Source organism: Podarcis muralis, chromosome 1 (genome assembly GCF_964188315.1).
Source record: "Podarcis muralis chromosome 1, rPodMur119.hap1.1, whole genome shotgun sequence".
NCBI classification, from domain to species: domain Eukaryota; kingdom Metazoa; phylum Chordata; class Lepidosauria; order Squamata; family Lacertidae; genus Podarcis; species Podarcis muralis.
The window spans coordinates 8,264,414-8,386,309 of record NC_135655.1 but is presented as its reverse complement, the minus strand read 5'-3'; the positions used below and the strand labels follow the sequence as shown (position 1 = coordinate 8,386,309).

At 44.6% G+C, this 121,896-nt stretch overlaps 2 protein-coding genes and 2 long non-coding RNA genes across 9 annotated transcripts in view; 3 read left to right on the top strand and 1 right to left on the bottom strand.

The window, feature by feature from the left end:
• The first annotated feature begins 20,581 nt into the window (after positions 1 to 20,581).
• Positions 20,582 to 35,108, top strand: LOC114585488 (potassium channel, subfamily K, member 16-like). Its single transcript, XM_077926253.1, has 5 exons — positions 20,582 to 20,776; positions 22,300 to 22,420; positions 28,654 to 28,817; positions 29,597 to 29,759; positions 34,580 to 35,108. Exons 1-5 carry the CDS (start codon positions 20,582 to 20,584, stop codon positions 34,738 to 34,740), a joined length of 804 nt encoding a protein of 267 aa, XP_077782379.1. The 3' UTR covers positions 34,741 to 35,108.
• A 3,260-nt stretch (positions 35,109 to 38,368) lies between these two features.
• On the bottom strand, positions 38,369 to 69,629 carry LOC144325802 (uncharacterized). 3 transcript variants are annotated; one of them, XR_013390991.1, is made up of 3 exons: positions 69,155 to 69,629; positions 39,586 to 39,725; positions 38,369 to 38,465 (listed from the first exon to the last, which is right to left on the bottom strand). It is a non-coding gene; the product is annotated as an uncharacterized LOC144325802 (long non-coding RNA). The 3 variants fall into 3 exon arrangements; XR_013390990.1 differs by lacking the exon at positions 69,155 to 69,629 and adding an exon at positions 44,312 to 44,418; XR_013390988.1 differs by lacking the exon at positions 69,155 to 69,629 and adding an exon at positions 44,081 to 44,227.
• On the top strand, positions 44,115 to 49,953 carry LOC114585485 (uncharacterized). 2 transcript variants are annotated; one of them, XR_013390984.1, is made up of 4 exons: positions 44,115 to 44,219; positions 44,559 to 44,722; positions 46,891 to 47,053; positions 49,562 to 49,953. It is a non-coding gene; the product is annotated as an uncharacterized LOC114585485 (long non-coding RNA). The 2 variants fall into 2 exon arrangements; XR_013390982.1 differs by lacking the exon at positions 44,115 to 44,219 and having other exon boundaries at positions 44,286 to 44,722.
• A 45,843-nt stretch (positions 69,630 to 115,472) lies between the features above and the next one.
• LOC114599439 (potassium channel, subfamily K, member 16-like) overlaps positions 115,473 to 121,896 on the top strand; it is a 20,855-nt gene continuing 14,431 nt past the window's right edge. For 2 of the 3 annotated variants that reach the window (XM_028734734.2, XM_077920188.1), the window contains exon 1: positions 115,473 to 115,576. In XM_028734734.2, coding sequence (XP_028590567.2) covers positions 115,559 to 115,576 — 18 coding nt within the window. In that variant the 5' untranslated portion in view covers positions 115,473 to 115,558. Of the gene's footprint in view, positions 115,577 to 119,947; positions 120,776 to 121,896 lie in introns of those variants that run through there. The other variant, XM_028734917.2, reaches the window with a different exon arrangement.

The following is a 121,896-nucleotide window of genomic DNA, read 5'->3' as shown; positions in this document are numbered from 1 at the left end:
ACTGACCTGCGAGTGCTCCAGTTGGAGAACAGCCTTTACCACAGGTGTCATGGGCATTGAAGATGCTCGAACTCAGGACAAAAGGGAGAAACGCACTAAGAGGAAGGCATGCTTGGGACACCCTCACGATGGTCAACTCCTGCCGGAAACCTACCTATGTCCCCACTGTAGAAGGACGTGTGGATTCAGAATTGGCCTCCACAGTCACTTACGGACTCATTTATGAAAGACAATCTTACTCAGCTATGAGTGATCGCCAAAGAAGAAGAAGACATTGAACATGCCCCCCACTCACATTTCAGACAACCACATTGTGAAATCATAGCCTTAAGATGTGGATTCTGTTGTTGTTGTTGTTGTTATAAAAGTTGGGTGCCTCCCCCTCTCTCTGCTTAGCAGTGGCAAGAGCCGAGGAGGTTCCAGGCACACGCTCAGGGTCTGTGGTTCTTTGGAGAACTGAGACACTGAGGAGACTGTCCTAGCTTTAAGAAATCCCCCACACACACCAAACTGGGAGGGGTGGCTAACACCCCAGAGGACAGGATCACACTTCAAAACGACCTTGACAGATTAGAGAACTGGGCCAAAACAAACAAGATGAACTTTAACAGGGAGAAATGCAAAGTATTGCACTTGGGCAAAAAAAATGAGAGGCACAAATACAAGATGGGTGACACCTGGCTTGAGAGCAGTACATGTGAAAAGGATCTAGGAGTCTTGGTTGACCACAAACTTGACATGAGCCAACAGTGTGACGCGGCAGCTAAAAAAGCCAATGCAATTCTGGGCTGCATCAATAGGAGTATAGCATCTAGATCAAGGGAAGTAATAGTGCCACTGTATTCTGCTCTGGTCAGACCTCACCTGGAGTACTGTGTCCAGTTCTGGGCACCACAGTTCAAGAAGGACACTGACAAACTGGAACGTGTCCAGAGGAGGGCAACCAAAATGGTCAAAGGCCTGGAAACGATGCCTTATGAGAAACGGCTAAGGGAGCTGGGCATGTTTAGCCTGGAAGAAGAGGAGGTTAAGGGGTGATATGATAGCCATGTTCAAATATATAAAAGGATGCCACATAGAGGAGGGAGAAAGGTTGTTTTCTGCTGCTCCAGAGAAGGGGACACGGAGCAATGGATCCAAACTACAAGAAAGAAGATTCCACCTAAACATTAGGAAGAACTTCTTGACAGTAAGAGCTGTTCGACAGTGGAATTTGCTGCCAAGGAGTGTGGTGGAGTCTCCTTCTTTGGAGGTCTTTAAGCAGAGGCTTGACAACCATATGTCAGGAGTGCTCTGATGGTGTTTCCTGCTTGGCAGGGGGTTGGACTCGATGGCCCTTGTGGTTTCTTCCAACTCTATGATTCTATGATTCTATGATTTACACCTTCAATCTGCATGGAGGGAGTCCAGCTCTTACAGCATGGTCATTTCAAGAGGGGCTTGTACCCCATAGCAGTACAGTCCAAGGCATCTCTCCCAGCCAGCCTGCAGCCAGCCTGCCCAAGCTGGACCCCATTCTTTGTTCTTGTGATGGCCTGGGACTCGGGCTCGGACTTGGAACCAGAGGAGACTCAGTCTGCACCGGATCCTTTGCCTCAGGTGGCATCTGAACCAAGTCTGGGGCCTGATCCTGAAGAGTCCCAGCCTGCACAGGTTCCCCTCCAACAAACACCAGCTAGGCCAAGTCAGGGGCCTGAGCCTGCCCTGGCTCCAGATGCGGGGATGACCTCGTTGCCTTCAGCTGGGCCATCACTTGCAACTGTTCCACTACCGGTTGGGTCAGGGGAGGCTGAGGTGGCCCCTGGGTCTAGTAACCCACCGACATCTCCTGAGCTGCAGAGACTAAGGTCTGAGAGAAGGAGAGACCTGAGTACTCGCAGGAGGAGTGCTCACCTTCGGGCGAAACAGGGAGGTGAGTTGCTGGGGGATCAGGACCGGCCCGACAAAGATAAAAGGCTGTTGGACCCTGTCCCAGGTTGTGGGAGCAACATTGCCGTATACTAGATCCTGCCTGAGATCCTGTACCGGTCCTTGCCTTGCCTGGTTTCCTGCCTCGTGTCCTGCCTTGGCCCTGTCGGACTGATTCCCAGCAGAACCTTTGGATTCTGGACCGGTCCTGGACCGCGTTTCACGGGTTACCCCCGGGCCCAGTACAGTTCTCCCTTCTACCCAGAACACCTTGCTAGAAACTCTTTCCCCCCCTGTCAACTCACACCCAGTTACCCTGGCAACCTTTAACCCCCTGTCTGATCACACCTCAGGGCGAGGGGGGAGAGCAGGTCTCTTGCATTGCCAATGGCCTTCAGTGGCCCTGTATTGTTGCTTAATGGCCCTAGCTTGGCCAGGTCATTTTGCATAGGCTAGCCCAGGAATTCATCTGCAACTTCTCTTCTTCCTTCACATCCCAAATAATCAAAATCCTACCATCTTTTAATTTCTAGGGTTTAGGGGGTTCCCTAACAACATCATCATCATTACCAAATGCCTGGGGAAAGAGGGAGGTTTTTCCTTGGCACCCAAAGGATGTTAATGATGGGGCCAGGCAGAACACACTAGGGAGAGAGAGCATTCTCTGCCCAGCTACAGATCTTATTTATCAACATGCCTGTGGCTAGGAAGGATGCAGATTCCGTCTCTGTCTGCTGAGATTGGATACTGTTAGTTCTTTGTGTGGGCAGCAGCCTAAGGAGGTTGAAGAAATCCTTGCAGTCCGACTGCAGCATAGGGCAGCTCAGACTACAACTCCCATCAGCTCCAAGCAGTACTCCTGGTGCAAGCCCGCCCTTGTCCACTCACCATTAGCTTGTTAAAGATTAACCTCGAGAAAGATCAGAGTCCAGGGAAGACAGATTCAAGACCGAGGGCTGTATGCCAGGGTCACAAAATGCACGATCCCCTTTCATGCTAAATTACCATCCTCTTGCCTTTAAGGAGCGCAACGGAGGCAGGTTTGCATTAAGGCAAATAGGCTCCGTCCAGCAACCTTAGCCAGCCGGCAGCTGCTTGCCTTCTTATTTAGAAACAGACCAGTGGCTGGCACTGCCTGTTGGCTCCCTCCTCTGTTGCCTTGCTCCCCGTCTGCAATAACACAACTACCTAGGAGGTCCATTGTTGTTGTTTAGTCGTTTAGTCGTGTCTGACTCTTCGTGACCCCATGGACCAGAGCACGCCAGGCACTCCTGTCTTCCACTGCTTCCCACAGTTTGGTCAAACTCATGCTGGTAGCTTTGAGAACACTGTCCAACCATCTCATCCTCTGTCGTCCCCTTCTCCTTGTGCCCTCCATCTTTCCCAACATCAGGGTCTTTTCCAGGGAGTCTTCTCTTCTCATGAGGTGGCCAAAGTCTTGGAGCCTCAGCTTCAGGATCTGTCCTTCCAGTGAGCACTCAGGGCTGATTTCCTTCAGAATGGATAAGGTTGGATCTTCTTGCAGTCCATGGGACTCTCAGGGGTCTCCTCCAGCACCATAACCAGTTTAAAACTGAAATGTGAAACCTCTCCCCAGGGAGTTTCTCTCAGTGCCTACAGTAGACACCTTTGGGTGCCAGGGGAAAACGGTCCTCTCCAAATGGGTTTTGGGCTGCCTAACATCTTTTATCCTTTTTAATGTGGTTGTGGGAGGCGGCTTATGCGTTTGTTTTGTTCTTATTATGTATTTTGTGTCCTTATATTGTATTGCTATGCTGTGAACCACCCTGAGATCTCTGGATGAATGGTAGCATACACATTTAACATAGTTTTCCGTGTATAAGACAATTTATTTTTTGTTACTAATATAAAAATAAAAATTGGGGGTCATCTTATGCGTGGGTAGTGCAGAGCGGGGGACGGGCGATTGTTGGCTGTCTGTGTTGAGTGGACAGATGATTGGTGGCTTTGGCAAGGCATGCGATTGGCAGCTGTGGTCACCCCCCCCCCCCGAAAAAAGCTCAAGAACTCTGGGCAATCTCCCCCATTAATTTGAAGTCTCAAAAAAATAGGGTTCATCTTATACATGGGGGCGTGTTATACATTACAAATTTTGTAATGCAATTCTCTGGCTGGGTAATATGTACCAAAATGCCCATTTTAGGATTAAGTGTGCATGACCTAGATGGAGCAGTGATCTCACTCAGTATAAAGCAGCTTTTATCCCTAGATTTCAAAGAGCAAAATAAAACTTCACGTGTTCCTAGCCCTGTTTATACCAATTTTTCATAACTTCACAATTGAACCGATGTTGGGGGGAGGGAGAGAAAGTAACCCAACAAAGACTTAATTGCCCTTCTTTTTTAGCGATTGAGGGGCGTATGTTGAAGTAACCCTTTTCAGATAAAGCTGTGCAGCCCAGTTTCAGCCCCTTTTAGTTCAAACAGCTTGCCTGTTTCCTTTCGAACCAAAATGAAGCGGTTTTGACCTAAAAATATTTGCCGAATTTAGATAAGCAGCTTAAAATAGTCCGAAACCCTCTGTGCATGTGGTTTGTGTGTGAGTGTCATTGTGCACAAAACCGCCCCTAATTTGTTCTGGCCCTGTCAAGGAAAAACACATGGAAGAATAAAATCTGAGCTGGGGGTTTGAAAATGTGCTTATATTTAATCATTGGAGCAACAGCTGGAGCTTGTTAATCTCTAAGCTGGCTCAACCATTCTTATTATTTTATTTATTTGTTTACAAAACAAGGAAGAACAATGATCGCTTAGACCTAAAGACATTTTGCGACAAAAAGGAGCCTGGGGCTGCTGCAAGGTGTCATCCAACTGTCTTAGGGACTCCACTCCGAATTTGTGTAGGGTTTACTCCTGAGCCTTTTCTTCTCCCAAAGATATTCCGCAAGCCAGCAGAGGTTTAGGATCAGAGCTTTCCTTCTCCTAGATGGGCTCCCTTCCCAGGTGGACGAGCCCCACCTGCCCCTCACTTCCCTCTACAGCACATGCAGAAACCACCTTCTTGACCATCGGACCCACTCTTGGTCTTGTCCACTGGAGCCTGTCTTCACATGAAGGGGAAGCCCCTAGCTCACTGAGGGTTTGAGACCCACCAGCTCCCCTCACCTGGTTTAGCCAGCCAGTCGAAACCGTTCCCGGGGTGTGGCCACTGTCACATGTTGACAGCTTCTAGGAGCCACAGGTGAGAGCCAAGTGCAGGGTGGAGACCAAAGACTACTCCAGAAGGAGTACAATGCATCACCCACCAGAGATACTATCCCTCTCTAACACCCCATACACCCAATGTAGAATACACAATATGGAAATCATTTAATAAATAAAACAGGCTGCCTGTATAGAGGACATCACGGCCCTTGAAATCTTTTGAGCAGGACTCAGGTCCAGAGATTACCAGGTTTGCCTCGGTTGGCCCCTGATGTCAGTGCTCAGACGAGGAGCTTCCTCTCTCTCACACAGTCCACCCATGGTCGCGGGTTCAAGTCCCACATTGGGCAAAAGATTCCCGCATTGCAGGGGGTTGGACCAGATGGCCCTCGTTGTCCCTTCCAACTCTACAATTCTGTGATTTTCGTGTTCCCTGAAAGACTAGTGGATGTTGAGGGGCATAAGCTTTTGTGTAAAAGCGTAGCCCGATGCCCTAATAGATCCGTTAGTCTTTCAGGGACCAAAAGAAAACATTGCCGATTTCAATAAAGGGAGGATGATGATGTCTGATGAGGAGGCCAAGGAGGAGGATAGATTATAATATAGATGAGAGGCAGTTTCCCCTCCATTCAGTCTCGCACGTACAATTCATTATGTGCAGAGAGAAAAGAGTCTCCATTGCTCCTTATCAGCTCCTTTGTGTGTGCATGACATTTTAAATGCAGCGTGGGACAGGCATATGTCGAGTGATTGATCTGTTTGTGCTACCTACTACAGATGGCTTCTTCCATTGAACGACTGGCCTATTTTGGGATGCCTGCTTTCCGCTCTCTATCTCTCTCCCTCTGTCTGTGTGTCTCCCTTGTTTCTAGCAAAGAGCTCTTTCCCAGCTAAACAAGACAGGAATAGTTTCCATCCGATCACCCAGGATCGGAAGAGCAGCGTGGAGGAGGCTGGAGAGAAGAAAGTAAGAGGACCACCACCCCTCCTGCAGTTTGCATTTCCTCATGCAGACAGACCCCTTGAGATTTGCAACTTTACATCTTGTCAACAGCTAATTGGTTGAAATTATTCTTGGCGGGGGTGGCGGTGTAGATTTTAACTGGATGTGCCTAGAAGGCCAGAGAGAACAAATTATTCCCTATGAATAATTCCTGCGAAACATTACCCCCCGCCCCCTAGAACATAGCAAAGATCTGCCCACCCACAAGGCTTGTCTTATTAAAGGAAATCAGAATATGGATGAGTGTGTGAAATATAAGGACCTAGGAAGCTGCCTTGTACAGAGTCAAACCATTGGTCCATCTAGTTCAATATTGTCTAAACTGACTCCTTGGAGGCTTTTCGCCAGAGGTGGGATGGCCATCTGTCACGGATGCTTTAGTTGAGATTCCTGCATTGCAGGGGGTTGGACTGGATTACCCTTGGGGTCCTTTCTAACTCTACAATTCTGTGATTCCTTGATTCTAAGCAGCTGCCTTATGAGGGAAATGCTGGGTTGGAGGAGCACAGGCACACACCTGGCAGGGGGAGGCAGGAGGGCTATAGCTCCTGGTAGAGAATCTGTTTTGCATGCAGAAGGTCTCAGGTTTAAACACCGCCCCCCAGCATCTCCACCTAGATGCCTACTTGAAACCTGGCAGAGCTGCTGCTAGTCCGTGTGGACAATATTGAGCTATATGGCATGAACTGCAGGCAACTCCATTTGTGTGGCGGTTGCATTTTGAGTCATTGCATGAATTGTGTGCAATCAGATCACCCATTGAAAAAGCCTGCAAACACCACGTTCTGCCCCCACTCTGCCCCTTTTTATGACATTTAGGGGTCACTTCCTGGTTCGGTGTGATGCATCTGTGTGGTCGCCAGAGATTCCTTCTCACCCGCAGGATTGTGGGTGCCCACTGCCGCAATGCAGACGAGTGACATCACATGCACTACATTCTTCAACATCAACTTTGTTGGACTGGTCATGTCGTTCGGATGCCTGATGATCGTCTTCCAAAGCAACTACTCTATTCTGAACTTAAAAATGGAAAGCGTAAGGCTGGTGGTCAACAAAAGAGGTTTAAAGACTCTCTCTAGGCAAATCTAAAAAAATGTAGTACTGTATAAACACCGACAACTGGGAAACACGGGCCTGCGATCTCTCAAGTTGGAGAACAGCCTTTAGCAAAGGTGTCATGGGTTTTGAAGATGCTTGAACTCAGGACGAAAGGTAGAAACATGCTAAGAGGAAGGCGTGCTTGGCAAATCCACACTGTGATTAACTCCCTCCCGGAAACCTATGTCCCCACCGTGGAAGGACGTGTGGATCCAGAATTGGTTTCCACTGTCACTTACGGACTCCTCTTCCTCCTCCACTACGCAGCCAGCTAGGCACCATTTTCCATGGGGAGGAACTTGTGTTTGGAGGCAGACTCTGCCTGGTTTCCTCTAACTTCACTTCTTGCAGTGAAGTAACTGCCAGAAGACCCTCAGAGCTGGAGCTCAGTGTCTGGGCTGAATGATGGAGGTGGAGATGCTCCCTCAGATATACAGGGCCAAGACGGTTTAGGGCTTTAAAGGTCAACACCAACACTTTGAATTGTGCTCGGAAACATACAGGGAGCAACGTAGATCCTTTAGGGCCAGTGTTATATGATCACCAGTCTAACTGCCGTTCATTCATTCATCTTTTGTCATTTATATCTCACCTTTTCTCAGCTCAAGGTGGTGGTTCTCTTCTTCCCCATTTCATCCTCACAACAACACTATGAGGCAGGCTACACTGAGAGCCTGCAACTGACCTCAAGGTCACTCAGTGAGCTTCAGAGTTGAGCAGGGATTTGAACTCTGGCCACTCAGGTCCTAGTCCAACACTCTGGCCACAACACCACAGTAGCTTGGCTGGACTTAAGCATTGGATCCCGAGGTGCTGAGTGTGTTGGAAGCATGAGAAGTCTCTTGGAATGTTTTGAGAGGAAAGAATGTCCTGAGGTACTGCCAAGTGAAATGTGTGTGAATCTCTGGGGAGAAGGGATCTGTGCTTTTGCTTGGGTCACTTTTCCCATTCCACAGTATTGACTGTCCAGCCGCCACCAGAAGGAAAAACCCCTTCCACGTATGCCTACCTTTTCCATCCCACACTTTTTCATCCCTGAATTCGCAGCATTTTTAGGGTCCTAGTATAATCAGAGTGAAGTTGAAAATGCGGAGGACAGCCAAGGTCTCTTGGCACTCACTTTGGACAAAGAGCGGGGATTTCTGAATGCTTAAGACCTCGGGCCTCCACTAGAAGACAAAGAAAAAAGGAAATGAAACACACCATAAAGAAGATAATCTAAATATAGCTTTGCTATGGAGATATGCACATATTTGTGCACAGGTGGCAGCAACACACACATTGTGCAGAAACAGAAGATGCCCCGAATAAAGGCAATTTAGTAATATGCACACGTTCTCACAACCCCCTTGTGATGTGCCTAGCATGGCCAGGAGAGAAAGGCTTGGCGAAGTTGGAATTTGATTTGAAAGTGGCGCTAAATGTAATTTCTATAATATCCAGGGAAACACACAACAAAAGCATTCTATTAAGGTTACAACACTTTGCAGATGCAAGCCCTTGTGGACGCTGCGTTAAAATGGTTTATTCTACTTTCCCTTAAAAAAAAATGGGGGGGGGGGGAAACAGTTTACTTATCCAGGTAAGGAGAGATTTAACCTCAACCAATGCAGAATTTGAACCATGATCTGTTTCAACCATATTCAAAGAACATTGGTCCACAATATTGAGGGAACTTGGGCAAGTTACATCCCACATTATTCCCAGCTTCTTGGTAGCCTCCTGGTTCTTAGTGAGATGGAGTCATTCCCATACTCCCCAGCTTTTCTCCAGTGAAAATAGGGACATCCTAAGGATCATATCAAAAACAGGGATGGAAACTTGGAGAGTCTGCATTCCTTAACAAATGCACTCCATTTAGAATGCTTAGGAACACTGGGAGCTGCCTAACACAGTCAGACCATTGGGCCATTTGGCACAATACTGTCTAGACTGACCGCAAGCGGCAATTCAGAATTTCAAACAGGAATTTGGAAATGCTGGAGTTTGAACTCAGGACTCGCTGCCTGCTAAGCAGATGTTCTACCATTCAGTTTGGGAAAGGAGATTCTTCCATCTCAATGCTGATGCTTCGATGTTCAGCTCCCATACAGCTGGAGGCACTGCCACAACGACAACAAGGGGCTGTAGCCAACAATTTTTTTCTAAACAAAAAAAATTCCTTCCAGTAGCACCTTAAAGACCAACTAAGTTAGTTATTGGTATGAGCTTTCGTGTGCATGCATACTTCTTCAGATACACTGAAACAGAAGTTGCCAGATCCTTCTATATAGTGAGAAGGTGGGGAGGGGTATTAATAGATCTAAGTCCGTCATGTTCCTTAATTTCTTTGTAGGAATAATAGTGAGGTAGGAGAGCTGAGAATAATGCCAATATATTTCACATCTGGCAACCAATGCGCCCCTTGGGTTTCAGATAAATTATGGGCAGACAAGTCTAAGAAGCCTGAGACACAAATTTTCACTGCCCTCTAGCGGCTATGGTGCCTTATTTACCAGAAGTAATGCATTGAGTGTTAACTCTGGGGGTGTATTCTCAATGCTGACTAAACTAAGCCTCCGAAAGGGAGAGTGGCACGTCCCCATGTCCAACTGAGGTTTGTTTGCATCCTGTTGTGCCAACAAAGCTCTGTCCTAGCAGGTCCACAGGGGATTCCAAATTCAACAGGCTGGTTTGTGGGTTAGCTTGGAGGCAATGCCCGATTCATCAGGGTCAAGATCTTAAATTTCCTGAAGATTTTTCACTGGTCAGTGTTGCAGCCCTAGACACGTGTGATTGTGGAAAGCCTTTGCCCTGCAAGGAGTTACTGTAATAAAGCATGAAAGCGGCTCATTGCCAAACAGAACAGAACAAGGTGCTAAGTCTAGTGTCCGTCATTTTTATGCACAGAACGCTTTTCTGTAACTGGGAGTCTTCATGGTTAAATGCTACAACCTGCTGTTGAGTTCAGGCATTGCACATTCTCTGCTCCTTCTCCCTATGTATGTTTTAAAGGAGCTTTTAGTTCACCAAAATAGCTAAATTTCCCCACAGTGTTTGTCATACAATCCTGAACACAATTTCAGGTGGACTACAACTTCTGTCATCGTTGACTTTTGGTCATGCTGGTTATTTGAATATTAATGTAAATCTATTTTGTATAGTTAAGTTTTTACCTCTTTCTTCAGTATATTTTATTTTATTGCTATGGCTAGTGGCTGATGCAAATAAAGATTCTTCTAATCTGGGGCAGATGAGAGTCTGCAGGGCCACACACCTTTGTTCTAGGTATTTTGTGGGAATAGTGTTGTAAATAAAAATATGCCCTTTTCCCTTATGGGGTATCCAAGAGCCCATATAGAGTCCTTACATAGGTTCCCTATTGGTAGGAGAAAATAACAGAGGCCAACCAGAGAATATTGAGAAGCAAAGCAGCTAGTAAGCTTGATCTTTATTGATCTGTTGCAACAGGGTGCTCCCTTCACCCACAGGAGAGGAGGAGGAACCCAGAAAGACGGTGTGAAAGACCTTATAAAGACTTTTGAAATTCCCATTCTCTAGATCAAGACCACCCCCAGAAACATTACACATACATCACAGAAGGGGTGTATCCTAAAACCACCCCTCAGATGCATCCCACCTACATCACAGAAATGTAAATGTTGTTTTTCTCCTGTCACAGTTTATCTCCTGTCTGGCAAGTTACTTGATTGGATTTCCCGGGGAGCCTGGCCATTCTTTTGTAGTGGTAAAATACTTATTTCCTGGGCCAGGTCACAGGCTCACACCTTATTCAAACAGACATATCCTTGAGACAGGATTTGTGAGGAAAGAGACAATGGGGAGGCTTTTCCAGTTTAACCTTGCAGAGAAAGGATTTGGTCAGTTTAGGAATCAAAATGGTTCCAGGTTGGTCTTCCTGTGTTGATCTATGTATGTGCAGTTATGAACATTACTATATATCTAAGACCATAAAATTCCTATCACAATAGCTTCTGAGTAAACTTTGCAGCTGTTAGGCTGCCAAGCAATCCAGTGCACATTTACCGTATTTTTTGCTCTATGAGATGCACTTTTCCCCTCCTAAAAAGTAAGGGGAAATGTGTGTGTGTGTGTGTGTGTGTGTGTTATGGAGTGAATGCAGGCTGCACAGCTATTGCTGCGCACTGATCCCTCTTGTTCTTCTGGCTTCAGGGATAGCCACACAAAGCCTCCAGAGCTCTCCTTCGCTCAAGAGGTTTTGCGTTGCTTTCTTGTTTCTTGTTTTCCTCCTAGGTGCCTCTTATGGTCGGGTGTATCTTATAGAGCAAAAAATATGGTACTTTGGCTGTAAACAAAGAAGGCTTCCTTCTGAGTACAGTAAATATTAATAGTTGTGCTATAAAATTCTGTTTTTCAGATCTCCTTGCTGGCCTTCTGGAGGGTGTACACCAAAACTATAGCTCGGCAAGAGGCAAACTTCAGTTCCCAGGAGCCTTTGAGGGAAGCAGTGTGCTTTAAATGTATGGCATGGACTATCTGATGATAAGCGCCGGCTCCCTCGGCCTGAAAGCAGAGATGTGCACTACACCCCATAGTCAAATTCAACTGGATGTAACCATCCTCGGGTTCTTTACGTTTTACTTTTATTACTTCCTGTGATCTGGACACTATGTTTCTGTTGATGTAGCGTAGAGTCACTTTGGAGAATAGAAGACATGGTGGAAACAGTACTTTAAGAAAAAGGGTTTATTCAGCTATCTACACCTTCGATCTGCATGAAGTCCAGATCTTACGGCATGGTCAGTTCAAGAGGCAGCAGTACAGGCATACAGCCTCTCTCTCCAAGATGGAGCTCTCCTCCCCGCTTCTTCCTCCCCAAACCCCTGGCTGTCCCCCAGAGCAGGTATCCTGGCAACCTCCCAAATCCCCAGTGTTCATTCACATCTAGGAGCAAGGGAGAAGTTCCCTTGCATTGTTAATGGCCCCTATTGTACTCTTAATAGCCACAGATCAGCCAAGTTAATTTGCATAAGCCAGCCCAGGAATTCCCTGTCTGGAACAGCTCTGCAGTTTATGTTTTAATCCATATCCCAATTAATCAAAATACTAGCATTTATTCATTCCTAGGGTTTAGGGGGGACTCCCCCCCCAATCTATTACCTGATTATCCTGAAATGACCAAAGTCCCATCCAGCTATGAAAAGTGACAGTTCTGTGGTTTCATGTTAGTTACCTTATAGTTACTGTGTAATTAGTGCCACTTAAATGTATGTTACCAAAAATAAATCTATATACCCCAGCCTAGATGTAGTATTTTTTGTATAATTGGATTTCCTAATACTGTTGCTTGTAACTTCTGTGTAAGGTGTTCTGGGTTTTTTAATAGTGTATTGCAAAATAAAGTCAAATGGAGATTGATGCCCTTTCCCCATTTGTAATTGTCCAACCCATTTGTATGACTTAAACATGCCCAGAAAGCTCATCTTAATACCTCCTTTGGAGCAAGGGAAAAGCAGCTGTTTTACAGTCAAGGTAACTGAATGTTTCAGAAGCTTTAAGTTAACCCCTGCTGAATCCAGCTCCAAGCTGAAAATGCAATTTCTTGTTAATCTGCTGGCCAAATTCCCATCCTGTGAACATCTTGCTGTTCTGCAGCAAACTAAACTCTCTTCTGTATTTCCTGTTTCCAACAACTAATAAAATAAATACTAGCATTTATTCATTCCTAGGGTTTAGGGGGGACCCCCCCCCCCAATCTATTACACTAGCACTACCTTTGCTGCTGTATCACACTATTGACTCATGTTAAGATCGTGGTCCACCAAAACCCCTAGATCCTTTTCACACGTGCTGCTAGTAAGCCAGGTGTCCCCCATCCTATATTTGTGCATCTTGTTCTTCCTTCCTATGTGCAGCACCTGACATTTGTCCTTACTGAAATTCATTTTGTTAGCTGGGGCTCAATGTAGGGTTGCAAAAAAGAGGACACATTTGCCAACTTCTGCTTTTAACTAGGGATCGCTATGATGACACTACCCATGAAAAAGAGGGCATGTCCTGGACAAATGGCAACCCTAATTCTGATTCTTTCTTCTGTGGCATTAGCTACCCTCCCAGTTTGGTGCCATCTGCAAATCTGATGAGCATTCCCATTGCTCATCAGAACTTGCTCCCTATACATTTCTAAAATACTGTGGGCTGATCTTCCTACCAGCCTGTCAGACCTAGAGGCTGTCAGCAGCCCAGCAGCTACAGAGGGGGTGACCTCACAGAGGACCAGCTAAGCAAAAGAAGGTAATGTACCCATGACCTCATAGAGCCCATGGGGGAGGGGGTTAAGCTGCTCCTCCCAAATAGCTACCCAGTGAAAGGGAACCACTGAGACTCTCCCATCAGATACTGGGAGTTGATGAAGTGGATAATTTAAGAATTAAGACTCTAAGGACTCTGACAGGGTGAGTGAGGAGCCAAGCAAAGACCTCTCCCCTCCTTTCAATTCCCTCCTATAAATGACCCCTGGGCTGGTTATGGATGTGGGAAAACACACTAGCTCCACCATGACAAAGCCTCCTGGTTTTCTCCTTCCATGTTTCCCAATGAACTGTATTTCTTAAGAAACCAAACCAAACCAAACCAAACCAAACCCGGAAAGAGAAAGTGTGTTTTGACATGCAGTGTCCTAACACCTTGAACTACTTTCCTAAACAGTTGTATTTTCCACAGTCAATATATGGGAGTCCTTTTAGAAACCTATTTGACATGAATAGGTTTTTCCTAGTTCTTCTAGCAACATATTCACATATGGTTTTGTCCTCAGAGCTTCCTTGCAATGTCAAATTCAAGAGACTTTTTTTTTGGGGGGGGGGAACAGCAGCCGTGTAGAAGGAAAAGTAAAGGGGGGATGGGATGAAAAAAACCCCAAACTCTATACTTTACAGAGTTGTTATTGTATTTTTTTTGAAATGATATTTATTAGAGGTTTAATAATTACAGAAAAAAGAAAACAATAAAAAGTTAAACAGAACAAAACAGTACCTTACAATACATCAAAAATAAAAAAGCAAAAACAATACAGCAGAACAACAAGAAAAACAAAAACATTTAAAAGCACATCCAATATTTCCGTATCTTTACCTTTCATTTACTTGTTTCATCGACCTCCTCACACCTCCCTTTTTTGTATTCTAATTCAATTAGCTATTTCAGCAAATCCTTTCCATCTTTCTCAATTTTTGTTCTGTAATTTATCTTAACACAATCTAACCTTAAATTTTCCACTTTGACCCATTAACACTCTATTTTTACTTAATTCTTTATAACATTTCTGCTAAAACCATATAACTTCATTCCAGCATCCTTCTAACATTCATAAATTTTACAATATTTCTGTAAATATACTTTAAATTTTTTTCCAATCTTCTTCCACCGACTCTTCTCCCTGGTCTCGGATTCTGCCAGTCATTTCCACAGAGTTGTTATTGTAATTCACCAGATCTTAACCTATTAAAATATTTCCCAATTTTTAAAGACGTTTTCCCCCACAAAGCCATTTTGTTATGGGAGAAAAGGTCAAATTTGTATTTTTTTGAACATGTGATGCCATATCGTTTGAACTAATGTTATTTTTTCAATAGTATCTTGAATATTAATGTATTTAGACCCGAGTGCCACCCATCTTTCTTGCAGGGCTACATAGGAATATTCCAAGGTAGCCCAATTTGGACAGTTATTTTCAGTTGTGGGTCTCCAGAATTGTGTAAAGGTAAAGGGTAAAGGAACCCCTGACCATTAGGTCCAGTCGTGGCCGACTCTGGGGTTGCGGCACTCATCTCACTTTATTGGCCGAGGGAGCCAGCGTACAGCTTCCGGGTCATGTGGCCAGCATGACAAAGCTGCTTCTGGCGAACCAGAGCAGCACACGGAAACGCCGTTTACCTTCCCGCTGGCGCGGTACCTATTTATCTACTTGCACTTTGATGTGCTCTCGAACTACTAGGTTGGCAGGAGCAGGGACCGAGCAATGGGAGCTCACCCCATCACGGGGATTCGAACCGCCGACCTTCTGATCGGCAAGTCCTAGGCTCTGTGGTTTAACCCACAGCACCACCCGCGTGCCCCAGAATTGTGTGTTGTTGTTGTTTAGTCGTTTAGTCGTGTCCGACTCTTCGTGACCCCATGGACCAGAGCACGCCAGGCACCTCTGTCCTCCACTACCTCCCGCAGTTTGGTCAAACTCATGCTGGTAACCTCGAAAACACTATCCAACCATCTCGTCCTCTGTCGCCCCCTTCTCCTTGTGCCCTCCATCTTTCCCAGCATCAGTGTCTTCTCCAGGGAGTCTTCTCTTCTCATGAGGTGGCCAAAGTACTGGAGCCTCAGCTTCACGATCTGTCCTTCCAGTGAGCACTCAGGGCTGATTTCCTTAAGAATGGATGTGTTTGATCTTCTTGCAGTCCATGGGACTCTCAAGAGTCTCCTCCAACACCATAATTCAAAAGCATCAATTCTTCGGCGATCAGCCTTCTTTATGGTCCAGCTCTCACTTCCATACATCACTACTGGGAAAACCATGGCTTTAACTATACAGACCTTTGTTGGCAAAGTGACGTCTCTACTTCTCAAGATGCTGTCTAGGCCTATCATTGCCCTTCTCCCAAGAAGCAGGCGTCTTTTAATTTCGTGGCTGCTGTCACCATCTGCAGTGATCATGGAGCCCAAGAAAGTAAAATCTCTCACTGCCTCCATTTCTTCCCCTTCTATTTGCCAGGAGGTGATGGGACCAGTGGCCATGATCTTCGTTTTTTTGATGTTGAGCTTCAGACCATATTTTGCGCTCTCCTCTTTCACCCTCATTAAAAGGTTCTTTAATTCCTCCTCACTTTCTGCCATCAAGGTTGTGTCATCTGCATATCTGAGGTTGTTGATATTTCTTCCGGCAATCTTAATTCCAGCTTGGGATTCATCCAGCCCAGCCTTTCGCATGATGTATTCTGCATATAAATTAAATAAGCAGGGAGACAAAATACAGCCTTGTCGTACTCCTTTCCCAATTTTGAACCAATCAGTTGTTCCATATCCAGTTCTAACTGTAGCTTCTTGTCCCACATAGAGATTTCTCAGGAGACAGATGAGGTGATCAGGAACTCCCATTTCTTTAAGAACTTGCCATAGTTTGCTGTGGTCAACACAGTCAAAGGCTTTTGCATAGTCAATGAAGCAGAAGTAGATGTCTTTCTTGAACTCTCTAGCTTTCTCCATAATCCAGCGCATGTTTGCAATTTGGTCTCTGGTTCCTCTGCCTCTTCTAAATCCAGCTTGCACTTCTGGGAGTTCTTGATCCACATACTGCTTGAGCCTTCATTGTAGAATTTTAAGCATAACCTTGCTAACGTGTGAAATGAGTGCAATTGTGCGGTAGTTGGAGCATTCTTTGGCACTGCCCTTCTTTGGGATTGGGATGTAGACTGATCTTCTCCAATGTTCTGGCCACTGCTGAGTTTTCCAAATTTGCTGGCATATTGAGTGTAGCACCTTAACAGCATCATCTTTTAAAATTTTAAATAGTTCAGCTGGAATACCATCACTTCCACTGGCTTTGTTATTTGCAGTGCTTTCTAAGGCCCATTTGACTTCACTTTCCAGGATGTTTGGCTCAAGGTCAGCAACCACACTACCTGGGGTGTACGAGCCATCCATATCTTTCTGGTATAATTCCTCTGTGTATTCTTGCCACCTCTTCTTGATGTCTTCTGCTTCTGTTAGGTCCTTACCACTTTTGCCCTTTATTATGGTAATCTTTGTACAAAATGTTCCTTTCATATCTCCAATTTTCTTGAACAGATCTCTGGTTCTTCCCATTCTGTTGTTTTCCTCTATTTGTTTGCATTGCTCGTTTAAGAAGGCCTTCTTGTCTCTCCTTGCTATTCTTTGGAAATCTGCATTCAATTTCTTGTACCTTTCACTATCTCCCTCACATTTTGCTTGCCTTCTCTCCCCCGCTATTTGTAAGGCTTCGTTGGACAGCCACTTTGCTTTCTTGCATTTCCTTTTCATTGGGATGATTTTCGTTACTGCCTCCTGTACAATGTTATGAGCCTCCATCCATAGTTCTTCAGGCACTCTGTCCACCAAATCTAAATCCTTAAACCTGTTCCTCACTTCCACTGTGTATTCATAAGGGCTTTGACTTAGATTGTATCTTACTGGCCCAGTGGTTTTTCCTACTTTCTTCAGTTTAAGCTTGAATTTTGCTATAAGAAGCTGATGATCTGAGCCACAGTCAGCTCCAGGTCTTGTTTTTGCTGACTGTATAGAGCTTCTCCATCTTTGGCTGCAGAGAATATAATCAATCTGATTTTGATGCTGCCCATCTGGTGATGTCCATGTGTAGAGTCGTCTCTTGTGTTGTTGGAAAAGCGTGTTTGTGATGACCAGCTTGTTCTCTTAACAGAACTCTATTAGCCTTTGCCCTGCTTCATTTTGATCTCCAAGGCCAAACTTACCAGTTGTTCCTTTTATCTCTTGCCTCCCTACTTTAGCATTCCAATCCCCTATAATGAGAAGAACATCCTTCTTTGGTGTCACTTCTATAATCCTACTTCCTTGATCAATTTTTGCATTGTTTGAATAGATATTCTTGGAACTGAAGAGCCCCATATGCATTTTTTTATTTTTTTTATTCAAAATTATAACAAGACATATTATCCAAAAACATAAACATATCATCCTTGTCCCCCCCCATTTTTCCTTCCTCCCCCCTCCCACACTGTCAGCTTTCCAGCTGCTTCGTGTTGCTGCTTTCAGCAGAGAAAGCATTCCAGGCAGCCAGCCATAAATTTCACTCTTTATTGCCTTCCGACTCAATTACAGGCAGAAATAAACAAAGTGATCCGACTTCCATGACGCCTTGCTCCGACTAGCGTCTTTTCTCCCTCGCTCCCCCCAGCCATCTGCCCGGCCCCTTCCGTCTTTCCCTGTGACGAGGAGCACTCTTTCTCGGAAGTAGCCCCTCCAGCTCAGACTCACTCTCCTCTTCTCTCTCCTCTGAGGACGAAACAAAAAAAAATCCTTCCTCCCCCCCCCCTTTTTTGACTATGGCAGACCAACACGGCTACCTATCTGTAACTCTGAGGACGAGAAACTGCTAATCAGAGGGGATCGTTCTCTATATCCTCCCTTTCTTTCCTCCCTCACTGCCTGCAGTTCCCTGACACACACAAGCCCCCCACCCCACCCCGACTTCCCTCAGTTCCAGTCTTTGGTTTCTCTAAGAATGCTGTTTTCTGCATGTTACAAAGTTGTATAGATCCTCAAACTATTTAGCTGATTATTATCAATAAAAGGAGTCCAGTTCGCTTTGTTGCGTCTTCAGATACTTTGTAAAGGGTTCCCATTCATCCTTAAAGTCACAGTTATCCTTGTCCCGTAGCTTATATGTCAATTTTACCAGTTCTGCATAGTCCGTCAATTTTTGTTGCCATGATTCTTTAGTTGGGGTTTCTTCAGTCTTCCATCCTTGTGCTACCAGAACTCTCGTGGCAGTTGTCGCATACATGAAGATGTTTTTTCAACTTTTTTGGCAGGTCTTTCTCTACAATCCCCAACAAAAATGCCTTGGGTTTTTTAACAAATGTTAAATGGAACATTTTCTTCAATTCGTTGTAAATCATTTCCCAAATTTTTTAAATTAACTTACAATCCTACCACATATGATAAAATGTCCCCTCCTTTTCCTTACACTTCCAACATATATTTGAACTAGTTTTGTACATTTTCCCTAACTGCACTGGTGTTGTGTACCATCTGTACATCATCTTCATGTAATTCTCCTTCAATAGGGAACAGTCTGTAAATTTTAAGTCAGTTTTCCATAATTTAACCCAATCTTCCATCATAATGTTATGCCCTACATCTTGTGCCCATTTAATCATAACTGATTTTACCTCTTCATCTTTCGCCTCCCATTCTAATAATATGCTGTATGCGGCCTTCAGTAATTTCACTTTCCCTTCAATCACTTCCGTTTGAAACCTAGATCTAGTATAACTAAATCCTTTCTTGCTGTCTTCTTTATGTGTTTCATATAGTTGTCGATAATGCAACCAACTCTGAAAGTGGTCTTTGATCTCATCATAATCTCTTAATTTTCATTTTCCATCATGTTCCTTTAATAAATCAGCATATGTGAGCCATTTCCCCTTCTTTCCAAGTGGTTTGAGCAGTAATGCTTCATGTGGTGAAAGCCATCACGGGGTCTTTTGTTCCAATAAGTCTTTGTATCTCCCCCATACTCTCATTAGTGATTTCCTGATTATATGGTTGTAAAAACGTCTATGAACCTTTCCTTTCCCGAACCATAAGTATGCGTGCCAGCCAAATCTGTTATCATGTCCTTCTAGTTCTAATGCCTCTTGCTTATCCAATCTCATCCAGTCCCTGATCCATACCAAACAAGCAGATTCATAATACAATTTAAGGTCTGGGAGGGCAAACCCGCCTCTATCTTTTACATCTGTAAGTATTTTATGTTTTATCCTTGGCTCCCCCCCCCCCCGATAAATCTTGAAATCTCTTTCTGCCATTTTTTAAAGCATAAATCTTTCAGGATGACTGGTATTGATTGAAAAAGAAATAGCATTTTTGGCAGCACATTCATTTTAATCGCCAATATTTTTCCTAACATTGAGAGATTCATTCTGCTCCATATTTCTAAATTTATTTTTACCTCAAGCCAAATTTTTCCATAATTATTTTTAAATAGGTTTATATTTCTTGATGTTAACCAAATCCCTAAATATTTAACCTTTTTATGGACTTCAATCTCAATGTTTTGTTCTAATTTGGTTCTTTCTTCTTCCTTCATGTTTTTAACTAATAATTTAGTTTTATTCCTATTTAGCTTAAATCCTGCCACTTCTGCAAATGCATTTCCTAAACAAAGATTTAATATTTTGAAAGTATTTGCTTGGTATGTGAATTGGAATTTCTTTTAAGATCTAAACTAGGTATTATGTTCAGTTTAAGAGCTTTGACTTTCCCCCACAGGGTCAGGTTCAATGACTGCTGTCTGTCGATATCCATTGATAAGTCATGATACATTTTGTTGATGTTTAACAATGCTAATTTAGATTAATCTTGTGGTAATAATATCACACGGTTGACTCATGTTCAGCTTGTGGTCCACCAAGACCCCTGGATCCTTTTCGCATGTCCTGCTACTTAGCCATGTGCCCCCCATCTTCTATTTGTGCATCTGGTTCTTCCTGCCTAAGTGCAGAACCTTCCCTGTTGAAATTCATTTCATTAGCTTGGGCCCAGCTATGGAGAGTGCCCAGCTATGGGGCTGTACTGTTGAGTCTGGGTCAAGACAAATAAGGACTTGCTTTACTAAACTATAGTCGCTCTTGTGTCTGCTTCTTCCTTGGCTCTCATTCCCACACAGAACAACATGCGTGTGAGCAGGACACAGGGCCTCCTACTGGTGGGTGGCATCTTGACTTACTTGCTGATGGGTGCCCTCATCTTTGAGCTTCTGGAGAAGGATCACTACCTAAAAATGGAAGATGCAATGTTTCACCTGAAGGAGGATTTTTTTTTGAACTACACCTCTCTCAGCCCAGAAGAGGTGGAATTAGTCATAAAGGTAAGGCATTACTTCAGCAAGACTGAAAGGGATGACCATGGCATGACACCAGAGGTTAAGAGGTCAGAAAGTATAAATGGGGGGAATACAGATTAGGAGGTGGGAATTGAGGTGGAGACAGAATCAGTAGGCAGCATAGAACCATAAGGACTCACCCTTCCTACTAGCCATTAGGGCTCTGTTCTGCCAACACTGTTGGTGGCAGCATGGGCTTCTCCACACTGAGCTTTCCTCCACTCTCTCCAGGCATGGTCTGTGTCTGAGCACCATTTCGTTGCTCTGGGGCTTTCCTCATGAAAACCAGCTTGTTAACAGCAATCCATTGAATACCCAAATTGACTTTTGCTCCGATTCAGCTATAAGGAGCAGGTTTTTGTTAGTATTAGCACTGTATTTGTTGGGAAATGTGTTTTGCAAAGAATAAATTAGGGAAAGGAGAACATACCCCATGTAGCAGCTGCAAAATAGGTGACGCCAATCAAGGTCACAGAAAAGCTGAATCATTGCCACGGAAAACCCAAATTTACATTTCCTTCAATTCAGCTGTAAAGAGCGGGTTTTTGTTAATATTTGTACATTTGAACCTTGGTTGTGAAACTTAATCTGTTCCAGTAGTCCGTCCGACTCACAAAATGGTTTGAAAACCAAGGCGTGGTTTCCGATTGGCTGCAGGCACATCCTGCACTCAATCAGAAGCCGTGGAAGCTGTGCCAGACATTCGGCTTACGAAAAACATTCGCAAACCGGAACACTCACTTCTGGGTTTGCGATATTTGGGAGCCAAAATGTCAGAGTACCAAGGCATTAAAAAACCAAGGTTCAACTGTACTATATTTGTTGGGACACATATTTTATAAAAATATATTGGGAAAAGGAGAACATACGTCATGTAGCAACTGCAAAACAGGTGACTCTGTTCAAGGTCACAGGAAAGCTGAATCATTGTCTGGTTAACTGCCTTGAAAAGTGCGTTTGTGCCTTAGAACAGAGGGTGGGAGATGGGGTAGTCTCACCATTGTTTGGTTGACTGAGAATATGGGAGAGCCAATACTCCAAGCAGAATTTATGAAGACAGCCAAGCCAAGGGGTAATGATTTATGCATTGCTACTAAAGTGTATGTTTTTGGAGCAAGAAGACCAAACCCTCTCTTGGACTCAAGGGAGAGAAACACTAAGTATTGAACTTGAGATATAAACAACACAGCTTGTTATAGTGTTGCCATCAGTGTTATTGGAGTGCGGCCTTTGCCTGGAAAGAGTGGAGGAAAAGTTGAGTGTGCAAAAGCCCTATGCCTACCAGTTACTGGGGGTGACAAGTGAGGGGAGGGCTGTTGTGCTCAGGTCCTGTTTGTGGGCTTCCCATGAGCATTGGGCTGGCCACTGGGGAAGAACGTGCTGGACTGATCCACAAGAACTTCCCTTCTGAGTGCATAGCGATTTGGTTAGCAGTATCTGGTGATAATCAGAGGAGGAGCTATTCTTATTGTTGGAATATTCAAACTGAGTCTTGCCTTCAATTGCAGAAACTGGTAAAATATGTTCAGATGGGAGTAGAACCTATAGGAAGACATGATGATGAAGGAAGGGCCAGCTGGGATTTCAGTACTTCTTTCTTCTTCGTGGCCACAATGTTAACCACAATAGGTACTGTCATTTGGTTCTGGCTTCTCCCCGAATATAGTATGCAGGGCATTCAACTGCTCTCAGATAAATTGTGTAAAGCTGCAGGCTTTGCTTTTGCTCCTTCATCATCCTTCACATCTCATTTTTGTCTTTCCATTTCTGGACAAATAAATAGTTCATTTATTATATGCCCAACAAGACCATTCCCTGATTAGTTATTTATTCCCCACCCTTCTGGGGCCAACCCATTATTAAAACCACCCTGTGGAAAGTAGTTGCGCTAGGAAACGAGTTCAAATCCCACCTGGTGCAACTGACCCAATGCAAATCCGTCCCTCTCAGCACAGCCCTATGCATTCAGTGGGACTTGCTCCCCAATAAATTTGCATAGGATTGCAACTTCTTTCCAGTAAGCTACAAAATACACTCAAGAAACTACACACCCTTTATGTCTAGATGAATGCTTTCAATGCAGAAAACCATGCACTGAATGAGTGGGAGAACCTACCTTATTAGCACTGTTTAATTCAGAGCTTTCAAAACTTTTCATTTTGGTGACACACTTTTTATACATGCATCAATTTGTGACACGGTAATTCAGTTTTACTAGCAAGCTGGTGGTTAAACTAAGCCCTTTCCAGTGTTGGCATGACCTACACACTGCAGCCAACACGCTAACATGTTGCGACACACAGTTTGGAAAGCTCTGGTTAAGCTTTTTGGTGTGAAGCACAAATTGGGATTCCAAACAACAGATTGAAGAACTAGGCCACAACCAACAAGATGCATTTCAATAGGGGCAAATGTAAGCTTCTGCACTCAGGCAGGAAGAACCAGCTGCACATATATAAGATGGGGGACATCTGGCTTACTAGTAGTACATGTGAAAAGGATCCGGGTTTTTGGTGGCTGCATCAACTGAAGTATTGTATCCAGATCAAGGGAAGCAATAGTACCACTCTATTCTGTCTTGGTCAGACCACCTCTGAAATACTGTGTTCTGTTTTGGGCACCACAATTTGAGAAGGATTTTGGCAAGTTGGAACATGTGCAGAGAAGGGCAGCCAAGAAGATCAAGGGTCTGGAAACCAAGCCTTATGAAGAATGGTTGAAGAGACTGACAGAAGATATGAGAACCATCTTCAAATATCTCAAGGGCTGTCACATGGAAGAGAGAGCATGCATGTTTTCTCTTGCTCTGGAGAATAGGACTCGAGGCAATGGCTTCAAAAGACAAGAGATTCCTACTAAACATCAGGAAAAACTTCTGACAGTAAGAGCTTTCTGATAATAAGGGTTGTTTGACAATGGAACACACTCCATCCTGAGGTTGTGGGTGTTAGTTTGTGTGTGTTGCCACTGTGCAGTTGCTTGGAGTCACAAGACTCTGTTTTGCATTCCAGAGATTCCATACTGTTGGAAGTCTCACGGGAGACGGGAGACAGATGTGACATTACTGGTTTCCTGTTCCTTTGTTTGTTCAGTTGCTCTCTGCTCTCACAGAGAGATGATGTATTTCTTTTCTGTCTCCATAGCTTAGTAATAAAACTCTTAGCATGTAGCTCATACTTCTCGTCCTTCCCTGTGCTGGATACTCTGCGTAATGGGAATGTGCTTGGAGCCTTATAAGAGGCTCAGGTCATTAATTACTGTCGGAGGCGATTCCGGAGGAGCTTGGAGGAGCTTGGTCGAACGGAGATTCCGACATTTTTGGTTTTGGGCCCAGAAGAACAGAATGCAGATTATCTTCTCTGTGTGTCAAGAAGATTGATGGGAGGTAGGTGCTCATTACCCCGGGAAGCCTGCCAGTCCCTAATTAATTGGCAATAAGGGTGGACTTTGAACTTCAAGCCAAAGCACTAACCGGCTGCGGCAGAAGGGTGCTATTTGAAATGCAGCTGCTGGGAAACAGACTTAGCTTGCTTTAAAGACACAACGGCCAATCCAAAAGTACAGGAGGCTCTTCAATTTGCGATGGGGATACCAAAGCTCTCAAAAGGGAATTATCAGGAATGGGTGCAGTATGCAGAAGCCCTGCTAAGAAAAGAGGGTCTGTCATAACAGACGCGCCCCCCCAGCTCCAGTTACCCAAGAGTGGGAGGCTAAGGATTCCAAAGCAAGGGGAACTCTAACACTTATTGTGTCCCCTGAAGAGTTTTGTCTGTTGCGTGACAAGGCCTCAGCCAAAGAGATGTGGGACAGTCTCCAACAGTCACATTTAAGAACAGAGGTGGGAGCTTCTTTGTTCTTTTATGCCAAGTTGCATGATATGGCACTTGCTGATGGAGCAGATGTACATGCTCACCTCATGGAAATGCAGAATCTAAGGCATGAGTTGCAACAGCGTGGAATCACCTTTCCAGAGGCTGTGTATTCCTTCATGATTCTACATTTTTTGGGTTCAAGTTGGGAAGCGATTGCAAGCCAGCTTGCTGTTTTGCCTACTGCTCAGCTCACGGTAGTGCATGTTACTGCTGTGGTGTTGAATGAAGCGGATCGGTGTAGTGCTAGCTGCATCACTAAGGGGGAGTCCTCACAGACGTCATCCCAGAATGCAGTGCAGCCACTAGATGGTACCAAAGCTTTGAAGGCAGTGAAATGCTACTATGTGGGCATCTAGGCCACGTGAAGGGGGAATGTAAACATCCCAATGCCAAGGCAAACAGAGCAACGCAGCGAAAGTTCAACGCGTGGAAAAGGCAAAGGTCAGAAGTCCAGGACAATGGAACACAAGACCATGGTCTCACACTACACTCCAAAGGTCCAAAAGACATCTAGATCTTTCTTTATCATAGACTAGGGAGCCACCTGGCACGTCTGCAAAGACAAACACCTGTTCGTGTCCATTACTCTGCAGGAAGGTGCGATTCACCAAGCAGATGACCACATGATCTCCAGGCAAGGCTATGGAATGGTTGTGCTTCACAGTTTGGATGCATCAATATGCAATGTTCTTTTTGTTCCAGATGCTGCACACAACCTATTGAGCGCCTCGCAGCTGACTGAACAGGACATAGATGTTTCCTTCAAGAAGAGGAAGTGCACCATCACCAAGAAAGATGACTTTGTATTGCATGCTGATTATGTTGATCATTTGTTTGTATTACATTATGATGATTCTGTTGATGTTGTGCAGGATGAAACTTGTATTGCAAATACTAAGAAGGTTTTGCATGCAGGATGTATTCATGATTATCACAGGAAACTTGGTCATTTAAACTTCAAGGCAGTTTCCAAAATGCCTGCCTTAGTTGAAGGTATGACTATTAAATGCTGCAGGTACCACATGAAGTGTAAGGCATGCGCAGCAAACAAGGTCAAAATGACTGCAAAAGGTAAGGTATCTAGTAGACAAGCTACAGAACCATACCAGGTAGTGCATGCTGATCTCGTTGGTCCACTAACACCCTCTTTGGGTGGAGCCAGGTACTTCATGGTTCTCATTGATTCATATTCCAGATATATTCATGTGTTCAATCTCAAGCAGAAATCAAAAGCATCTCCTAGGTTCAAGGAATTATGAGCTTGGTTGAAAAATGTGCATGATAAACAGGTGAAATGTTTATTTACAGATCGAGGGGGAAAATTCACTTCTCAAAAGTTTGAAGCTTTTCTGACTGAGAAAGGAATTCAACATGACCTTTCAAGTCCACGGTCTCCTTGGATGAATGGACTTTGTGAAAGGGTAAATCAAACATTACTTCAAGGCTTGATAACCTTGCTGCATGACGCCAATCTTACAGAGTTATTGGGCAGAAGTGCTCAGCTGTTTTGTTTATACTTATAATCGCAGATTGTCATCACCGATTGGTTGTACCCCCTATGAAAAGATGTTTGGCAACAAACCATACATCAAGCACATGAGAATTTTTGGTTCTGACATGTGGGTTCACACACCACAAGGCTCCAAGTTAGGCAAACGTGGTTTGCATGGTATCTTTCTAGGATATCAGAAAGGTTCTTACAGAGTAATGATGACTGACTCTAATACAGTTAGGCTCACTAGAAGTGTTGAGTACAATGGCAAGTAGGGGGAGAATGTGGGAATTTTCCAATGTTATCCTGATGACAGTGAAGAGTCTGAGGATAAACAGCAGAAAAGCCCCACACTCACTGATGAAGGTTCTGATTCTGATTCTGAAACTGACTCAAATGATTCAGAGGATTTCAAGAGTGCTAAGGCCTCTCTGCGACCCTCTGAAGGCTCTGATCGAGAATTGGAGGAACCACTGTTCACTATAGGCAGTGGGTTCTGCTTAACTGGAGGTTTTTAAGCAGAGGTTGGATGGCCATCTGATATGGATGCTCTAGTTGAGATTTCTGCATTGCAGAGGGTTGAATTAGATTACTCTTGGGGTTCCTTCCAACTCTGCAATTTTACGATTCTGTGACTATGAATTGCCAGAAGCTTGGTGGTTTTTTCCTCTGAGTTCATTTCCATCTGTGCACAAGATCCTTTCTCTCTCTATCTCTGCCATATGTTGATCAGTATTTCCCCCCAAAGCTCCTGTGAATTCTTTAGTCTGGTCTTTCTCTGATCCATTTTCATTCACCATTCTGTGCATCTCATCTCTGAGCTCTTGCAATTGCTCATCCAATAATTGTGGGATGATACTAACAATCAATGGTGCGTTCAGCCGTGTCTTTGCCATATTGAGTTCTGTTCATCACTCCCTTAGCAGCCTCTGCTTTGAAAACTTGTGTCTGTCCCTTTAGGTAAACAGTGCATTCCATTCCAATGGTTTGAGGTTGAATTCCAACAAGACCAAAGTATTGTTTTTGCAGAACAGGGGAAGCTAGCCAGAGTGGCTAGGGGCAACCCAGTCAGATGGGCGACACATAAATAATAAATTGCAATTATATTATTATTCCCATGCTAATGGGTTCAATCTCACTGAAGGGATGGAGAGTTAAAAGTAATATAAGATGAAGATTTTAAACTAACCAGATCATCCCAATCATCCGATAATTTAAGATAAGCTTTTTGCTTTGTTTTTCAGCCTCTTAAATAATGCCTCTTCTTACACTAGAAGCCAATTTGCATTCTGGATAAGAATTAATTAATAAGAATTAATTGGCAGATAGATCAGCCAAGTCTTAATTGAGGCCAATTGCAAAGGAAACTAAAATGGAGGTTTTTCTGAGCAGAAGACTTACCCTGAGGGCTATTATGGGGTATCTGGGCACAATGGTGGTTCCTCTGTCTAAGACGCTCCTTGCATGCCCTATTTCATCACCAAAGACATATCATCCCAAAGCAAATAAGTTTTTTGTAATTCATTGTTTAATCCAATAACTATAACCAATTTTGGAAAAAAATTGCCCCATTTCATCACCAAAGACATATCATCAAATACATTTCTAAATTTATCCCAAAATAAAATAAGTTTTTTGTAATTCATTTTTTAATCCAATAACTGTATCAGAAATTTTGAAGAACTGAAAAATCTGAACAGGCAAGGCCAAGTCACACTAGAATTGAGAGAAATCAAATTCCTTGAGCATTCTTAAAGTCTTTAGGGGCTTGGGAATTGCAACTTATTTTAGCCATGACGGTCACGAATGGAGGAACTCAGCTCTCTCCTCACTGCAGATCAACCTGTACTTGTTTTCATTGTCATGAAAATGCTGTGACCGCCACATTTTCATGACAAATATATTATCAATCTTTTGGGTTTTTTTAAAGGGTTGCCATGATGAGTCTCCATTTCACCCAATGTTTCACAAGGTCTCCAAAGTCATACCTGCACACTTGGCCCCTTCCATTGCATCTCAGGTCAGTTCTTCCACAGTGGGCCTGTCCGGTCCAAGGAACAGGAGGGAGAGACTTGAAGCTCCCACATAATTATGCCTGGAGGAAGTTTCTTTGTTTGAAACTGTTAATTGCCCCAAGTGCATTGGCACAAAGGAAGTCAATATGTGCCGGACATAAAATAAATACATTGGGCTGTATCCAAGGCTGCCATTTTGGTCATGCACAGACCTCTGCTTGCACAGTGAAGCTTATTCCTCTTCTCCTCACTGCACCCCTCTTAGCACCCTCAAAGTCTGCGCCAGAGGGTATGGGGATCCTCTGGAGCAGATTTGGGGGTTGTACAGGAGAGAGGAAAGGAAGGAACAGTCAGTCTCAATGTACATGCTGCTCTCCACTGGAAACAACCCTTCGTAGGGACCCTGCTCTGTAACTTCTCTAGGCAATTGGCAAATCGACAGTTGCTGACGTCCTTTGCAACCCTTTCTTAATCTTTCAACAGGCTATGGAAACCTCTGTCCCCAAACGAGAGAAGGTCAGCTCTTTTGTATTCTTTTTGCTCTCTTTGGAATCCCCTTCAACCTCATCTGCTTTAACTATATTGGCACTTCAATCTCAAGATTCTTCGAAAGCTGTACAGAGAAAGTGTATGGGAAAGGAAAGAAGGTAATTCAGCTACTTTATCTGGAGATAATTTCTAATCTTACCAATCACAAGACTGAGGCCGGCATAGACTGCTATAGACATAGACAGCACTCAGGTCCTGTTTGCAGGTTTCCTGCGGGCAACTGGTCAGCTTTCATGAGAACAGGATCCTCAACTAGATGGGCCCTTGCCTGATCCAGCAGGGCTCTTCTTCTATTATATTGTATATACATATGCATATCTGATTAGCTGCCTCTATAAGAGGTGGAAGACAAGGATAAATTAGAGAGCCAGTATGGTGTAGTGGTTAAGAGCGGTAGTCTCGTAATCTGGGGAACCGGGTTCGAGTCTCCGCTCCTCCACATGCAACTGCTGGGTGACCTTGGGTCAGTCACACTTCTTTGAAGTCTCTCAGCCCCACTCACCTCACAGAGTGTTTGTTGTGGGGGAGGAAGGGAAAGGAGAATGTCAGCCGCTTTGAGACTCCTTAAAGGGAGTGAAAGGCGGGATATCAAGTCCAAACTCTTCTTCTTCTTCTAAATTAGACATGTGCATTATGCCATCTGAGGAAGATAAACTTGAACTGTGCCTTCAATTAGGAATGAAATACCACCATAGAGCTTGACCACCATGAATTGTGACATCAGCAGGAAATTGTGCTCCAGATGAAGTTTAACGGGTGGAATTATTATTATTTATCTGTTAACGCAGCCTAAAATAACAGTGCATGGCTGAAGAGGACTGAGCTCTGTTGCATCAAACCTGCCTTTTTTCTTTTCTTTTCTTGCTTTATCTTTCAGAAATCGGCAAGATACATTTTCGTGTTCGTGGTTATGGGAATTCTAATGTTTCTTATTTTGCCATCATTCTTCTTTCAATGGATGGAGGGCTGGGCTTATTATGAAGCTATCTATTTTACATTTGTTACACTCAGCACCATTGGTTTTGGAGACTATATAATAGGTAAGGCTTCCAAAATACTTTGATATTGTGGGCTTAACTGATTGTACAGATAAAGCGAGGTCATTTGTGGCCTCAAGGTACTGGTGGCAGTAATAGGCAAACTGTCCCCAACCCCATCCCCACTAATTCCCCTGCCCCACCACCCATTATTCCACCACGAAACCTCCAGATTAAAACCTGGCAAACCAAAGGCTTATATTGCCTAATAGACTTCTAGAAAAATAACAAACCCTTGTCAACACAAGAAATACAAGACAAACTAAAAAAGGTAAAGGTACCCCTGCCCGTACGGGCCAGTCTTGACAGACTCTAGGGTTGTGCGCCCATCTCACTCAAGAGGCCGGGGGCCAGCGCTGTCCGGAGACACTTCCGGGTCACGTGGCCAGTGTGACATCGCTGCTCTGGCGAGCCAGAGCCGCACACGGAAATGCCGTTTACCTTCCCGCCGACCTTTTGATCAGCAAGCCCTAGGCGCTGAGGCTTTTACCCACAGCGCCACCCGCGTCCCGTCACAAGACAAACTAGAAGACACCCAAATGCCCTGGTTAACACATCAGCAATTGCAAACCCTCTTAAACAATCCAGCAGTAAAATCAACAGCAACTAGGCCTCTGACAACCTTCAAAACCTCCTTCTAACAACAAAGGGACAGGTAGAGGAATGGTATCCAGAATATACAAAATACTACTACAAAATCCCATGAACTCCCTAGACGCAATCAAAAAACAATGGGAGGATGACGTAGGCTATGAGATTAACCCCACTCAATGGAACAAAATGTGTTCTAAACCCCCCCCCCCTTTAAATCCATATCAACAAAAAGAAAAGATCTCACCCTGAAACTCACCTACAGGTGGCACTTAACACCAAGAAAACTAGCTAATATGCCCAGGAGCCTCACCAAAATGCTGGAGAGGGTCACATCCACAGGCACATACCTCTACATGTGGTGGGAGTGCCCCAAAACCCAACTATTCTGGACAAGAACCATATGAGAGAAAAGTAAAATAATCAAGCAAGTATTAGAAACCACCCCAGAATTGGCCTTACATCTTCCAAGACAATAATGCCCACTTACACCGCAAAGAACTCATAACCCACCCACTTTAAGCATCCAGAAGCATCATAGCCAGACGCTGGAGAGACCTGTCAGGAGTAAGCATGGACCAATGGTACCAAATAGTATGGGAAACAGCCTGACTAGAAAAATTATCCAATAAACTGAAACTGACAAGGGGACAAATAGAAGAAGACACCTTCAACCCGGTATGGCTCCCCTTTATCACGTACACAGCCCAACAAGACAATGACAAAAACCCATCAACAGCATACAAATCAATATGGCTAACCTGATCCAAAACACCCACCCACCCCACTCACACATGAAAACAAAGACCACCACAGCCAACCTCAAATGAATAACCACATCCTAGGCCAACCCCAACCTCTCTCACCACCAAAGGAACACAAGTGAACAGCAGAGAACCTGCACAAGCAATGCTGACACCAAACCCTACATATAGGAAGGAAAATAGAAACATCGCCAACCGACCCCAACCCCACTCATCTTCCTCCCCTTTTCTTCCTAATGTCTCAACAAATGAAACTGATTTGTAAAAATGTTACATGGAAAAAATACGAGAGAGAGACATTGCACACACTTTTGTAAATCAATAAAGTCTTTAATTAAAAAAGGGGGGGAGGTACTGGTGGCAACCAATCTGCGGTACTGAAGAATATGAAAGCTCAGTTCAGGTTTCATAAAAAATGATGACTTGCAATGATTATAATCTGGAACCCAAACCATATTTTAAGTTTCTCAAGTACAGACCCTCCAAGTATCCCTATTTTCCAGGAACAGTTCTGGATTTACAGAAGCCATCCCAAAGAGTACTCATCAATGGTTCCTCAACATCCTGGAAAAAAGTGACAAGTAGGGTGCCACCGGTTCTGTTCTGGGCTTGTTGTTGTTCAATGTCTTTATAAATGCTTGGCTGAATGAACCGAGAGGATGCTTCTCAAATGTACAGATGACACCGAACTCGGAGGGGTAGCTAATGTCACAGAAGACAGAATCACAATTCAAAATGACCTTAACAGATTGGAGAACTGGGCACAAGCTAACAAAATACATTTCAATAGGGACAAATGTAAGGTTCTGTGCTTAGTCAAGAAAAACCAGCTGCACAAATATAGGATGGGGGACACCTGGCTTACTAGCAGTACATGCGGAAAGGATCTAGGGGTCTTGGTGGACCACAAGCTTAACATTAGTCAACCGTGTGATGCAGCAGTGTGTGTGTGTGTGTGTGTGTGTGTGTGTGTGTGTGTGAGCTAACTCTATTCTCGGCTGCATCTGTAGAAGTATAGTGTCCAGATCAAGGGAAGTAATAGTACCACTCTATTCTGCCTTGGTCAGAACACACCTAGAATACTGTGTCCAGTTCTGGGCACCACAGTTTAAGAAGGCTGTTGACAAGTTGGAGCATGTGCAGAGAAGGGCAGCCAAGATGATCAAGGGTCTGGAAACCAACCCTTATGAGGAATGGTTGAAGGAGCTGGATATGTTTAGCCTGGAAAAGAGGAGGCTGAGAGGAGACAAGGTAGCCAACTTCAAATATATCAAGGGCTGTCACATGGAAGAGGGAACATGCTTGTTTTCTCTTGATCTTTAGAGTAGTATAATGATCTCAGGCAGTCAGATGGCTCCAGTATGCAGTAACGAGCCTCTGGAAAATTCATGTACGTTTATTTACAGGTCAATGAAACAAAGCGTGTCACACACCAATCATTCTCTGGTAATCAGGTGCTCAGTCTGAGTTTCCGTTCCTCAGACAACACAAGGTTTGACAACGTCTGGCCCTGCTCCTCTGACCCTTACATAGCCTTCTCACCCTCTCCTCCCTCCTGCTGTGAGGAGACCATAGGAACTCCCTCTTTTTGTTCTCCAGTGAAGATTCCCCTGAACTCTCTTGCCTTCATGGTTGCCTAGTAACCTCAAGATGTCTCTCCCTTGGGTCTCATTCTCTGTTACTCTGCCAACTTTGTAAGACTGAGAAAGAAGGGGGTCAAGTTAACCCACTCCTGTCCTGCCTGTGATTGTGTTCTCTCATTGTCCAAGTCAGACCCCTCCCATTCGTCTGACCCTGCTAGATCCCTGACAAGTAGGACTCAAGCCAATGGCCTCAAGTTGCAAGAAAGAAGATTCAGACTAAACATTTGGGGGAAATTGTGACAGTAAGAGTGGTTCGGCCGTGCAATAGACTCCCATGAGAGGTGGTGGACTCTCTTTCCCTGGGGTATTTGAAGCAGAGGTTGGATGGCCATCTGTCATGGATGCTTTAGCTGAGATTCCTGCATTGTAGAGGGTTGGGCTGGATGCATCAAACATAAAAGAAAAGAAAATGCCCAGTATGTTTTCCTGGACAGTGATTTTGCACCTTTCTCTTGGTTGGAACTGCAACTCCACCCCCACTGTTCAGCCCGGACACTGAGGTCCATCTCCGCGGACCTTCTGGTGGGTCCCTCACTGCAAGAAGTGAGGTTACAAGGAACCAGGAAGATGTCAAGGAGATAAAGAACGACACAACCTTTAGAAGACATCTGAAGGCAGCCCTGTATAGGGAAACAAAATACAGTGGTACCTCGGGTTAAGTACTTAATTCGTACCGGAGGTCCGTTCTTAACCTGAAACTGTTCTTAACCTGAAGCACCACTTTAGCTAATGGGGCCTCCTGCTGCTGCTGCACCACCGGAACCTGATTTCTGTTCTTATCCTGAAGCACTATTTCTGGGTTAGCGGAGTGTGTAACCTGAAGCGTATGTAACCTGAAGCGTATGTAACCCGAGGTACCACTGTAAAAAAATTCCCTCCAGTAGCACCTTAGAGACCAACTAAGTTTGTTATTGGTATGAGCTTTTGTGTGCATGCACACTTCTTCAGATGTATATCAATAACAAACTTAGTTGGTCTCTAAGGTGCTACTCGGATGCGGGTGACGCTGTGGGTAAAAGCCTCAGCGCCTAGGGCTTGCCGATCGAAAAGTCAGTGGTTCGAATCCCCGCGGCGGGGTGTGCTCCCGCTGCTCGGTCCCAGCGCCTGCCAACCTAGCAGTTCGAAAGCACCCCCGGGTGCAAGTAGATAAATAGGGACCGCTTACCAGCGGGAAGGTAAATGGCGTTCCGTGTGCTGCACTGGCTCGCCAGATGCAGCTTTGTCACGCTGGCCACATGACCCGGAAGTGTCTCCGGACAGCGCTGGCCCCCGGCCTCTTGAGTGAGATGGGTGCACAACCCCAGGGTCTGTCAAGACTGGCCCGTACGGGCAGGGGTACCTTTACCTTTTTTACCTTTAAGGTGCTACTGGAAGGATTTTTTTTTATTTTGTTTCGACTACGGCAGACCAACACGGCTACCTACCTGTAAATGTACAGTGAAGTTTGTAATGTATGTTTTATAATGTTTTGATATATGCTGGAAGCCTCCCAGAATGGCTGGGGAACCCCAGTCAGATGGGTGGGGTACAAATATTATTATTATTAAGCAGGAAGTTATAGGATGTGCACAGATTGGGAATGTGGTAGCGCAACCACCCCAAAGCTTTTGCAGGCCAAAACAGCATAATGTGCCCAAACCATACCAAATAGGCAATAATAAGGACATTGGCAGTTTCTTGTGTTCGTCTTCCCACAATTCAGTGGTAGAAATGTCTTTTAAATGTATGGTGTGAATGTGAGCTAACGAAGTTTAGATAAACTGAATTGGTGAGTCCTTTAAATCACCTCCTCACACATTATTGTTGCTTTTCTCTGTGTCTCCAGGGATTAAGCAGGACAGGACGTATTTTCCGGGCTACCGGATGCTCGGAGCCGCTTGGATCGTCGTTGGTCTGGCCTGGATAGCTGTGTTGTTTCAACGGGTATCTTCATTCCTGGCACCTGTGGATCCAAAAGCAAGCTCACCTAAAAAGAGTAAACGGTGAAGATAACACCACCCCAAAGGAGTCAGTCTGCTACATGTCCACTGGAGAAGAATTTATCATTGCATTCTGGTGGAGACAGACATAAAAATCAGCTAAACTCAAGAACTTCTGCTGAGCTTTTTATAATTGTATGGCAGTGTGACATTTAACTGATTCCTTAAAAACTCACTAGCTGCTCTTTAAGTTATGCAGTTCCTAATAAACTGTGAAATAGCCTGGTATTCTGCAACCAAGAGCGGGAGGGTCGGTCTTACTTGGACTGTGTGCAGAGGAGAGCAACCAAGATGATCAAGGGTCTGGAAACCAAGCCTTATGAGGAGTGGTTGAAGGAGCTGGGTATTTTTATTCTGGAAAAGAGGGGACTGGGGGAGATAATAATAATAATAATAATAATAATAATAATAATAATAATAATAATTTATTTATATCCCGCCCATCTGGCTGAGTTTCCCCAGCCACTCTGGGCGGCTCCCAATCAGTGTTAAAAACAGTACAGTGTTACATATTAAAAACTTCCCTGAACAGGGCTGCCTTAAGATGTCTTCTGAATGTCAGGTAATTATTTATCTCTTTGACATCTGATGGGAGGGCGTTCCACAGGGCGGGCGCCACTACCGAGAAGGCCCTCTGTCTGGTTCCCTGTAGCCTCACTTCTCGCAATGAGGGAACCGCCAGAAGGCCCTTGGCGCTGGATCTCAGTGAACGATGGGGGTGGAGACGCTCCTTCAAGTATACAGAGATATGAGAGCCATCTTCAAATATCTCAAGGGCTGTCACATGGAAGAGGGAGCATGCTTGCTTTCGCCTGCTCTGGAGGGGAGGACTCAAACCATAGCTGTCAACCTTCCTTTATTTGGAGGGAAACTCCCTTATTCCAGCGCTGCTTCCTGCTGCTACCCCGGATTGTTGATATCGCGTAAATTTCCCGGATTTCAAAGGAAGCAGCTCCTCTCCCTCCCTGCCGGCCAGGGAGGCTCCTCAGCTGCGTTGCTCGGCTGTGTTGCTCACCACTAAGCAGTCTGAGAACCACTGGGGGGTGGAGCTTGCATGCCTTGTGCCGATCAAATTGGCCGCATTGCCTAGGGACTCGCCTTTGCTCAGCGCTTCCCAGCGGAGAGGTGACGGTGTGGTTTTCCTTGCTGCATCCCCTTTGCCGGGTTGCTGTGCTGTGGGAACCACCGCTTGAGGCTTCGTTTGGCTGCTGGCTGGGATTTCTGCTTTTGGGCTTTTGGCTCTGAGGGGCTCTACTCTCTCTGTCTGTCTGTGTGTGTGCGTGTGAGAGAGAGTGAATGTGTCACTTAAGCTGATAGTAGGAATGCTGTAGCTTCACACACTTACCTTCACACAATGTGTAATTAACTTGGGGAATTTTTTTACCGCAGGATGTGGTGAGGTCAGTACTTTAGATTTACAAGGGGATCTGAGAGATGAATGGGAGATACGGTTTGTCAGTATTAATGGACAGCTAAATAGAAACTTAACCCCCAAAGTTAGGACCAAGATTCAAATCCTGATTGGGTAACTTTGCTCACTAGTAAGATTGAACCATGAGGACGAGGTGGTTGGACAGTGTTCTCGAAGCTACCAGCATGAGTTTGACCAAACTGTGGGAGGCAGTGGAAGACAGGAGTGCCTGGGACAGGTGAGGCTGCTGATCCCTTATTTTCAAATCTGAAAGTTGACAGCTATGACTCAAACCAATGGCTTCAAGTCTGTGATGTAGGTATGATGTTTCTGGGGGTGTCTTGGACTCCAGGGCGGGCAATTTAAAATGTCTATATAAGGGCTTGCACGCTCCTCTCTCCTGCATGTGGGGGAGCACCCCGTTGCAACAGTTAATAAATATCTGGCTTACGGGCTGCTTTGCTTCTCAATATTCTCTGGTTGGTCTCTGTTATTTTCTCCTACCCACAGAGAGCCTACAAAAGGACTCTGTTTGGGCTCTTGGGTACCCCATAAGGGAAAAGGAGCAGGTTTTACTTACCGTATATCACATAGATGCAGCCTCACTACCAGGGGTATCTGATGACAAATGCCGACTCCCTCGGACTGAAAGCAGAGATGTGCGCCACACCCCATAGTTAAATTTGACTGGACTTAACCATCCTCGGGTTCTTTACCTTTTATCTTTATTACTTCCTGTGATCGGGACACTATTTCTGTTGATGTAGCCTAGAGTCACTTTGGAGAATAGAAGAAATGGTGGAAACTGTTGTACTTTAAGCTATTCACACCTTCAGTCTGCATGGAAGGAGTCCAGCTCTTACGGCATGGTCAGTTCAAGAGGCAGCAGTGCAGGCATACAGCCTCTCTCTCCAAGATGAATCTCTCCTTCCCTCCCCCACCTTCTTTCTCCCAGAAACCCCTTGCCCTCCCCCAGAGCAGGTACCCTGGCAACCTCCCAAATCCCCAGTCTTTGTTCACACCTAGGGTCAAGAGAGAAGTTCCCTTGCATTGTTAATGGCTCCTATTGTACTCTTGATAGCCCTGGGCCAGCCAGCTTGATTTGCATAAGACAGCCCAGGAATTATCTGTCTGGAACAGCTCTGCATTTTATGTTCTAATCTAATCCATATCCCGGGACGCGGGTGGCGCTGTGGGTTAAAGCCTCAGCACCTAGGACTTGCCGATTGAAAGGTCGGCGGTTCAAATCCCCGTGGCGGGGTGCGCTCCCATCGTTTGGTCCCAGTGCTTGCCAACCTAGCAGTTCGAAAGCACCTTCGGGTGCAAGTAGATAAATAGGGACCGCTTACCAGCGGGAAGGTAAACGGCGTTCCGTGTGCTGCGCTGGCTCGCCAGATGCAGCTTGTCATGCTGGCCACGTGACCCGGAAGTGTCTGCGGACAGCACTGGCTCCCGGCCTATAGAGTGAGATGGGCGCACAACCCTAGAGTCTGGCAAGACTGGCCCGTACGGGCAGGGGTACCTTTACCTTTAATCCATATCCCAATTGATCAAAATCCTAGCATTTATTCATTCTGAGGGCTTAACAATAGCATTAGCTTTGCTGCTGCATCACACTATTGACTCATGTTCAATAACTTTATTATTTAAAGTTTATTGTGGTCTGATCTTGCTACCAGCCTCTCAGACCTGGAGGCTTTCAGCAGCCCATCAGGTACAGAGGGCATGACCTCACAGAGGACCAGGTAAGCCAGTCCACAAAAGAGAGTAATATACCCATGACCTCATAGAGCCCATGAAGGTGTGGTCAGGCTGCTTCTACCAAATAGCTACCCAGTGAAAGAGAAGCACTGATACTCTCCCATCAGATATTGGAAGTCAAAGAAGTGGATCATTTAAGAGGATTTGGAATCAAAGGACCCTGTCAGGGTGAGTGAGGAGCCAAGCAAAGACCTCTCCGCTCCTTTCAATTCCCTCCTCCAAATGACCCCTGGGCTGGTTATAGATGTGGGAAAACACACTAGCTCCAACATGACAAAACCTCCTGGTTTTCTTCCTCCATGTTTCCCAATGAACTGTATTTCTTAAAACAAACTAAAACAAACCTGGAAAGAGAAAGTGTGTTTTGACATGCAGTGTCCTAACATTCTGACCAACTTTCCCGGTAAGTCATTGAAGCAGTCTTGATTTTTCACAGTCAATATAATCTTTTATTTTGTTGTTGTTTAGTTGTTTAGTCCTTTAGTCCTCTCTGACTCTTCGTGACCCCATGGACCAGAGCACGCCAGGCACTCCTGTCTTCAATCTTTTATTTTAGACGCCTATAAAACATGAAGCACATTTTCCCCTAGTTTTTCTAGCAACATATTCACATATGGTTTTGTCCTCAGAGCTTCCTTGCAATGTCATATTCTAGAGACATTTTTGGGGGGAGAAACAGCAGCCGTGTAGAAGGCAAAGTAAAGGGGGAGATGGGGTGAAAAAAACACAAAACTCTCTACTTCACAGAGTTGTTATTGTAATTCACCAGATCTTAACCTATTACAGTATTTCCCGATTTTAAAAGACGTGTTTCCCCACAAAGCCATTTTGTCATGGGAGAAAAGGTCAAATTTATATTTTTTGAACATGTGATGCCATATCGTTTGAACTAATGTTATTTTTTCAATAGTATCTTGAATATTAATGTATTTAGACCCGAGTGCCACCCATCTTTCTTGCAGGGCTACATACGAATATTCCAAGGTAGCCCAATTTGGAGTTACTTTCAATTGTGGGTCTCCAGAATTGTGTACCTGACAGTAAATATGCTTAGTGATACAGTTCTAAAGAGCATTGTCTTTCCCCTACAAGGTCAGGTTCAATGACTGCTCTCTGTTGATATACATTGATAAGTCATGATACATTTTGTTGATGTTTAATAATGCTAATTTAGATCAATCTTGTGGTAATAATAACACACAGTTGACTCATGTTCAGCTTGTGGTCCACCAAGACCCCTGGGTTCTTTTTGCATGTACTGCTACTTAGAAGAAGAGTTTGGATTTGATATCCCGCTTTATCACTACCCGAAGGAGTCTCAAAGCGGCCAACAATCTCCTTTCCCTTCCTCCCCCACAACAAACACTCTGTGAGGTGAGTGGAGCTGAGAGACTTCAGAGAAGTGTGACTAGCCCAAGGTCTCTCAGCAGCTGCATGGGGAGGAGTGGGGAAGCGAACCCGGTTCACCAGATTACGAGTCCACCGCTCTTAACCACTACACCACAACTGGCTCTCCCATCTTCTATTTGTGCATCTGGTTCTTCCTGCCTAAGTGCAGAACCTTACATTTGTCCCTGTTGAAATTCATTTCGTTAGCTTGGGTCCAGCTATGGAGAGTGCCCAGCTATGGGGCTGTACTATTGAGTCTGGGTCAAGACAAATAAGGACTTGCTTACTAACCTATAGTCGCTCTTGCGTCTGCTTCTTCCTTGGCCCTCATTCCCACACAGAACAACATGCGTGTGAGCAGGACACAGGGCATCATACTGCTGGCTGGCTTCCTGACTTACGTGGTGATGGGGGCCCTCGTCTTTGAGATTCTGGAGAAGGATCACAACAAAAAAGTAATAGATACAGTGTTTCACCTGAAACATGATTTTCTTTTGAACTACTCCGCTCGCACCCCAGAAGAGGTGGAGTTATTCATACAGGTAAGGCATTACTTCAGGAAGACTGAAAGAGATGACTAAGGCATGACACCAGAGGTTAAGAGGTCAGAAAGTATATATGGGGGGGAAATACAGTTTAGGAGGTGGGAATTGAGGTGGAGACAGAATTGTTGTTGTTTAGTCATTTAGTCGTGTCTGACTCTTCGTGACCCCATGGACCAGAGCACGCCAGGCACTTCTGTCTTCCACTGCCTCCCGCAGTTTGGTCAAAACTCATGCTGGCAGCTGGGACAGAATTAGTGGCCAGCATAAAGCCGTAAGGACTCACCCTTCCTTCTGCATGTGAAATTTTATCCCCATGGAGGGTTAGGCAAATTGATGGAGGATAAGACAATGAATGGCTACTAACCATTATGGCTCTGTTCTGCCAACATTGTTGGAGGCAGCCTGGGCTTCTCCACACTGAGCTTTCCTCCACTCTTTCCAGGCCTGGCCATGATTTAAAGCTCCGTGTCTGAGCACCATTTCATTGCTCTGGGGCTTTCCTCGTGAAAACCAGCTTGTTAACGGGAATCCATTGAAAACCCAAATTGACTTTTGCTCCGATTCAGCTATAAGCAGCAGGTTTTTGTTAGTATTAGCACTGTATTTGTTGGGAAACGTATTTTGCAAAGAATAATTTAGGGAAAGGAGAACATACGTCATGTAGCAGCTGCAAAACAGGTGACTCCAATCAAGGTCACAGAAAAGCTGAATCATTGCCTTGGAAAACCCAAATTTACGTTTCCTCCAATTCAGCTATTAAGGGTGGGTTTTTGTTAATTTTTGTACATTCAAACCTTGGTTGTTGAACTTAATCTGTTCTAGTAGTCCGTTCGACTCCTGAAACGATTCGAAAACCAAGGCATGGTTTCCGATTGGCTGCAGGCACATCCTGCACTCAATCAGAAGCCATGGAAGCTGTGTCAGACGTTCAGCTTATGAAAAACATTCGCAAACCGGAACACTCACTTCTGGGTTTGCGATATTCGGGAGCAAAAATGTCCAAGTACCAAGGTGTCCAAGAACCAAGGTTCAACTGTACTGTATTTGTTGGGACACGTATTTTATAAAAATATATTGGGAAAAGGAGAACATACGTCATGTAGCAACTGCAAAACAGGTGACTCTGTTCAAGGTCACAGAAAAGCTGAATCATTGTCTGGTTAACTGCCTTGAAAAGTGTGCGCTTGTGCCTTAGAACAGAGAGTGGGAGATGGGGTAGTCTCACCATTGTTTGGTTGACTGAGGATATGGGAGAGCCAATACTCCAAGCAGACTCTGTCCAGAAGAATTTATGAAGACAGCCAAGCCAAGGGGTAATGATTTATGCATTGCTACTAAAGTGTATGTTTTTGGAGCCCAAACCCTCTCTTGGGCTCAAGGGAGACAAACACTTAGTATTGAACTTGAGATATAAACAACACAGCTTGTTATAGGGATACGGGTGGCGCTGTGGGTAAAACCTCAGCACCTAGGACTTGCTGATCGTATGGTCGGCGGTTCGAATCCCCGTGGCGGGGTGAGCTCCCATCGTTCGGTCCCTGCTCCTGCCCACCTAGCAGTTCGAAAGCAATCTTAAGTGCAAGTAGATAAATAGGTACCGCTCTGGTGGGAAGGTAAACGGCGTTTCCGTGTGCTGCGCTGGCTCGCCAGAGCGGCTTCGTCACGCTGGCCACATGACCCGGAAGTGTCTCCGGACAGCGCTGGCTCCCGGCCTCTTAAGCGAGATCGGCGCGCAACCCCAGAGTCGGTCACGACTGGCCCGTACGGGCAGGGGTACCTTTACCTTTACCTTTACTAAAGTGTATGTTTTTGGAGCAATAAGGCCAAACCCTCTCTTGGACTCAAGGGAGAGAAACACTAAGTATTGAACTTGAGATATAAACAACACAGCTTGTTATAGTGTTGCCATCAGTGCTATTGGAGTGCGGCCTTTGCCTGGAAAGAGTGGAGGAAAAGTTGAGTGTGCATAAGCCCTATGCCTACCAGTTACTGGGGGTGACAAGTGAGGGGAGGGCTGTTGTGCTCAGGAGCTTCTGGAGAACGATCACCACAAAAAAGTAGAAGAGGCGGCAACATTTCACATGAAGGAGGAATTTTTTTGGAGCGACACCAATCTCAGCCCAGAAGAGGTGGAGTTATTCATACAAGTAAGGCATTACTTCAGCAAGACTGAAAAGAGATGACTGTGGCATGACACCAGAGGTCGAGAGGTCAGAAAGTATATATGGGGGGGGATTACAGTTTAGGAGGTGGGAATTGAGGTGGGGACAGAATCAGTGGCCAGCATAGAGCCTTCCTTCTGCATGTGGAATGTTATCCCCATGGAGGATTAGGCCAATTGATGGAGTGTATGTTTTTGGAGGAAGGAGACCAAATCCTCTCTTGGGGTCAAAAGAGAGAAACACTTAGTATTGAACTTGAGATATAAACAATACAGCTTGTTATTCAGTTGTCAGCAGGCTATTTTTCTAGGAAAAGAGGTATCAGAAGTTCCCGGAACTCACCATGAACACCTCCCTCCTTCTCCTATAATGGCAAAGGCGCCTACTTGAGAGGTGCCAGAACTGAGTTCCAGAGAGTTCCTGCTGAAAAACAGCCCTAGTTGCCATCCTGACCAGTCAAGACTTGTCTTCAAGTCTTGTGTAAGGAGTCTACTTTATCACTAAGCTTTGAGGGTGAAACCGCTGCATCACTCTCAACAACCCATACATAGACCACAGTTTTCACTGGGAAAGCTTGGTGCGAACCACAACAAGCACCCCTTGGAGTGCGGACCTTTGCCTGGAAAGAGTGGAGGAAAAGTTAAGTATGCAAAAGCCCTATGCCTACCAGTTACTGGGGGTGACAAGTGAGGGGAGGGCTGTTGTGCTCAGGTCCTGTTTGTGGGCTTCCCATGAGCATTGGGCTGGCCACTGGGGGAAGAACATGCTGGACTGATCCACAAGAACTTCCCTTCTGAGTGCATAGCGATTTGGTTAGCGGTATCTGGTGATAATCAGAGGAGGGGCTATTCTTATTGCTGGAATATTCAAACTGAGTCTTGCCTTCAATTGCAGAAATTAATAAGATCTGTTCGGAAGGGCATAATTCCAGCAGCAACCCACCCTTCAGAAAAATACAGCAACTGGGATTTCGCTAATTCTTTCTTCTTCGTGGGCACTATGTTAGCCACAATAGGTACTGTCATTTGGTTCTGCCTTCTCCCCGAACATAGTATGCAGGGCATTCAACTGCTCTCGCTTAGATAAATTGTGTAAAGCTGCAGGCTTTGCTTTTGCTCTGTCATCATTCTTCACACCTCATTTTTGTCCTCCCTGTTCATTTATCATATGCCCAACGAGCCCATACCCTGATTAGTTATTTATTCCCCTCCATTCTGGGGCCAACCCATTATTAAAACTACTTTGTGGAAAGTAGTTGGGCTAGGGAAACGAGTTCAAATCCCACCCGGTGCAACTGACCCCATGCCAGTCTCCCAATGCAAATCCGTCCCTCTCAGCACAACCCTATACATTCAGTGGGACTTGCTCCCCAAATAAATTATCATTGATAATTTAAGACAAGCTTTTTGCTTTGTTTTTCAGCCTCTTAAATAATGTCTCTTCTTACACCAGAAGCCAATTTGCATTCTGGATAAGAATTAATTAATAAGAAGTAATTGGCAGATAGATCAGCCAAGTCTTAATTGAGGCCAATTGCAAAGGAAACTAAAATGGAGGTTTTTCTGAGCAGAAAGCTTACCCTGAGGGCTATTATGGGGTATCTGGGCACAAGGGTGGTTCTTCTGTCTAAGACGCTCCTTGCATGCCCTATTTCATCACCAAAGACATATCATCAAATACATTTCTAAATTTATCCCAAAAGAAATAAGTATTTTGTAATTCATTGTTTAACTATCACCAATTTTGAAAAACTGAAAAATCTGAAGGTTAAGCATGTTTCAATTCACAGGCAAGGCTAGGTCAGACTGGAATTTAGAGAAATCAAATTCCTTGAGCATTCTTAAAGTCTTTAGGGGCTTGGGAATTGCAACTTATTTTAGCCATGACGGTCACGAATGGAGGAACTCAGCTCTCTCCTCACTGCAGATCAACCTACATTTGTTTTCATTGTCATGAAAATGCAGTGAACTCCTGATTCATGTTACAAATATATTATCAATCTTTTGGTGTGTTTTTTAAGGGGTTGCCATGATGAGTCTCCATTTCACCCAATATTTCACAAGGTCTCCAAAGTCATACCTGCACACTTGGCCCCTTCCATTGCATCTCAGGTCAGTTCTTCCACAGTGGGCCTGTCCGGTCCAAGGAACAGGAGGGAGACACTTGAAGCTCCCAAATAATTATCCTAACACCAAGTGCATCGGCATAAAGGAGATCAGTGAGTGCAGTACATAAAATAAATTCATTGGGCTGTATTTAAGGCTGCCATTTTGGTCATGCACAGACCTCTGCTTGCACAATGAAACTTACCCCTCTTCTCCTCTCTGTACCCCTCTGAGCATCCTCAATGTCTGCTCCAGAGGGTATGGGGATCCTCTGGAGCAGATTTGGGGGTTGTACAGGAGAGAGGGAAGAAAGGAACAGTCAGTCTCAATGTACATGCTGCTCTCCACTGGAAACAACCCTACGTAGGGACCCTGCTCTGTAACTTCTCTAGGCAATTGGCAAATCGACAGTTGCTGACGTCCTTTGCAACCCTTTCTTAATCTTTCAACAGGCTATGGAAACGTCTCTCCGCAAACGAAAGAAGGTCAGATCTTTTGTATTATTTTTGCTCTCTTTGGAATCCCCTTCTGCCTCATCTGCTTGAACTATATTGGCTTTTTAGTCTCAAGACTCTTCGAAAGCTGTGCAAGGAATGTGTTTGGGAAAGGAAAGAAGGTAATTCAGTTACTTTATCTGGAGATGATTTTTAATCTGACCAGTCAGACTGAGGCTCTGGCCTGGTGGAAGCTCTGCCTCATGAGACCAGGGCCCTGTGGGATCTGATTTCTTTGCGCAGGGCCTATAAGACAGAGTTGTTCCGCCTGGCCTTTGCTTGGAATCAGTTTAATTCCCTCCCCCTCTTTCTTTTTCCCTTCTCCTCCTGTGAAGAGGCTGCATCTTAATGTTTTAATGTTGTATTTTAATCTTGTTTTTTAAATTGTGTTTTAATCAACTTGTTTTTATTATCGGTTGTTAGCCGCCCTGAGCCAGGTCTTGGCTGGGGAAGGTGGGGTGTAAAAAAAATTATTATTATTATTATTATTATTATTATTATTATTATTATTATTCGGCCAGCTTTGATGAGAACAGGATTCTCAACTAGATGGGCCCTTGCCTGATCCAGCAGGGCTCTTCTTCTATTATATTGCATATAATTGATTAGCTGCCTCTATAAGAGGTGGAAGACAAGAATAAATTAGACATGTGCATTATGCCCTCTAAATAAGTGAGGAAGATAAATTCAAGCTCTGCCTTAAAATAGGAATGGGAGAAGCTCGCCAAATTATTTGTTTTAAGAAGCTCATATTTTTGAAACATAGCTGTTTGCCTTTAGTAAAACTGGCTCCGGTATAAATTTGCAAAATATCTCTTCCTAAATTCATGGAATTAATTTTTCTTAATTCTCCAAAATGTTAGTGGGTGCGAGGGTGTGTGCAACAATGTACAGCTTAACAATGTACAATGTACAGCTTAACAAATCATCACCTTTTCATGCATAAACGTTAACAAAATGTACAACACAGTTTAGATATTACAAACTCGGACATTACTTTCCCCTATAGTTCCATTTTTTTCAGTGTTTAGAAAATCAAGTTTGCCAAGTTAGTTTGGGATTACGACAGACCAAGGCTTTTAGTTACTTGCCTGTTTCTAAAACGAAATCCTTTTTCCCAAGCCTCTTATCCTATCCGTTCTATCTTCTTTACTCAGCATTTCCCCCTCACACTCCTGGTCTAGTCCAACAATAATTTTTAAATAAAGTCCATTCAGCCTCAATGGGGTGGGGGAGGGCATAGTAAAACCTTGTTAAATTCTTTATTAAGCATAAATCAAAGCCTCCCCCTTCTTGCAGGGGAGGACAAGAGAGAAAAGAATCATTTGGATGAAAGCACAAAGTGCTTTGTCGTCCCCTTTCCTTTTTGGCTGCTGTAAGGAATTTCAAGCTTCAGGAAAAAAACATTCAAATACCTTCGAAGAACCAAATCCCATCCTTTCGGCAACTGATTGATTGCAGCCCATTATCATATACCATTTCAGGAGTGCCTCATGATTAACGGCAATATTCCAAACTGGTGATCCCAAATCATGCCAGAGATGGAGGTTCGTCCATGGCAAGGACACCCTTCCCAGGGCACACCCGTTCTGCCTTTCAAGTTGGCAGAAACGGGCTTAAACGACACCGCGGGATGCAGTGAACTCCCCAGAACCATCTGAGGAGCATTGCCAGGAATCTTACCTCATAAATCCTGGCTTTCCCCTGCCTGAACAGCTCCTCTGCCCCAGAGGGCAGTAGAGCTTGACCACCATAAATCATGACAGCAGCAAACCATGCTCCAGATGAAGTCTAATTAGGGTGGAATTATTATTATTTATAGGGATGCGGGTGGCACTGTGGGTTAAACCACAAAGCCTAGGACTGGCCAATCATAAGGTCGGCAGCTTGAATCCCCGTGACGGGGTGAGCTCCCGTTGCTCGGTCCCTGCTCCTACCAACCTAGCAGTTCAAAAGCATGTCAAAGTGCAAGTAGATAAATAGGTACTGCTCCGGCGGGAAGGTAAACGACGTTTCCGTGCGCTGCTCTGGTTCACCAGAAGCAGCTTAGTCATGCTGGCCACATGACCTGGAAGCTGTACGCCAGCTCCCTTGGCCAATAAAGCGAGATGAGCACTGCAACCCCAGAGTCGGTCACGACTGGGCCTAATGGTCAGGGGTCCCTTTACCTTTTTATTATTATTTATCTGTTAATGCAGCCTAAAATCATTGTGCATGGCTCAAGGCCAAGAAAACTGAGTTCTGTTCCATTAAACCTTTCTTTTTTTTCTTTTCTTGCTTTATCTTTCAGAAAACAGCAAGATATATTTTCGTCTTCGTGGTTGTGGGAATTCTAATGTTTATTATTTTGCCATCGTTCCTCTTTCAATGGATGGAGGGCTGGACTTTTTATGAAGCTGTCTATTTTACATTTATAACACTTAGCACCATTGGTTTTGGAGACTATCTAATAGGTAAGGCTTTCAAAATACTTTCATATTGTGAGCTTAACTGGTTCTTGGGGTGTTATCCATGAAGAACTTTTAAAAATGTTAAAAGCATCTATACAAAAGAAACCAGAGGCATACTTATTAGGCTAACTGGGAAAAGACATACCTCAGAAAATGAAAGGAATTTTCTTATATGCTACAGCAGCTGCCAGGATAATATACGCTACCAAATGGAAAGTGAAGGAATACCCATGAAAGAAGAATGGTTATACAAACTAACTGAATTCATAGAAATGGCAATGCTAACTGCCTATATAAGAAGGCTGACAAACCAAAACAGAACATGTTGATATGCTTAGACTAAAGGAGTAAAGAGGAAAGGATAAAACCAATTAGGATGCAAAAAGGAAATTAAAATTCAATAACATAAAGATTGTACTGAAATTAAAAGTTAAGGAAGTTGAGGTGTGGTGGAGGGGAGTGATATGGGAATTCATGGGGGGTATAGGTTTATATATGTTTATATGATTTTTCTTTTGTATTGAAAGGGTATCTTACCTTTTTCTTTTATGTAGTATGAAAATTTAACAACAACAACAACAACAACAACAACAACAACAATAATAATAGCCATCCCAATGAGTACTCATCAATGGTTCCTTGACATCCTGGAAAAAAGTGACAAGTAGGGTGCCACCAGGTTCTGTTCTGGGCCTGTTGTTGTTCAACGACTTTATAAATGCTTGGTTGAATGAATTGAGAGGATGCTTCTCAAATGTACAGCTGACACTGAACTCGGAGGAGTAGCTAATGCCACAGAAGACAGAATCAATTCAAAATGACCTTAACAGATTGGAGAACTGGGCACAAGCTAACAAAATACATTTCAATAGGGACAAATGTAAGGTTCTGTGCTTAGTCAAGAAAAACCAGCTGCACAAATATAGGATGGGGAACACCTGGCTTACTAGCAGTACATGCGGAAAGGATCTAGGGGTCTTGGTGGACCACAAGCTTAACATGAGTCCACAGTGTGATGTAGCAGCAGCAACAGCAACAAAAAAAAGCTAACGCTATTCTCGGCTGCATCAGTCGAAGTCTAGTGTCCAGATCAAGGGGAGTAATAGTACCACTCTATTCTGCCTTGGTCAGACCACACCTAGAATACTGTGTCCAGTACTGGGCACAACAATTTAAGAAAAATGTTGACCAGCTGGAAAATGTGTAGAGAAGGGCAGCCAAGATGATCAAGAGTCTGCAAACTAAGCCTTATGAAGAATGGTTGAAGGAGCTGGGTATGTAGGATGTGCACCGTTTGGGAATGTGGCAGTGCAACCACCCCAAAGCTTTTGCAGGCCAAAACAGCATCATGAGCCCAAACCATCACGAATAGACAATAATACGGACATTGGCAGTTTCCTGTGTTCGTCTTCCCACAATTCATTTTTTGTTAAAAAATAATAATGTTTTATTTAAGCATATTTATAAACAAACAAACAAACAAACAAACAAACAAACAAACAAACAATAAAGTACACACGTTGTTGTTTAGTCGTTTAGTCGTGTCCGACTCTTCGTGACCCCATGGACCAGAGCACGCCAGGCACCTCTGTCCTACACTACCTCCCGCAGTTTGGTCAAACTCATGCTAGTAACCTCAAAAACACTATCCAACCATCTCGTCCTCTGTTGCCCCCTTCTCCTTGTGCCCTCCACCTTTCCCAGCATCAGTGTCTTCTCCAGGGAGTCTTCTCTTCTCATGAGGTGGCCCAAGTATTGGAGCCTCAGCTTCAGGATCTGTCCTTCCAGTGAGCACTCAGGGCTGATTTCCTTCAGAATGGAGAGGTTTGATCTTCTTGCAGCCCATGGGACTCTCAAGAGTCTCCTCCAACACCATAATTCAAAAGCATCAATTCTTTGGCGATCAGCCTTCTTTATGGTCCAGCTCTCACTTCCATACATCACTACTGGGAAAACCATGGCTTCGGCTGGGGAGGGCGGGATATAAATAAAATTTATTATTATTATTATTATTATTATTATTATTATTATTATTATTATTATTATTATTTTAAATCCAAAGGGGATAAAAGGATGCAGCACCTCTAAACCCAAACCCAAATCAGGCAGAACACACTCTACAACTGATATAATGTTTTCAATTTTAACTGGCCCTGCTCTTGTCTTACTACTTGGTTATATGTTGCCCAGTTCCCTGACATCTTTATTTTTTAAATTGAAAACGCTTCTACTGGTGACAGCCACCAAGCTGTATATGGTTCCAGGAAGGGTTTGTAAGTGGTCCAAAAGCCTTTACAGGCTCAAACATCATCATGAGTCCAAACTATCATGAATAGGCAATAATAAGGACATTGGCAGTTCTCTGTGTTCATCTTCCCACAATTCAGTGGTAGAAATGTCTTTTAAACGTATGGTGTGAACACGACCTAACAAAGTTTAGATAAACTGAGTTGGCTGGTCCTTTAAATCACCTCCTCACACATTATTGTTGCTTTTCTCTTGCGTCTCCAGGGAGGAACCATGACAGGTCATATTTTATGGGCTACCAGCTGCTTGCAGCCATTTGGATCGTCATTGGACTGGCCTGGATAGCTGTGCTGTTTGAACTGTTTTCATCATTACTGGCACCTGCGGATCCAAAAGCAACCACACAAAAAATGAGTAAAATGCAAAGATAACAGTGCCCAAAAGGAGTCTGCTGGATTTCCACTGGAGGAGAATTTATCATTGCATTCAGGTGGAGTCTGACATAAAAATCAGTTATACTGAACAACTTCCATTGAGCTTTTTATAATTATATGGCATTGCGACATTCAACTGATTCCTTAAAAACTGGCTAGCTGGTCTATAAATTAGTAATTCCTAATAAACTGTGAAATAGATGGGTTTTCTGCATCAGATTATAATGCCTCTTCATTACAGGGTATGTATTGTGTTTTAGCAATAAGGAAAGAAAGGAAGGGTCTTACTTGTATTCTCAAAACTGGAATGTGTGCAGTGGAGAACAACCAAGATGACCAAGGGTCTGGAAACCAAGCCTTATGAGGAGTGGTTGAAGGAGCTGGGTATTTTTATTCTGGAAAAGAGGTGACTAGGGGAGATATGAGAGCCGTCTTCAAATATCTCAAGGGCTGTCACATGGAAGAGGGAGCAAGCTTGTTTTCCTCCTGCTCTGGAGGGGAAGACTCAAACCAATGCCTTCAAGTCACAAGAAAGGAGATCCCAGCTAAACATCAGGAAGAACTTTCTGACAGTAAGAGCTGTTCAGCAGTGGAACAGGCTCCCTCGGAAGGTGGTGGACTCTCCTTCCTTGGAGGTTTTTCAGCAGAGGTTGGATGGCCATTTGTCCTGGATGCTTTAGTTGAGATTCCTGCATTGCAAGGGGTTGGACTAGATGACCCTTGGGACCCCTTCCAACTTATAGAATCATAGAATCATAGAGTTGGAATAGACCACAAGGGCCATCGAGTCGAACCCCCTGCCAAGCAGGAAACACCATCAGAGCACTCCTGACATATGGTTGTCAAGCCTCTGCTTAAAGACCTCCAAAGAAGGAGACTCCACCACACTCCTTGGCAGCAAATTCCACTGTCGAACAGCTCTTACTGTCAGGAAGTTCTTCCTAATGTTTAGGTGGAATCTTCTTTCTTGTAGTTTGGATCCATTGCTCCGTGTCCGCTTCTCTGGAGCAGCAGAAAACAACCTTTCTCCCTCCTCTATGTGACATCCTTTTATATATTTGTACATGGCTATCATATCACCCCGTAACCTCCTCTTCTCCAGGCTAAACATGCCCAGCTCCCTTAGCCGTTCCTCATAAGGCATCGTTTCCAGGCCTTTGACCATTTTGGTTGCCCTCCTCTGGACACGTTCCAGTTTGTCAGTGTCCTTCTTGAACTGTGGTGCCCAGAACTGGACACAGTACTCCAGGTGAGGTCTGACCAGAGCAGAATACAGTGGCACTATTACTTCCCTTGATCTAGATGGTATACTCCTATTGATGCAGCCCAGAAAAACTTCTATGATTCCATGATTCTAAGGGGCATTTTCGTCCAACATCAGGACAGACAAAGGGTCCCACGTATAGTGGGAGGGAGGTGGTGGAATTTTCTGGCTTGAGGACCACACTGGCCTTTGCCTTCCAGTGGACACTGCACACCCTCACATGTGTGAACGCCTACGTGTGCACACACACAGGCAGACACGCACAAGGACCTCCACGCACAACCCCCCCCCCCACGAGAGCAGTGGAGATCAGCTTAGGTGGAGGTGGCAACTGCACCCCTACTCATCAAAAGATAGATGGGCATTCAAACTCCCCCCTCCCAGGACATCCCATAGAATAATCGAAGCGAAGTTGAAAATGCGGAGGACAGCCAAGGTCTCTTTGCACTTGTTTGGACAAAGAGCGGGGATTTCTGAATGCTTAAGACCTCGGGCCTCCACTGGAAGACAAAGAAAAAAGGAAATGAAACACACCATAAAGAAGATAATCTAAATATAGCTTTGCTATGGAGATATGCACATATATGTGCACAGGTGACAGCAACACATGCTTTGTGCAGAAACAGAAGATGCCCCAAATAAAGGCAATTTAGTAATATGCACACATTCTTACAACCCCCTTGTGATGTGCCTAGCATGGCCAGGAGAGAAAGGCTTGGCGAGGTTGGAATTTGATTTGAAAGTGACGCTAAATGTAATTTCTATAATACCCAGAGAAACACACAACAAAGCCATTCTATTAAGGTTACAACACTTTGCAGATGCAAGCCCTTGTGGACACTGCGTTAAAATGGTTTATTCTACTTTCCCTTAAAAAAAATATTTGGGGGGGGGGGGAACAGTTTACTTATCCAGGTAAGGAGAGATTTCATCTCAACCAATGCAGAATTTGAACAATGTTCTGTTTCAACCCTATTCAAAGAACACTGGTCCACAATATTGAGGGAAGCTGGGCAAGTTACATCCCACATTATTCCCAGCATCTTGGTAGTCTCCTGGTTCTTAATGAGATGGAGTCATTCCCATACTCTCCAGCTTTTCTCCAGTGAAAATAGGGACATCCTAAGGATCATATCAAAAACAGGGATGGAAACTTGGAGAGTCTGCATTCCTTAACAAATGCACTCCATTTAGAATGCTTAGGAACACGGGGAGCTGCCTAACACAGAGTCAGACCAGTGGGCCATTTGGCACAATACTGTCTAGACTGACCGCAAGCGGCAATTCAGAATTTCAAGTAGGAGTTTGGAAATGCTGGAGTTTGGACTCAGGACTCGCTGCCTGCTAAGCAGATGTTCTACCATTCAGTTTGGGAAAGGAGAGTCTTCCATCTCAATGCTGATGCTTGGATGTTCAGCTGGAAGGACTCCCACAACGACAACAAGGGGCTGCAGCCAACTAATATTTTCAAAACCACCTGAAATTAATAGATCTAAGTCTGTCATGCCTGTTAATTTCTGAGTAGGAGAGCTGCAAATAATGCCAACGTATTTCACATCTGGCAAGCAATGCGCCCTTTGGGTTTCAGATAGTACATGGGTAGACAAGTCTAAAAAGTCCACGACACAAATTTTCACAGCATTTAGCATTTCGGGTGGCTCATTTGCCAGGAGCAATGGATTTAGCATCAACTCTGGAGATGTATATTCAATTCTGACCAAACAAAGCCTCCTGGTGTATATTATGCTCTAAGAGCAAAGCTATAACCAAAGGGGCACATTTGTTGCCAGATGTGATTTTTTCCCCAGCTGTCCTACCACACTACATAATTTGGGACTGTTTCCGCAAGGGTTGAGGCACAGAGCCTAATGAGCAAAAGGTAGAGGAAATGGCAAAACTGAAGCAAAGCTGTACACTTCACGCAGGGGTTTAGCAAAACCTTTTGGGTTTGCATTTCTCTTTATGCATCCCTCCTCTCAATCATGAGGAGGAAGGAAAGCAATGGCGACACGTCCCAAAGAACAGAGCTCAGCTTACTGTAGTTAGGGGCTCTTAAATCCTGCTTTACTCTTTTGTCTGGAGGCACTGAGAATGAGGTGGGGGGGGGAAGACCCTAAAACTTTGGGAAACATCCAGAGACCTCCGGGCAACCTACATTGCAGAGGGTAGGACTAGATGACTCTTCGTGTCCTTTCCAACTCTACCATTCTAGGGTTTTATGATACAGTGGTACCTCTGGATGCGAACGGGATCCGTTCTGGAGCCCCGTTCGAATCCTGAAGTGAACGCAACCAGCGCCTGTGCGTCCGCGCATGCGTGGGTCGCGATTCGCCGCTTCTGCGCATGCGGGTGACGTCATTTCGAGCATCTCTGCATGTGCGAGCGGCGAAACCCGGAAGTAATGTGCTCCGTTACTTCTGGGTCACCGCAGAGCGCAACCCGAAAACACTCAACCCGAAGCTACTTCAACCCGAGGTATGACTGTACAGTGGTGCCTCGCAAGACGAAATTAATTCGTTCCGCGAGTTTTGTCGTCTTGCGATTTTTTTTCGTCTTGCGAAGCACGGTGTCGGAAAAGTTTTGGAAAAGCTTCAAAAATCACCGAAGTCTTCAAAAACCTCAAAAAAGGCTACCACACCCTAATCCATGCCAGTCCAGCTGCAGCGTGGTAGAGTTTGAAATCAGGTAGGGCAAATCTTCCTCTCTCCTTCTGGTCAATAAGTATTAGGGGTTTTATTCTTGGATTTTTACTGTTCCAAATGAATCTGGCGATATCCCTCCGCCAGTTTTGAAAACAATTCATTCCCCCTAGGATGGGTATGGTTTGAAATAAAAAAATCATTTTTGGTAAAATATTCATTTTGACTGCCAATATTCTGCCCCAGGAGAGATGAAGTCTCTTCCAAATTTCTAAATTTTTCTTAATTATGTTCCATGTTTTTATGTAGTTATCTTGGTACAAGTTAATGCATTTGGCAGGTAGCCAAATTCCTAGGTATTTTACTTTATTTTTGATCTCAAAACCCATACTTTCCTGTAGATCCCTTTTCTCCTCTGAGCTCATGTTTTTAACCAATAAATTAGTTTTTTTATAGTTTATTTTGAATCCCGCCAGTTTTCCAAACTCATTTATTAATTCTATTGCTATCGGAATGCTCTTTTGGGGGTTTTCTGTTGTTAATATCAAGTCATCTGCATAGGCTATGTTTTTTCTTCTATCCTGACTCCTTTTATTTTTTCCTCTTCTCTTAACATTTTCATTAGAATTTCCAACACTAGAATAAATAATAAAGGTGACAGAGGACAGCCTTGCCTCCTACCCTTCATGATCTCTATATTTTCTGTAACAATACCATTCATAATCAGTCTCACCTTTTGGTTGGTGTAGATGGCTTCAATTTCTCTCTCAAATCTCTCTCCCAGGCCTATTGGTTTTATTTATCTTTTCATAAAACATCAATACATGTTATCAAATGCCTTTTTTGTGTCTATTAGCATCAAGGCAGCTTTTTTGTCCTGTTTAGGGAAGCTTTTAATATTTAACTGACTATTGTATTTTAATATTTTGTTGGAAGCCGCCGTGAGTGGCTGAGGAAACCCAGCCAGATGGGAGAGGTATAAATAATAAATTATTATTATTATTATTATTATTATTATTATTATTATTATTATTATTATCATCATCATCATCGTTATTATTATTATTATTTCTGAATTCCAGCTAACTCTAATATGTCGATAACATTTCTGGTGTTATTTTGGATTTGTCGACCTGTGAGAAAACTGCTTGATTGGGGTGAATTATCTCTTTTAAAACCCTTTTTTAACCTGTTTGCTAATATGTTTGCAAAAAGTTTATAATCACAATTCAAAAGCGAGATCAGTCTAGAATTAGAAGTTGACTCTAAGTCACTCCCTTGTTTGGGTAAGAGCATTACAGTGGTACCTTGAGTTAAGAACTTAATTCGTTTTGGAGGTCCGTTCTTAACCTGAAACTGCTCTTAACCTGAAGCACCACTTTAGCTAATGGGGCCTCCTGCTGCCGCTGCACCACCGCTGCACAATTTCTGTTCTCATCCTGAAGCAAAGTTCTTAACCTAAGGTACTATTTCTGGGTTAGTGGAGTCTGTAACCTGAAGTGTATGTAACGTGAAGTGTATGTAACCGGAGGTACCATTGTACATAAGCTTCCTTCCATGAGGCAGGCACTCTCCCTTTAGTGAGGATATCATTCATTACTTCGTTCAGAGGCCTTGTCAATATCTCTTCCAGTTTTTTTGTAGTATTCCATCAGAATTCCACCAGTACCCGGGTTTTTCCTGTTTTGGCATTTTTAATTGTGTTTTGTATTTCCATCATTGAAACAGGGGTGTTTAACATCTCCATTTTTTCTTTTGTTATATCAGACATTTTATGACGACTTAAATATTGATCTATTTCTTCTGGGTTGTCTATTTCTTTTTTATATAATTCTTTATAATATTTTACAAAGCTTTGTATAATCATTTTTGGATTGTCTATCACTTTTCCTCCTATTTTTAGTCTCTTGATTAATTTCTGTTTTCTCCTTTTCTTGAGTTGCCAGGATAGAAACTTTCTATTGGAATCTCCACTCTACCGAGCTACCGTATTTTCCCCTCTATAACACGCACATTTTTTCTCCTAAAAAGGAAGGGGAAATGTCTGTGCGTGTTATAGAGCGAATGTGTGGTCCCTGGAGCCAAAAAATCAAGCAAAAGTCAAATCGCGAGTCACGGAGAAGGGAAACCTGAAAAGAGGAAGTGGCAGCTTTCCTGCATTCTGCCTCAGGGTCTTACTGCCCACCCTCCTCTGTTTCCTTGCTGTGTTTGCTGAAACGGAACAAAGAGCAGGGAAATCCCCTCCCCTCCAGGCAAGCAGAGTGTCGTTCTTTCTAATTCCTCTCTGTGCTCCGGTGCTCCTGGGGGAGAGGGAGAGAGAGTGGGGGAGGGGGAGGGAGAGGGAGAGGGGGGGAGGGAGAGAGAGGGGGGAGGGAGGGAGAGAGAGGGGGGAGGGAGGGAGAGAGAGAGAGAGAGAGAGAGAGAGAGAGAGAGAGAGAGAGAGAGATGGCTGGCTTGGGGGGGAACTTTTGCCTTTCTTTCCTCCCACCCGTTAAATCCCTCTCCAGCATTCTTAGCCAGCTGCTTCTCTGCACACCCCTCTCATGTCCCTTCTTTGTTTTTCCTTCGCTCCCAACTTAAAATGTGGTTACAAAGCATAGATCAACATGGATCCTCAGGATCTTTGCATTGGGTCACCCCAAATTCACCATCAGATCACATAGCATGTCCATGGCTACAGCCTGCACCAAAAAAATCACGCACCCACTGTTGCCTGGGGCTGCAATGGTGCAAAAACGTGGTTAAAAAGCATGGATCCACATGGATCCTCAGGATCTTTGCATTGGGTCACCCCAAATTCACCATCAGATCACATAGCATGTCCATGGCTACAGCCTGCACCCAAAAAAAGCACGCACCCACTGTTGCCTGGGGCTGCAATGGTGCAAAAATGTGGTTACAAAGCATGGATCCACAGGGATTCTCAGGATCTTTGCATTGGGTCACCCCAAATTCACCATCAGATCACATGTCTGTGGCCACAGCATGAAGCACAAAAATGATACATCCACTGTTTCATTCAGAATGTTTTTTCCCTTGTTTTCCTCCTCTAAAAATGATGTGCGTGTTATGGTCAGGTGCGTGTTATAGAGCGAAAAATACGGTACTCCTCTGGTCGAGGCATTCGTTCTCTCCTCTGATGATAATTAACGACCCGATCCTTTGATAAGCTTCCAGGCACGTTCCCCATTCAGCAGAGTATCAAAGCAGCAGAAGTGACGAGATTTATGAGCTACATTGCTAAGAGATTTATTCCTAATTACGCAGACAGAAAAGAAATATACATGCTCTCTCTGTGAAAGCAGAGAGCAACTGGAAAACAAAGGAACAGGAAACCAGTAATGTCACATCCGTCTCCCGTCTTCCGTGAGACTTCCAACAGCCTGGAATCTCTGGAATGCAAAACAGAGTCTTGTGACTCCAAGCAACTGCACAGTGGCACAAGCAGAAACCAACACTTTCCTGGTTTGTTAGCACCTTCAAATCTTTTACACTTCAAAGTTTTTAGATTCCACTCAATTTCTTGTTCTACGATAGTTTCATATTCCGTTTGTAATAATTTGATTTCTTGTCTGATTAAATCATTATTTGGTTTCTTCTAAAGATCTTTCTCTTTTTAATTTCTTCTAATAATTCTGCTTTTTTCTTTCTTAAAATTGAGTGTTGTATTATAAAATACCCCCCTATAACGGCCTTGCTAGTGTCCCAAACCACCTTAATGTCAGTGCCCTGGTTATTATTAATCTCAAAAAATTCTTCAAATTTTTTTGGGTGCCTCATATTATTTTCTCAGCGTTTAATGGAGATTCATTAAGTCTCCATCGTCTTATTCCTTTAATCCCTTCCTTTTTTAAAGTTTGGTCTGAAATAGTCATCAGCAGAATCTCCATCTTATCTATTCTCCCTCGTAATTCTTTAGAGAGCCATATCTCATTGATTCTGCTGGCCAATCTATTTGGCTCTGAAAAATGAGTAAATTCTTTTTCTGTACGGTGTCTATGTCTTCATGAGTCTTCTAATTCAAAGTTCTCAATTAGTTCTACAAAACTACGCAGTTTACCTTTTTCTTTACCCTTTCCTCCTGAAGTTCTATCTAATTCTGAGTTAATTACCCCATTTAGATCCCCTAGCAATATTATTTTTTCCTCCATATAATCCATTAATTTTTACTCCAATCCTTTGTAAAACTCTGATCTCTTCTCATTGGGTGCATATACTCCTATTATAATCATTGATTCCCTTTGAATTGTTATTTTAATTATTATTATTCTTCCATTGGTGTCCTTATACATGAATTGTGGCTCTAAACTCGGATTAACATACCGTATTTTTTGCTCCATAAGATGCACCTGACTATAAGATGCACCCTTTAAAAATATTCTTTAAAGGGAGCACTGAGCAGAGCCTGTATGCATCCCAGGCTCTGCTCAGCGCTCCCTTTCACAAGCCGCGTGGAGCATGTGTGCAGTGCTTGCAGGCTTTTCCACTGACGGGCTGCCCTTTTCCCTCCTCAGGGAAAAGCCCCCAAGAACCACACACACGCTCTGTGTGGCTCTTTAAAGGGAGCGCGGCCCTTGGGGGCTTTTCCGGGAGGTGGGGGGAGGGACTGAGCAGCTGCCCTCTGTCCCTTCCCCTACCTCCCGCAAAAACCCACAAGAGCCACGCGAAGCCTCCTCAGGGCAGCGGGATGAAGTCTCCCCGTGCCCTGAAAAGGCTTCACGCGGCTAAGCCAGAAGCTAGCAATCCCTCTCGCTGTTCTAGCTTCTGGCTTAGCCATGCAGCCTGCATTCACTCCATAACACACACACATTTCCCCTTACTTTTTAGGAGGGAAAACGTGCGTCTTATAGAGCGAAAAATATGGTAAAGCACCACTCCCCTCTTTTTTGTTTGGTCTGAGGATATAAATTCTACTTCTAGTTTGGGATTTATCAATATTCTCTTATGTTTTCTTTTTACATATGTTTCTTGTATGCAAATTATATCCAGTTTTTGTTTAATCACTATATGCTCTACTTTGTTTCTCTTCTTTTTGTCGTTCAAACAATTTACGCTCCATGAAAGTATTTTTAAAGTCAACCTTTATTTTTAAAAACAGAACAGAGAGGAAAATTACGGTGATTAAGTCCTAGTGAATTAAAGAACATAGAAATGAACAAAAGAGAAAAAAAGGGGGAAAGAAAAAATTCCTACAGGGCATGTTGTGTTGATTACTCACTCTCACTTTCATGATCTGAAACCACCTGTTTAATATTGGGATCACCCTCTATTGGCTGTCCACAACTGAGAGTCCTTTCAGCTTTGGCCCAGCCGCTTCATCAGCTCTGGATCTACTTGTACTTGTCCTCCGCTCTTCCCCAGTAGCATGTTGGACGCCTTCTGACCTGAGGGGCTCATCTTCCAGCGTCATAACTTTTATATGCCTGGACCATAAAGAAGGCTGATCGCCGAAGAATTGATGCTTTTGAATTATGGTGCTGGAGGAGACTCTTGAGAGTCCCATGGACTGCAAGAAGATCAAACCTCTCCATTCTGAAGGAAATCAGCCCTGAGTGCTCACTGGAAGGACAGATCCTGAAGCTGAGGCTCCAATACTTTGGCCACCTCATGAGAAGAGAAGACTCCCTGGAAAAGACCCTGATGTTGGGAAAGATGGAGGGCACAAGGAGAAGGGGATGACAAAGGACGAGATGGTTGGACAGTGTTCTAGAAGCTACCAGCATGAGTTTGACCAAACTGCGGGAGGCAGTGGAAGACAGGAGTGCCTGGCGTGCTCTGGTCCATGGGGTCATGAAGAGTCGGACACGACTAAATGACTAAACAACAACAACAAGAGTCACTTTGGAGAATAGACGACACGGCAGAAACTGTCGTACTTTAAGACGACACCCAATTTTGAACTTTAATTTTTTGGGGGGAAATATACCAGTAGTCTTATACATGGAAAAATAAGTATTTACACCTTCAGTATGCATGGAAGGAGTCTAGATCTTATGACATTGTCAGTTCAAGAGGCAGCAGTACAGGCATCCTGCTGCCTCTCTCTCCAAGATGGACCTCTTATTCCCACCTCCTTCTTTCTCCCAGAAACCCCTTGCCCTCCCCTAGAACAGGTACCATGGCAACCTCCCAAATCTCCAATGTTGATTCACACCTAGGGGCAAGAGAGAAGTTCCATTGCATTGTTAATGACCCCTATTGTACTCTTGATAGCTGTAGCTCAGCCAGGTTAATTTGCATAAGCCAGCCCAGGAATTCCCTGTCTGGAACAGCTCTGCAGTTTATGTTTTAATCCATATCCCAATTAACCAAAATCCTAGCATTTATTCATTCCGAGGGTTTAACAATAGCATTAGCTTTGCTGCTGAATCATACTATTGACTTATGTTCAGCCTGTGGTCCACCAAAATCCCTAGATCCTTTTTGCATGTACTGTTAGTAAGCCAGGTGTCCCCCATCCTATATTTGTGCATCTGGTTCTTCTTGCCTAAGTGCAGAACCCTACTGAAATTCATTTTGTTAGCTTGGGTTCAATTGAGGGTTGTAAAAAGAGGACACATTTGCCGATTTCTGCTTTTAACTATGGGTCACTATTAGATTCAGGCAGGTAACTGTGTTGATCTGACACAGTCAAAATAAATAAAAAAATGGCCCAGTGGCACCTTAGAGACCACACTTAGTTGGTCTCTAAGTATGTTCTGGTTATAAGCTTTTGTGTGCATGCACACTTCTTCAGAGCTTCACCAAAGCTTATACCCAGAACATACTTAGTTGGCCTCTAAGCTGCTACTTTTTTATGGATCGCTATGAAGATACTGCCCCTGAAAAAGAGGGCATATCCTGGAAAAAGAGGAGAAATGGCAACCCTAAATTCTGATTCTTTCTTCTGTGGCATTAGCTACCCCTCCCAGTTTGGTGGCATCTGCAAATCTGATGAGCATTCCCATTGCTTGACAATAGATCAAGCTTGCTCCCTGTACATTTCTAAAATACTGTGGGCTGATCTTCCTACCAGCTTTTCAGACCTAGAGGCTGTCAGCAGCCCAGCTGGTACAGAGGGGGTGACCTCACAGAGGACCAGGTAAGTAAAAGAGGGGAATGTACTCATGACCTCATAGAGCCCTTGTGGGAGGGGGTTAAGCGGCTCCTCCCAAATAGCTACCCAGTGAAAGGAAGCCACTGAGACTCTCCCATCAAATACTGGGAGTTGATGAAGTGGATAATTTAAGAAGAATTAGAATCAAAGGACCCTGTCAGGGTGAGTGAGGGGCCAAGCAAAGACCTCTCCCCTCCTTTCAATTCCCTCCTCCAAATGACCCCTGGGCTGGTTATGGATGTGGGAAAACACACTAGCTCCACCATGACAAAACCTCCTGGTTTTCTCCCTCCATGTTTCCTAATGAACTGTATTTCTTAAGAAACCAAACCAAACCAAACCAAACCCGGAAAGAGAAAGTGTGTTTTGACATGCAGTGTCCTAACCGACTTTCCCGAGAAGTCTTTGAAGCAGTCTTGATTTTTCACAGTCAATATAATCTTTTATTTTAGACACTTATACAACATGAAGCACCATTTTCAAAATACTCACTTTTTCTAGTCTTTCTAGCAACATATTCACATATGGTTTTTGTCATCTGAGTGCCACACTTTTATTTTTCCAATTCATCAGTATTCATCTTTTTGCCGTGGTAAGGGCATGGAGAGTCCACTCATATTGTCCTTTCATAAGGTTTCATTTCCTGGGTATATAATTCAAAAGGATATTTTACACTGTAAATGTCAGATTATTCCGTACAGTTCTGTTGATAGCTTCTGTTACCTTCTGCCAAAAATCTTTCAATATAGGACAATGAAAAACACATTTTACCGAGTGCATCTCCAACAGTTAGATACCTTAGATAGCCCTTTACTAAACAAATGTAATGGGGTCCAGTATATTCAAAATTTTATTTTTTGTTGTATGAGCTTCAATTTAAGGTACAGAGATCCCCTGTTAAGGCACTTAAAAGAGTTTCCCACTGTGAGGTGAAAATTGAGGTCTCTAATTCTTTTTCCCATCCCTCCCTCAGTACCTGTACATAAAATTGATTTATATAAGAGTTGCTCCTCGAAGTCAAGTCGCAACTGTATTAACGGTGTTAAGAAAAAGGAAACAAACTTGCAAGACGTTTCTGTCTTGCGAAGCAAGCCCATAGGGAAAATCGTCTTGCGAAGCAACTCAAAAAACCAAAAACCCTTTCGTCTTGCAAGTTTTCCGTCTTGCGAGGCATTCGTCTTGCGAGGTACTACTGTATGTTGATGGCCGTTTTTTGCTGCATAAGAATGAATCAACTGCTTTCTTATCTCTGGGGTCTCTGAGGCTGTAAAAGTAGCTGTTCCGTAGATGGTGGTTAGCAATATCAGGAGATATTGCCATTGTAGGTAGTCTGTATTTGTCTCTTCAAAAGGAATATGTATAAGATACATCCTCTTCATTTATCAGCTAGCCTAACATTAATATACCCAAATTCATCCACCTCTTCCATACAACCATTTCTGTCCCGATTTTTAAAGATGGGTTTCCCCACAAAGTCATTTTGTCATGGGAGAAGAGGTCAAATGTATATTTTTTGGGCATGTGATGCCAAATTGTTTGAACTGATGCTGTTGTTTCAATAGTACCTTGAATATTAACGTATTTAGACCCGAGTGTCACCCATCTTTCTTGCAGTGCTACGTAGGAATATTCTAAGGTACCCAATCTAGACAGTTATGTTCAGTTGTGGGTCTCCAGAATTGTGTACCTGACAGTAAATATGCTTGGTGATACACTTCTTAATCTGGGATCCCGAATCCTCCTGTTTTATGAATTCTTGGAACTGAAGAGCCCCAAATGCATTTTCTAAACAAAGATTTAATATTGTGAAAGTATTTGCTCGGTATATGAATTGGAATTTCTCTTAAGATATAAACTAGTCTAGGTATTATGTTCAGTTTAAGAGCATTGACCTTTCTCCACAGGGTCAGGTTCAATAACTGCTATCTCTTGATATCCATTGATAAGTCATGATACATTTCATTGATGTTTAAAAATACTAATTTAGATAAACCTTGTGGTATTAACAACACACGTTCAGCTTGTGGTCCACCAAGAACCCTGGATCCTTTTCACATGTACTGCTACTTAGCCATGTGTCCCCAATCTTCTTTTTGTGCATCTGGTTCTTCCTGCTTAAGTGCAGAAACTTCCCTGTTGAAATTCATTTCATTCGCTTGGGCCCAGCTATGGAGAGTGTCCAGCTATGGGGCTGTACTGTTGAGTCTGGGTCAAGACAAATAAGGACTCGCTTACTAAACTATAGTCGCTCTTGTGTCTGCTTCTTCCTTGGCCCTCATTCCCACACAGAACAACATGCATGTAAGCAGGGCACAGGGCGTCCTACTGCTGGCTGGCCTCTTAACTTACGTTGTGATGGGTGCCTTCGTCTTTGAGCTTCTGGAGAACGATCACCACAAAAAAGTAGAAGAGGCAACGTTTCACATGAAGGAGGAATTTTTTTTGAACTACACCGCTCTCACCCCAGAAGAAGTGGAGTTATTCATACGGGTAAGGTATCACTTTAGCAAGACTGAAAGGGATGACCGTGGCATGACACCAGAGGTTAAGAGGTCAAAAAGTATATATGGGGGGAATAAAGTTTAGGAGGTGGGAATTGAGGTGGGGACAGAATCAGTGGCCAGCATAGAGCCTTCCTTCTGCATGTGGAATATTATCCCCATAGAGGATTAGGCAAATTGATGGAGTGTATGTTTTTGGAGGAAGGAGAGAAACACTTAGTATTGAACTTGAGATATAAACAATACAACTTCTGACAGTGTTGCCATCAGTGCTATTTTTCTTGGAAAAACGGTGCCGGGAGATATTGGAACTCACCACGAACACCTCCTTCCTTCTCCGATAAATGCAATGCTGCCCACTTGAGAGCTGACGGAACTGAGTTCCAGAGAGTTCCGGCTAAAAAAAAAGCCCTAGTTGCCATCCTGACAAGTCAAGACTCGTCTTTAAGTCTTGTGTAAGGAGTGTAAGGAGCCTACTTTATCACTAAGCTTTGAGGGTGAAACCGCTGCATCACTTTCAACAACTCAAACATAAATCACAGTTTTCACTGGGAAAGCTTGGTGCAAACCACAAGCATCGGCCTCGGTCCAGTATTCCTGAAGGAGCATCTCCACCTCCAACGTTCTGCCTGGACACTGAGGTCCAGTGCCGAGGGCCTTCTGGCGGTTCCCTCACTGCGAGGACCCAAGTTACAGGGAACCAGGCAGAGGGCCTTCTCGGTAGTGGCACCCGCCCTGTGGAACGCCCTCCCACCAGATGTCAAAGAGAAAAATAAGTACCAAACTTTTAGAAGACATCTGAAGGCAGCCCTGTTTAGGGAAGCTTTTAATGTTTAATAGGTTATTGTATTTTAGTGTTTTGTTGGAAGCCGCCCAGAGTGGCTGGGGAAACCCAGCCAGATGGGCAGGGTATAAATAATAAATTATTATTATTTTCATTATTATTCGAAGACAGAGGCTGGGTTGGGACAATATGGGATTGGGGGGGGGCAACTCCCATCTCTTGGGGGGGGGGCGCAATTAGTGCCAGCACTGTCCGTTAAGAGTTTGGGTGTAATCTTTGACACCTCCCTTTCCATGGAGGCATAGATTGCAGGCTATAACAAAGGCAGCATTTTTTCATCTCTGCCAAGCTAAGCAGTTGTCTCCTTACCTCTATTACCCTGACCTAGCCACTGTGATCCACGCGACGGTCACCTCCAGTCTGGATTATTGTAACTCACTCTACGTGGGGCTGCCCTTGAGACTGACCCAGAAACTCCAGCGGGTGCAGAATGCTGCGGCGAGACTCGTTACGGGGTCACATTCACCCAGTGCTATACCAGCTGCACTGGCTCCCGGTGGAGTACAGGGCCAGGTTTAAGGTGCTGGTTTTAACCTTTAAAGCCCTATACAGCCTAGGACCCTCATACCTACAGAACCGCCTCTCCTGGTATGTCCCACGAAGGACCTTATGGTCTTCAAACAAACCCAGCCAGATGGGCGGGGTATATATAAATTATTATTATTATTATTATTATTATTATTTTGAAAAGTTGAGTGTGCATAAGCCCTATGCCTACCAGTTACTGGGGGTGACAAGTGAGGGGAGGGCTGTTGTGCTCAGGTCCTGTTTGTGGGCTTCCCATGAGCATTGGGCTGGCCACTGGGGGAAGAACGTGCTGGACTGATCCAGAAGAACGTCCCTTCTGAATGCATAGCGATTTGGTTAGCAGTATCTGGTGATAATCAGAGGAGGGGCTATTCCTATTGTTGGAATATTCAAACTGAGTCTTGCATTCAATTGCAGAAACTGGTAAAAGCTGTTCGGTCGGGAATAGATCCAGTAGGAACCCATCCTCATGAAAAACACAGCAGCTGGGATTTCACTCATTCTTTCTTCTTCGTGGGCACTATGTTATCCACAATTGGTAATTTGGTTCTTTCTTTCTTTAAATAATATTTATTAAATTTCCATTTTAACAATCCAATCAAACCATATTATATATTCCAAATTATACAAATTATCCAATAATCGAACAGTTCCAATATTATGCCTAATTATAAATTTTGAGCTGACTTCCCATGCTTTGAGATCTGAGGGAATCCTAATCACCTCATAGTTCTGCTGCTTTTCATAATCATTACAATAATTCCCATAATTCATTCTGATGTTAATCATTATTTTCAACAGCCTCTGCGTTCATTCTGCAAGTGAGTTAAGTGAAAACAATATATTTCTGTGTGGGTTTTATGTCCCCCCCCCCTTCTTCTTCATGCTCCCAATCTGTAATCCAAGCTTCCCCTCTGTAAATTAACATCCTCTCTTCTCAAGCTGGTGTTTCTGCCAAATCAGTCCAGGAGACTTCCACTGTAGGCGGCGGCCATATTGACACGCAGTCCAAATAGAATCAAATCATGGCGTCTTCCCTATGTTGTTCCTTAAACAACTGCTATTCAAACATTAGGACGTGGGTGGCGCTGTGGGTTAAACTACAGAGTTTAGGACTTGCCGATCAGAAGGTCAGTGGTTCGAATCCCTGCGATGGGGTGAGCTCCCGTTGCTTGGTCCCTGCTCCTGCCAACCTAGCAGTTCAAAAGCACCTCAAAGTGCAAGTAGATAAATAGGTCCCGCTCTGGCGGGAAGGTAAACTGTGTTTCCGTGCGCTGCTCTGGTTTGCCAGAAGTGGCTTAGTCATGCTGGCCACATGACCTGGAAGCTGTACGCCGGCTCCCTCGGTCAGTAAAGCGAGCTGAGCGCCGCAACCCCAGAGTCAGTCACGACTGGACCTAATGGTCAGGGGTCCCTTTACCTTTACCTTTATTCAAACATTAGCTTTTCCCGGAGGGGCTTTACCAAGTAAATCTGGAAATACAAGTATCGAAGAGTAAAATATTAGAGGTTTACACCCCCCACCCCCCCGTAGCTATACAATTTGATTCAGATAGCTGGTCAATCTACTTTCAGTTTCCCTCCTTCCAGATTAATGCTGTGTCACAAACCTCCCAGGCAAATATCCAGAACTCTTTGGCATCTCTCCAGTTGTTAATGAGAAGTCGCTTCTACTCCAATATAATAAATCAGGGAGTCTTTTGATCTTCTTCCAGGAAACCAAGAGTTGAAAACCTTGATTTTCCTCCCCCCGCCCAGTCATTTCCACACAGTTAGTAATTATTAGAGTTGTTAAAACCTTATTATATCAACAAATGCAAAATTTTTAATCTCACTTGCTTTCATAAAAAAATCCGCTAGTCGTTCCTTCCAGAGGGGATTTGCCAAATGTTATCACAAAGGCAAATATCGAAGTAAAGTAAATAAAGGCTCACCCCCACTTTCTGTTCTGTCAGACTGGCACCTCAGATGATAATCCCTTTTCCATTCAAGTCTTCTAAGTCTTCAGAGGCTGAATTAATTGTTTAAATCCAATTTTTCATCTTAAGAAATGGAGGCTTGTTGCTCATGGAGACAGCTTCAGAGAGTGACAGAATCGTGTGGGGGCTTTCCATACAGCACCCCCCAGCTCCTTATTCCTTCCGGATTTGGGGCCAGGTGTTGGGCGACCGCGGATGAGACTGCTTCCTCTGGCCCTGGAGGGGTTTAGGAGGCTGATTACTCCCATCTCAGCCTCTAATTACCCGTGTGAAATGGAGACGATGGAATTTTCAGCCATCTTCCGTAGCAACTAGCCGGAAGTGACAATTTGGTTCTGGCTGGCTTCTCCCCGAAAATAATATGCAGGCCATCCGACTGGTCTCGCTCAGATAAATTGTGTTAAGCTGCAGGCTTTGCTTTTGTTCTTTAATCATCCTTCAAATCTCATCTTTGCATAGGATTGCCACTTCTTTCCAGTAAGCTACAAAATACACAAAAAATCACATCCCTTTTTTGTCTGGATGAATTCTTTCAATGCAGAAAACCATGCACTGAATGAGTGGGAGAACCTACCCTGTTAGCACTGTCTAATCCAGAGCTTTCCAAACTTTTCATGTTGGTGACACACTTTTTATACATTTTGTGACACAGTAATTCAGTTTTACTAGCAAACTCGTGGTTAAACTAATTCTTTTCCATCCTTCGCGCGACACATCTACAAACTGCAGCTGAAACACTATTGTGCTGTGACATAGAGTTTGGAAAGCTCTGGTTAAGCTTTCTGGTGTGAAGCACAATTCTACTATTCTACGATTCTATGAATTGCCAGATGCTTGGTGGGTTTTCCCTCTGAGTTCAATTCCACCTGTACACAAGATCCTTTCTCTCTCTATCTCTGCCATATGTTGATCAATATTTTCCCCCAAAGCTTCTATGAGTTTTAAAGAATTCTGGTCTTTCTCTGATACATTTTCATTCCCCATTCTGTGTATCTCATCTGTGAGCTCTTGCAATTGCTCATCCAATAATTGTGGAATGATACCAACAATCAATGTCTTTGCCATAATGAGTTCTGTTCATCTCTCCCTTAGCAGCCTCTGCTTTGAAAACCCTTTAAGTAAACAGTGCATTCCATTCCAACGGTTTCAGGTTGAATCCTGACAAGACCGAAGTATTTTTTTCTGCGTGGCAGGGGAAGCCACCCAGAATGGCTGTGGCAACCCAGTCAGATGGGCGACACATAAATAATAAATTAAAATTATATTATTACTATTCCCATGCTAGTGGATTCAATCTCACTTTTATAAGCAGCACCAGGATGGAGAGTTAAAAGTAATATAAGATTAAGATTTTGAGCTAACCAGATCATCCTTATCTGTTGGGAAACGTTATAGATCATCAATAATTTAAGATAAGCTTTTTGCTTTGTTTTTCAGCCTCTTAATTAATGACTCTTCTTACATCAGCAGCCAATTTGCATTCTGAATAAGAATTAATTAATTAATAAGAATTAAATAGTATATAGATCAGTCAAGTCTTTATTGAGTCCAATCTCAAATGAAGCTAAAATGGAGGTTTTGCTGAGCAGATGCTCTGAAGGCTTACTCTGAGGGCTATTATGGGTATCTGGGCATAATGGTGGTTCCTTTGTCTGATAACGCTCCTTGCTTGCCCTATTTCATCACCAAAGACATATCATCAAATACATTTCTAAATTTTCCCCAAAATAAATATTTTGGAATTCATTTTTTAATCCAATAACTGTATCACAAATTTTGAGGAAGTGAAAAACCTGAAGATTAAGGATGTTTCAATTCACAGGCCAGTCTGGGGCACACAGATCAGGTCAGGTCACACTGGAATTGAGAGAAATCAAGTTCCTAGAGCATTTACAAGTCTTTTGGGGCTTGGGAATTGTAACTGATTTTAGCCATTGCTATGTGCTGGCGAGGTTGCTCGAGAGCGAAGAGGCAAGACTCCCACTGGTCTTCTCCAGGCTTTATTATTGGTACAAAAACATTTACAGTGCAGAGCGTCTCAAGTCCACGTCTGCTCAGTCACTAGCAGAATCTGGGAGTGGGCAGTCCTTAAACTTTCCCCAGCATAACAGTCTTTTGACCCCCATCCTTCTCCTCCCCTCTCTGTGCGTAAACCGACTGCGCAGAGAGGGCGTTGGCAAAGGAGGACTTGCCTCCCCCCCCCCGCTTTGCTCAGGCTCGGTGCTGCGGCTCTCTCTAACATCTTCCGATCCCTGCATCCCCTCCCCACTGGAGGCGGGGCTTCCCTCCTCGCTGGAGGAAGAGCTGCTTCGCACGCTCTTTGGAGGCTCCCTGTAACCCAACTGCCCTTCCACCTCTCGCCTCTGAGCTCCCCCATGATGGGGACAAATGGAGGAACTCCGCTCTCTCCTCACTGCAGATGAACCTACATTTGTTTTCATTGCCACGAAAATGCAGTGAACTCCTGATTCACATTACAAATATATTTTAAATCTTTTGGTGTGTTTTTTAAAGGGTTGCTATGATGAGTCTCCATTTCACCCAATGTTTCACAAGGTCTCCAAAGTCATACCTGCACACTTGGCCTCTTCCATTGCATCTCAGGTCAGTTCTTCCACAGTGGGCCTGTCCGGTCCAAGGAACAGGAGGGAGAGACCTGAAGCTCCCACATAATTATCCTAACACCAAGTGCATCGGCATAAAGGAGGTCAGTGAGTGCAGTACATAAAATAAATACATTGGGCTGTATTTAAGGCTGCCATTTTGGTCATGCACAGACCTCTGCTTGCACAATGAAACTTACCCCTCTTCTCCTCTCTGTACCCCTCTGAGCATCCTCAATGTCTGCTCCAGAGGGTATGGGGATCCTCTGGAGCAGATTTGGGGGTTGTACAGGAGAGAGGAAAGGAAGGAACAGTCAGTCTCAATGTACATGCTGCTCTCCACTGGAAACAACCCTTTGTAGGGACCCTGCTCTGTAACTTCTCTTGTTGTTGTTTAGTCGTGTCCAACTCTTCATGACCCCATGGACCAGAGCATGCCAGGCACTCCTGTCTTCCACTGCCTCCCGCAGTTTAGTCAAATTCATGCTGGTAGCTTCGAGAACACTGTCCCACCATCTTGTCCTCTGTCGTCCCCTTCTCCTTGTGCCCTCCATCTTTCCCAACATCAGGGTCTTTTCCAGGGAGTCTTCTCTTCTCATGAGGTGGCCAAAGTATTGGAGCCTCAGCTTCAGGATCTGTCCTTCCAGTGAGCACTCAGGGCTAATTTCCTTAAGAATGGATGCGTTTAATCTTCTTGCAGTCCATGGGACTCTCAAGAGTCTCCTCCAGCACCATAGGAGTGTGGTGGAGTCTCCTTCTTTGGAGGTCTTTAAGCAGAGGCTTGACAACCATATGTCAGGAGTGCTCTGATGGTGTTTCCTGCTTGGCAGGGGGTTGGACTTGATGGCCCTTGTGGTCTATTCCAATTCTATGATTCTATGATTCTATGATTCATAATTCAAAACCATCAATTCTTCGGCAATCAGCCTTCTTTATGGTCCAGCTCTCACTTCCATACTAACTTCTCTAGGTACGGTAATTGGCAGATCGACAGTTGTTGACGTCCTTTGCAACACATTTTTCATTTTTCAACAGGCTACGGAAACCTCTGTCCCCAAACGAAAGAAGGTCAGCTCTTTTGTGTTATTTTTGCTCTCTTTGGAATCCCCTTCAACCTCCTCTGCTTGAACTATATTGGCTCTTCAGTCTCAGGAATCTGCGAAAGCTGTGCAGAGAAACTGTCTGGGAAAGAAAACAAGGTAATTCAGTTACTTTATCACAAGACTAAGGCCGACATAGACTGCTATAGACATAGACAGCACTCAGGTCCTGTTTGCAGGTTTCCTGTGGGCATCTAGTCAGCTTCGATGAGAACAGGATCCTTGAGTAGATGGGCCCTTGCCTGATCCAGCAGGGCTCTTCTTCTATTATATTGCATATACATATGCATATCGGATTAGGAAGACAAGACTAAATTAGACATGTGCATTATGCCCTCTAATTAAGCGAGGAATATTAACGCTTGCTCTGCCTTCAAATAGGAATGAGTGTAACTACCATAGAGCTCAACCACCAAAAATTGTGACATCAGCGGGAAACTGTGCTCCAGATGAAGTCTAACTAGGGTGGAATTATTATTATTTATCTCTTAATGCGGCCTAAAATCACAGTGCATGGCTGTAGGTTGGGAGAACTGAGCTCTGTTGCATGAGAACTGCTTTTTTTCTTTTCTTTTCTTTTGCTTTATTTTTCAGAAATCAGCAAGATACGTTTTCGTGTTTGTGGGTGCGGGAATTCTAATGTTTCTTATTTTGCCATCGTTCTTCTTTCAATGGATGGAGGGCTGGAATTATAGTGAAGCTATCTATTTTACATTTATTACACTCAGCACCATTGGTTTTGGAGACTATCTAATAGGTAAGGCTTTCAAAATACTTTCATCTTGTGGGCTCAACAGGTTCTACAGATAATACTAGGTCATTTGTGGCCTCAAGGTACTGGTGGCAACCAATCTGTTGTACTGAAAAATATGAAAGCTCAGATCAGGTTTCATCCAAAATGATGGCTTGCAATGATTATAATTTGGAACCCAAAGCATATTTTAAGTTTCTGAAGAACAGATGATCAAGGGTCTGGAAACCAAGCTTTATGAGGATTGGTTGAAGGAGCTGGGTATGTTTAGCCAGGAAAAGAGGAGACTGAGAGGAGATATGAGAGCCATCTTCAGATATCTTAAGGGCTGTCACATGGAAGAGGGAGTATGCTTGTTTTCTCCTGCTCTGGAGGGGAGGACACAAACCAATCTCTTCAAGTTACAAGAAAAGGGATGCTGACTAAACATTTGGGGGGAAATTCTGACAGTAAGAGCTGTTCAGCAGTGGAACAAACTCCCATGAGATGTGGTGGACTCTCTTTCCTTGAAGGATTTTAAGCAGAGGTTGGATCGTCATTTTTCATGGATGCTTTCCTTAAGATTCCTGCGTCGCAGGGTGTTGGGCTAGTTGCAGCAAACATGAAAGAAAGAAAATGCTTTCCTGGACAGTGATTTTGCACAATTCTCTTAGCTAGCAACTGCCACAACTGCTGCCTGTGACCAACAACTGGAGCAAACATAGAATCATAGAATCATAGAGTTGGAATAGACCACAAGGGCCATCGAGTCCAACTCCCTGCCAAGCAGGAAACACCATCAGAGCACTCCTGACATATGGTTGTCAAGCCTCTGCTTAAAGACCTCCAAAGAAGGAGACTCCACCACACTCCTTGGCAGCAAATTCCACTGTCGAGCAGCTCTTACTGTCAGGAAGTTCTTCCTAATGTTTAGGTGGAATCTTCTTTCTTGTAGTTTGGATCCATTGCTCCGTGTCTGCTTCTCTGGAGTAGCAGAAAACAACCTTTCTCCCTCCTCTATATGACATCCTTTTATATATTTGAACATGGCTATCATATCACCCCTGAACCTCCTCTTCTCCAGGCTAAACATGCCCAGCTCCCTTAGCCGTTCCTCATAAGGCATCGTTTCCAGGCCTTTGACCATTTTGGTTGCCCTGTTGCCAACATAATAAACTAGAATCTTTCTGGTATAAAACTCAGAGTGCTGGTGCTGACCTTTAAAGCCCTAAACGGCCTCAGCCCTGTATACCTGAAGGAGCGTCTCCACCCCCATCTTTCAGCCTGGACACTGAGGTCCAGCTCTGAGAGCCTTCTGGCGGTTCCCCCCCTGTGGGAAGTGAGATTACAGGGAACCAGGCAGAGGGCCTTCTCAGTGGTGGCACCCTCCCTGTTGAACACCCTCCCTTCAGATGTCAAGGAGATAAAGAATTACACAACCTTTAGAAGACATCTTAATGTTGTATGTTTTATAATGTTTTGATATATGCTGGAAGCCTCCCAGAGTGGCTGGGGAAACCCAGTGAGATGGGTGGGGTAAAAATAAAAAATTATTTTTATTGCACAGAATTTTGCTTAATGGTTGCCACCAATTTGATTTTAATTAATTTTTATAATGAAATGTTTTTAGAATGTTGGATTATTTGACTGTTGTCAGCCGCCCAGAGCCCGGCTTCAGCTGGGGAGGGCAGGATATAAATAAAATTTATTATTATTATTATTATTATTATTATTATTATTATTATTAAGCAGGAAGTTATAGGATGTGCACCGATTGGAAATGTGGTAGCACAACCAGGCTCAAACAGCATCATGAGCCCAAACCACCATGAGTAGGCAGTAATAAGGACATTGGCAGTTTCCTGTGTTCGTCTTCCCACAATTCAGTGGTTTGTTGTTGTTTAGTCGTTTAGTCGTGTCCGACTCTTAATGACCCCATGGACCAGAGCACGCCAGGCACCTCTGTCCTCCACTACCTCCGCAGTTTGGTCAAACTCATGCTGGTAACCTCGAAAACACTATCCAACCATCTCGTCCTCTGTCGCCCCCTTCTCCTTGTGCCCTCCATCTTTCCCAACATCAGTGTCTTCTCCAGGGAGTCTTCTCTTCTCATGAGGTGGCCAAAGTTCTGGAGCCTCAGCTTCACGATCTGTCCTTCCAGTGAGCACTCAGGGCTGATTTCCTTAAGAATGGATGCGTTTGATCTTCTTGCAGTCCATGGGACTCTCAAGAGTCTTCTCCAGCACCAGAATTCAAAAGCATCAATTCTTCGGCGATCAGCCTTCTTTATGGTCCAACTCTCACTTCCATACATCACTACTGGGAAAACCATGGCTTTAACTATACGGACCTTTGTTGGCAAAGTGACGTCTCTACTTCTCAAGATGCTGTCTAGGCCTGTCATTGCCCTTCTCCCAAGAAGCAGGCGTCTTTTAATTTCGTGGCTGCTGTCACCATCTGCAGTGATCATGGAGCCCAAGAAAGTAAAATCTCTCACTGCCTCCATTTCTTCCCCTTCTATTTGCCAGGAGGTGATGGGACCAGTGGCCATGATCTTCGTTTTTTTGATGTTGAGCTTCAGACCATATTTTGCGCTCTCCTCTTTCACCCTCATTAAAAGGTTCTTTAATTCCTCCTCACTTTCTGCCATCAAGGTTGTGTTATCTGCATATCTGAGGTTGTTGATATTTCTTCCGGCAATCTTAATTCCAGTTTGGGATTCATCCAGCCCAGCCTTTCGCATGATGTATTCTGCGTATAAATTAAATAAGCAGGGAGACAAAATACAGCCTTGTCATACTCCTTTCCCAATTCAGTGGTAGAAATGTGTTTTTAAATGTATGGTGTGAAAATGACCTAATGAGGTTTGGATAAACTGAGTTGGTGGGTCCTTTAAATCACCATCACCTCCTCACATATTATTGTTGCTTTTCTCTGTGTCTCCAGGGATGAAGCATGACAGAACCTATTTTCCGGGCTACCAGATGCTCGCAGCCGTTTGGATCGTCGTTGGTCTGGCCTGGTTAGCTGTGCTGTTTGAACTGGTATCTTCATTCCTGGCACCTGTGGATCCACAACCAAGCTCACAAAAAACCAGCAGAGGGTAAAAATAACACTGCCCCAAAGGAGTCAGTCTGCTACATGTCCACTGGAGAAGAATTTATCATTTCATTCAGGTGGAGACTGACATAAAAATGAGTTGCACTCAAGAATTTGAACTGAGCTTTTTATAATTTGATGCCATTGTGTCATTCTGCTGATTCCTTAAAAACTCACTAGTTGCTCTTTAGGTTATGCATTTCCTAATAAACTGTGAAATAGCCGGGTATTCTGCAACCAAGAGAGGGAGGGAGGGTCTTAATTGGATTCTCAAAACTGGAATGTGTGCAGAGGAGAGCAACCAAGATGATCAAGATTCTGGAAACCAAGCCTTATGAGGAGTGGTTGAAGGAGCTGGGTATTTTTAATCTGAAAAAGAGGGGATTGGGGGAGATATGAGAGCCATCTTCAAATATCTCAAGGTCTGTCACATGGAAGAGGGAGCATGCTTGCTTTCACCTGATCTGGAAGGGAGAACTTATACCAATGGTTTCAAGTCACACAAAAAAGGAGATTTGAACTAAACATCAGGAAGAACTTTCTGACAGTAAGAGCTGGTCAGCAGTGGAACAGGCTCCCTCACTCACTATTTATATATATGTGCCAGCGCCAAAAACAGTAGAGGGTTCTGAAGGGCCAGAAAAAAATTGTCTCGGGGCCAGATCAATCTCCCTGTATTAGCAGCCTTTTTATGGTCATAGTATAATCGGAGCTGAAAATGCGGAGGACAGCCAAGGTCTCCTGGCACTCACTTTGGACAAAGAGCGGGGAATTCTGAATGCTTAAGACCTCGGGCCTCCACTAGAAGACAAAGGAAATGAAACACACCATAAAGAAGATAATCTAAATATAGCTTTGCTATGGAGATATGCCCATATTTGTGCACAGGTGGCAGCAACACACGCTTCGTGCAGAAGATTCCCCAAATAATGGCAATTTAATGTTCACACAATCTCACAACTGTGGCTAGCATGGCCAGGAGAGAAAGGCTTGGTGAATGTGGATTTGCTTAGATATGAAAGTGGTGCTAAATGTAATTTCTATAATACCCAGAGAAACACACAACAAAAACATTCTGTTTGCATAGATAAAACATACTTTGCAAATGGAACCATTGTGGATGCTGTGTTAAATTGTTTCTTCTTTTTTCCCTTGAAAAAAAATATTTTTGGGGAAAAACAGTTCTAATTTATTTTTCTGGGTAAAGAGAGATTTCATCTCAACCAATGCAGAATTTGAACCATGTTCTGTTTCAACAATATTCTTCTTTCTTCTTCTTCTGTGGCGATCACTCATAGCCAAGTAAGATTGTCTTCCATAAACACGGTTTTAACAATGAGTCTGTAAGTGAATGTGGAGGCGAATTCTGGATCCACACGTCCTTCCACAGTGGGGACATTCATTTCCGGGCAGAAGTTGATCACAGTGAGGGTTTGCCAAGCGTGCCTTTGTCTTAGCATGTTTCTCCCTTGCGTCCTGAGTTCAAAGCCCATGACACCTTTGGTAAAGGCTGTTTTCCAATTGGAGCGCTCGCAGGCCAGTGTTTCCCAGTTGTCAGTGTTTATACTACTTTTTTTTAGATTTGTCTTGAGACAGTCTTTAAACCTCTTTTGTTGACCACCAGCAATATGCTTTCCATTTTTAAATTCAGAATAGAGTAGTTGCTTTGGAAGACGATCATCAGGTATCCGCGCAACATGACCAGTCCAATGAAGTTGATGTTGAAGAATCATTGCTTCAACACTGGTGATCAACCATATTCAAAGAACAATGGTCCACAATATTGAGGGAAGCTGGGCAAGTTACATCCCACATTATTCCCAGCTTCTTGGTAGCCTCCTGGTTCTTAGGGAGATGGAGTCATTCCCATACTCTCCAGCTTTTCTCCAGTGAAAATAGGGACATCCTAAGGATCATATCAGAAACAGGGATGGAAACTTGGAGAGTCTGCATTCCTTAACAAATGCACTCCATTTAGAATGCTTAGGAACATGGGGAGCTGCCTTACACAGTCAGACCATTGGGACATTTGGCACATACATACATCACAGAAGGGGTGTAACTCCTCTGGTCTCACACCGCCATAGTGCTACAATATTGTGATAGGAATTTTATGGTTTTAGATATATGGTAATGTTCATAAACGTACCAACCAAGCCCGTACATAGATCAGCACAGGAAGACCGACCTGGAACCATTTTAATTCCTAAACTGAGCAAATGTTTTCTCTGCAAGGTCAAAGTGGGAAGCCTCCCATTGTCTCTTTCCTCACAAATCCTGTCTTAAGGGCATATTTAATATATGAATAGGGTGTGAGCCTGTGACAAGGCCCAGGAACTAAGTATTTATCATTACAAAAGAATGGCCAGGCTCCCCAGGAAATCCAATCAAGTAACCTGGCAGACAGGAGATAAACAACGACAGGAGAAAAACAATATTCAAATTTCTGTTTTAAGACCGCCTTTTCTTTGATGTAGGTATGAGGTATCTGAGGGGTGGTCTTAGGTTACACCCCTTCTGTGATGTATGTATGATGTTTCTGGGGGTGGTCTTGATCTACAGGGTGGCAATTTCAAAAGTCTTGATAAGGCCTTGCACGCCATTTTTCGGGGTCCCTCCTCTCTCCTGCAGGTGAGGGGAGCACCTTGTTGCAACAGATCAATAAAGATCAAGCTTACTAGTTGCTTTGCTTCTCAATATTCTCTCTTGGCCTCTGTTATTCTCTCCTACCAATAGGGAACCTATGTAAGGACTCTATATGGGCTCTTGGATACCCCATAAGGGAAAAGGGCAAATTTTGTTTACAACACCTTCCATTGTTAATGGCCCCTATGTCAGCCATTGTTAATAGCCTATGTCAGCCAGGTTGATTTCAATAAGCAGGCCCAGGAATTCCCTGTCTGGAACAGCTCTGCAGTTTATGTTTTAATCCATATCCCAATTAATCAAAATCCTAGCATTTATTCATTCCGAGGGTTTAACAATAGCATTAGCTTTGCTGCTGCATCACACTATTGACTCATGTTCAGCCTGTGGTCCACCAAAACTCCTAGTTCCTTTTCGCATGTACTGCTAGTAAACCAGGTGTCCCCCATATTTGTGTATCTTGTTCTTCCTTCCTAAGTTCACAACCAAAAATTTGTCCCTATTGAAATTCATTTTGTTAGCTGGGGCTCAATGTAGGGTTGCAAAAAAGAGGACACATTTGCCAACTTATGCTTTTAACTATGGATCGCTATGATGAGATTGCTCATGAAATAGAGGTCGTGTCCTGGAAAAAGAGGACAAATGGCACCCCCAATCCCGATTCTTTCTTCTGCAGCATTAGCAACCCCTCCCAGTTTTGTGCCATCTGCCAATCTGATGAGCATTCCCATTGCTGGATGTAAAAATAGATCAAGCTTGCTCCCTGTACATTTCTAAAATATTGTGGTCTGATCTTCCTACCAGCCTCTCAGACCTGGAGGCTTTCAGCAGCACAGCAGGTACAGAGGGGGTGACCTCACAGAGGACCAGGTAAGCCAGTCCACAAAAGAGAGTAATATACCCATGACCTCATAGAGTCCATGGGGTGTGTGTGTTAACTGCTCTTAACAAATAGCTACCCAGTGAAAGGGAAGCACTGAGACTCTCCCATCAGATATTGGAAGGTGAAGTGGATCATTTAAGAAGAATTGTACTTGAAAGACCCTGTCAGGGTGAGTGAGGAGCCAAGCAAAGACCTCTCCCCTCCTTTCAATTCCCTCCTCCAAATGACCCCTGGGCTGGTTATGGATGTGGGGAAACACATTAGCTCCACCATGACAAAAGCTCCTGGTTTTCTCCCTCCATGTTTCCCAATGAACTGTATTTCTTAAAAAACCCCAAACCAAACCCAGAAAGAGAAAATGCATTTTGACATGCAGTGTCCTAACACTCCAAACGACTTTCCCAAGAAGTCTTGAAGCAGTGTTGTTTTTTCACAGTCAGTATCATCTTTTATTTTAGACACCTCTACAACAGGAAGCACATTTTTCAAAATACTCATTTTTTCTAGTTTTTCAAGCATCATAGTCACATATGGTTTTATCATCTGAGACCTTCCTTGCAATCATTTTCTAGAGACAATTTTTTTTAACCATGTAGAAGGCAAAGCCATATTGTCCTTTTGTAAGGTTCCATGTGCTGGGTATACAATTCAAAAAGACATTTTGCACTGTAAATGTCAGATTATTCCGTACAGTTCTGTTGATAGTTTCTGTTACCATCTGCCTAAAATCTTTCAATATAGGACAATGGAAAACACATAGGTTTTGGGAAAACATTGTACTGATTGCACCTCCAACAGTTAGATACCTTAGATAGCCCTTTTTCAAACAAACGTAATGGGGTCCAGTATATTCAAAATTTTATTTGTTGTTGTATGAACCTCAATTTAAGGTCCAGAGAACCCCTGTTAAAGCACTTAAAAAGAGTTTCCCACTGTGAGCTCAAAACTGAGGTCCCTAATTCTTTATTCCATCCCTCCCTCAATACCTGTATATCAAATTGGTTTGCTAGTAACAAAGATTTATATATGTTGATGGCCCTTTTTTGTTGCAATGAGAATTAATCAATCTGGAGATATTGCCATTGGGCATTTGAAGGTAATCTGTATCTGTCTCCTAAAACAGAATATATATAATACATCCTCTTTATCATCTGGTCTAACATTAATATACCCAAATTCATCCACCTCTTCCTCTTCCTTTCTTGGTATGTCAATTGGAATTCCTCTTAAGATTTAAACTAGTCTAGCTCTTATGTTCATTTTAAGAGCACTGACTTTCCCCCACAGAGTCAGGTTCAATGACTGCCATTTGTCGATATCCACTGATACCTCATGATATATTTTGTTGATGTTTAATGATGCTAATTTAGATAAATCTCATGGTATTAATATCACACTGTTGACTCATGTTCAGCTTGTGGTCCACCAAGACCCCTGGATCCTGTTCACATGTACTGCTACTTAGCCATGTGTCCCCCATCTTCTATTTGTGCATCTGGTTCTTCCTGCCTAAGTGCAGAACCGTACATTTGTCCCTACTGAAATTCATTTGGTTAGCTTGGGCCCAGCTATGGAGAGTGCCCAGCTATGGGGCTGTACGCTTGAGTCTGGGTCAAGACAAAAAGGACTTGCTGACTAAACTATAGTTGCTCTTGTGTCTGCTTCTTCCGTGGCGCTCATTCTCACACAGAACAACATGCGTGTGAACAGGGTTCAGGGCATCCTACTGCTGGCTGGCTTCATGACTTACGTGGTGATGGGTTCCTTCGTCTTCGAGATTCTGGAGAATGATCACCACAAGTTTGTAAAAGATGAAATTTTTCGCCTGAAAGGGGAATTTTTTTCGACCTACCCCAATCTCAGCCCAGAAGATGTGGAGTATTTCATACAGGTAAGGCATTACTTCAGCAAGACTGAAAGGGATGACCGTGGCATGACACCAGAGGTTAGGAGGTCAGAAAATATATAAGGGGGGGGGGGTCCAGTTTAGGAGGTGAGAACTGAGGTGGGGACCGAATCAGTGGCCAGCATAAAGCCATAAGGACTCACCCTTCCTTCTGTATATGAAAATTTATCCCCATGGAGGATTAGGCAGATTGTTGGAGGATAAGACAAGGACTGACTACTAGACATTATGGCTCTGTTCTGCCAACACTGTTGGAGGCAGCCTGGGCTTCTCCACACTGAGCTTTCCTCCACTCTTTCCAGGCCTGGCCATGATTTAAAGCTCCATGTCTGAGCACCATTTCGTTGCTCTGGGGCTTTCCTTGTGAAAACCAGCTTGTTAACAGCAATCCATTGTAAACCCAAATTGACGTTTACTCTGATTCAGCTATAAAGAGCAGGTTTTTGTTAGTATTTGTACTGTATTTGATGGGAAACATATTTTGCAAAGAATAATTTGTTGTTGTTTAGTCGTTTAGTCGTGTCCGTCTCTCCGTGACCCCCTGGACCAGAGCACGCCAGGCACTTCTGTCTTCCACTGCCTCCCGCAGTTTGGTCAGACTCATGTTTGTAGCTTCGAGAACACTGTCCAACCGTCTCGTCCTCTGTCGTCCCCTTCTCCTTGTGCCCTCCATCTTTCCCAACATCAGGGTCTTTCCCAGGGAGTCTTCTCTTCTCATGAGGTGGCCAAAGTATTGGAGCCTCAGCTTCACGATTTGTCCTTCCAGTGAGCACTCAGGGCTGATTTCCTTAAGAATGGATATGTTTGATCTTCTTGCAGTCCATGGGACTCTCAAGAGTCTCCTCTAGCACCATAACTCAAAAGCATCAATTCTTTGGTGATCAGCCTTCTTTAAGAATAATTTAACATACGTCATATAGCAGCTGCAAAACAGGTGACTCTGTTCAAGGTCACAGGAAAGCTGAATCATTGTCTGGTTAACTGCCTTGGAAAGTGTGTTTCTGCCTTAGAACAGAGGGTGGGAGATGGGGTAGTCTCACCATTGTTTTGTTGACTGAGAATATGGGAGAGCCAATACTCCAAGCAGACTCTGCCCAAAAGAATTTATGAAGACAGGCAAGCCAAGGGGTAATAATATATGCATTGCTACAAAAGTGTGTTTTTGGAGCAAGAAGACCAAAATCTCTCTTGGGGTCAAGGGAGAGAAACACTTAGTATTGAACTTGAGATATAAACAATACAGCTTGTTATTCAGTTGTCATCAGGCTATTTTTCTAGGAAAAGAGGTGTCGGAAGTTCCCGGAACTCACCATGAACACCTCCCTCCTTCTCCTATAATGGCAAAGGCGCCTACTTGAGAGGTGCCAGAACTGAGTTCCAGAGAGTTCCTGCTGAAAAAAAGCCCAAGTTGCCATCCTGACAAGTCAAGACTCATCTTCAAGTCTTGTGTAAGGAGTCTACTTTATCACTAAGCTTTGAGGGTGAAACTGCTGCATCCCTCTCAACAACCCAAACACTCTCAACTGGGAAAGCTTGGTGCAAACCACAGCAAGCACCCCTTGGAGTGTGGGCCTTTGCCTGGAAAGAGTGGAGGAAAAGTTGAGTGTGCATAAGCCCTATGCCTACCAGTTACTGGGGGTGACAAGTGAGGGGAGGGCTGTTGTGCTCAGGTCCTGTTTGTGGGCTTCCCCTGAGCATTGGGCTGGCCCCTGGGGGAAGAACGTGCTGAACTGATCCACAAGAATGTCCCTTGTGAATGCATAGAGATTTGGTTAGCAGTATCTGGTGATAATCAGAGGAGGGGCTATTCTTATTGTTGGAATATTCAAACTGAGCCTTGCCTTTAATTGCAGAAACTGATAACAGCTGTTCAGATGGGAATAGATCCAGTAGGAACCCAACCTCATGACAAACAAGGCAGCTGGAATTTCGCTAATTCTTTCTTCTTCGTGGGCACTATGTTATGCACAATAGGTACTGTCATTTGGTTCTGGCTTCTTCACGAATATAGTATGCAGGGCATTCAACTGCTCTCAGATAAATTGTGTAAAGCTGCAGGCTTTGCTTTTGCTCTTTCATCATCCTTCACATCTCATTTTTGTCTTTCCATTTCTGGTCAAATAAATAGTTCGTTTATTGTATGCCCAACAAGACCATTCCCTGATTAGTTATTTATTCTCCACCCTTCTGGGGCCAACCTGTTATTAAAACCACCCTGTGAAAAGTGGTTGGGCTAGGAAACGAGTTCAAATCCCACCTGGTGCAACTGACCCAATGCCAGTCTCCCAATGCAAATCCGTCCCTCTCAGCGCAGCTCTATGCATTCAGTGGGACTTGCTCCCCAATAAATTTGCATAGGATTAAAACTTCTTTCCAGTAAGCTACAAAATACACTCAAGAAACTACACTCCCTTTATGTCTAGATGAATGCCTTCAATGCAGAAAACCATGCACTGAATGAGTGGGAGAACCTACCTTATTAGCACTGTTTAATCCAGAGCTTTCAAAACTTTTCACGTTGGTGATACACTTTTTATACATGCTTCAAATTGTGACACAGTAATTCACTTTTGCTAGTGAACTGGTGGTTAAACTCTCTAGCATTCACATGACACACCTGAACACTGCAGCCCACACTCTAATGTGTCACAACACACAGTTTGGAAAGCTCTAGTGAAGCTTTCTGGTGTGAAGCACAAACTGTTGATTCAAGTGTGCTAGGGATAAACTAATCTGCACTTCAAGTTCAGGCCATAAAGCTGCAGCTTCTGAGACCCAAGAAAAGGGCTTATCTGTTTCTCAGCTTTTGAAGGTATCCCAGGCGGCTTCATTTCTTGACTCTGTCCACTTGAGAATCTGGATCAGTAGATACTATTAGTTTTCTAATTGGTTCTCTGATTATTCCTGGTGCTTGGCAAAATCTTCATAGGATCTCAGCTGAAAACAACTCAAGTCTGCTCCTTACAGATACATGGAGCCTGTTGCTTGTTTATTGAAACTTTTCAACATACAATGCAATAAGAAACAAACTAATATAAAGAAAAAGTAAAGAGGAAACAGAGAGAGAGAGAGAGAGATCATATTCTTAGAGCATTCTTGAAAGAATTTAGGGACTTGGAAATTGCAACTGATTCTAGACATGATGGTAACGAATGGAGGAACTCTTTTCCCTCCTCACTACAGATGCCCTGAAGACTTACCTTCAGGGCTATTATGGGGTATCTGGGCACGATTGGGGTTCTTCTATCTAAGATACTCCTTCCTTGCCCTATTTCATCACCAAAGACATTTCATAAAGGTAAAGGTAAAGGTACCCCTGCCCGTACGGGCCAGTCTTGCCAGACTCTAGGGTTGTGCGCTCATCTCACTCTATAGGCCGGGAGCCAGTGCTGTCCGCAGACACTTCTGGGTCACGTGGCCAGCGTGACATCGCTGCTCTGGCAAGCCAGCGCAGCACACGGAACACCGTTTACCTTCCCGCTAGTAAGCGGTCCCTATTTATCTACTTGCACCCGAAGGTGCTTTCGAACTGCTAGGTTGGCAGGCAAGACATTTCATAATTTATCCCAAAAGAAATAAGTATTTTGTAATTCATTTTTTAATCCAATAACTGTGTCACAAATTTTGAAAAATTGAAAAATCTGAAGGTAATGGGCAAATCGACAGGTGCTGATGTCCTTTTCAACTCTTTCTTAATCTTTCAACAGGCTATGGATATCTCTGTCCCCGAACGAAAGAAGGTCAGATCTTTTGTGTTATTTTTGCTCTCTTTGGAATTCCCTTCTACCTCATCTGCTTGAACTATATTGGCTTTTTAGTCTCAGGGATCTTTAAATGGTGTACAGAGCAAGTGTATCGGAAAAAAAACAAGGTAATTCAGTTACTTTATCTAGAGATGGTTTCTAATCTAGCAGTCACAAGACTGAGGCCGACATAGACTGCTGCTGCACTCGGGTCCTGTTTGCAGGTTCCCTGTGGGCATCTGGTCAGCTTCGATGAGAACAGAATCCTCAACTAGAAGGGCCCTTGCCTGATCCAGCAGGGCTCTTCTTATATCTATTATATTTCGCAGCAGGAGGCCTCATTAGCTAAAGTGGTACCTCAGGTTAAGAACGGTTTTGGGTTAAGAACGGATCTCCGGAACGAATTAAGTTCGTAACCCAAGGTAAAAAGGTAAAGGTACCCCTGCCCGTACGGGCCAGTCTTGACAGACTCTAGGGTTGTGCGCCCATCTCACTCAAGAGGCCGGGGGCCAGCGCTGTCCGGAGACACTTCCGGGTCACGTGGCCAGCGTGACAAAGCTGCATCTGGCGAGCCAGAGCCGCACACGGAAACGCCGTTTACCTTCCCGCTAGTAAGCGGTCCCTATTTATCTACTTGCACCTGGGGGTGCTTTCGAACTGCTAGGTTGGCAGGCACTGGGACCGAACAACGGGAGCGCACCCCGCTGCGGGGATTCGAACCGCCGACCATGCGATCGGCAAGCCCTAGGCACTGAGGCTTTTACCCACAGCGCCACCCGCGTCCCACAACCCAAGGTACCACTGTATAATTAGCTGCTTTTATATTAGGAGCAAGACAAGAATAAATTAGACATGTGCATGATGCCCTCTAAATAATTGAGGAAGGCAAATTTGAGCTCTGCCTTCAAACAGAAATGAGAGAAACTCATGGGTTCGTGGGTGTGAGGGTATATGCAACAACATACAACTGAACAAAAATTGAATCCTCACCATTTTTTTTCAATGTTTAGAAAATCAAGTTTGCCAAGTTAACACAGGATTACGACAGACCAAGGCTTTTAGATACTTGCCTCTTTCTAAAACGAAGGTTTCTGTTTTGTTTACAGCTTGTGGTTTGTCTGCAGGCACAAAAAATGAGCCTGAGTTTGGACAACATGCTAAGCCAAACCATGCCTTAGTTTGTGGCCAAACCAGCCACCATCTCCTCTCCTGGAGCGTGTCTTGGAGAAATTTAAAAGGAGCTTCCTAGATTGGAGGTTACCCACACAGCGACCCAAAAGAAAAGAATGCAGGCAGGCTCCAAGTGAGAAGATGTGAACCAAGCAATTGCATGTGAACAGAGAACTGGGTATTGTGCTCCAAATGAAGTCGAAATCCCTATGCATGGCTGAAGGTCAAGAGAACTGAGCTCTGTTGCATCAAAGTGCCCTTGTCTTTTCTTTTTTTGCTTTATCTTTCAGAAATCAGGAAGATACATTTTCGTCTTCGTGGTTCTGGGACTTCTAATGTTTCTTATTTTGCCATCATTCTTCTTTCAATGGATGGAGGGCTGGGCTTATTATGAAGCTGTCTATTATACATTTATTACCCTCAGCACCATTGGTTTTGGAGACTATCTAATAGGTAAGGCTTTCAAAATACTTTCATATTGTGAGCTTAACTGGTTTCAGAGATAAAGCTAGGTGATCTGTGGCCTCAAGGTATTAGTGGGAACCAATCTGTTCTACTGAAAAATATGAAAGCTCAGTTCAGTGACAAGTAGGGTGCCACCAGGTTCTGTTCTGGGCCTGTTGTTGTTCAACGTCTTTATAAATGCTTGGTTGAATGAATTGAGAGGATGCTTCTCAAATGTACAGCTGACACTGAACTCGGAGGGGTAGCTAATGCTACAGAAGACAGAATCAATTCAAAATGACCTTAACAGATTGGAGAACTGGGCACAAGCTAACAAATGCATTTCATTAGGGACAAATGTAAGGTTCTGCGCTTAGTCAAGGAGAACCAGCAGCACAAATACAGGATGGGGGACACCTGGTTTACTAGCAGTACATGTGAAAAGGATCTAGGGGTCTTGGTGGACCACAAGCTTAAAATGAGTCAAGCGTGTGATGCAGTAGCAAAAAAAAAGCTAACAGTATTCTAGGCTGCATCAACAGAAGTACAGTGTCCAGATCAAGAGAATAGTACTTCTCTATCCTGCCTTGGTCAAACCACACCTAGAATACTGTGTCCAGTTCTGGGCACCACAGTTTAAGAAAGCTGTTGACAAGTTGGAACATGTGCAGAGAAGGTCAGCCAAGATGATCAAGGGCCTTTCAGACAGAAAGAGCGGTTCGGCTGTGCAATGGACTCCCATGAGAGGTGGTGGACCCTTTCCCTGGGGGATTTTAAGCAGAGGTTGGATGGCCATCTGTCATGAATGCTTTAGCTGAGATTCCTGCATTGCAGAAGGTTGGGCTGGATGCATCAAACATGAAAGAAAAGAAAATGCCCAGTATGTTTTCCTGGACAGTGGTTTTGCACCTTTCTCTTGGTTGGAACTGCAACTCCACCCCCATTGTTCAGCCCAGACACTGAGGTCCATCTGTGGTGGGTCCCTCACTGCAAGAAGTGAGGTTATAAGGAACCAGGAAGATGTCAAGAAGATAAAGAACGACAAAACCTTTAGAAGACATCTGAAGGCAGCCCTGTATAGGGAAGTTTGTAATGTTGTATGTTTTATAATGTTTTGATATATGCTCCCAGAGTGGCTGGGGAAACCCAGTCAGATGGGTGGGGTACAAATAAGATTATTATTATTGTTATTACTATTATTAAGCAGGAAGTTACAGGATGTGCACTGATTGGAAATTTGGTAGTGCAACCACACCAAAGCCTTTACAGGCTCAAACATTATCATGAGCCCAAACCGCCACGAATAGGCAATTATAAAGACATTGGCAGTTTCCTGTGTTCATCTTCTCACAATTCAGTGGTAGAAATGTCTTTTAAATGTATGGTGTGAATGTGAGCTAACAAAGTTTAGATAAACTGAATTGGTGAGTCCTTAAATCACCTCCCCACACATTATTGTTGCTTTTCTCTGTGTTTTCAGGGAGGAAGCATGACAGGACGTATATTCCGGGCTACCGGACGGTCGCATCCTTTTGGATCGTCATGGGTCTGGCCTGGATAACTGTGTTGTTTGAACTGGTATCATCATTACTGGCACCTGTGGATCCAAAAGCAAGCTCACAAAAAGACAGTAGCGGGCAAAAATAACACTGCCCAAAAGGCGTCAGTTTGCTACATTTCCACTGGAGGAGAATTTATCTTTGCATTCTGGTGGAGACGGACATAAAAATCAGCTATACTCAAGAACCTCCCCTGAGCTCTTTATAATTATATGGCATTGTGACATTCAACTGATTCCTTAAAAACTGGCTAGCTGGTCTATAAGTTAAAGTAATTCCTAATAAACTGTGAAATAGCTGGGTTTTCTGCATTGGATTATAATGCCTCTTCATTACAAAATATATATTGTGCTTTGATAAATTTTTTTAGCAATAAGGAGAGAAAGGGAGGGTCTTACTTGGATTCTCAAAACTGGAATGTGTGCAGAGGAGAAGAACCAAGATGAGCAAGGGTCTGGAAACCAAGCCTTATGAGGAGTGGTTGAAGGAGTTGGGTATTTTTATTCTGGAAAAGAGGGAACTGGGAGTGATATGAGAGCCGTCTTCAAATATCTCAAGGGCTGTCACATGGAAGAGGGAGCATGCTTGCTTTCGCCTGATCTGGAGGGGAGGACTCAAACCAATGAAAGGAGATGAAACACGCCATAAGGAAGATAATCGTATTTTTCTCGCTAAGGTCTCTATCACCAAAATAAATAATAATGGTGACAGGGGGCACCCTTGCTTTGTCCTTTTCATTATTTTACATTTTCCGTAATCCTATTATTCACAATCAGCATAGTTTGTTGGTCTGAGTAAATTGCCTCCATACCTCTACCAAAAGCCTCCCTGAAGTTCATCATTTCTATCTTCTTCTTCATAAAAGTCAATTAAATATTATCAAAGGCCTTTTCTGCATCTATGAACGCTTGATTCTCATTCCTGACCTCTAGATCAGGAGTGCCAAACTCAAATTCATCGGGGGCCGCATCAGCAGTTTGGTCACCCTCAAAGGGCCGGTTGTATCTGTAGGTCCTACAGTAAAGTGGAGGTTTCCTGTGTAGAATGGCCGGCGCCGCTAGAGGGCAGGCGTTCTCTGGCTTGTAGGCTGCCACGCATGCGCTGAAGAGGCGGCTTTCTTGTGTCAAAAAAAAAAAAAAAGCGAGAATAAAAGGTGAAGGCCGGCGGCCGGCAGCGGCTACACAGGCCACATGACGAGGTCTGGCGGGCCGGATTCGGCCCACGGGCCTTGTGTTTGACACCCGTGCTCTAGATAGTCTATGATATCAATGATATTTCTTATATTATCCTTCATCTGGTGACCCGGCAAGAAACCTGCTTGATCTTGATGAATTAAATCCACTAAAACCCTCTTCATTTGGTTAGCATGTTGGCAGATAATTTATAATTATTATTTAAAAAAGAAATTGGCCTATAATTTTTAACTAAAAGTGAGCCAGCATTCTTCTTCAGAATCAATGTGATATAGGCCTCTTTTCAGAACTCTGGTGTTTCCCCAGTCACTTGTATCTCATTCATTAACTATTTAAGTGGTTGTACCAGTAGGTCCTGCAATTTTTTAATAGTACTTTGCTGACAGTCCATCTAGCCCTGGCGTTTTACCTATTTTAGCTTCTGTAATTGCCTCTTGTACCTCCTATCTCAATAATGGTGCATTTAGAAAATCTATTTTTTCTTTTGGAATTTTTTTCTTTTAAATATTCTTTAGTTTTCTCTTTATTTTCAGAACTCGCTCGGTACAGTTCTGTATAATATCTTACAAATTGCCTTTGTGCATCTTTCGGATTATCTTTTACTTTCCCCACTACATTTAATTTATTAATTAAATTTATGCTGTTTTCTCCTTAACTGCCATGCCAGTAATTTACCTGGCTTATTAGCATATTCAAAAAAAAATCTGTTTCATCCTTTTTATTTTCTATTCTATTCCTTGAATTATTATAACTGAATATTGTGTTTGTAACATATTTACTGTTTGTTTTATTGAATTTTGATGTTACAGGGAAAAAAAGAAAATGAAAGAAAATGAAATACATAGATAGGCAAAAATAAATGAGTCTTTACACGAACAAAAGTCATTCCCACCCCTGTGACTACCCATCACCACGCCCCACCACTTCCCTCCATCACACCTCGACTACCACATATTTCGAGTTTGGTATAAAACATTGCAATCTTTTAAGTTTTATATTTTGATATCTGCAAGGTGTTGCCATAATAAAGCCTGACAGAGGCTCATTGCAAAGCAGAACAGAACAAAGTGCTAAGACTAGTGTCTGTCATATTTCTGCACAAAATACTTTTCTGCAACTGGGAGTCTTCATGGTTAAATGCTGCAACCTGCTGTTGAGCTCAGGTACTGCACATTCTCTGCCCCATCTCCCTGTTGTTTAGTCATGTCCGACTCTTCGTGACCCCATGGACCAGAGCATGCCAGGCACCTCTGTCTTCCATTGCCTCCCGCAGTTTGGTCAAACTCATGCTGGTAGCTTCGAGAACACTATCCAACCATCTCGTCCTCTGTCATCCCCTTCTCCTTGTGCCCTCCATCTTTCCCAACATCAGGGTCTTTTCCAGGGAGTCTTCTCTTCTCATGAGGTGGCCAAAGTATTGGAGCCTCAGCTTCACGATCTGTTCTTCCAGTGAGCACTCAGGGCTGATTTCCTTAAGAATGGAGAGGTTTGATCTTCTTGCAGTGCATGGGACTCTCAAGAGTCTTCTCCAGCACCAGAATTCAAAAGCATCAATTCTTCGGTGATCAGCCTTCTTTATGGTCCAGCTTTCACTTCCATACATCACTACTGGGAAAACCATGGCTTTTACTATATGGACCTTTGTTGGAAAGGTGATGTCTCTGTTTTTTAAGATGCTGTCTAGGTTTGTCATGGCTTTTCTCCCAAGAAGCAGGCGTCTTTTAATTTCGTGGCTGCTGTCACCATCTGCAGTGATCATGGAGCCCAAGAAAGTAAAATGTCTCACTGCCGCCATTTCTTCCCCTTCTATTTGCCAGGAGGTGATGGGACCAGTTGCCATGATCTTCGTTTTTTTGATGTTGAGCTTCAGACCATATTTTGCACTCTCCTCTTTTTAAAGGAGTTTTTAGTTCACCAAAGTAGCTAACTTTCTCCACAGTATTTGTCATACGATCCTGAACACAATTTCAGGTGTTCTTCAACTACAACTCCCATCATCGTTGACCTTTGGCTGGTTATTTGATTATTAATGTAAACCTCCAAAATGAATTTTGTATAGTTACGTTTTTACCTCTAGCTTCAGTACTTTTTATCTTATTTTAATTTATTGCTATGGCTAGTGGTTGACGCAAATAAAGATTCTTCTGATCTGGGGCAGATGAGAGTCAGAGCCCAAGGAAGTTTGGAGGGCCACAGACACCCCATCTTCATTCTAGGTATTTAGTGGGAGTCACTTCTGAGTAAAAGGGCGCAGCCTTAAGGCTGCCAAGTTAATAGGATTGTACTATGAAATTCTGTTTTTCAGGTCTGCTTGCTGGGCTTCTGGAAGGTGTACACCAAAACTGTAGCTCTGCCAGAGACAGACTACAGTTCCCAGGACCCCTTGAGGGAAGCAGTGTGCTTTAAATGTATGACATGGATGCAGCCTCACAACCAGGGACCCAGCAGCTGGAGTGGGGAACCCTGAGATCAATCAGACCACCACCACACCTTGTTTCATGCTGTTAAGGCGCTGCAAGGTTCCTTGTTGTCTTCCCTGGAAACAGAATGGGGAAGCAAGCCATCTTGGGGTGTTGATGATGTTCTTAAGAGTACAGTACAGCACTATGTTCATTAGTGGGAATAGACAGCTGAAAATAATATGCCAATATACTTCACATGTGGCAACCCTTGGGTTTCAGATCGTTACATGGGTAGACAAGTCTTAAAAGGCCAGGACACAAATTTTCACAGCATTTAGCATTTCGGGTGGCTCATTTGCCAGGAGCAATGTATTTAGCATCAACTCTGGAGGTGTATATTCAATTCTGACCAAACGAAGCCTCCTGATGTATATTATGCTCTAGGAGCAAAGCTATAACCAAAGGGGCACATTTGTTGCCAGATGTGATTCCCCCCCCCCCCCAGCTCTCCTACTACACTCCATTTTTTTGTGATTTCTTGCTGTTTCCGCAAGGGTTGAGGCACAGAGCCTGATGACCATAAGGTAGAGGCAATGGCAAAACTGAAGCAAAGCTGTGTCCTTCACACAGGGTTTTAGCAAACCCCTTTGGGTGGGCATTTCTCTGTTGCATCCCTCCTCTCAATCATGAGGAGGAAGGAAAGCAATGGCGACACATCCCAAAGAACAGAGCTCAGCTTCTTGCAGTTAGGGTCTCTTACATCCTGCTTTACTCAAGAGATGAGGAAGGGTCGCAATTCAGTGGCAGGAAACATGCTTTAAATGCTAAATGTTCCAGACTAAAAAACCTGGAGAGCTTCTGCCAGCCAGTGTAGGTGATGCTCAGTTAGATGAGCCAATGATCTGACTTGATTTAAGTCAGCTGTTTCCTATGGTCTGTCAGCTGACGGGATTTAGGACAGGCGTCCCAACTTCTAGGGGCGAAAGGGTCCTCAGCCCCCTCCATATTTGCTGGCAGGCGGCTGGGCACCCTCTACGTTGAGCGTGGTTCAATGGCTGGCTCCTCCTGTTCAGAATAAACACACCCAGCTCCTTCAACCATTCCTCATCAGGCTTGGCTTCTAGACTATTGATACATTTATTACTTCCCATGATCTGGACACTATGCTTCCAGAGTTGCTTTGGAAAATAGAAGACGCGGAGGAAACTCTCGTACGTTAAGAAATAGAGTTTATGGAGCTATTTATACCTTCAGTCTGCATGGAAGAAGTCCAGATCTTATGGCATGGTCAGTTTAAGAGGCAGCAGTACAGGCATCCTTCTGCCTCTCTCTCCTAGATGGAGCTCTCCTTCCCCCTCCACCCTCTTTCTCCCAGAAACCCCTTGCCCTCCCCCAGAGCAGGCTCCCTGGCAACCTCCCAAATCCCCAGTGTTTGTTCACACCTAGGGGCATGGTTCGAAACACTGTGACGGGGTGAGCTCCCATTGCTCGGTCCCAGCTCCTGCCAACCTAGCAGTTCAAAAGCACGTCAAAGTGCAAGTAGATAAATAGGTACCACTCCGGCGAGAAGGTAAATGGCGTTTCCGTGCACTGCTCTGGTTTCGCCAGAAGCGGCTTAGTCATGCTGGCCGCATGACCTGGAAAAACTGTCTGTGGACAAAAGTCAGCTCCCTCGGCCAGTTAAGCGAGATGAGTGCCGCATCCCCAGAGTCGTTCGCGACTGGACTTAACTGTCAGGGGTCCTTTACCTTTAGGGGCAAAAGGGAAGTTCCCTTGCATTATTTCCATAAGTAGGCCCAGGAATTCTCTGTCTGGAACAGCTCTGCAGTTTGTATTTTAATCCATATCCCAATCAATCAAAATCCTAGCATTTATTCATTCTGAGGGTTAAACAATAGCATTAGCTTTGCTGCTGCATCACACTATTGACTCATGTCCAGTGTGTGGTCCACCAAGACCCCTAGATCCTTTTCACATGTACTGCCAGTAAACTAGGTGCCCCCCATCCCCCATTTGTGTATCTTGTTCTTTCTTCCTAAGTGCAGAACCTGACATTTATCCCCATTGAAATTCATTTTGTTAGCTGAGGCTCAATGTTGGGTTGCAAAAAAGAGGACACATTTGTTGACTTCTGCTTTTAACTAGGGATTGCTATGAAGACACTGCCCATGAAAAAGGGGACATGTCCTGGAAAAAGAGGACAAATGGCAACCCTAAATTCTGCTTCTTTCTGCTGCGGCCTTAGCTACCCTCCCAGTTTGGTGCATTTCCATTGCTCATCAGAACTTGCTCCCTATACATTTCTAAAATACTATGGGCTGATCTTCCTACCAGCCTATCAGACCTAGAGGCTGTCAGCAGCCCAGCAGCTACAGAGGGGGTGACCTCACAGAGGACCAGCTAAGCAGAATAAGGTAATGTACCCATGACCTCATAGAGCCCATGGGGGGTGTGTTAAACTGCTCCTCCCAAATAGCTACCCAGTGAAAGGAAGCCACTGAGACTCTCCCATCAAATACTGGGAGTTGATGAAGTGGATAATTTAAGAATTGGACTCGAAGGACTCTGTCAGGGTGAGTGAGGAGCCAAGCAAAGACCTCTCCCCTCCTTTCAATTCCCTCCTCCAAATGACCCCTGGGCTGGTTATGGATGTGGGAAAACACACTAGTTCCACCATGACAAAGCCGCCTGGTTTTCTCCCTCCATGTTTCTCAATGAACTCTATTTCTTAAAAAAACCAAACCAAACCAAACCAAACCAAACCCGGAAAGGGAAAATGTGTTGGACATGCAATGTTCCTAACACTGCATGTCCAAGACATTCTTCATATGTGTGATACACATTCTTCCAGGGGCGCCGACTTATTAAAAAAAATGGGGGGGGGGCATACCGGGGTCCTGCCCCGGGAAGTTTTCTAAATTTTAGATGAAAATTAGTGAGTTTTAAAGTTTTTTAAAAGTATTTTAGAGTCATATGATCAACATTAGAACCCCGAAAAGTTGCAGTTAGGGGACTGAACGAAACTCCGATCAATTATGAACACTGCCCACGCCCCCCCGATCCAGGAAAGCGTTAGGCAAACGCCAAGCTAAATATGAAAAAACAACACAATGCCTGCCCCCACAAGCCGATACTGCGAGCAAACCTCCTGGGGCAAAGCCGATAACGCGAGCAAACCTCCTGCGAGCAAACCTCCGATCGGCTCGCGCGATCGGAGCCGACGATAGGAACCAACGTAGAGGGCGCTGTATGGCGCGTGTTCTGTCGCTCGAGCCGGCTGGCAATTCTTCCCCTTGCGCCCGGGAGACGGTGAGGGTAGCCGCTAGGTTGAGGAAGGATGAGGTCAGAAGCGAGGGATAAGTTCCGGGAAAGATGAACAGAAGCCCGAGCGAGAGTAACAGCGACGGAGAAGGAAGACCTCCAAACCGCTGCTGCTGGGGGAACGAAAGGGGCGAGCCCCAGGCTGCCCCGACCTTAAGTGAACCTGTGAGGGCCCGCCCTTTGCGGCAGCCAATTGGCTGCCGCCGTGGGTGGTGAATATTAATGAGCTAGGGGGAATCCCCGCTTCTCGCGGGGCTGACGCCAGCCCCGCGAGATTGTTGATGGGTTGAGAGCCCGCAACCCCACCCCCTCTCTAGATCGGGAGTGGCTTTGTTTTAACTCATTACTGAATGTATCTTAAAAGGTAACTATCGTCAAACAAGGAAAATAAAAAATACCAACATAATTTTGTGATTTTACAAAGCATAATATAACTAATAATTTTCTTAAATTATTGGGGGGGGCGGAGCCCCCCAAACGAATTTTTGAGGGGGCTCGGGCCCCCTCAGGCCCCATGGAGTCGGCGCCTATGCATTCTTCAGATGTGTATCTGAAGTATGTGTATCTGGTGTATCTGAAGAAGTGTGCATGCACACGAAAGCTTATACCTAGAACAAACGTAGTTGGTCTCTAAGGTGCTACTGGAATATTTTTTATTTTTTAATTTTAACCTATTATGGTATTTGTAAGAATGGATTCAAAATATCCTTGAATTTATCCATGGCAAGTCTGCATTTATATGCAAGTTGTTCATATTTTGCGAGTTTGTCTTCAATGCAAGGTAGAAGGAAGCCTCATTTTTATTTTTCCAATTCATCAGTATCCGTACAGTTCTGTTGATAGTTTCTGTTACCATCTGCCTAAAATCTTTCAATATAGGACAATGAAAAACACATAGGTTTTGGGAAAACATTGTACTGATTGCACCTCCAACAGTTAGATACCTTAGATAGCCCATTTTTAAACAAACGTGATGGGGTCCAGTATATTCAAAATATTATTTTTTTGTTGTATGAAACTCAATTTAAGGTCCAGAGAACCCCTGTTAAAGCACTTAAAAAGAGTTTCCCACTGTGAGTTCAAAACTGAGGTCTCTAATTCTTTATTCCATCCCTCCCTCAATACCTGTATATCAAATTGGTAACAAAGTAACAAAGATTTATATATGTTGATGGCACTTTGTTGCATGAGAATTAATCAACTGCTTCAATATCTTTGGGTTCTCTGAGGCTGTAAAAGCTGCTCGTCTGTAGATGGTGGTTAGCAAGCGTTTTATCTGGAGATAGTGCCATTGAGCATTTGTAGGTAATCTGTATCTGTCTCCTAAAACGGAATATATATATAATACATCCTCTTTATCATCTGGTCTAACATTAATATACCCAAATTCATCCACCTCTTCCTCTTCCTTTCTTGGTATGTCAATTGGAATTCCTCTTAAGATTTAAACTAGTCTAGCTCTTATGTTCTTTTTAAGAGCACTGACTTTTCCCCACAGAGTCAGGTTCAATGACTGCCATTTGTCGATATCCACTGATACCTCATGATATATTTTGTTGATGTTTAATGATGCTAATTTAGATAAATCTCATGGTATTAATATCACACTGTTGACTCATGTTCAGCTTGTGGTCCACCAAGACCCCTGGATCCTGTTCACATGTACTGCTATTTAGCCACGTGTCCCCCATCTTCTATTTGTGCACCTGGTTCTTTCTGCCTAAGTGCAGAACCTTCCCTGTTGAAATTCATTTCATTAGCTTGGGTCCAGCTATGGAGAGTGCCCAGCTATGGGGCTGTACGCTTGAGTCTGGATCAAGAAAAATATGGACTTGCTGACTAAACTATAGTCGTTCTTGAGTCTACTTCTTCCTTGGATCTCATTCCTACACAGAACAACATGTTTGTGAGCAGGGCACAGGGCTTCCTACTGCTGGCTGGCTACATGACTTACATGGTGATGGGTGCCTTCGTCTTCGAGCTTCTGGAGAACGATCACCACAAAAGAATAGAAGAAGCAATTTTTCACATGAAAGAGGAATTTTTTCAGAACTACACCGCTCTCAGCCCAGATGAGGTAGAGGTATTCATACAGGTAAGGCATTACTTCAGCAAGACGGAAAGGGATGACCGTGGCATGACACCAGAGGTTAAGAGGTCAAAAAGTATATACGGGGGGAATACAGTTTAGGAGGTGAGAATTGAGGTGGGGACAGAATCAGTGGCCAGCATAGAGCCATAAGGACTCACCCTTCCTTCTGCATGTGAAAATTTATCCCCATGGAGGATTAGGCAAATTGTTGGAGGATAAGACAAGGAATGGCTACTAGCCATTATGGCTCTGTTCTGCCAACACTGTTGAAGGCAGCATGGGCTTCTCCACACTGAGCTTTCTTCCACTCTTTCCAGGCCTGGCCATGATTCAAAGCTCTGTGTCTGAGCACCATTTCGTTACTCTGGGGCTTTCCTTGTGAAAACCAGCTTGTTAATGACAATCCATTGTAAACCCAAATTGATGTTTTGCTCTGATTCAGTTATAAGGAGCAGGTTTTTGTTAGTATTAGTACCGTATGAAGCGGTTGGTCCCTTACCTTTCCCGCTCCAACCTGGCCACAGTGATCCATGCGACGGTCACCTCCATGCTTGACTACTGTAACTCTATGCGGGGATGTACTTGAAACTGTCCCAGAAACTCCAGTGGGTGCAGAATGCTGCAGCGAGGCTCCTCATGGGGTCCTTGCCATGGGAGCATATCCACTCTGCTCTCCCAGCTGCATTGGCTCCTGTTGGAGTATAGGGTCAAGTTTAAGGTGCTGTTTTTTGACCTTTAAAGCCCTATGCAGCCTAGGACCCTCGTACGTACCCACAGAGGACCCTAAGGTCCATGAATAATAATAGCTTAAAGGTCCCAGGCACTAAGAAAGCCAGACTATCCTTCACCAGGGCCAGGGCTTTTTCAGTGAGGGCTCCGACATGGTGGGATGCTCTGTCCCATGAGACTAGGGCCCTGCAGGACTTACCTTATTTTTTGCACCATAACACTCACTTTTTTCCTCCTAGAAAGTAAGGGGAAATGTCTGTGCGTGTTATGGAGGGAATGGCTACGGGTGGCATGCCTACGGATTTTCCTCCTCTAAAAACTATGTGCGTGTTATAGAGCGAAAAATACGGTAATCTCCTTCTGCAGGGCCTGTAAGACAGAGTTATTCCGCCTGGCCTTCAATCTGAATTAGCCTGATCCTCTATTCTCTTTTCCCTTTCCTCTTCTCTGAAGAAACCCTTTGTGGGACCCCCACATTTAAATGCTTCCTTGGTCTCCTTGCTGGCCCTAGTAGGACCAACTTGGCCGGTTAGCCCTGGTGATCAATCGATGTCTACTGACTGGGTTTTTTCTTCTTCCAAAAATGACCCCTGGATTTTTGAATTTTATTGATGCTGCATTTTATGTTGTATTCTATGCTGTTTTATGCTCTTAATAAGTCACATTTTAATCAATGTTTTATATTGTTTTTAGCTGCCCTGAGCCCAGTTTTTAAACCGGGGTGGGTGGAGAACATACGTCACGTAGTAGCCGCAAAAGAGGTGATTCCAATCAAGGTCCCAGAAAAGCTGAATCATTGCCACGGAAAACCCAAATTTATGTTTCTTCCAATTCAGCTATAAAGTGTGGGTTTTTGTTAATATTTGTACAGTTGAACCTTGGTTATCGTACTTAATCCATTCCAGTAGTCCATTCGACTCCTGAAACGGTTTGAAAACAAAGGTGTGGCTTCCAATTGGCTGCAGGCACATCCTGCACTCAACCAGAAGCCATGGAAGCTGTGTCAGACTTTTGGCTTACGAAAAACATTCGTAAACCGGAACACTCACTTCAGGGTTTGTGGCATTCGGGAGCCGAGTACCAAGGTGTCCGAGAACCAAGGTAGGACTGTTCTGTATTTGCTGGGAAACGTATTTTGCAAAGATAATATGGGGGAAAGGAGAACATACGTCATATAGCAGCTGCAAAACAGGTGACTCTGTTCAAGGTCACAGGAAAGCTGAATCATTGTCTGGTTAACTGCCTTGAAAAGTGTGTTTCTGCCTTAGAACAGAGGGTGGGAGATGGGGTAGTCACACCATTGTTTTGTTGGAGTATGGGAGAGCCAATACTCCAAGCAGACTCTGTCCAAAAGAATTTAGTAAGACAGGCTAGCCAAGGGGTAATAATATATGCATTGCTACAAAAGTGTGTTTTTGGAGCAAGAAGACCAAAATCTCTCTTGGGGTCAAGGGAGAGAAACACTTAGTATTGAACTTGAGATATAAACAATACAGATTGTTATTCAGTTGTCATCAGGCTATTTTTCTAGGATAAGAGGTATCGGAAGTTCCTGGAACTCACCATGAACACCTCCCTCCTTCTGCTATAATGGCAAAGGCGCCTACTTGAGAGGTGCCAGAACTGAGTTCCGGAGAGTTCCTGCTGAAAAAAGCCCTTGTTGCCATCCTGACCAGTCAAGACTTGTTTTCAAGTCTTGTGTAAGGAGTCTACTTTATCACTAAGCTTTGAGGGTGAAACCACTGAATCACTCTCAACAACTCAAACATAGATCACAGTTTTCACTGGGAAAGCTTGGTGCAAACCACAACAAGCACTCCTTGGAGTGCGGACCTTTGCCTGGAAAGAGTGGAGGAAAAGTTAAGTAAGCAAAAGCCCTATGCCTACCAGTTACTGGGGGTGACAAGTGAGGGGAGGGCTGTTGTGCTCAGGTCTTGTTTGTGGGCTTCCCATGAGCATTGGGCTGGCCACTGGGGGAAGAACGTGCTGAACTGATCCACAAGAACTTCCCTTCTGAATGCATAGCGATTTGGTTAGCAGTATCTGGTGATAATCAGAGGAGGGGCTATTCTTATTGTTGGAATATTCAAACTGAGTCTTGCCTTCAATTGCAGAGACTGGTAAGAGCTGTTCACATGGGAATAGATCCAGTAGGAATCCATCCTCATGAAAAACAAAGGAGCAGCTGGGATTTCATGAATTCTTTCTTCTTCGTGGGCACTATGTTAGCCACAATAGGTACTGTCTTTTGGTTCTGGCTTCTCCCCAAATATAATATGCAGGGCATTCAACTGCTCTCGCTTTTGCTCCTTCATCATCCTTCACATCTCGTCTTTGCCTTGCCCTTTCTGGCCAAATAAATAGTTCATTTATTGTATGCCCAACAAGACCATTCCCTGATTAGTTATTTATTCCCCACCCTTCTGGGGTCTACCTAATGCAAATCCGTCTCTCTCAGCACAACCCTATGCATTCAGTGGGACTTGCTCCCCAATAAATTTGCATAGGATTGCAACTTCTTTCCAGTAAGCTACACAATACAGAAAAACCACACACCCTTTTTGTCTGGATGAATGCCTTCAATGCAGAAAACCATGCACTGAATGAGTGGGAGAACCTACCTTATTAAGGTAAAGATAAAGGTAAAGGGAACCCTTTTTGGGATACTGCCAGGGAGACAAAAGCCATCATGGCCCCCACGCCGTCTCCGGACGATCCGTCGATCTCTGGTAGAAACGCAGTATCAGTCAATTAGCGACACAAAGCCTCGGAAATAGCTTTCCACATTCCAGAGCTCGTGCACGCTCTATCAGCAGAGTTCGTACAACGAAAGGTGCACTCAGGAGAGCATCATTCACTTCTTTATTCAGCGTTGGTCAGAACAAAGAGAAAACATGACTGCCTGCTTCGATGTCTCAGGCACAGAGAGAGAAACAAAAGCAATAGACAAAATATAAACTTCCTGTGAACAGGAAATACGCAAACTCTGTGACTCACAAAGCCTGCTCCCTTTTAAGGTGGAACGGAAATATCCTAACACCCCTGACCATTAGGTCCAGTCGTGACCGACTCTGGGGTTGCGGTGCTCATCTCGCTTTATTGGCCGAGGGAGCTGGCATACAGCTTCCGGGTCATGTGGCCAGCATGACTAAGCCGCTTCTGGTGAACCAGAGCAGCACACAGAAACGCCATTTACCTTCCCGCTGGAGCGGTACCTATTTATCTATTTGCACTTTGACGTGCTTTCGAACTGCTAGGTTGGCAGGAGCAGGGACCGAACAATGGGAGCTCACCCCGTCGCAGGGATTCGAACCGCTGACCTTCTGATCAGCAAGTCCTAGGCTCTGTGGTTTAACCCACAGCGCCACCCGTGTCCCTTTAATCCAGAGCTTAATCCAGAACTGTTTAATCCAGAGCTTTCAAAACTTTTCATGTTGATGGCACACTTTTTATACATGCGTCAATATGTAACACAATAATTCAGTTTTACTAGCAAACTGGTGGTTAAACTAACCCCTCTGTAGCGTTTGCATGACACACCTACAGTACACACCGCAGCTGACAGACTATGGTAACTTGTCGCGACACAGGTTTGGAAAGCTCTAGTGAAGCTTTCTGGTGTGAAGCACAAGCAGTTGATTCAAGTGTGCTAGGGATAAACTAATCTGCACTTCGAGTTCAGGCCATAAAGCTGCAGCTTCTGAGACCCAAGAAAAGGGCTTATCTGTTTCTCAGGTTTAAACTTGAGGTATCACAGGAGGCTTCATTTCTTGACTCTGTCCACATGAGAATCTGGATCAGTAGATACTATTAGTTTTCTAATTGGTTCTCTGATTATTCCTGGTGCTTGGCAAAATCTTCATAGGATCTCAGCTGAAAACAACTCAAGTCTGGTCCTTACAGATGCATGGAGTATGCTGCTTAGTTATTGAAACTTTTCAACATACAATGCAATAAAAACCAAACTGATATAAAGTAAAAGAAAAGAAGAAACACACACAGAGAAATAAATAAATAAATAAATAACCAATAAATAAATAAATTAAAGAAGGAAGCAAGCAAGGAAGGAAGGAAGGAAGGAAAGAAGGTGGGAATAAGGGAGAAAAGATTCAGAGCCCTCTATCAGAGGTAGAGTTTAACCCCTATCCATCCCAGCTCTCACCTGGGCATACTGATCAGGTCAGGTCACACCACAATTGAAAGAAATCATATTCTTAGAGCATTCTTGAAATAATTTAGGGACTTGGGAATTGCAACTGATTCTAGCCAACTGATGGTGACAAATGGAGGAACTCTTTTCCCTCCTCACTGCAGATGCCCTGAAGACTTACCTTCAGGGTTATTATGGGGTATCTGGGCACAATGGTGGTTCCTCTGTCTAAGACGCTCCTTGCATGCCCAATTTCATCACCAAAGACATATCATCAAAGACATTTCTAAATTCATCCCAAAAGAAATAAGTATTTTGTAATTCATTTTTAATCCAGTAACTGTATCACAAATTTTGAAGAACTGAAAAATCTGAAGGTAATTGGCAAATCGATAGTTGCTGACGTCCTTTGCAACCCTTTCTTAATCTTACAACAGGCTATGGAAACCTCTGTCCCCAAACAAAAGAAGGTCAGATCTTTTGTGTCATTTTTGCTCTCTTTGGAATCCCCTTCTGCCTCCTCTGCTTGAACTATATTGGCTTTTTAGTCTCAGGAGTCTTCGAAAGCTGTGCAGAGAAAGTGCATGGGAAAGAAAACAAGGTACGGTAATTCAGTTACTTTATCTAGAGATGGTTTCTAATCTAGCAGTCACAAGACTGAGGCCAACATAGACTGCTGTATGCAGGTTTCCTGTGGGCATCTGGTCAGCTTCGATGAGAACAGAATCCTCAACTAGAAGGGCCCTTGCCTGATCCAGCAGGGCTCTTCTTATATCTATTATATTTCATATACATATACATATACATATACATATACATATACATATACATATACATATACATATACATATACATATACATATACATATACATATACATATACATATATAATTAGCTGCTTCTATAATAGTAGGAAGACAAGAAAAAAATTGACATGTGCATTATGCCCTCTAATTAAATGAGGAAGATAAACTCGAGCTCTGCCTTCAAATAGGAATGAGAGAAACTTCCCAAATTATTTGTTTCAAGAAGCACAGATTTTTGGAACACAGCTGTTTGCATTTAGTGAAAATGGCTCTGGGTTAAATTTGCAAAATATATCTTCTCAAATTCATGGAATTTATTGTTCTTAACTCTCCAAAATGCTTGTGGGTGCAAGGGTGTATGCAACAACGTACAAGTGAACAAAAATTGCATCATCACCATTTTTTTCAAGGTTTAGAAAATCAAGTTTGCCATGTTAACACGGGATTACGACAGACCAAGGCTTTTAGATACTTGCCTCTTTCTAAAACAAAGGTTTCTGTTTTGTTTACAGCTTGTGGTTTGTCTGCAGGCACAAAAAATGAGCCTGGGTTTGGACAAAATGCTAAGCCAAACCATGCCTTAGTTTGTGGCCAAAGCAGCCACCATCTCCTCTCCTGGAGCCTGTCTTGGAGAAATTTAAAAGGAGGTTCTTAGACTGTAGCTTACCTACACAGCAATCCAAAAGAAAAGGTTGTAGGTTCCCAGTGAATAGATGTGAACCAAGCACTTGCATGTGAATGTAGAACTGGGTATTGTGCTCCAGATGAAGTCTAACTAGGATGGAATTATTGTTATTTATCTGTTAATGCAGCCTAAAATCCCTGTGCATGGCTGGCTGGAAGCCAAGAAAACTGAGCTCTGTTGCATCAAACCTACCTTATTTCTTCTCTTTTTTTCTTTATCTTTTAGAATTCAGCAAGATATTTTATCTTGTTCGTGGCTATGGGAATTATAGTGTTTCTTCTTTTGCCATCATTCCTCTTTCATCGGGTGGAGGATTGGAGTTATTATGAAGCTATCTATTTTACATTTATAACACTCAGCACCATTGGTTTTGGAGACTATCTAATTGGTAAGGCTTTCAAAATACTTTCATATTGTGAGCTTAACTGGTTTTAGAGATAAAGCTAGGTCATCTGTGGCCTCAAGGTACTAGTGGGAACCAATCTGCTCGACTGAAGAATATGAAAGCTCAGTTCAGGTTTCACACAAAAGATGACTTGCAATGATTATAATTTAGAACCCAAACCATATTTTAAATTTCTCAAGTACAGACCCTCCAAGTATCCCTATTTTCCAGGAACAGCTGCAGATTTACAGAAGGCTATCCCAAAGAGTAATTAATGGTTCCTTGAAATCCTGGAAAAAAGTGACAAGTAGGGTGCCCCCGGGTTCTGTTCTGGGCCTGTTGTTGTTCAACGTCTTTATAAATGCTTGGTTGAATGAACTGAGAGGATGCTTCTCAAACGTACAGATGACACTGAACTCAGAGGAGTAGCTAATGCCACAGAAGACAGAATCACAATTCAAAATGACCTTAACAGATTGGAGAACTGGGCACAAGCTAACAAAATGCATTTCAATAGGGATAAATGTAAGGTTCTGCACTTAGTCAGGAAGAAGCAGCTGCACAAATATAGGATGGGGGACACCTGGCTTACTAACAGTACATGTGAAAAGGATCTAGGGGTCTTGGTGGACCACAAGCTTAACAGTCAACCGTGTGATGCAGTAGGAAAAAAAGCTAACGGTATTCTAGGCTGCATCAACAGAAGTACAGTGTCCAGATCAAGAGAAGGAATAGTACCACTCTATTCTGCTTGGTCAGAACAATCTGACAATCTGGAATACTGGGTCCAGTTCTGGGCTGTTGACAAATTGGAACATGTGCAGAGAAGGGTAGCCAAGATGATCAAGAGTCTGGAAACCAAGCCTTATGAGGAATGGTTGAAGGAGCTGGCTATGTTTAGCCTGGAAAAGAAGAGACTGAGAGGAGATATGATAGCCATCTTCAAATATATTAAGGGCCGTCACATGGAAGAGGGAGCATGCTTCTTCTCTCCTGCTCTTGAAGGTAGGACTCAAACCAATGGCTTCAGGTTACAAGAAACGAGATTCTGACTGAACATTCATTAAAAATTTCTGACAGTAAGAGTGGTTCGGCCGTGCAATAGACTCCCTTGAGAGGTGGTGGACTCTCTTTCCCTGTGGTATTTTAAGCAGAGGTTGGATAGCCATCTGTCATGGATGCTTTAGCTGAGATTCCTGCATTGCAGAGGGTTGGGCTGGATGCATCAAACATGAAAGAAAGGAAAATGCTCAATATGTTTTACTGGACAGTGATTTTGCAACTTTCTCTTGGTTGGAACTGCAACTCCACCCCCATTGTTTAGCCCGGACACTGAGGTCCAGTGCCGAGGGCCTTCTGGTGGTTCCCTCACTGCAAGAAGTGAGGTTACAGGGAACCAGGAAGATGTCAAGGAGATAAAGAACTACACAACCTTTAGAAGACATCTTAAGGCACCCCTGTATAGGGAGATTCTTAACGCTTTATGTGTTATAATGTTTTTATATATGCTGAAGCCTCCCTGAGTGGAGGTGGGATACAAAGAAAACAACAGCATACAACATTATATTATTATTATTATTATATAATATTATATATATATATAGGACGCAGGTGGCGCTGTGGGTTAAACCACAGAGCCTTAGACTTGCCGATCAGAAGGTTGGCGGTTCGAATCCCTGCGACGGGGTGAGCTCCCGTTGCTCGGTCCCTGCTCCTCCCAACCTAGCAGTTCGAAAGCACATCAAAGTGCAAGTAGATAAATAGGTACCGCTCCGGCCGGAAGGTAAACAGTGTTTCCGTGTGCTGCTCTGGTTCGCCAGAAGTGGCTTAGTCATGTTGGCCACATGACCCGGAAGCTGTACGTCGGCTCCCTCGGCCAATAAAGCGAGATGAGTGCCGCAACCCCAGAGTCGGTCACGACTGGACCTAACGGTCAGGGGTCCCTTTACCATATATATATATATATATATATCTATATCTATATCTATATCTATATATATATATATATATATGCAGGAATTTACAGGATGTGCACTGATTGGGAAAGTGGTAGCGCAACCACACCAAAGCTTTTATACGCTCAAACAGCATCATGTGCCCAAACCATCATGAATAGGCAATAATAAGGACATTGGCAGTTTCCTGTGTTCATCTTCCCACAATTCAGTGGTAGAAATGTCTTTTAAACGTATGGTGTGAACATGACCTAATGAGGTCTGGATAAACTGAGTTGGCGGGTCCTTTAAATCACCTCCTCACACATTATTGTTGCTTTTCTCTGTGTCTCCAGGGAAGAAGCAGGATAGAAACTATTTTCGGGGCTACAGGCTGATCTCAGCCATTTGGATCATCATTGGTCTGGCCTGGATAGCTGTGCTGTTTGAACTGGTATCTTCATTCCTGGCACCTGTGGATCCAAAACCAAGCTCACAAAAAAACAGCAGAGGGTAAAAATAACACCGCCCCAAAGGAGTCAGTCTGCTACATGTCCACTGGAGAAGAATTTATCATGTCATTCAGGTGGAGACTGACATAAAAATCAGTTGTCCTCAAGGACTTTGGTTGAGCTTTTTATAATTTTATGCCATTGTGACAGCCTGCTGATTCCTTAAAAACTCACTAGTTGCTCTTTAGGTTATGCAGTTCCTAATAAACTGTGAAATAGCTGGGTATTCTGCAACCAAGAGAGGGAGGGTGGGTATTACTTGGATTCTCAAAACTGGAATGTGTGTTGTGGAGAGCAACCAAGATGATCAAGAGTCTGGAAACCAAGCCTTATGAGGAGTGGTTGAAGGAGCTGGGTATTTTTAATCTGAAAAAGAGGGGATTGGGGGAGATATGAGAGCCATCTTCAAATATCTCAAGGGCTGTCACGTGGAAGAGGGAGCATGCTTGCTTTCACCTGATCTGGAAGGGAGAACTTATAGCAATGGCTTCAAGAGTCACAAAAAAGGAGATTTGAACTAAACAACAGGAAGAACTTTCTGACAGTAAGAGCTGTTCAGCAGTGGAACCGTCTCCCTCGGAAGGTGGTGGACTTTCCTTCCTTGAAGGTTTTTCAGCAGAGGTTGGATGGCCATCTTCCTGGATGCTTTAGTTGAGATTCCTGCATGGCAGGGGGTTGGACTAGATGACCCTTGGAACCCCTTCCAACTCTGCAGCTCTATGATTCCATGATTCTAAGGGGCATTTTCGTCCAACATCAGGACAGACAAAGGGTCCCATGTATAGTGGGAGGGAGGTGGTGGAATTTAGGACCACACTGGCCTTTGCCTTCCAGTGGACACTGCACACCCTCACATGTGTGAACGCCTACGTGTGCACACACACAGGCAGACATGCACAGAGACACAACCCCTCCCCCATGAGAGCAGTGGAGACCAGCTTAGGTGGAGGTGGTAACTGCATGGGCATTCAAACTCCCCCCTCCCAGGACACCCCATCAGGGCGCTGAGCCTCACTCACTATTTAAATATATGTGGCATCGCCAAAAACAGTAGAGGGTTCTGAAGGGCCAGAAAAAAATTGTCTCGGGGCCAGATCAAGCTCCCAGTTGGCCACCACTGAAGTATAACCGTCCCTGAAATATGGAATTGCAGGAGAAAGCTCTTGGAACGTTTTGAGAGGAAAGAATGTCCTGAGGTACTGCCAAGTGAAGTGTGTGTGAATGCATCTCTGGGGAGAAGGGATCCATGCTTTTGCTTGGGTCACTTTTCCCGTTCCACGGTATTGACTGTCCAGCCGCCACCAGAAGGAAAACCCCCTTCTGCGTATGCCTACCTTTTCCACCCCACACTTCTTCATCCCTGAATTCGCAGCCTTTTTAGGGTCATAGTATAATCGGAGTGAAGTTGAAAATGAGGACAGCCAAGATCTCTTGGCACTTGTTTGGACAAAGAGTGGGGAATTCTGAATGCTTAAGACCTCAGGCCTCCACCGGAAGACAAAGAAAAAAGCACACCATAAAGAAGATAGTCTAAATATAGCTTTGCTAGGGAGATATGCGCATATATGTGCACAGGTGGCAGCAACACACGCTTCATGCAGTAACAGAAGATGCCCCAAATAAAGGCAATTTAATAAAGTGCACACAGTCTCACAACCCCCTTGTGATGTGCCTAGCATGGCCAGGAGATAAAGGCTTGTCAAAGTTGGACTTTGATTTGAAAGTGGCGCCAAATGTAATTTCTATACAGTGGTACCTCTGGTTGTGAACTGGATCCGTTCTGGAGTCCCGTTCACAACATAAGCAGAACGCAACCCGCGTGCGCGGTTTGCGATTCGCTGCCTCTGCGCATGCACGTGATATCATTTTGTGTGTCTGCACATGCGTGAGTGCCAAAACCCGGAAGTAACCCTTTCCAGTACTTCCGGGTCACCGCGGGACGCAACCTGAAAACGCTCAACCTGAAGCAAATGCAACACGAGGTATGACTGTAATACCCAGACAAACACACAACAAAAACATTCTACATGCATAGATAAAACATACTTTGCAGATGGAAGCCATTGTGGATGCTGTGCTAAATGGTTTCTTCTTTTTTCCCTTGGAAAAAAAAAAATATGTTGGGGGGGAAAGAGTTCTAATTTATTTATCCGGGTAAGGAGAGATTTAACCTCAACCAATGCAGAATTTGAACCATGATCTGTTTCAACCCTATTCAAAGAACACTGGTCCACAATATTGAGGGAAGCTGGGCAAGTTACATCCCACATTATTCCCAGCTTCTTGGTAGCCTCCTGGTTCTTAGTGAGATGGAGTCATTCCCATACTCTCCAGCTTTTCTCCAGTGAAAATAGGGACATCCTAAGGATCATATCAAAAACAGGGATGGAAACTTGGAGAGTCTGCATTCCTTAACAAATGCACTCCATTTAGAATGCTTAGGAACACTGGGAGCTGCCTAACACAGTCAGACCATTGGGCCATTTGGCACAATACTGTCTAGACTGACCGCAAGCGGCAATTCAGAATTTCTTTTTTTATTATTGTCAGGCGTTCAGGAGCAGAGGCGAGGGCAAGGGAGGAAACAGAGAGCGAGGGGGAGGAGTCCGAAGAAAGGATGAGTGATGACGACGACCCGAGATCTCCGAGTCTTTCCAGTGAATCAGAAGATTCACAGAAAGGGGCGCCAGTGGCCAGAGCAAAGGGGGGGCCTAGGGGGACACCCCAGGAGGAAGGGACCAGCGGGGGTTCAGAGGGCAGCAGTTGGAAATCGGGGCCAGCGTCCCCACCAGAGCGCAGTGGAGAGGAAGGACGTCAGGGATCGAGCCCTGGCAGCTCGCAGCAGGGAGGAGGGCATGAGTCAGGAGTGACCACGCCCCCATCGGGGAGCGAAGAAACGGTCAAGCGGAAAGTGGAAGGCTGGGCGCGCGCGCCAAGTTCAAATGCACGGGAAGGCGGCGCAGTAAGCAGCCCGGAAAGGGAGCCAGGTCCTAAAGCCCGACGCAAGGAGACAGGAGGGTCCGGGGGGTCAGCGTCAGAGGAGTCCCGGAGGGAGGAGACCACGGGTGGCAGAGGGACCCAGAGAAGGACGGTCAGGCGGAAAAGGTGGAGTAAGGCGAGGATATTAAGTTGGTGTACGAGGGGCGGAGATTCAGACGGAGCTTCGCCGGTCTAGCCATAAGACGTAGAGTTGCACGCAGCAGCTTGGAAATGGAAACTGTAACTCAATAAAGACTTTTATAAAGCGAACGCTGGCTAGCGTGATCCTCTGTGAGCTGGGATCGGGGAGCAGCTCTGACAGTAAGCTCCGTCTGCCATTTCTGTGGGCATCGAAAGCCTAGCGGAGAGGAGAGAAGGCTGGTGCCTACTCGAGAGCTCACGAACGGCAGACAAGATGACGGCCGAACAACAGATAGCGGATCTCAGAGAAGCAGTGACACAACTGAATGCCGAGGTACTTGCATCCAGGAAGAGAGAGGAGGACGCAGCTGCCGCCTACAGAGATCTCCAGGTCAGATTGGAAATGCTTACGAAGCAAGGGCAGCTGACACCCAGACCGGAGGGGATTGGGTTGGGGAGACGAGCAGGCGGTCTAGTCTCTCACTTCGATGGGAATTTGCAACAGTACCCCAACTTTAGAGCAGATGTAAAGTGTGCACTGCAACTGCTGGAAAAGGACTTTAGAGATGAGCAAGAGAAGGTGGGGTTTATCATGTCCCATTTGCATGGAGATGCTAAAGCATGGCTGCGCAATTTGTGGAGAGATAAGGATCCGGCGCTCCAAAATGCGGATGCCTTCATTAAAGCGATGGATGGGTGCTTCTTATCAAGCATAGACGTGGATCTTGCCCGGAAGGAGGTGCATGGACTTAAGCAGGGGAGGGCCAGTGTACGGCAGTATCATGCCCGCTTTTTTGCATTGGTCAGTGCCCTGGAATGGGACAGAGATTCGGCGCCAGTCAGAGACCTGTTTTGGGAAGGCTTGAGCGGCCCGGTTAAGGACGAAATTGCGAGGGGGGAGAGACCCCGGAGCACGCAGGAGATCGTTCAGAGGGCGCTCGCAGTTGGGGTCCGTCTGGAGGAACGTCCTTGGGGCAAGGACGAAGGGCGCGGAGGGCGCGAACCAGCCAGAGGCTACTCCTTCGTTCCCAGAGAAGCAGCGCGTGCGCAATCCACGCCTCCGCCAGGAGGAGGAGCGGAACCTATGGAGGTTGGCGGTGCAAGGGCTCAGTCAGCAACCAGAGCCCTAGCACCGGGAGCAGTGAAAGCAAAGCCTCCTAGAGGGAACCGGAAGTGCTACATCTGCGACAATCCCCAGCACATGGCGAAAGAGTGTCCCCAGAGGCTCCACAAGCACACTGCAGCCTCAGCAATGGTAACTGCAGCGACTCAGCAAGGAGAACCACAGCAGGGAAACGAAGGAGTCTGGCTGGAGACAGAGGCACTGGGGCCCAGCCAGACGCGTCAGTGAAGCAGTCCCCAGAGATGTTGCAACCCACGGACCCCCTCCCGCCCAAACCAGTAGTGCGGCTCACCGCATCGCTCCAACTACCCAATGGACTCACCATGGACGTGCCAATCACTATTGACTCAGGAAGCAATGCGGACTTTATAGGGCAAGACTTTGTCGACCAGCACGATATACAGTTGCTGCCTGCCACACTGCCCCTGCAGGTAGTCACGGTGGATGGCAGGGAGCTGCTCGGGGGGCAAGTCGTGAAGCAAACGCCACCAATGGTGATGCGACTTGGGAACCACAGGGAAGTCATCAGCTTCAATGTCACTCAATTATCGGACACGCCCATTGTACTGGGCATGAGTTGGCTGGACAAGCACAGCCCGGCGATGGCGTGGAATCAGAGGCAGCTGACTTTCAGCTCTTCCTATTGTGCTGAACACTGCATCCTGCCCCAGCAGGAGGGAGAGGAAGAGGAGTCACAGCTGCAGCTTGGGACGCTGCAAGCTGTTCCCCACAAGTACGCAGACTTTTTGGAGGTTTTCTGCGAGAAGGAGGCGGACAAGCTACCCCCCCACAGACCATACGACTGCAAGATCGAGCTCCTACCAGGGGCGGCGTTGCCAAAGGGGAAACTGTACTCCATGTCTGAGGACGAACTACAGGACCTCAAGGAGTTCATAGATCACAATCTGGAGCGCGGTTTCATCCGAGAGTCCAAGGCAGTGGGGGGCAGTCCGGTATTCTTTGTCAAGAAGAAAAACACGCCCCAAAAAAGGCTCGTGGTGGACTATCGGATTTTGAACGCTGTGACCAAGCCATCGGACTTCCCCATGCCCAGGATCGACGACCTCCTCGCGACGGTGCGCAAAGGACGCGTCTTCACCAAGTTGGACCTCCGAGGGGCGTACAACCTCATTCGTATGCGGGAGGGCGACGAGTGGAAGACGGCCATGTTCACGCCCCTGGGCACCTACGAATACAGAGTTATGCCTTTTGGATTACAAAATGGCTCCCACTGCTTTCAAGCTTTTATGCATCACGTCTTGGCAGGGCTGCTCTACAAGAAGTGTGTCTGTTTCCTGGATGACATACTCATCTTTTCTGAATCGCAGCACGATCACGACAGAGACGTCAAAGAAGTGCTGAGCAGACTACAGCAGCATAGGCTCTACGCCAAGCTGGAAAAATGCCAGTTCAACGTGTCGGAGGTGGACTTCCTGGGTTACAGGTTGTCAGACAAAGGGCTCGCAATGGACAGCACCAAGGTTCGCGCAGTTTTGGATTGGAAAAGTCCGCGCAACCGGAAGGAGGTCCAGCGGTTTGTGGGCTTTGCGAACTTCTATCGCAAGTTCATCAAGGGGTTCGCGATGCAGACGGCGGCCATCACGGACACGCTCAGCTCCAAGAAGAAGAAATTCATCTGGACGGCGCAAGCAGAGCAGTCCTTTCAGGCACTCAAGCGTCTCTTCGCGTCGGAGGAGCAGCTACTACACGTCAACCCCAGCAGACCAATGAGGGTGGAGACGGACGCTTCAGACAGAGCCGTAGGAGCAGTTCTGTTGCAGCAAGACCCGCAGGGGGCTTGGAGGCCGGGAGCGTTCTACTCCAGGAAGCTCACCAAGTCAGAACAGAACTACACCATCTGGGACAGGGAGTTGTTAGCCATTCATGCAGCCTTCAAGGCGTGGAGGCACTTCCTGATCGGAGCCAAGCACACAGTGCAGGTCCGCACGGACCACAAGAATCTGGAGCACTGGCGCACGGCGAGGTTCCTGAACCAGAGGCAAATACGTTGGGCAGAGTTCTTTGCGGACTTCGACTTCCGTATAGAGTATGTCCCGGGGGACACCAACATCATGGCGGACGCCCTCTCCCGTAAACCGCAGTACCTCGAAGAGGCGACGCCAGCGGCGGCCATGCATATCTTCGCACCGGCAGCGTGGGCGTGCGCTTCGGCGACTGTTGACCTGGAGGCGGTACGACGTGCATTGCGGGACGACTCTTTCGCGTGAGCAAAGATGGCAGAGGCGCACAGGGGCACGGCGGCGACCGACGAGTTCCAGGTTCGCGATGGATTACTCCTCCGTAAAGGGGCCATCTACGTGCCAGGGGACGATCTTTGCGCCAAGGTACTGCAGCAGTTGCACGACGCGCCCACTGCCGGGCACTTTGGCACAGAGAAGACGATAGAATTAGTCGCCAGAGACTTCTGGTGGCCCAGAATGAGAGGAGAAGTCGCGGACTACGTGGCGAGGTGCGACACCTGCCAGAGGGCCAAACCAGTACACAGACCGCCGTCGGGACTGCTGGAACCTCTGCAAACCCCGTTCGAACCATGGGAGAGAGTGGCCCTGGACTTTGTCACGGATCTGCCCAGCTCGAGGGGCAAAACGGCAGTGCTAGTGGTGGTGGACTTGTTCTCCAAGATGGCACATTTCATTCCGTGTGCGAAGGTGGCCACGGCGGAACAAACCGCCAAACTGTTCATAGATCACGTGTTCAAGGTTCACGGTCTGCCGTGGTCTATACTGTCTGACAGGGGGCGGCAGTTCATCTCGAACTTCTGGCAGAAACTGATGGGCTTCCTGAACGTCAAGATCAACCTGGCTTCGGCTAGACACCCGCAGACCAACGGGCAAGCGGAGCGGGTCAATGCCATCATGTAGCAGTACCTGAGATGCTACGCAAATCAACAGCCTGCGACGTGGGTGGACTACCTGCCGCTCGCCGAGTTCGCCTACAACAACACGAAACACGTGTCCACAGGGGTGACGCCGTTCTTCGCCAACAACGGAAGGCACCCCAGAACCTTCCCGGGACTGGAAAGAATGGGGGAAGGGGAGCCGCAGACAGCAGACGCGTTCGCATCAGAGTTGCAAGAGGTCCACGATCAACTTCGGCAGCACCTGGAGCTGGCTAAACACGCATACAAGGTGCAAGCGGACAAACACAGGAGAGTCGGCGAAGAGATCCAGGTGGGAGACTGGGTCTGGTTGGCAGCCCAAGCAGTGCTGGCCAGGTCATTAGCGAAGAAGAAACTAGGGCATAAACAACTAGGGCCCTACCAAGTCGAAGAACAGGTCAACCCGGTGGCTTTCAGGCTGATGCTTCCGGAGGGTTCCAGAATGCATCCAGTGTTCCACAGGTCGGTACTCACTCCCTACAAGACACCTCACAGGTTTCAGGAACCAGGAACGGCTCCGAGTCCGCTACGAGAGGGAACCGAACAAGGGGGAGTGACACAAGAGGAGTCCATCAACGAGGTCACAGAGATTTTGGACTCTAGATGGGGAGAAGAGGGAGTAGAATACCTCCTCGCCAAGGAGGGCTTCCCGGCCAGTGCCAACAGCTGGGTGCCAGGCTACGCCTTGGAGGAACCTCTGCTCAAGGACGAGTTTCACGCCCTTTTCCCACACAGGCCCATGCCAGCAGACTTTTTCGACGACTGGCTTTTCACACCGACGCTTTCAGCCAGCACTTTCCATGGGTTCGACTCGGACGAGGAACCGACAATGGACACGCGTTCCCCGGAGGGGTCGCCCTCGGGATCTGCCTCAGAGCCCTCGTATTGGTGGAACGATAGACCAGAGGAGCAGTGGCACAGGAAGTGGCTGGAGGTTCCAGGTCGAGCGACGGACCCGGGAACGACTGAGGCGGAGACGGACGTGGACATGTTCGGGGAGGACCTGGGCTTCGAGCATGGCGGCACAGAGATGGAAGCGGAGGTGACCGCTGTCGACGAGCGCAGGGAGGAAGAATCGGAAGTCTTCAGTTGGAGGCCCGCCAAGGGAAGCGAACTGTATCCGGCATTCGTCCCCATGACTCGGCAGCACCCAGCTCCCGCACCGGAAGGAGGGGAGGGGGGAAAGGGGGGCTTCGAGGGGGGGATGGATGTCAGGGGTTCAGGAGCAGAGGCGAGGGCAAGGGAGGAAACAGAGAGCGAGGGGGAGGAGTCCGAAGAAAGGATGAGTGATGACGACGACCCGAGATCTCCGAGTCTTTCCAGTGAATCGGAAGATTCACAGAAAGGGGCGCCAGTGGCCAGAGCAAAGGGGGGGCCTAGGGGGACACCCCAGGAGGAAGGGACCAGCGGGGGTTCAGAGGGCAGCAGTTGGAAATCGGGGCCAGCGTCCCCACCAGAGCGCAGTGGAGAGGAAGGACGTCAGGGATCGAGCCCTGGCAGCTCGCAGCAGGGAGGAGGGCATGAGTCAGGAGTGACCACGCCCCCATCGGGGAGCGAAGAAACGGTCAAGCGGAAAGTGGAAGGCTGGGCGCGCGCGCCAAGTTCAAATGCACGGGAAGGCGGCGCAGTAAGCAGCCCGGAAAGGGAGCCAGGTCCTAAAGCCCGACGCAAGGAGACAGGAGGGTCCGGGGGGTCAGCGTCAGAGGAGTCCCGGAGGGAGGAGACCACGGGTGGCAGAGGGACCCAGAGAAGGACGGTCAGGCGGAAAAGGTGGAGTAAGGCGAGGATATTAAGTTGGTGTACGAGGGGCGGAGATTCAGACGGAGCTTCGCCGGTCTAGCCATAAGACGTAGAGTTGCACGCAGCAGCTTGGAAATGGAAACTGTAACTCAATAAAGACTTTTATAAAGCGAACGCTGGCTAGCGTGATCCTCTGTGAGCTGGGATCGGGGAGCAGCTCTGACAATTATTATAAATTTTTATTCATATTTGCACATATATACAGGAAAAACATAAACAAAAAATCCACCACATACCTTATACAAATTATATCCACTTCACAAATCATAAATAAGATACCTAACTGAGTTAGTCTCAACTGAGCCTTGGACTTCTCTCCACTCCTTTGGTAAGTATCGAATAAATTATATAGTCGCGTACTTTTTAACTCTTTTACATAGGCCTTTCCCGCTGTTAGAGTTATTTCAACCCCGCCAGTGTCACCTGAGATTTAGATTCCATATACATTAAATATTTCTTCCAATTATCATGAAATTTCTGTTCGTCTTGGTCCCTTAATCTTCCTGATATTCTATCAAGCTCAGCATAATTTATCATTTTAACCTGCCAATCACTTATGTTGGGTATTACTTCTAATTTCCAATTTTGTGCTAACATAATTCTTGCAGCTGTCGTAGCATATAGAAACAAGATCTTGTCTTCTTTTTTAATTTCTTTACCGACCATTCCTAACAAAAAAGCTTCTGGCTTTTCAAGCAGGAATTTGGAAATGCTGGAGTTTGAACTCAGGACTCGCTGCCTGCTAAGCAGAAGTTCTACCATTCAGTTTGGGAAAGGAGATTCTTCCATCTCAATGCTGATGCTTGGATGCTCAGCTCCCATACAGCTGGAGGCACTCCCACAACAACAACAAGGGGCTGTAGCCAACTAATTTTTTTCTAAAAATTAATAGACCTGAATGAATGAAATTTATTATGGTCACAGACCAGGATTAAAAAGCATAGAGATAAAATAGCAGTTAGGATTTTTAACCGATAATTGTTAGGGCAAATGAGGACAAGGAGACAGGCATAAAGCATCTGAATAAAATACAAGATTAAACACGGATAATGGATGGATAAAAAACTGATAATTAAAACAGATAAGAATTAAAAACAAACAAAGACACGCAGTTAAAACAACGGTAAGAGCATAAGAACTAAAAGACTCGCAGATAAAACAACTATAAGAGTAGAAGCCTCTTAAATGGAGGACACACAGCGTTAAAAACTGCTGTGCAAATATGGTTAAAACAGACAAAACAATGTACAACACTAAATTTAGAAACAATGTACAACAATCAACTGTCCCAGGGAGTTGACTCAGAATCACCCATTGAACTGTGTTTGGGGCTTTTCATGCCGGACTATTCTGAGTTGGGCGATGGTTTGCGCCTACAGATCTGTGCACAGAATCTGGCGACCATCCAGGTCATCTTCTGATCTTTGCCCAACAGTAAAAGGTAATAGACCTGAGTTCGTCGTGCCCCTTAATGCAAATATTGCCAATGTATTTCACATCTGGCAACCAGTGTGCTCCTTGGGTTTCAGATACAACACGGGCAGACAAGAAACAGTCTGGGACACAAATTTCCATGGCCCTCTAGCGGCTAAGGTGGCTCATTTACCAGAAGTAATGTAGTTTGTAGTTTGATCAGCATCGAGTTGTATACTGATCAAACTAAGCTTCTGAAAAGAAGAGTGGCATGTTGTGATGGAAAATACTGACTGTCGCTCGTGATTCATTCTCCATTGGGGATTTCACCTGAGGGAAAGGGAAACAGAGGGCTGGCGCAGCGGCGCCAGGGAGAGAGAGAGCCATTGCGCCGTTGCATATTAAGTAGTGGCAGCGCTGTGATACGAAGTTAAAACCCCCACAGAAATGTGCCGACAGATACAGAACATCCAGTTTAATAAAGTACTGAGGTTATTTTATTGAAAGAAGAATTTTTTTCTGTCAGAAAATGGCCAGCAAGCGCCAGGTAAAAGAGACTCGGGATGACCCAGTACAGGGAGCTGTTGCATCTGAGGAGAATACTGAATTAGAAATGCTGAGGCTGGTATTAGAATTGGCTAAAGTTGAAGCAAAGAAAGAAAGAAAGATATAAGTTGAAGCAGAGAAAGGAAAGGGAAAAGCAAAATTAGCAGCTGAACAGGCCAGAATTGCAGCTGACATTCGGTTAGCACAGATACAGGCTGAGAGGGATATGGCAGAGAGAGAGAGCAGATTAGCTCATGAGGGAAAAGAAAAAGAAAGAAATGCCAGATTAGCCCAAGAAGAAAGAGAAAGGGAGGCCAAGATGGCCCATGAAAAAGGCATGTTTCTTTTAAAGATGGAGGAAATTAAGCTGAGAGCAGAACTGCCACATCCATTGCTAGGGGGTGGAGACTTTACCTCAGCTAATGTAAAGAGATTTCCCTAAGTGTGTCAAAGGCATTCCTGCTAAGTTTTGAACAGACCTGTAAGGACTTAAATATTCCTGAGGAAAACTGGATGCTGTATTTACATCCACAGATATGTGGAACTTTGAGTGAAATATACTCAGATTTAAGAGAAGATGAAACCTCTGATTATCTCACGTTCAAAGAAAGAATGAAAGGGTGGTTTGGTTTAACTGCAGAGCAAAGCAGAAAAGCCTTTTGTGACATTAAAAGAAACTTATGCGCAACTGAGTAGCCGTATTGATAAAGCTCTGGACAGATGGGTGGAAGGAAGTAAAATCAAAACCTTTGATGAACTTAAACAGTTGATCAGTTTAGAGTAATTTTATAGACAGGTTCCTGCACACCTACGCTGGTTCCTTAAAGATAAGAAACTGGAAACAGTAACTGAAGTCTCTACCTTGTTAGATGAAATGGAAGGAGACTTAGGGGGAGCATTAGTACCCAGTCCCTTCAAGAAAAATAATGACTGGAAACTCAGAGAGAACATTGGGACTCAGAACGACAACCCTGTAAGGCGGACCTCTCCTACACAATACAAACCTAAAGGAGTAATTTGTCAGGAGGAGGGTCACAAATTTTCACAGCCTTCTAGTGGCTAGGGTGGCTCCTATAATAAGTCAATCCTTTATTAGGCATAGCAAACCACACATGATCAAACAAACACCGTATACAAATTGTGCAAAATACGAGCTCAGCATAACAAGGTTTGTCCCAGTCAGATCTTTAACGCCAGAGAAAATCGATTTGCATAAATAATACAATATAACACTACCACATCGCACAATCAATTAAGAACCACTAAATCTCTTTGTAATGGCCTAGCCTTTCTACATGGACAGCACTCAAAGATACAGCCACTAGTAAAGTAATTTGATCATTCCTGTCCGAGAGCAGGTCCTGAACTGTTGGTGGCATAGAATTGAGCCTGTTGAGTTGTAAGGCCTCTAATAAATTTTTTTTAAAAGATATTTATTAGAATTTTACAAAATGAAAAAAGAAAAAAGAAAAATACAAAGTAAAAATAGATAAAAAAACCAATTCCATCATTCCATCACTTTCTTTCATTTGCTTATTTCCCGGACCTCCTCACACCTCCCTTTTTGTATTCCAGTTCAGTTTATTAGTTCAGCAAATCCTTCCCCTCTTTGATTATCCTAATCTTTAATCTTAAAATAATATAGCATTAAATTTTTGTCTGTTAATAGCCCATTTTTTTTCATACTCCTTATAGCGTTATAGCTAAAAACCACATAACTTTTCATCCAACATCATTTTAACATTCATTAATTTTACAATATTTCTGTAGGTAGTTTTTAAATTTCTTCCAATCTTCTTCCACCAATTCTTCTCCCTGGTCTCGGATTCTGCCGGTCATTTCTGCCAGTTCCATGTAGTCCATCACCTTCATCTGCCATTCTTCCAGAGTGGGTAGATATTGAAGAGATGAGTAAGGGTCACAGTTTAGTGGCAGAGAACATGCTTTAAATGCTAAATGTTCAAGACTCTATCTGTAGCCCCTCCAGGTAGGGCTGGGGAAGACTAAAAACCCAGGAGAGCTTCTGCTGGCCAGTGTAGCTGATGCTCATGCAGACAAACCAATTATCTGACTTGATTTAAGGCTATTTCCTGTGGTCTGCCAGCTGATGGGATTTAGGACAGGCGTCCCAACTTCCAGGGACGGAAGGGTCTTCAGCCCCCTCAATATCTGCTGCCAGGGGGCTGGGCACCCTCTATGTTGAGCGTGGTTCAATGGTTGGCTCCTCCTGAATGCGAAGATTATTCTCATATCTCCTCTTGTTCAGAATAAACATACCCAGCTCCTTCAACCGTTCCTCATCAGGCTTGGCTTCTAGATTCTTGATACCTTTATTACTTCCTGTGATGTGGACACTATTTCTGTTGATGTAGCCGAGAGTCACTTTGGAGAATAGAAGACAAGGCGGAAACTGTCATACTTTAAGAAATAGGGTTTATTCAGCTATTTAAACCTTCAGTCTGCATGGAAGGAGTCTAGATCTTACGGCATGGTCAGTTCAAGAGGCAGCAGTGCAGGCATACAGCCTCTCTCTCCAAGATGGATCTCTCCTCCCCCCTCTTTCTTCCCCCCAGAGACCCCTTGCCTTCCCCCAGAGCAGGTACCCTGGCAAACTCCCAAATCCCCAGTCTTTGTTCACACCTAGGGTCAAGAGGGAAGTTCCCTTGTATTGTTAATGACCCCTATAGTACTCTTGATAGCCCTGGGTCAGCCAGGTTGATTTGCATAAGCCAGCCCAGGAATTATCTGTCTGGAACAGCTCTGCAGTTTATGTTCTAATCCATATCCCAATTAACCAAAATCCTAGCATTTATTCATTCTGAGGGTTTAACAATAGCATTAGCTTTGCTGCTGCATCACACTATTGACTCATGTTCAGCCTGTGGTCCACCAAAACACCTAGATCCTTTTCACATATACTGCTAGTAAACCAGATTGCCTCCCCCCTCCCTATATTTGTGCATCCGGTTCTTCCCTCCTAAGTGCAGAACCTGACATTTGTCCCTATTGAAATTCATTTTGTTAGCTGGGGCTCAATGTAGGGGTGCAAAAAAGAGGACACATTTATTGACTTCTGCTTTTTTGTTGACTTCTGCTTTTAACTATGGATCACTATGATGACTCTGCCCATGAGAAAAATGCCCATGAGGACAAAGAGAACAAATGGCAACCCCCAATCCTGATTCTTTCTTCTGCAGCATTAGCTACCCCTCCCAGTTTGGTGCCATCTGCAAATCTGATGCACGTTCCCATTGCTCGAAGTAGCAACAGGTCAAACTTGTCCCCTGTACATTTCTAAAATATTGTGGTCTGATCTTCCTACCAGCCTCTCAGACCTGGAGGCTTTCAGCAGCACAGCAGGTACAGAGGGGGTGACCTCACAGAGGACCAGGTAAGCCAGTCCACAAAAGAGAGTAATATACCCATGACCTCATAGAGCCCATGAAGGTGTGGTCAGGCTGCTCCTACCAAATAGCTACCTAGTGAAAGGGAAGCACTGAGACTCTCCCATCAGATATTGGAAGTCAAAGAAGTGGATCATTTAAGAGGATTTGGAATCGAATGTCCCTATCAGGGTGAGTGATGAGCCAAACAAAGACCTCTCCCCTCCTTTCAATTCCCTCCTCCAAATGACCGCTGGGCTGGTTATGGATGTGGGAAAACACATTAGCTCCAACATGACAAAAGCTCCTGGTTTTCTTCCTCCATGTTTCCCAATGAACTGTATTTCTTAAAAAAACCAAACCAAACCAAACCTGGAAAGAGAAAGTGTGTTTTGACATGCAGTATCCTAACACTCCAAACAACTTTCCCAAGAAGTACCGTAATTGAAGCAGTTGCTTTTTGCACAGTCAATATAATCTTTTATTTTAGACACCTATACGACATGAAGAAGATTTTTTTCAAGTTTTTCTAGCAACATATTCACATATGGTTTTGTCATCTGAGAGCTTCCTTGCAATCATTTTCTAGAGACAGTTTTTTTTAAAACCATATAGAAGGCAAAGTAAAGAGGGGAGAGAAGAAAAACAAAACTGTATCCTTTACAGAGTTGTTATTCTCATTCACCAGATCTTAACCTACTACGTACAGTATTTGTAAGAATGGATTCAACATATCATTGAATTTGTCCACGGCAAGCCTGCTTTAAACGCAAGTTGCTCATATGTTGCAAGTTTGTATGTCTTAAATCCAATCGTGGAAGGGAGCCTCACTTTTATTTTTCCATTTCATCAGTCTCAGTCTTTTTTAGTGATACAGTCCTAAATCTGGGATCCCAAATCCTCCTTCCTTTATCAATATTTGATTTTTTTGAATCGATATTCTTGGAACTGAAGAGTCCCAAAGGCATTTTCTAAACAAATATTTAATTTTGTGAATTGGAATTCCTCTTAAGATATAAACTAGTCTAGGTATTATGTTCAGTTTAAGAGCATTGACTTTCCCCCACAGGGTCAGGTTCAATGACTGCCATTTCTTGATATCCATTGATACCTAATAATAATAATAATAATAATAATAATAATAATAATAATAATAATAAATTATTTATATCCCGCCCTCCCCAGCCAAAGCCGAGCTCAGAGCGGCTAACAACAGTAAAATAATACAGCATTCTAAAATCAATTCATTATAAAATCAGTTTAAATCAAATTAATGGCAACAATTGGGCTAGAGTTCTGTGAGGATTACCAAAGCGAGAGCCTTGGCCACAGGACTGGTGAAACAGCTCTGTCTTGCAGGCCCTGTGGAAAGATGTCAAATCCCGCAGGGCCCTAGTCTCTTGTGACAGAGCATTCCACCAGATTGGAGCCGCAGCCGAGAAGGCCCTGGCTCTAGTTGAGGCCAGCTTAACTCCCTGTGGCCTGGAACCTCCAGGATGTTTTTGTTTGAAGACCATAATGTCCTTCGTGGGACATACCAGGAGAGGCGGTTCCGTAGGTATGAGGGTCCTAGGCCGTATAGGGCTTTAAAGGTTAAAACCAGCACCTTAAACCTGACCCTGTATTCCACCAGGAGCCAGTGCAGCTGGTATAGCACTGGGTGAATGTGACCCCGTAAGGAGTCTCGCCGCGGCATTCTGCACCCGCTGGAGTTTCTGGGTCAGTCTCAAGGGCAGCCCCACATAGAGTGAGTTACAATAATCCAGACTGGAGGTGACCGTCGCGTGGATCACAGTGGCTAGGTCAGGGTAATAGAGGTAAGGAGCCAACTGCTTAGCTTGGCGGAGATAAAAAAATGCCACCTTTGTTATAGCTTGCAATCTATGCCTCCATGGAAAGGGAGGTGTCGAAGATTACACCCAAACTCTTAACGGACAGTGCTGGCACTAATTGCGCCCCCGCAAGAGATGGGTGTTGCCCCCCCAATCCCATATCATCCTGACCCAGCCAAAGTACCTCTGTCTTCGAATAATAAGAATAATTTATTATTTATACCCTGTGCATCTGGCTGGGTTTCCCCAGCCAATCTGGGCGGCTTCCAACAAAACACTAAAATACAATAACCTATTAAACATTAAAAGCTTCCCTAAACAGGGCTGCCTTCAGATGTCTGCTAAAAGTTTGGTAGTTATTTTTCTCTTTGACATCTGAGGGGAGGGCGTTCCACAGGGCGGGTGCCACTACCGGGAAGACCCTCTGCCTGGTTCCCTGTAACTTGGCTCCTCGCAGCGAGGGAACCGCCAGAAGGCCCTCGGTGCCGGACCTCAGTGTCCGGGCAGAATGATGGAGGTGGAGACTCTCCTTCAGGTATACTGGACCGAGGCCATTTAGGGCTTTAAAGGTCAGCACCAACACTTTGAATTGTGCTTGGAAATGTACTGGGAGCCAGTGTAGGTCTTTCAAGACCGGCATTATATGGTCTCGGGGGCCGCTCCCAGTCACCAGTCTAGCTGCCGCATTCTGGATTAGTTGTAGTTTCCGGGTCACCTTCAAAGGTAGCCCCACATAGAGTGCATTGCAGTAGTTCAAGCGAGAGGTAACTAGAGCATGCACCACTATGGTGAGACAGTCTGTGGGCAGCTAGGGTCTCAGCTTGCATGCCAGATGGAGCTGATAAACAGCTGCCCTGGATACAGAATTGACCTGTGCCTCCATGGAGTCCAGAATGACTCTAAGGCTGTGCACCTGGTCCTTCATGGCACAGTTACCCCATTCAGGACCAGGGAGTCCTCCACACCCACCCGTCTCCTGCCCCCCCAAAACAGTACTTCTGTCTTCTCAGGATTCAACCTCAATTTGTTAGCCGCCATCCATCCTTCAAAGAATTTAACTTCAACTGGCTCCCACGTAACCATCCAGCCACAGCTTCCAAACATCT

Excerpts from the sequence above, each read along its gene's own strand:
- LOC114585488 (XM_077926253.1), top strand. The coding sequence starts at position 20,582 with ATGCGTGTGAGCAGGACACAGGGCCTCCTACTGGTGGGTGGCATCTTG. Across the intron at positions 20,777-22,299 it reads AGGTGGAATTAGTCATAAAG|AAACTGGTAAAATATGTTCA; the intron begins GTAAGGCATTAC and ends CTTCAATTGCAG. Across the intron at positions 29,760-34,579 it reads TTTTGGAGACTATATAATAG|GGATTAAGCAGGACAGGACG; the intron begins GTAAGGCTTCCA and ends CTGTGTCTCCAG.